This window comes from Canis lupus, chromosome 6, assembly GCF_011100685.1.
Source record: "Canis lupus familiaris isolate Mischka breed German Shepherd chromosome 6, alternate assembly UU_Cfam_GSD_1.0, whole genome shotgun sequence".
NCBI classification, from domain to species: Eukaryota; Metazoa; Chordata; class Mammalia; order Carnivora; family Canidae; genus Canis; species Canis lupus.
In genome coordinates, this window is record NC_049227.1 from 42,624,978 (window position 1) to 42,765,147 (window position 140,170).

The 140,170-nt window shown below is 46.8% G+C and overlaps 6 protein-coding genes, 4 long non-coding RNA genes and 1 other non-coding gene across 21 annotated transcripts in view; 5 read left to right on the forward strand and 6 right to left on the reverse strand.

The window, feature by feature from the left end:
• EPS8L3 (EPS8 like 3) overlaps positions 1 to 8,750 on the forward strand; it is a 14,792-nt gene extending 6,042 nt beyond the window's left edge. The window contains 17 exon segments of the mRNA XM_038541059.1: positions 799 to 957; positions 1,203 to 1,352; positions 1,474 to 1,529; positions 1,925 to 2,067; positions 2,149 to 2,264; positions 2,492 to 2,612; positions 2,703 to 2,764; positions 3,015 to 3,089; positions 3,426 to 3,574; positions 5,776 to 5,806; positions 5,808 to 5,858; positions 6,111 to 6,145; positions 6,761 to 6,860; positions 7,051 to 7,179; positions 7,476 to 7,549; positions 8,018 to 8,150; positions 8,425 to 8,750. Of these exon segments, the coding sequence (XP_038396987.1) occupies positions 799 to 957; positions 1,203 to 1,352; positions 1,474 to 1,529; positions 1,925 to 2,067; positions 2,149 to 2,264; positions 2,492 to 2,612; positions 2,703 to 2,764; positions 3,015 to 3,089; positions 3,426 to 3,574; positions 5,776 to 5,806; positions 5,808 to 5,858; positions 6,111 to 6,145; positions 6,761 to 6,860; positions 7,051 to 7,179; positions 7,476 to 7,549; positions 8,018 to 8,150; positions 8,425 to 8,436 (1,596 nt within the window). The 3' untranslated portion in view covers positions 8,437 to 8,750.
• Positions 8,751 to 20,493: 11,743 nt separating this feature from the next.
• LOC479911 (glutathione S-transferase Mu 3) lies at positions 20,494 to 23,439 on the forward strand. The gene is given in 9 exon segments (XM_038541060.1): positions 20,494 to 20,653; positions 20,895 to 20,970; positions 21,253 to 21,317; positions 22,022 to 22,072; positions 22,074 to 22,104; positions 22,198 to 22,298; positions 22,642 to 22,737; positions 22,825 to 22,935; positions 23,242 to 23,439. Coding segments are annotated over 9 exon segments (681 nt in total). The 5' UTR covers positions 20,494 to 20,602; the 3' UTR covers positions 23,341 to 23,439.
• Positions 23,440 to 27,488: 4,049 nt separating this feature from the next.
• LOC119872238 lies at positions 27,489 to 28,819 on the forward strand. Its single transcript, XR_005361028.1, has 2 exons — positions 27,489 to 28,259; positions 28,360 to 28,819. It is a non-coding gene; the product is annotated as an uncharacterized LOC119872238 (long non-coding RNA).
• A 5,075-nt stretch (positions 28,820 to 33,894) lies between these two features.
• On the reverse strand, positions 33,895 to 40,086 carry LOC479912 (glutathione S-transferase Mu 1). 4 transcript variants are annotated; one of them, XR_005361027.1, is made up of 9 exons: positions 39,930 to 40,085; positions 39,574 to 39,649; positions 39,062 to 39,126; positions 38,694 to 38,775; positions 38,493 to 38,593; positions 37,551 to 37,646; positions 37,354 to 37,464; positions 35,166 to 35,319; positions 33,895 to 34,154 (listed from the first exon to the last, which is right to left on the reverse strand). XR_005361027.1 is itself a non-coding variant. In XM_038541062.1 (8 exons), exons 1-8 carry the CDS (start codon positions 39,963 to 39,965, stop codon positions 34,110 to 34,112), a joined length of 612 nt encoding a protein of 203 aa, XP_038396990.1. In that variant the 5' UTR covers positions 39,966 to 40,086; the 3' UTR covers positions 33,895 to 34,109. The 4 variants fall into 4 exon arrangements, 2 of the variants coding, with proteins under 2 accessions (XP_038396990.1, XP_038396989.1); XR_005361026.1 differs by lacking the exon at positions 33,895 to 34,154 and adding an exon at positions 34,810 to 34,960; XM_038541062.1 differs by lacking the exon at positions 35,166 to 35,319 and having other exon boundaries at positions 39,930 to 40,086.
• Positions 40,087 to 43,811: 3,725 nt separating this feature from the next.
• LOC111096348 lies at positions 43,812 to 56,784 on the reverse strand. Of its 3 annotated transcripts, XR_005361030.1 has the most exons (6): positions 56,710 to 56,784; positions 53,434 to 53,649; positions 52,155 to 52,238; positions 51,508 to 51,685; positions 47,352 to 47,420; positions 43,812 to 43,871 (listed from the first exon to the last, which is right to left on the reverse strand). It is a non-coding gene; the product is annotated as an uncharacterized LOC111096348 (long non-coding RNA). The 3 variants fall into 3 exon arrangements; XR_005361031.1 differs by lacking the exon at positions 56,710 to 56,784 and having other exon boundaries at positions 52,155 to 52,234; positions 53,434 to 54,029; XR_005361029.1 differs by lacking the exon at positions 56,710 to 56,784 and having other exon boundaries at positions 53,434 to 54,029.
• Positions 56,785 to 56,916: 132 nt separating this feature from the next.
• LOC111096505 lies at positions 56,917 to 58,768 on the forward strand. The gene is made up of 2 exons (XR_005360397.1): positions 56,917 to 57,067; positions 58,050 to 58,768. It is a non-coding gene; the product is annotated as an uncharacterized LOC111096505 (long non-coding RNA).
• Positions 58,769 to 67,886: 9,118 nt separating this feature from the next.
• On the reverse strand, positions 67,887 to 69,869 carry LOC111096349. Its single transcript, XR_005361033.1, has 2 exons — positions 69,809 to 69,869; positions 67,887 to 68,487 (listed from the first exon to the last, which is right to left on the reverse strand). It is a non-coding gene; the product is annotated as an uncharacterized LOC111096349 (long non-coding RNA).
• A 1,818-nt stretch (positions 69,870 to 71,687) lies between these two features.
• AMPD2 (adenosine monophosphate deaminase 2) lies at positions 71,688 to 83,599 on the reverse strand. Of its 5 annotated transcripts, none has more exons than XM_038541063.1 (18): positions 83,180 to 83,599; positions 78,065 to 78,195; positions 77,701 to 77,831; positions 77,057 to 77,125; positions 76,848 to 76,959; positions 76,424 to 76,610; positions 76,046 to 76,187; positions 75,827 to 75,916; positions 75,469 to 75,598; positions 75,133 to 75,327; positions 74,909 to 75,040; positions 74,615 to 74,778; positions 74,235 to 74,361; positions 73,971 to 74,134; positions 73,607 to 73,727; positions 73,164 to 73,337; positions 72,829 to 72,939; positions 71,688 to 72,700 (listed from the first exon to the last, which is right to left on the reverse strand). In XM_038541063.1, the coding sequence occupies exons 1-18, from the start codon at positions 83,187 to 83,189 to the stop codon at positions 72,491 to 72,493; spliced, it is 2,400 nt and encodes a 799-aa protein (XP_038396991.1). In that variant the 5' UTR covers positions 83,190 to 83,599; the 3' UTR covers positions 71,688 to 72,490. The 5 variants fall into 5 exon arrangements, 4 of the variants coding, with proteins under 4 accessions (XP_038396991.1, XP_038396993.1, XP_038396992.1 ...); XM_038541065.1 differs by lacking the exon at positions 83,180 to 83,599 and adding an exon at positions 82,226 to 82,418; XM_038541064.1 differs by lacking the exon at positions 83,180 to 83,599 and adding an exon at positions 79,456 to 79,580.
• A 7,916-nt stretch (positions 83,600 to 91,515) lies between these two features.
• On the forward strand, positions 91,516 to 102,677 carry GNAT2 (G protein subunit alpha transducin 2). Its single transcript, XM_038541069.1, has 8 exons — positions 91,516 to 91,694; positions 93,506 to 93,548; positions 93,840 to 93,981; positions 94,880 to 95,037; positions 96,957 to 97,085; positions 97,292 to 97,421; positions 99,249 to 99,402; positions 99,948 to 102,677. The coding sequence occupies exons 1-8, from the start codon at positions 91,577 to 91,579 to the stop codon at positions 100,136 to 100,138; spliced, it is 1,065 nt and encodes a 354-aa protein (XP_038396997.1). The 5' UTR covers positions 91,516 to 91,576; the 3' UTR covers positions 100,139 to 102,677.
• A 1,096-nt stretch (positions 102,678 to 103,773) lies between these two features.
• MIR197 (microRNA mir-197) lies at positions 103,774 to 103,834 on the reverse strand. The gene has a single exon (NR_049339.1). It is a non-coding gene; the product is annotated as a microRNA mir-197 (primary transcript).
• Positions 103,835 to 107,451: 3,617 nt separating this feature from the next.
• Positions 107,452 to 140,170, reverse strand: part of GNAI3 (G protein subunit alpha i3) — a 39,285-nt gene continuing 6,566 nt past the window's right edge. For both annotated transcript variants that reach the window (XM_038541067.1, XM_038541068.1), the window contains exons 2-9: positions 125,445 to 125,487; positions 125,190 to 125,331; positions 121,119 to 121,276; positions 118,265 to 118,393; positions 115,051 to 115,180; positions 114,496 to 114,649; positions 109,573 to 109,786; positions 107,452 to 109,483 (exon numbers count right to left, since the gene is read on the reverse strand). In XM_038541067.1, the coding sequence (XP_038396995.1) occupies positions 109,596 to 109,786; positions 114,496 to 114,649; positions 115,051 to 115,180; positions 118,265 to 118,393; positions 121,119 to 121,276; positions 125,190 to 125,331; positions 125,445 to 125,487 (947 nt within the window). In that variant the 3' untranslated portion in view covers positions 107,452 to 109,483; positions 109,573 to 109,595. The remainder of the gene's footprint in view (positions 109,484 to 109,572; positions 109,787 to 114,495; positions 114,650 to 115,050; positions 115,181 to 118,264; positions 118,394 to 121,118; positions 121,277 to 125,189; positions 125,332 to 125,444; positions 125,488 to 140,170) is intronic.

Genomic DNA, 140,170 nt, shown 5'->3' on the forward strand with positions numbered 1-140,170 from the left:
GAGGCACTGAGGGCTGGGCTGAGAGCAGGGCAGGGGATCAAGGAGCAGGAGACAATGGGAGCCCCCCAACAAGGGCCTGGAGGGGGGGCAAGGGGGACTGTGGTGTGTGGGGGTGGAGTTTGGATGGGAAGAGGGAAGGGTCTTCTCAAGGAAGGAGAATAACAGCAAAAACCTGCCAGGGCGATGGGACTAGCAGCGGGCAAGGCTCTGAGCAAGACCGAGATGACCGTGGACCTCATCGGGCAAGAATCAGGGGCAGGGGGTTCTGGATCTTCCTGGGAGACTGGGAAGGGACAGACTAGCAGAAGTGGGAAAAGCATTCAGGGTATAGGGAACAGCATGAGCAAAGGCAAGGAGGCAGGAGTGCTGAGTCAGAGAAGAGAAGGACCAGGCTGGGGTGGTAGATTCCCAAAGGGGGCAAAGGCAGCCAGGGACAGAATTGGAGGGTCCTATATCCCGCCCAGAGGAGTTCAGACCATTTGTTGGGTTATTAGAACCCACATCTACCACCATCCAGCCCTGTCTAGTGACCTGGACTGTTAAGGGCCATGACATCCTTCCTCCAGGGTTCTAAACCCTCTAGTGCAGCTCATCAGACTCTGCCTCCAGGGCTCTATCCCAGCCCAACTGCTTCCAGCCCTCCCACTGGCCCAGAAAGGCTGCTGTGTGGGGATGGCCTGGGACCTCCTGAGCAACAAGGCTAAGAACGTGCCTTCCCCCTCTGCTGCTTTTCCCCCCACCCCTACCCCATCCCGCCACCACCTGTGGGCCCCTGATCCAAACCTCCTTTCCCCTCAGCACCTAATGACATGTAAGCTAGGATCTCAGAAGATCCAAGAACCCAAGGATGCGCTGAAGAAGCTGCAGGAGATGGATGCTCAGGGCCGGGTGTGGAGTCAGGACCTGTTCCTGCAGGTCAGAGACGGCTGGTTCCAACTGCTGGACATCGAGACGAAGGTCAGCCCCCCCTGAACTTGGCAATGGATAACAGCTAACGTGGGGTGTAGAAAAGCAAGCACCTGGCATGGGCTTCACCCTCCCTGCCCCAAAGAACAGCCTGTCCCAGTATACAATACACATTCAGGCCTAGGAAGAGAGGGGAGACAGAGGCACTGGGTCAGAGAAGGTGACACCCCTGCCCGAGGCCATGAGGAGCCACCATGACTCTCAGGGACCTCACCGCCAAACTCTGTGTGGCGCAGGAGGAGCTGGACTCTTACCGCCTGGACAGCATCCAGGCCATGGACGTGGTGCTCAGCATCGGCTCCTACAACGCTATCCTGTCCATCACGGTGCAGGAGTCCAGCCTGCCAGCCACCAGCACTCTGCTCTTCCACTGCCAGGAAGTGAGGGTGAGTGACTAGGGGTAGGGCTGGGAGCGAGAGAGGGTCCAACGCCCATCACTTCCCCCTAACATCCCTCACCCCCCAACATAAACACACACACAGCCTGCCTGACTCCTGCTTCCTCCAGGCAGAGCAGCTAAGGAACAGCCTGAAGAAGGCCCTGGAGGAGGAGCAACAGCAAAGGTAGGCAGTCTCTGCCCCAGCCCACCTGCAGGACCTCTGACCTGGGGCCTGGGTGAGCAAGGCCCTGGCCCCACTTCTGGGGGAGCCCAGAAGCATGTGACCCAACCAACCTGGGCCTGGAACTGGGGAGGGACCAGCCTGGGGCTAGGGTGCAGATGAGCGTGGGGGAGGAGCGGGGGCCAGGCCCAGGGAACACTGGAGACTGTCCCTGGAAACTAATATCGGACTGAGAGGGCCTACAGGGCAGGCACATGCGGTGGGGTGGAGTCCAGATGGAGACCAGGGAGCAGGGCAGGTGGATCTTCTAGAGAGGGATGGTAATAATACCCTTTGATCTGGGGCAGAGCCTCTGTCCCAAGAACCCTGTCAAAGCTGTGTCCCCATCATGTGCTCAGCAGACCCCACTCTAGAGCCCGTCACCCCAGCCAAGACAGATGGAGGGGGCCTTCTCCAGAGAGGTCATTCTCTAAGGAGCAAGTACCCCCACCAGAGCAGGGGCTCCCTCCAGAGCAGTCCTACTGGATGACCCCAGAGCACAGTAAGTTTGGGGCACGAGGGCAGGTGGAAAGGAAGGTTTGAATCAAAGATCAGAAAGGCTCATGGTCCCCCTACATTGTAGGTACACCGCCATCCCCAAGGCCCCTGCTACGCAACTCCAGTACCCAAGAATCAAGCACCCTCACTTTGCCTCCTCCAAGGCGGACCCCATCTCCCGAGAGCCCAGAGAGGGATGAGGTAACTGTAGATCATCCTAAGCTGGCTGAAGCTTTCCAGCCCAAGGGAAGACCGGGTCCCAGGATGGCCAAGGCAGGCCCGGGACTGAGGAGGGACAGGGAGGCTTGGTCAGACCCTGGGCTGGGCCTGAGGCTCTGGCTGGAGGTAGGGAAGGGTCGGGGGCAGGGTTGGGAGTTCCAGGGTGGACCCAACTGCCCACTCAAGGGCACGGGTTGTTTGGGGTCCAGGAGATACTAAGCCACGTCCTTAGGGATATCGAGCTGTTTGTGGGCAAGCTGAAGGAGGCCCAGGCAAAGAGCAGTCATAAGAAGAAGAAACTAGGGAAGAAAAAAGGCAAGGATCAGTGGGGTGAGTGCTGAGGGCTGGGGGGGAGGGGGAGGATGTGGGGGTGTGGTCTTGGGATGATGAACAACCCCCCACTGTCCCCCTCCCCTATAGGAATGACACAGGCACAGTACATTGATTGCTTCCAGAAGATCAAGTACAGCTTCAACCTCCTAGTATGTGACTCCTCACCAGTTCACAGTCTTCCCCTCACCCCTCCCCAGCCACCGCTTCCTCTCTGGTCTCCTAGAACCCCAAGTCCTTTTCTTCTCCAGCTTCTCCCCCTGGAACCTCCCCTCCTCCACTTAGCACTTTTGGAGATCTCCAGGCTCCCAGCCAAGGCCCTGAACAATTATAGGGTCCTGGGGTCCTGGTGAAGGTGGGGAAGAATGATGGGTAGTAGCACATAATGCCCTGTGTCCCCAGGGCAAGCTGGCCATCTGGCTGCAGGAGAAGAACGCTCCCGAATTTGTGCACATCCTCTTCCAACTTCTAGACTCTGTGAGTTTGGGGTCGAGAGGGTGATGAAGAGGGACAGGCTGGAGTGAAGATGGAGCAGAGGCCAGGGTGGAAGGCAGGGGACAGGGAAGGTTGTGGGGTCTGCCCCTTGCTCATCACAATACAGCCTCCTCATTGACCCCAAGACACCATCCTTGCTGTCTACAGCACCTCTCAACAGACTAGAGGGGCTGGGGTTGGTCCGAGGACCCCAGGGATCTGAGGGAGACAGGAATGTGGCATTACAAGAGTTGGAAGCTCGGAATTCCGGGCCCCTTCCCACTCCTGTTTGGCCCTGGGAGACCTAGGCTGCCTGACGCCTTGCATTCCCTCCCCTAGATCCTGGCCCAGTGCCCTGAGCCTGGTCTAGCAGCCCGAGTGATTTCACCCCTCCTCACCCCCAAAGCCATCGACCTGCTGCAGTCCTGTCTCAGCCCGGCTGAGAGCAACTTCTGGAAGAGACTGGGTGCGGCCTGGACCACCAGCCGGTGAGTGAGGACAAGGCCTGAACTGCCCTGGGTCAGGACATTAGAGATGGTAGGCTCTGTTGTTGTCACAGACCAGAAATATCTCAAAACAAATTTCGGGGGGACCTCTCCGTGGAGTTCCCAACTTTTTATTAGACTAAGTACAAACAATTAAAAACCATTTTTTTAATTAAAAACCCCACCAGTCACCATCACTCACCACTGAAGGAAAAAAAGGACAGCTCTTTCCAAGAAAGTAGAGTTGGCTGCCTGCTATGAGAAATGTTCACGTTTTGGTCAAGGACAAAGTGAAAACATTGTCTCACTCCAGCCAGAATTTAAGAATTACTGACATAAGAGATGCCGATGTAACATCAGTAAGACTTGGCAACCGGTCAAAGGGTTGAGGGAGAAAGAGATATTCCACGCAGTGTGATGGTGAGATAGGCCACAGCTGAGCTGGCTGATGGGAGCTGTGGGGAGCAAGTGAGGTGGGGTGGGGGGTGTGGACCAGTGGGGGTCGGCTGAGCTGAGGTGTCAGTGAGACGGTCCCCAGGTACAGGGGGACCCAGAACTCGGTCTGAGAGCAGTGGGCACAGAAGTGGAGCACTCCAGAGGGAGCCCCAAGGACCCGCTTAACCAGCGAGGCCCCCTTGAGCCCACGGGATAGGAAGGGACACTTTCACGTGTAGGTAGCAAAGGGAGCAGAGGGTCAAGGAGGCAAAGAGGAATTCCAGAGAGTTCAAAGGAGCAACCAAAAAGCAAAGGCATGAAAACCAAGAGAGAAGAGGGTTTTAGGAAGAGAGAGAGGAGTCAACCAGGAAATAAGCCAGTTGGGCTAGCGAGTCCCTTGCCTACCAGGGTGCTCTTCTCAGTACAGACTCATTAAAATAATTTTTGTCCAATCCACCTGAAGATGTGGATTATGGTTCAATGTAATCTATTTATTTTGTTGTGGTAAAACATGCATAAGATAAAATTTGCCATTTTAAAGAGTAGAATTCCACAGCGTTAGGTACGTTCTCAGCGTTGTGCAACCGTCTCTACTGTTCATCTTCAGAACCTTTTTCATCATGCCAAACAGAAACTCTGTACCCATGAAACAATGAACTAAACAGAACTCTGTACCCATTCCTCCCTCTCCCCAGCCCCTGATAATTTCTCTTCTCTTTTCTGTCCTAGTTTATTATTATTATTATTAAAGATTTTTTTTTATTTATTCATGAGAGACAGAGAGAGGCAGAGACACAGGCAGAGGGAGAAGCAGGCTCCCCACGGGGCCTGATGTGGGACTCGATCCCAGGACCCTGGGAGTACGCCCTGAGCCAAAGGCAGATGCCCAACCACTGAGCCCCCCAGGTGCCCCCTTGAGCATATTTTTAAGGTAAAGAAAGGGAACCAATTAAAAAGGTTCAGAAACGGAATGATTTCTTCGTTCCTGTTGAATAGATATTTATTAGCTGCTTCCAATATCCCACCCACTGCACTCAGGCTGCTGCTCTCAAGGGGCTCCCTAGAGTTAGAAATACAGACTCATGGGAAGCATGTGGGATACAGTGGGGGAGGAAAGTAATTGGGGTGATCCAAGAGGAAGGAAATGCCCCAGTGAAGAAAGAAAGGAACTTGCTCAAGGTGAGCAGGGGTTCCCTGGGACAGGCAAGCGGAGAAGATTCCCAGCAGAACAAGCCTGGATGCCACAAACAGCACTGCCCCTCCTGCAATAGGGGTGCAGCGGGCGATAGGGCGGGAGGCTGGGGAGCCAGGAGCAGCCCCCACTCCGGAGTCAACCACAACAGCTGCTGTGACCTCAAGCCGAGTTCCACCCATTAGTTAACTCAAAAGAAAGAGAGCTGCTGCCAAGAAGTGAAAATCAGGTCAGAAAAGCCCAGCCTGAGCCCCGGGAGGGTCTTCCAGCACTGACACTCTGTGCTTCCATCCCTTCGATCCAAACTCCCAGGTTGTGCAATAAAGTGTCCAACGTGTTCTTAGGGAGTGGATGCATCTTCACCTCACGCGCAGAGGTGAGGCTGGGCTCTAGAGACCCACGCGGACACATGCATTCTGCTTAACTGGGTGCCCCAGTAAGGGTATCTGGGGCCTTTCATCTTTGCTCACGGGCCATGTCCTCCCTTGTAAGACGTCGAGGCCAGGGCCTGCCATCTCCTCCCTCTCCACATCCGACAGCCTGGCACCAAGTGGACTCAGCTTTGTTCTCTCCCCAGGGCCAACTGGACAGGCAGTGAGCCCCCACCGTTACCAACCCACATTCTATGATGGTTGGCAGCTTCCAGAACCCTCCAACCAGGTAAGGGATGCTTAGCAAAGAGCCCTGCTCAAAGCCCTGGGCTCTGGCTATTTTCTGCCCTCCCCGTCCACCATGGTCACATGACAGCTCTAAGTGGTAGGTGGGTTCAGGTAGGTCCCAGATCTGCGAGCTGGGCAGGCAGGGAGGGCGTGTGAGGCAGGCATGTGTGAGTGGGGCTGTGGTCTGATACGCCAGCTCCCATACCAGGCTGGCTGACTCCCTGCTCTTGCTCTCTCTGCTCTTTCCCCCCAGGCACCCTCGGGATACCAGAGCTCTACCTCTCTACGGTATGCCCTGGACTTAGTCAGGACTCTATGATGGCGGGGGGGGGGGGGGGTGTGTGTGAGACTGACCCTATGGATCTGTGGATTCTACAACTCAGAGACCCTCTGAGCTCACTTTTGGCCAGTCACATGCCTGTACAGCACCTCCTCACCCCTACCTTGAATCGAAAAGTGGTTTTTTACCTTCCCAGTCTCCCATCCTGCTTCCTGTGATATGACCTACCATGCCTCTGATTTCCCAGAGCTCAGGTATAAAGCACTCAGAGGAGAGCTCAGACAGAGAAGAGTCCATTGCTAGCAGAGTCTTCAGAAATCAGTGACATTTCAGCCCCCTCCTGCCTACAGAAACCCCCACCCCAAGCCCTGCCTTACACTGACCTGCCATTAAATCCCAGTGGCAGCCGAAGGGTCACCACCAGATTCCAGGCAGGAGATCTCTGGGTCTCTGGGGCTGGGACAGGGACTCAGTCTCTGAGACTCCATTCTCCAGCCCTCCTGACTCTGTGTATGGTCGGGGTGGGGGGGAAGCCCTGGATTAGGGAGCACCTCCTACCTTGCCCAAGAGGAGACACACAACCATGGCCCTCAACCTGGGGACCCCAACCACATGCCCTCCAGCTCCAGACCCATGAAGCCAGCCCTGAAAATGCAAGTCCTATACGAGTTTGAAGCCAGGAACCCACAGGAACTGACTGTAGCCCAGGGAGAGGTGCTGGAGGTGAGACTCGGGCTTGAGCCTAGAAAAAGAGGTGGTGGTGGGTGGGAGCTGTAGGCAGCCTGGCATTGGTGGTCTGGGTGTGGGGCTGCCTAGAGAGAAGGAGGGTGGGGAAGGGCAGGAAGGAAGAAAGCCGTGTTGGGGATTGGGCGTGGATAGAGGCTCCGGTGACTGAAGTAGGGACTCTTGGCAGGTCCTGGACCAGAGCAAGCGGTGGTGGCTGGTGAAGAATGAGAAAGGACAGAGTGGCTACATTCCCAGCAACATCCTAGAGCCCCTACAGTCGAGGGCCCCGGGGGACCAGAGCCAGTCGCCTTCTTGGGTACTATCCAGCCTAGACCGTCCAGAAGCTACAGGCCGGGGGTGGGAGCAGGAGGGATTCAATGACAAGTGGAGGAGATAGTCTTGGTTCTATTTAATCGGCATCATCACAGGCTCCCTGTGTGCCAAGTTTATCCTGGGGCCTGAGCAGAGAACAAGGCCTTGTCTCCACCAGACAAGCAAACCGCAGAGTGAGATAAGTGATTTGATGGGAGTCCAGAGAAAGGGCCCAGATGTTGGGGACCGTGGGTAGAAATGAGATGAGACGGCCTCTTACCCGGGCTCCCCTGGTTCCAGGCTCCAGTGCTTCGACCTAGCTCGACGCCTGAGGAGGTGGCGGCCTGGCTACAGGCACAGAACTTCTCCACCACGTGAGTGTCCCGCCCTGCTGTGCTGGGAGCACTTGGGAGGGAGTCAGGTTACAGCCAAGGCAGCCCGGAGCCCCAGAACACCCAGAACATGCACCGCACAGAAGAGACCCGCAGGTGCCACCCTCTGCTGAGTTAGAGAGAGCGTGCTAGAGCACTGAACGGGGAGCCTCTGCCTCGGGGGGACAGTAGGATTCCAGGAAGCCCGAAAGAACTTCAGGTGCCAACCATCCCTTCCTGCCGCAAAATTCTCTTCCAGGGCATTCCTCTATTCAAACCCAAGAGTTCTGAAGTCGGTTTAAGCCAACATGCGTATCTTACTCCGTCACCTCCAGATACACTTTTCCCCAAATTCTGTAACCCCAGCGCCCAAGCCCAACAGCCCCTCATACTCCAAAATGTACCACGCCTCCAACACACAGGCCCCCGCCCTCCACTCCACCTGCCGACACCTCCTGTTTTTGTTCCCAGCACCGTGAAGAGCCTCAGGTTCCTCACAGGGAGCCAGCTGCTTCGCATGAGACCCGGGGAGCTCCAGATGCTGTGTCCACAGGAGGCCCCACGGGTCCTGGCGCAGTTAGAAAATGTCAGAAGGACGTTGGGGGTGAGGACACCCTGTGGCCCTGACCCTCACAGGGAGTGTGGGATGCTCCCTGGGTAGGAGGGAGAGTGCCAGGTGGACAAGCCCGCAGGCCCAGCCCTGGGCTAGGAGCGAGTGTGGCGGGTGCTGGGCACAGGACAGTCCCCTCAGAGGCCCGACTTCCCACGCGCAGCCAGGGTGCTCAAGCCTGCCATGAGGCTCCAAGCTGAGTGTTGACGTGAGCCCTGGGGATCCCTGGCCTGCCACCTTCCTCACCTCGATCCTTTTCTTTCCTCAGATGAGCCTTTAGGCACCAACCCAGACACCTCTGAGACCAAGACCCTCTCGCAAGCAGGATGGCAGATCTGATACTTTTTGGCATCCTGAGAAATCCACACTCACGTCCCCAGTTTGCAGTGAACCCCACGCCCCAGCTCACACAGCAAAGAGGATGAGCAAGCCCGGAGGCTGAGACAAACGGTGCCCCTTCTCGCTGTGTTGAGAGCCCTCCCCAGTGACCACCTATTTATTGTGTGTCTTTCCTAAGACTGGAGCACTTTGTGCTTGATTTGTCAGGACTCTCATTCAGCCCCCCTCCTCCCCAGTAAAAGCATCTGCGAGCTTGGCATGTGCCTCCCAGTGGCTTCTTCTGGGCCTGATGGGAGCCAAGGGCAGGGAGGCTGGAAGCAGTGGGATGCTGGCCGTGAAACAGTGGTAGCCCCACACCCACCACTGGGCCAGACTGTTTGAAGGTGAGTGGGAATTCCCGCCGCAAACCTGGAGCTGAGAGAATTTGAGAATAATGGCCCAAGCTCTCCTTAGTCTCTTTATAAACAAATTCTAAAATAAGGTGATGCCCACCACCTTCTACCTTCTGTGCACACTTCTCCCAGTATGTCCCAAGGCACCCAGGGCAGCTGAGGGTACAGCTCCTCAGAGGAGGAAAGAGTACTCAGGCTGACAGTAGTTGGTGTGGATCACACTGGCTGATGAGCCAGAGAAGCACTAGCAAGTGTGTCAGCTGCTCTAGGCTCTACTTGGCAACTTCCTATTTTATTTTAGTTTTCTAAAGATTTTATTTATTTATTGGACAGAGTCAAAGAGCACAAGCAGGGAGAGAAGCAGGCTGAGGGAGGGGGAGAGGCAGGCTCCCCACAGCCAGGGAGCTGGATGCCGGATCAGGAACCTGATGTGGGGCTGGATCCAAGGACCTGGGATCAGGACCTGAGCCAAAGGCAGACGTTTAACCATTTAACCGGTTAACTGACTGAGCACCACCCCCCCACCCCGCATCCCCGGGCCCCTGCAACTTTCACTTTCAATGCAACTGTTGTCCCCTCCTGTTGGGGGAGCCAACCATGAGCTCCCTCCTCAGCTTGTCTTTTAGTGGCAGAGCATAAGGAACATTGGACTAAAAGTTGACAGTCCACCAACTGGCTGTTGGAACCATAGCAAGTCACTTCACAGTCTGAATCCCTATTTTCTCAAAGGTGAAATGAGAAGTTTGGACTGTTTGTGGCTTCTAATATTTAGTATCCACAGCCTTTTCAAGTTTCATAAGCTGCCCTAGACTCTCCTCCCTACAGAACAGAGGTTATACTTTTATTGATTTTGTCTCCGAGAAGTGTTGTGCCTATGGATCAATGGCCCTGGAGGGTTCTTAAGATGTTCCCTTGAGTATCTCTTCTGTCTGGGCCCCAGATTACCCTATTTTTGGACTGTCTGTGCCATTCCCTTGAGTGCCTGGCCTCCAAAAATCACCTCTCTTAGCTGGTAACGCTGAATAGGGAAGTAAAAGCTTTTCTTCACAAAAGAGATAAATGGTGAGACTCTTAGAATCTGACTGTCAAGGGTCAGAGCCAACCCAGCAAAGTTAATTTCTTAGATGCGGAGAGACGATAGTAACCCACTGCCCTTTGGGGATTCAGAGAGCTGAAGGGGTCCTAGACACAGGAAAAGACTTCAGGGCCAGAAGGAAAAAAGGTGTTTTAGCCCAGGGCTCATCAGATTTCCCAGCAAAGACTGAGATAAGGTGAGGAGCTGCTGGGACACCCAAGCTTAGTGAACTGGCACAAGCTGTGCTGCCCGACAGACCTCGGTTTGGACCCCCGGCCACCCGTGGGAACTGAAGCTTAGAAAGGCAACTTAACCTCGCCAGGCATTGCTTATCTTCTAAAAAGTGGGCATAAAACCTATTTCACAAAATTGTTGTGAAGCTTAAAATGGAATTAATCAGCCAACCTATGGGAAACAGTTTTTTTTCTTTAAGATTTTATTTATTTGTTTGAGATAGAGAGAGAATGAGCAGGGGGAGGCGTAGAGGGAGAGGGAGAAGCAGGCTCCCCGCTCAGCAGGAGCCGAGCATGGGGCTCTTCCTGGGACCCTGGGATCATGACCTGAGCCAAAGGCAGACACTCAACTGACTGAGCCACCCAAGCACTGCAAAATACCTAGATTCTTGTCTGACATATCATAGGTGTTCAAAACATGTTTGCCTTTTTCCTCCGGTTAATTTGTGACTGGCCTTTTGTTACCTTGGAAGAGAAATGCAGGCATTTTAAGTCATCTGTCCCTATGCATTTGTACTTTTTTCCTTCTTCCTTTTAGTAAGGTGGCCTTTTAAGAAGTCTCAACCTTGGGGCACCTGGGTGGCTCAGTGCGTGAGTGTCTGCCTTTGACTCAGGTGGTGATCCCAGGGTCCTAGGATCAAGTCCCACATCAAGCTTCCTGCTGGGAGCCTGCTTCTTCCTTTGCCTATGTCTCTGCCTCTTTTTCTCTGTGTCTCTTATGAATAAATAATATCTTAAAAGAAAGAAGAGAAATCCCAACCTTGCTTCAGCAAACTAAGGGGGAAATGTGATTTCCCACACCAGGGCTAGAGGGTTGGGAGCTCAGTGTCCTGACGAGCCACGCTGTGGAGGCCGGGCCAGAACCTTCTGCGTAAGCTGCCTTTCTACCATCCTCAATAGCAATTCCTTGGTGGTCAGAGTCTCAGTCCCTCTGCCCATGACAACATGAACAAACTTCTTAGAATTGCAAAAAAAAAAAGGGGGGGGGGGCCTGGGTGGCCTCAGTTGGTTGAGATCATGACCTCAGGGTCCTGGGATGGAGCCCTGCATCAGGCTCCCTGCTCAGAGGGAAATCTGCTTCTCTCTCTCCCTCTGTCCCTCCCTCTGCTCATTCTCATCTTAGGCTTATTTACTTATTTTTAAAGATTTGATTTTATTTATTCTCAAGAGACAGAGAGAGAGAGGCAGAGACACAGGCAGAGGGAGAAGCAGGCTCCCCCTGCAGGGAGCCCGATCCTGGACCCCAGGATCACGCCCTGAGCTGAAGGCAGATGCTCAACTGCTCAGCCACTCAGCTGCCCCAATATCTTAGGCTTTTTACTATGTGCAAGGCTGCAGGATTCAGAGGTATGAGACAGAACTTAGGGAGACTTTTACTCTTATCTGTAGTTTGAAATATTTTTTTAGGTTATTTGCTAACGGACAACGTGTACTCAGGGCAGAGAGAGAACCCATGCTTTGAAGTTTGGTGAAGTCATTCTGACCTTGGTAAGAGTAGAGTTTCCCTGGGAGCCCAGGAGTAGGGCCACTGACACTGAAAGTTGAAAATTTCCTTTATCATTTCCCCCTTTTGATCACTAGTTTTTCCTCAGAAAACATTGAAAATCAACCTTATTTTATGTCTCTTGGTGCAAGGGTGACTGGCTCGTCTGCCCTGGGTGCATCAAGTCCCTCATTGTTAGGTACGAAAATATATTTTTTTTCTCTCATGAAATAAATGAATAAAATCTTTTTTAAAAAAGGCAAAATTAAGTCCCTGATATCAGGAGGTTTTTTCTTAGGATAAAGAGAGGGGGCTATGGGCATGCTCCAAGAGCTGATGATATGGATGAGGTCTCTGGAAAGGAATGCAGAGCCTTGTTCATTCAGAGGCTGGAACCATATCAACTAACCTTGAGTCCAGGCTTCTACAGGAACAGCTAGTGAATTAGTGGGGTCTGAAAAGACACAATAGGGGGTTGGGAGAAATGGTTGTTTAAAAAACAAGTTTCAAACTTTTTGTTAGTTTTAACTTCATTAACCCCATGGGGCACAGTTGCAATTCTCCTGGGTTATGATCATTTCTCCATCTTGAAGAACTGAAATGATGAGCACTCTGGCCACTTCTTTTTCTTCAGGTGAAGTAGGTTTAGGGTAAAGAGCAGTCTTGGCAGATCTTATCTGTAACACGCCTATGTGCCGGGCTAAGCAGAAGTTTTTAACTTAAAAGCCATCGCAGCAAGGGAAATAGAAGCAACACGGGGTCGGGCATACTAAATTTTTTTCCAGTTGTAATTTCCCATTGTCAGTCTTTTGCTACATTTCTGTGGGATATGGGCAAAGATCCGTCTCCTGTAACTGCTTCAAGCTGAATCAGGGTGCAGTAGAGGCTTTGCAATGGAAGGAGTTGCCATGGTATAGGATGCCGCTCTCAGTCCCTTGTGGTAACAGAAACCAACTACCAGAAATGGTTCCTTATCTAAGAACTTGGATATTTTCCCACATAATTTGGTACTATATGACATCATTAATTTTATCCCCAGTATATTTTAAGGGAAAGTAATAGTACAGTTAAACCTACCCGTCCCTCTAAAATTGATAACAATGGGTATCCAAGAGAATAGATCAGTAAACCAGTCCCAGCCACCTTGGAGAGGGCTTCTTATAGCCAAGTGGCTTGGGCCTGCTTCTATCTATATGGATTCTTATTTCCCAGGAGGAGTTCATATAGGGGCAGCAAGTGGTATTAGCCATCATATAGACTCTGCCTTAGTTAGCAAGCAATCAAGTAATCAGGAAGAGGCATTTTTATGAAAACAAAAGTAAAACACAGGTTAATGGTTGGAGCAAATGATAAACCCAGCCTCTGAGTCTCAAATGCTGCCAGTGAGATTTTCAGATGTCAAGCTTGAAGCATCCTCAGATGGAGTGGGAATAGGCAGTGGAAATCAAATGGGTTTTTCCAGTTTATAATTCAAATGTCTCCCATGATCTTTTTGTTTTTTTTTTTTCTAAGATTTTATTTATTGGGCAGTCCGGGTGGCTCAGCCGTTTAGTGCCGCCTTCCGCCCAGGACCTGGTCCCAGAGACCAGGGATCAAGTCCCACGTTGGGCTCCCTGCATGGAGCCTGCTTCTCCCTCTGCCTGTGTCTCTGCCTCTCTCTCTTTTTAACTTAGTTAACTCTCTCTCTCTTTAACTAAGTTAAAAAAAAAAAGATTTTATTTATTTAATTGACAGAGCAAGAGCACAAACGGGGAGTGGCAGAGGGAGAAGCAGGCTCCCCGCTGAGCAGGAGTCTCCATCCCAGGACCCCAGGACCAAGCCAAAGGCAAACACTTAACAGACTGAGTCACGCAGGCGCCCCCTCATGATCTTTTTGAATGACCCATAGAGCAACAGGCACAAAGATTGTCTATGAATGAGTTTTGTGGCAGTTACTCTGAAGCTGACTTCAAGTTGTCCAGCATCAATTTTTAGGGCTTTAGGAAAAAAAGGCAGTTTTAGTTAGGAGAATGGAAGCAGACTAGAAACCTTAGCTTGGAGAGCCATAGCCAGATATTTGAGGAAACCAGAATTCAGGACTAGTCTAGTTTATAATAAATAGTATTAATATCTAATATCTACAAAGATGTGTTACTGAAACGCATTTTCTCTATATAGTCACCCTCAGTTTTAAACATAGCCAAATCAAAACTAATTTGTTTGTAATAAATTTTTTAATAAACTTGGCCTAATTATTTACTCAACAAGAGCAGTGACTGACCATGCAGATTCTTTTAAACTTGTGTTACTAGAACTTTTTTTTTTTTTTTTTTTTTTTTTAACCAGGCTCCATGCCTAACGTAGGGCTTGTACTCATGATTTCCTTCGAAGGATCAAAAGTTGCATGCTTGGGACGCTTGGGTGGCTTCTCCTTCCCTCTGCTGCTCCCCCTGCTTGTGTTCTTTCTCTCTCTCTCTCTCTCTCAAATAAATAAATACAATCTTTTAAAATTTTTAAAAAGAAAAGGAGGGTTACGTGCTTTACTGACTAAGCCAACCAGATACTCCTAGAACTTTTCATAAGGCATCTCTAGATTGAACTTTAAGTAGCCTCTTGAGGCCAAAAGCCAAGCCAAATATTGCCATCAGACTTGCCTTGTGATACCTGTAGATTTGAGTGGATTCCTCTTCTCAAGGTCCCCAAAATATCCTGAGGTTCTTGCACCTGCTGGGAAGCAATATTCTTTACTTACCTGGTAAGACTGCTGAGAACCCTATAAACAAGGGAATCAGACCAACATTTCCAAGGGGCTGTATTGGCTGGCTTCAAAAAGTCAACCTTAATTCCTTAAAATTATCTGGTCGTATGAGTCTATGCATGTCTCTCTCAAATATGATATTTCTGTCAAAGCGTTGAAAATACAACCAGTGTTTCCAAGGTGTCCTCTTATACGGAGAACAGATTTTTATTGAACTTATGTAAATAATTATAGATGCCATGAAAGAAAGAACACTCACTGAGAGTTTCTGAATTTCAGAGGTTTCAGGTAGGGAGAAAAGTTAAATGTCTCAATTTGTTCTCAAAGGAATATTTTATTATATTTCTGTAGATCACGGATATAATTAAGAGAAGGCTTCCTTAATCTGAAAGAGCAAACATTAGAGAATCAACAATGTTTTAAATAAGAGTCATAAAAAACTATAATCATCTTTTTTGATCCATTTAGCCTCATGTTATTAATTCTTATTTTGTTTGAATGCAATTTTTTCTATTAGTTCTGGAAATTTTTATTCAGCTTACATTTATGATCTTAAAAATATTAAACAACTGTATTTGCCAAAAATTCCTTTTGTGAATCTCCTTGAAGACAAAACACATTTTGTAAGAGCATGAGAACAATAACTAGAAATGACAAAAGACTCAAAAATGAACATGAGGGATCCCTGGGTGGCGCAGCGGTTTGGCCCCTGCCTTTGGCCCAGGGCGCGATCCTGGAGACCCGGGATCAATTCCCACGTCGGGCTCCCGGTGCATGGAGCCTGCTTCTCTCTCTGCCTGTGTCTCTGCCTCTCTCTCTCTCTCTCACTGTGTGCCTATCATAAATAAACAAAAATTTAAAAAAAAATGAACATGATTAAAAATCTGATATGAGTTCATTATAATATAGCTGGCAAGGAAATCCAGTTATTTCTGATATATAACATTTCAAAAATCATAATATCAAGTGATGATCTAACCCAGGACATAGTAAAACTTTAGGAATTTCATATATCTTCTAGAACAGTTATAGCATTTATCCATAAACTATAACCTAAGATTTATCATTATTTGTTTGACAGTGCTTTCTAAGTAACTTAACATACCAAAAAGACTTCATTTAGGATTTGAATTTCTGGGAAGTGTATTTAAAAAAAAAAAAAAAACTAACCTCAGAATGTTTTAAAGCATGTGTCTACATAGGATCATAGGTTATTACAAAATTTAATATTTAATTACTGCTTAACTAAGGTGGCCATAAGAGATTTTATGGAAGGATATATAGTTCTTTTTTTTTTTTTTTTTTTTTTTTTAGGATATATAGTTCTTAGCAAAACTTAGCTCCTTTAATATTGAGAAGATTTAGTTTTGGGATTTTTTTTGTTTGGTTAGTTTTTTTTTTTTTTTTTTTAGAAGATTTAGTTTTTTTTTTTTTTAAATAAGCAAAGACCTGATAAAAACAACTATGGAAACCTTGTTTTTCTGGGCAAATAGGGAAGAAAAACCACCACCTTGTTTATAATTTCTTATCAAGAGCAGACCAATAATCCAAGAAACTTTTGTCTTTTTATTAACAGAGAGAAAAGCCAAATTTTAATTTTATATCAGGGTTTTTTTTAAGACTTTATTTTCTGACAAGGAGAGAGAGAGAGAGAGAGCGCACGCGCGCATATACAAGCAGGCTCTACACTGAGCAGAGAGCCTTACTCAGGGCTTGATCCCAGGACCCCAGGATCATGACCTGACCTGAAGGCAGACACTTAACCGACTGAACCACCCAGGCTCCCCTTATCAGTATACTTTTAAAATTACTTTATTCCAATCTTAGTCCTGACCACACATAAAATTTTTTTTCAAGGATTCACCTTCACAAATCTTCTACAACTTTCTTTTTTATTTAGATTTCATCCTACATTTTACCTCTCTAAATAACCAGTCTCATTTCAGGATAAAATTATTTTCTTTTCCATCAACAAAAATGTTTTTTCATTCCTTATATATTCTAATATACCTCATATTTTCCTACATACAGAGTTGCTTTTTAAAATCATTTTCTAGTAGTCTCAGGCATATTTATCAGAATCCTAATTCTGGAAAACTTATTCTTCTGTGAAAACTAATTAGTAACAAATTGTGAGTCATGATCTCAGAATTCTTTAGATTGGCAAATTTATGAATATATTTTATAATTTCTCTAAACATTTTTTCTTTTCATAGTACAATCTTTCAATAAGGCACAAAGCATGTTTACCAACTAACTCGAATATCTTTAATTTCTCTAAATAAGAAGCCAAAAGCAGACAAACATATTCAGTGGTATTAGTATTTCATCTTATTTGGATAAGATTAGATATTCAACGAATTTAAACTTATCATTTAACTTAGCAAAACTTCAAAGTTTTGGGTAACCAATGATTTTTTGGAAGCTATTTTTTTTTAATGTTTTGTTTGGAAGCTATTTAAAAGTTTATCTGTAAACCTTTTTATTTATTTGACCTACTTATTCTTAACAATTAACCATAAAAACTTCGTGACAAATACAAAATTAACAACATTTTAAGTCCTCTCCAGCTAAGAGATTGAAACAGAGATAACACAAACTTTAAAAAGTCAGGTAGAGGGCTCCTGGGTGACTGAGCAGTTGAGCATCTGTCTTTGGCTCAGGGTGTGATCCCAGAGTTCTGGGATCAAGTCCCACATTAGGCTCCCTGGGAGTAGCCTGCTTCTCCCTCTCCCTATGTCTCTGCTTTGTCTCTGTGTCTCTCATGAATAAATAAATAAAATCCTTTAAAATAAATAAATAAATAAATAAATAAATAAATAAATAAATAAATAATAATAAATAAATTCAAGTAGAACAAAAGTGAGTTATATGTGTAATATTTGACATTGGTAACTCTAAAGGCATGTTTATTTTAGTTAAACCAACAGCCTTGGTTTAGCTTTAATACTGAATATATTACATCTGTATCCCCTGAAAAGTCAGTTTGTTTCCCAATGGTCAATTTCCTTTGGACTTCTGTGGGGAAATCTGAAGTGAGTGGTTTAGTTCAAGGGAGTCCTTGGGCTCCTTCATGTTGATTTGGGAGGTGCTTCAGTTTATTTTAGAATAGGAATCTTAGAATAAAACCCTTAAGGAGGTAGCCCAATAGCTTGGGGTGCCTTTTCCTCCTTGATAGTGAGGGTAGGAGGAGAAGGTGGTAGAGGCACCAGGGATGGCATAGGAGCTGGCCAGGTGGGGTCCAGGGAACAGGAGGAGGCAGAGACAAAGGAAGCAGGGGTGCTGCTGGCAAGGCTGGAGGCAAATTTAAAGTTTTGGAATAACATTAAAAAAACAAATCTCCATCTCCTGCCTCGTTGCATTTCAGCCCTCTAGAAGAGATGGAGGAGCAGGCAGTGGATTGGGCACTGACGCTTGTGCTTGGAGAGCAGGGGTGGATTTAGAATGTCTAGTGGTGGCCTGTCTTCGTCCTCCTCATCCTCATTCAGAGAGGGGTCGTCTCACATTTTTGTTCATCCGTATGTCTTTGGATCATCAGTTAGGTCCCTTCCTGTGATGTGTCTTTATTGTGGAATAACATAAAAATTTGAATTTGGAGAATTTTATCCCAGATCATGTGAACTTGAAAAGCATTTGGGTGAGTTTTTATCCTTTGAGTTTTAGCATGCCCAATCTTTACAAGTGCTAGCCTTTAAACCAATTAAATCGAGCTCTTCCACAAATTAATTTTAGCAAACCATTGGAAGGTAGAGCAAATATCTTATGTTTACAATGCACATGGAAACCTGTACACAAACAATGATTCAAATGCTTTTAGTCTATGTTTCATTATTATTTGTGGAGAGGACATTAGAGACCCAATTTCCAAATATTCCCCTTTTATTAAAACCAACCTAATTATAAGGTGGCATTAAAACTTACAGATCTATTAATTAGTTATTTTCCACTTCCAATTAGAACAAGGTCGGTTGTGTACAAAGATACCAAAAGTTGTAACAACAGACAAACCAAATGAAGCCAGAGCACCTCTGTAATTGTTGGTTCCTCCCCAAAAGCCAGGGACTTCATTGACTGAACCAAATGACTTCCTAATTTCTGGTTATTAGTCTTATAGCTGGCTTTCTCTGTGCACACAAGAAACTAATTCAGACATGTCGAAAGAACCCTATTTGGGCCATGTGAGACTCAGATTATCCTTAAATTTTCCCTTTTAAGTACATACTTGCAAGTATAGGCTCATGTGTACTATACATATAGCCTGCCAGAGTTTCTGTGGGTGGCTGCTGGTTCTCTGGGAGTTGTTCTATCCTTTGAAGCACGGTTCTCCTATTTCTTTTAGTTTCAGCTTTATTGTTAGAATAAGGCTTGAATAAAATCTAAGGATATTAAGTGTGGTGGATCAAGAGGGTACTATTCATGGGGGGCACTTTCCCAACAGCTGTGATACACTCTTAGGTGTCTCAGTTTTTCCCAGCAAGCTCTAAGACCACCAAGAGGGATCTGGAGCAGTGGATGAGCAATCCTTCTGTCTGCTACCCCAGAGGAGCCATTACCTTACCAGATGGATGGGACCCTAACAGGGCTTGAGGAATATCCTCAGACACTTCTTCTAGTTATTCAGTCACCTGAAAGCAGGACTGGCTTTGGCTGGAAGGGACAAGTGTCCCTTCTCTTCAGAACTGAACGGTTTAGTCTCTCCTACTTCTAGCCAGAAAATTTATTCAAACTTTAATGATATTAGTATAAAGCCAAAGTGAAACAACCAACGCATGAACTCCCCCCCCACCCCGGGCTATTCCCAGCTACAGAACATTACCAGGTAGACTTTATTTTTTTTTTATGATTTTATTTATTCAGAGAGAGAGAGAGGCAGACACAGGCAGAGGAAGAAGCAGGCTCCACGCAGGGAGCCCGACGTGGGACCCGATCTATGGTCTCCAGGATCACGCCCCCCCCCCCCCCCCCCCCCGGGCTGCAGGCGGCGCTAAACCGCTGCGCCACCGGGGCTGCCCTCCAGGTAGTCTTTAGCCACTAGAATAAAAGTCAGGAGCTTCAACTGATTGACGAGTCCGGATACCAGGAGACCTCGGCAGATACACCTGTGAGCACTGAAAAGTCAGAGGGGCAAGAGGGGCACAGGGGTCCGAGCATCGAGTTCCAGGAGGCCCCCACTGTTCTCAGATAAGTTTCTCTGATACTGTGCCTGCTACGCCAGGAACTGCCAACGCCTAACAACAAACCTTTTAGAACTGCTTAAAAAAAGAGAAAGGAAAGGAAAGGAAAGGAAAGGAAAGGAAAGGAAAGGAAAGGAAAGGAAAGGAAAGGAAAGGAAAGGAAAGGAAAGGAAAAAGGAAAGGAAAAAGGAAAGGAAAAAGGAAAGGAAAAAGGAAAGGAAAAGGAAAGGGAAAGGAAAGGAAAGAGAAAAGGGGGCGGGGGGAGAGAGTTTTATTGGAGCCCAAGTCGGGACAGCGGCCCGGGATACACTATCTGCAGAGAGAAGAGAGTGCCCCTGAGAAGGAATGCTTACTACAGGGTTAGATGTGGTTTCTTGTTACATCAAGAGTCACAAAATCACCACGATGAAGGACATTTCAGAAAATCACAAACTTTATCTCAGGCTTTTACTGTGTGCAAGGTTGCAGGCTTCAGAGGTGTGAGAACAGAACGTAGGGAGATCCTTACTCTTATCTGTAGTTTGAAATGTTTCTTTTAGGTCACTTGCTAACAGACGGACAACGTGTGCTCGGGCGGAGAGGGAACCCGTGCTTCAAAGGCTGCTGAAGCCATCGTGACCCCGGTAAGAGCAGAGCTTCCCTGGGAGCGCGGAGCGGGGCCACCGACGCTGCAAGCTGAACCGTTCCTTTATCACCTCTCGGTGCTTGTCTACAGCGCCGAGCCCTCCGGCTGGAGAAGTGCTTATGGCCAGGCCGTCACCGTCCGGGGTTCACCAGGGCCCTCAGCCGGGCCGCCGGCCGCCCGCGCAGTCCCAGTCCGCGGAGCGCAGAGCCCGCTCCGGGGCGGCCCGCGGGCTCGCGGACCGAGCGGAGGCCGGCAGCGGAGGCGGGGTCAGAGCCGGCGGGGGCGGGGTCAGAGCCGCGGCGTTGGCCCCGCCCACTGGCGTCGGGTATAAAGCTCCGCCCGTTCGCTGGCGACTCCCAGTCGTCGAAGGAGTGGAGGCGCCGTCGCCATGTCGTTGTCCAAGTCGAACATGGTTCTGGGGTACTGGGATATTCGCGGGGTGAGTGCCGGCTCGACGGCCGAGCCGCTGGGTCGCGGAGGCAGGGGCCCCGCGACCGGACCTCAGGGTGGCGGCCCCCGAGCGGAGCTGAGGCAGCCGGCCGCCGAGGCGATGTCGGGGCGGCGGCGGGGCGGCCTAACGAGCAACGCGGCGGCGTGCGAGGCGGGATGCCAGGCGGGCAGGGGACGTTGGGGGCGGGGCGGGGGCGCCGCGCAGGCGCTGACGGGGTCTTCTGCCCCAGCTGGCGCACGCCATCCGCATGCTCCTGGAGTTCACGGATACCTGCTATGAGGAGAGACGGTACACGTGCGGGGAAGGTAATGCGGCCCGCGCGAGCCCCCGCCCCCCGTCGCTGTGCCCAGAGGGGCCCCACGCCTGAGGCGGGTGCGAGGCGGCCCCAGTCACCCGGGAGCGCCGAGCCCCCCGCCGGACGCACAGATGCAGCCTCTTCCAAGCCGCGGTCCCACCGTGTGAGCGGCCCACCGAGTGGGCCCGGAGAGCAGAGGCCACCCTTGGGGGCCCAGGGTGCGAGGTGCTAGATCTCTCCACTCCCCTCAGGCGGGCTGCTAAGGAGGTTGGGGCCCCGCATTCTCTTTCAGCTCCGGACTATGATAAAAGCCAATGGCTGGATGTGAAATTCAAGCTCGACCTGGACTTTCCTAACGTAGGTGGCCTCAGGAGAAGAGGGGTCAGACGGCAAAGCCGTCCAGTATAGCCGTGCCGCTTTCCTCTCTGGGCTAGGGACACCGAGAATGGGGGCTCGGAAGCTGGCTAAGAGAAGTAGAAAGCAAGGGTGCCCGAACTCGAATGGAGAGAAAAAGTTTTCACTAACAGTAACCACTAAAAAAGTTAACAATCCCTTCTATTGTGAATCTAGGTAATAAGTGACGATGCTGATTAGCCATGGCTGTGACTTTGTCACTAGTAGAAATTGAGTATTTTCATATCACATATGTGGCAGATACTGTGCAAAAATATTATTTACACGCATCATACTTTGAAATTATGATAGTTGTATGCCTTGCCTTGTTATTTAATGCAATAGGCACATATTACTTGATTATGATTTTGTTGCTTTGATGTTTTATAAATTTCGAAAGCATGTAATTTGCTTTATGCATTTAAAAATCTTATTCTGACAAAGGGTCTGTGGTATGCCCGTACACATGCACAGAGAGATTAAGAACTCTGGTCTAGAATCAGGTGGGGACCCAATTGCTACATTCCACATATTTTCTTCTTCCTCCTAGCACAGCATCTTCTCTCTACTTTTCACTTCCTGCAAGTCTCATGTTCCCCGAGAGAGAGAGAGAGGCAGGGAGGCAAGAGAGAGTTGGTTGTTCATCTGACATGTCATTTTCCTTCCAGCTGCCCTACCTCATGGATGGTAAGAACAAGATCACCCAGAGTAATGCTATTCCTGCGCTACATCGCTCGCAAGCACAATATGTGTGAGTGGCGTAGGGCCAGGGAGGGAGGCCAGGCTGGCAGTTTTCCTGGAAGTGGATCATTCCAAATGTGATTTCTCATCTTTTGGCATACAGGTGGTGAGACTGAAGAAGAAAGAATTCGAGTGGACATCATGGAGAACCAAATAATGGATTTCCGCATACAGCTGGTACAACTGTGCTACAGTCCTGACCTTGTGAGTTTCCTTAGCAAGCAGGCATTGAGGAGAAGGAGTGTTGAGAACCCAGGGGTTCATCCGCTGCTTCCTGCCACTTCTGCTTTCCCACCAACCCAGTCTGCAGATCTGCAGAATAGGAAAGAACTGTTTTATGGCAGGGAGGGGGGGGCTGGGGGGGTCCATTTGTTATAGGACTCTGGTGTTGGCCCCTCCCCCTTTCTGTCCTGCCACCCCTACTGCAGGCAGTAAGAGGGAGGCACACGGAGAAGGGACCACTGAGTGTCCCCCACTGGCCCATGCCCTGACTAGCTCTGAAGACGCTGACAGCTGTGCTCTTACTCTCTTTATCCTTCTCTCCCAGGAAAAACTGAAGCCTCGGTACTTGGAACAGCTACCTGGACAACTGAAACAGTTCTCCTTGTTCCTGGGGAAATTCTCCTGGTTTGCAGGAGAAAAGGTAGGAAGAAAGGAAAGAGGAAAGATGCCTTTCTATCTCCCAGGATTAAGGATCTCTGCAGACCTGACCATCTTACTGTTCTTCTAGCTCACCTTTGTGGATTTCCTCACTTATGATGTCTTGGATCAGAACCGTATGTTTGAGCCCAAGTGCCTGGATGAATTTCCAAATCTGAAGGCTTTCATGTGCCGTTTTGAGGTGATGCTCCCTACACTTTTCCTGTACAGAAACACTCGCAGGCTCTCCTGATTCCCAAGGGACCCCACTGTGGTAGATTCTCAACACCAGCGTTTGTGTAAAGGGATCAGTGGTGGTACACTTCTAAACCTACGAGTCTTGAGAAAAGGCCTCGGCTTCTACACCCTAAAGCACTGTCTACATGAAATGGTAGTGGAGGGAGGAAGGGGGGATGGTATAGAGGCAGGCAGTATGTGAGTGTCACTGGTTCGGCATGGGTCTTTTGGACTGGGTTAGAGTATCAGGTTTGGTGTGCTTTCCCTTCAGGCTTTGGAGAAGATAGCTAACTACATGCAGTCTGACCGCTTCCTGAAGATGCCCATCAACAACAAGATGGCCCTGTGGGGCAATAAGAGAATATGCTGAGCAGGAGGTGGACTTGATCTGCTTGTTTTATTCCATCCTGTGCCTAGGGAGCCTGTACTCTCTCTTCTCTGCTCTTTTCAATAAATAGCGTTTAGGCTACTGGTGTCTAGCTGGATTTCTCTTGGGACTAAAGGCCAGGGGAGAGTAAGGATATATGGAAAATGTCCAAGATGTGAATACAGTCACTGTAACACTGACAATCCCCCTATATCTCAGCTGTGTTCAAAGCTAGAGGTTCTTGTCCAAGCACTAAAAACAAAGGTGATATTGTACAGTTGTAGAGGACAGATACATTAAATGGGACTGAAGCCCTATGAAGAGGTGGTGTAGATACCAAGCAAAACTATATGGAACTGTCGATTTTACAGAACTGAGTTCAGAAATGGATATTTTTACACGGGAATGTAGTATGATAAAGATGGACTTTCAAACTGGTGGACTAACCAATAAATGGGATTGTATCAGTTACCAATTAAAAATAATAGTGGGGAAAAAAATAATAATGGGGCATTGGGCTCCTGCATGGAGCCTGCTTCTCCCTCTTCCTGTGTCTCTGCCCGTCTCTCTGTGTGTCTCTCAGGAATAAATAAAATCTTTAAAAAAAAAAAAAGAGGGGGGGGATCCCTGGGTGGCTCAGCAGTTGAGCATCTCCTTTTGGCCCAGGGCCTGATCCTGGAGTCCTGGAATCAAGTCCCATGTCGGGCTCCTGCATGGAGCCTACTTCTCCCTCTGCCTGGGTCTCTGCCTCTCTCCCTCTGTCTGTGTCTCTCATGAATAAATAAAATCTTTTAAAAAAACAATAATGGGGCACCTGGGTGGCTCAGTTGGTTAGGCATCCAACTCTTGTTTTGACTCAGGTCATGATCTCCAGGTCATGGGATTGAGCCATATGTTGGGGCTTGTGCACTCTCGCTCGCTCACTAAAAATCTATAATAATAGAACCTTACCTCACACTATTCACTAAAACTAGCTCATCTACAACTTAAGGCCCAATATTAAAGCTGTAGAAGTATTAATGAAAACAGAATATTTGTGATTTTATGATAGGTTTCTCTAAATGAGATCTAAAAACAAAAAGCCATAGGTATACCTGGGTAGCTCAGTGGTTGAGCATCTGCCTTTGGCTCAGGTCGTGATCCAGGGTCCTGGGGTCGAGTCCTGCATCAGGCTCCCTATAGGGAGCCTGCTTCTCCCTCTGCCTATGTCTCTGCCTTTATATGTCTCTCATGAATAAATATTTTTTTAAAAGCCATGAAGGGAAAGATTTATAAGTTGAACAGTTAATCAGATTTAAGAATTTTCTAGTACAAAGGCACAAATACACAAAATTGAATGGCAAGATGGCAAACGAGACAAAAGGACAAAACTGACAAGAAGTCCCAACATAAAGACTATAGAAAGAACTCCTATAAATAATTAAGACTTATGGACAAACAAAAAGGAAAAAAAGAAAATGGACATGAACACATGATTTAGAGAAATAGTTATGGCCAAAAAAAATGTTAAACAGATGTTTATAATCCAAAAACTGCAGATTACAACAGCAAAAGACCATTTTCTATCTAGCAGGTGAACAAAAAGAAGTTTGTGAAGTGTTGGCATTTCCTGCCAGTGAGCTTATAAATCGGTATACTTATATTGGAGGACAGTTTGCTAATATCTTCTAAAAATCAAATCATGTCCTTTAACCCAACAATTTCTGTCCTGGTGAAAACTACCCCATGTACCTAAGCTATATAACTAAGATTGTGGTATTGTTTGTGAGACCAGGTGAAAATCCTGTCCGTGCCCATCAGTACTGTGGAATACCATAAAGCAACAAAAGAATGAGATTTAACTGTGTGAACTAATGTGGAAAGATCCAAGACACATTGGTGAATTTTCTGCAAATTAGATTGCAGATGAGCATGTACAGTAAAATACCTTTTATGTTTTAAAGAAGGAAACCACGAGGTAGGCATTTTCATCAGATACATTTATGTATTGAATGGCTAGAAAAACAACTGGAGGAGGTCTCCTGGGTGACACAGTTGATTAAGCATCCAATTTGTGGTTTCAGCTCAAGTTGTGACCTCGGGGTTGTGAGATCAAGCTCCGCATCCGGCTGTGCACCCAGCATAGAGTCTGCTTGAGATTTTCTCTCCCTCTCCCTCTGCCCCTCCTGCTTGTGCTCACTCTCTAGAAAGAAAAAAAGAGAAAGAAAAGAAAGAAAAAAAAGGAAAAGAAGAAAAAGAAAGAAACATCGATCAGTCGATCTGGGAGGACACACTGAACCATGCTTATTCAGGCAAATGGGAGAGAAGGCCCAGGCTTCAGGATGAATGGGGATTTTAGAGATAGGGCTAAGGATTTCTCTCTATTTTTCTAGAACCATTGTGCACTGGGGACCATCTGTACTGAAATGTCCATTTTAAAAGGCTGAATTTCAGGGCGTCTGGGTGGCTCAGTGGTTGAATGTCTGCCTTTGGCTCAGGTTGTGATCCTGGGGTCCCAGATTGAGTCCCATATCAGGCTTCCCATAGGGAAGTCCACCTCCCTCTGTCTCTCACGAATAAATAAAATCTTTTTTAAAAAATGAGGGGAGTGTATTCAAGTATTTCTGTGTAAGAGAAACTAGCTTTAAGAAAAAGCAAACCAAAAAAAAAAAAAAAAAAAAGAAAAAGCAAACCAAAAAAAAAAGAAAAGAAAAAGAAAAAGCAAACCAAGAGGAAGTGAACTCCTATGACTGAATTGGCACCAGCTCCATTTGCAGAGCTCCATTTGAGTAGTTTCCAGCCTTAAACAGGGACTTGAGGGCCAGATTGCTTTCCCCGGTAGACCAGAAGGCAAAGATCTCTCTAGGGAGGGAAAGACAGAGGATCTAAATGGCCAGGTGATATCAGGAGGACGACCTCAGAAGATATTAGACACAAAGTTTTAAGCAGGTGGTTCACCTGCCACGTGTTGCCACCCCTCGTGACAGTAGTTAGATATCTAGGGCCATATTTTGGGTATGGGGAGGCAACGGCCAGAAGAGGTACAAAGTTAGAGATTGTTTATTGCATGAATTTCAATAGTGTGAGTGAGTAAAGTGTGCCCTAGGGGAAGGAAAGGCTTTGTGGATTTAGGGAAGGCCAGAGGAGCTGAGAATGCCTCTCTAACTAGACAGAGGATGTGGCCAGAAGTCAGAAAGGGAATGTATGAGTTATTGCTGTGTAACAATCTTACCACCAATTTAGCAGCTTAAAACCACACACACTATCCCATAGTTTCTGTGGGTTAGGAGTCTGGGCACATCTCTTACAGGGTCTTCTGCTTCAGGGGCTCATCTGAAACCCACAGTCCATGTGTCAGCCAGGGCTATGATCTCATCCTAAGGCTCAACTGGAGAAAGATCTGCTTCTGAGACACAAGACTGCCAATAGAATTTAGTTCCTTGTGACCTGTTGGACAGAGAGAAGGCTTTAGGTTCTTGCTGGCTGTCAGCTGGGGCCACCCTCGGTTCCTTGAAAAGGGGGCTTCTTGCTTCATCAATACCAACAAAGGGGAAAGTCTCCTGGGGAGTCAGATACTACAGCCCTATGTAATGTAATCATGGAAAAACATCCCACCACCTTTGGGGTCCTCTATTAGAAGCAAATCACCAGTCCCACCCACACTCAAGGGGAGAGGATGGGATTATGGGGGACTGTCTGTTCACCACAGGGAAGAAGGCAAGAAAACAGGAAATTGGCCCTGCAGTCCTCTGAGAGAAAATTCCTGGGACAGAGAGATGACAGAAGACAGCAACGAGGAAGTCAGAAGGGAGGGATTTTTTTTTTCTAAAGATTGTATTTATTCATGAGAGACATGGAGAGAGACAGAGACCCAGGCAGAGGGAGAAGCAGGGTCCATGCAGGAAGTGCCATGCGGGACACGATCCCAGAACCCCAGGATCATGACCTGAGCCAAAGGCAGGCGCTCAGCTGCTGAGCCACTCAGGTGCCCCAGTCCGTGCTTTTTAAATCTCTCCCTTCTGGGGCCCCGGGTGGCTCAGCGGTTGAGTGCCTGCCTTCAGCTCAGGTCATGATCCTTGGAGTCCTGGGATCGAGTTCCGCATCGGGTTCCCTGCATGGACCCTGCTTCTCCCTCTGCCTGGGTCTCTGCCTCTCTCCGTGTCTCTCATGAATGAATAAATAAAATCTTAAAAAAAGAAAATAGAAGGAAATAGCTTATGTGATTAAAGAAAAATGAGTCATAGAATCATTTCATTGTTGGGCCGAGTGGACTAGGGGACATTGATGGGTATGGACATGGATCTGCCTTCAAAGCTAGCTTGAGGGCCTGTGAGAATGTCTGGACTTTGCACAGAAATTGCACATTCCTTATCCTTCATCTGCAGGACTGGGTGGATCAATGAGCCCCACGAACAACATGGATTTAGGGAGTTCAGATGGACAGTAAGGAAGAGAAAAGGAATTGACCATTAGCCAGTGATTTCTCTAATGCGGAAATGTGCTCACATCCCTCCCCTCCTTTAATTATCCTTCATAATCTCACCTCTGTTTCCTTTCCAGTGACATCTCTGGGCTTGTGCCTGCCCCTGCCCTGGAGCCCTGGGTGCCAGCCTTGCTGAATTCCCTAGGAAGTAGCACACCCTCTGGAGTCTGGAGGCTGCTTGGGTAGAGATCCTGGCTCTGCCCCTAGTGCACTCTGGCCTCCTGTGCCTCAGTGCCTTCTCCCATCAATGAACCCTCCCTCACTGGGTTGTTATGAGAATTAACCCAATATTTCTAGAGCACTCAGAACAGACCAATGTTATATAAATGTGTAAATATGAATTATCCAAAAGTACCGTGTTCTCTTTTATCTTCATGCCTTTATACTTGCTGTTCCCTCTCTGCCTAGACTGCTTTTGCTCCAGCCCTGCCTGCCTAATCATGCCCATGCGTCTTCTAAGGTAAGCTCACAAGTCACTGCCTCTGGGAGGCCACAACTGATAACCCCCATGAAAATGGTTAGTGATGGTCACCAAAGATTTGTGATCATTTTCCTTTTAGGAAAGTTTCACCACCCTCTTGAAATTAAGTGCAGCTCCATGACTTGCTTTGGTCAATGAAACATGAGGAGAAATTACACCCATTTTCCAGGCAGAAGCGTTAAGAGCCAGGATGTGAGTTTCCATACCCACTTCCTACCATTGTGATGACTGTGAGCAGGTGTCAACCTGAGTCTCCACCAGTCAGACAGACTGCAAACGCAGGGCTCCTGTTGACCACATCTGACATGAAGCATGAGTAAGAAATAAACATGTATAAACCACTGAGATTTAGCTTAGAACTGACATTTGTCCATCTCCCCCCAGGCAAATTTAAATGCATTTATTTTAAATCTTTATTCCCTTAGGATTAAATGTTTTCTTCCAAAAAAAAAAAAAATGTTTTCTTCCATCAACTTACTGCACTGAACTATTTGCTTGTTTAAATGTCTGTCTCTGCCATTAAACTATAAGTTGTCTGAGAGCAGGGACTGTGTCTATTTTTTTTTTTTTTTAAGATTTTATTTATTCATGAGAGACACAGAGAAAGAGGCAGAGACTCAGAAGTGGCAGTTCCCTACTCGGACCCCAGGATCATGCCCTGAGCCAAAGGCAGATGCTCAACCCCTGAGCCACCCAGGTGCCCCATCAGGAACTGTGTCTTTAAAAAAAAAAAAAAAAGATTTTATTTATTTATTCATGATATATTTATTTATATCAGAGAGAGAGGCAGAGACACAGACAGAGGGGGGAACAGGCTCCATGCAGGGAGCCTGACATGGGACTCAATCCCGGGTCACCCTGGACTGAAGGCTGCCCAGGGATGGAGTCTTAAGCAAATTTTTATATCTAGTGCTTGTATAGAGCCCAGCACAAAGCAGGTACTCACTATTGCATTGATTCCACTTTGTTCTGATGAGAATTGGAAGGAGAAAAAGGGTTTGCTTCAAATAAGCGCTTAATGCTCTCGGAAAACTTTCTCAAATTCTCCTCTGTTTGGGAGATGGTTCAGGTAGAAGTGCTTAAAGTCAGGACAGAAGTTCAGGTTCAGGTCCAGGGAGGTCCTGAGGACCAACAAAGAACTCCGAGCATGCGGAGTGGGTTTTAGGATTTCGGAGTCTCGCTTGTTCCTTGCTTAGGCCAGTTTGGAATGGAACATTTCTAAAAGCCAACAGGGAGAGGCTGTCAGCATTCTTTTGGCATTTTCAATGGAAAGAATTACAGGTGGCTCACATGGGATTTAATCCAGAAGAAAAGATTAACTGAATATGTGTTTATTTGAATTTCAAGTGAATAGGTGCTGCCATGTTGCCCCACATGGAGACAGAGGGCCAACTGAAGGTTATTAGCAGGGAGTGTTTTCAGTGGTGCGGAGGATAGGATTAAAGGAAACAGGGTAACGTTCCGGTTGGTAGAGGCCTGAAGGACAATTAGAACAGGCCTGTATTTCATCTTCTATGGTATAATGTTTCCAAATTGCACTAACAGATTAAAAAAAAAAAAAAACAAAAAACTGTGACTGAAGGGGCACCCAGGTGGCTCAGTGGTTGAGCTTCTGCCTTCGGCTTAGGGCGTGATCCCAAGGTCCTGGGATCGAGTCCAGCATCAGGCTCCCCGCAGGGAACCTGGGTCTCTGCCTTTCTCTGTGTGTTGCGAATGAATGAATGAATGAATGAATGAATGAATAAATAAATAAATAAATAAATAAATAAATCCTTTAAAAAAAAGAAGAAAAAAAAAAAAAACTATGGCTGAAGCCATATCTGCTTCCTTCCAAAATTATGTTTCAAATGGGAAGAGAATGGGGAAGAACGTGGGAAACACAGGGTATGCGGACTCTGGGTGTTTTGGATGGAACTGTGCTTTTTTGGGAAATTGTTGGGGCTACCTCACAAAGTGAAGTCTGTTGGGAAAAGCCAGATCTGGTTAACTAGGAATGTAGCAATTAGCACTACAGGAAGAGTTGTTCTGGAACCCACAAGGATTGGCCCTTCTTATCCTCTGCTTCCCAGGTCTTGAGTCATGATGTAGCAGCCGGCTGGTCTCTGTGTATCTATCTGCCTTCAATAAAGATTTTGTTCATCATGTCACCTGAGTTAGGAAAATGTAGGCTAACAAAGTGGGATGACAGTGAACCTGGAAGTGTGGTTATCAGAGGGATGGAGACAGAAAAAGCCAATCGGGAATACCTCTACGCTGCTGATACCCAAGTATAAAAGCCTTATTATGCAACATCTCTTTGGAATCTCAACAAAGAAGGGCAATTAAATAAATGCAAGATATAAATAAGTGCAAAATGGCTTATCTGCAGATCTGAGTGCAGGTTACTTTCTACTACATTATTGAGTTCATCTCATTTCCCTTTTTCCTGCCTCCCATTCCTTTACTATTTTACATAGGGCGAATTGGAGGTCATTGGCATTACACTTCCGACCGTCATTTTCAAAATATCAGTGAACATTTCTCAGAGATCTCCAGCTTGGAACTGGATGCAGTACTTGATGATCCTGAGTTGTTCCTGTTTGGGGTAAAATGTGTTTTTGTTTGTATCAGGGATGGTTGCATTACGTTAGGCAGGAGCATTTTATGGTGGTGGCTATTGCTTGGAAATGCACATATGGAAAAGAAAGTGTTTATCTGGGACACCTGGGTGGCTCAGTGGTTGAGCATCTGCCTTCAGCTCAGGGTGTGATTCCAGGTTCCTGGGATCGAGTCCCTGCAAGGGGCTCCCCGCGGAGAGCCTGCTTCTCCCTCTGCCTGTGTCTCTGCCTCTCCCTCTGTGTCTCTCATGAATAAATGAATAAAATCTAAAAAAAAAAAAAAAAAAAAAAAAGAGAAGAAGAAGAAAGAAGAAAGACGGTGTTTATCTTAGGCACCTAGAGGTGGGGAATTTCTTATGTTTTAAGCCCTACCTCCCCAAAGTCGTGACTGCTAGTTCACTCTTGAGATCCATCTCCCCAGCTTCTGCTGTCACGACCCTCCGTGACTGCCGGGCACATTACTTCTCAGGCAAAAGATGTCATTTCCAATCTGATTAAATTCTGGCCAAGGAGGTATAAATGGAAGTGTTCTACTTTACTTCCATAAAGTTTCCTCAAGACGAAAAGAGAAACCCCCATTCCTCGTTCTTTCCCTTGCTGTTTGGAATGCAGATGTGATGGGGCTCTAGCAGTCACTTGGGGCCATGGTGACATAAAGAATGGATACCGCATACTGAGAATGATGGAGCATAAAGTTAAACTAGGTCACTAAGGCTACCATGAAGCCAACGTTAACGAGTGTTTACCTCCAGGTCTTTTTTTCAATGAGAAATAAACATCTGCCCATTTAAGCCACTGTTACTATTTAGTTACATCCAGCAGAACTTAATCCTAATTAATCCAATTGTTTTTCCAGCCCCCTGAGGCTGAGGCACAGGCCTGTGACCCGGGCTCTGGTCATTGTGCACAGGAGTGCAAGACTTCAATTCTAAAAATCAGGCTCTGGGATTCCTGGGTGGCTCAGCGAGCGGTTGAGCTGTTGAGCGTCTGTCTCTGGCTCAGGGCATTATCCTGGAGTCCTGGGATCGAGGCCCACATTGGACTCAGCCTGCTTCTGTCTCTGTCTCTCTCTGTTTCTCATGAATAAACAAATAAAATCTTTTTTAAAATAAATAAAAAATAAAGAAGCAGGCTCTGAAAATTCCTTTTCTGGCAAGGACAGGAGTGGAAGGGATCGGGGTTTCGAGGCAGCAATGGTGAGAGGCATTGGCATCTGGTGCCACGTGGCAGGGGTAGGAGCTGTGGAGTCTGCGGCCCACAATGGCTGTGGGGCTTTCTCTAGAATGTTCTCACATGTGGTTAGCCACACCTCCTGGCCGCCCAGCTTCCAAGGCCAACTCACTGCTCCTCTCAGGGATTCCGTGAGCAACCTGATACCTCTAATAAATCATTTTCCTGTTTCTGCGGCAAGGAGCCTCAGGTTTATCAAAAATAAAGATCTTTTTTTTTTTTTTTTTTAAATAAAGATCTTGTGTTTCTTAGGACCTCAGCTAGATCCTAGTCACAGGAAGATCATCTTTTCTGGTTGCCTCAGTTTGAAGTACATACATTCTACTACTTCTACCCCCAGACTTTAAAATATACTATTTTACCTTTTATGATTTTGGCTACACGTTTAGAAAATTGTTTTTGTTTGCAATTATCTCTATCACATCGTCCCTCTATTCTTTGCTAATCACCCCTCTGTCCTTTCCTCCTCCCTCCCTCCCCATTCCCTCCCTCTATCCCTCCCTTCCTTCTTTCCTTCCTTTTCTTTCTAAACTCTGCCCCCAAAATGGGGCTTGGACTCATGACCCTGATATCAAGAGTCACATTTTCTTCCCACTAAGCTAGCCAGGTGCCCTGGTAATCACCTTTCTTATTTCAAATTTCACATTTAAACTTCCATATAGCTAATTTAAGCTTCTGGATCAGGAGTCAACTGTTTCTATAGAGAAGTTTGGAAACTATAGCCACCTGTTTTTGAATTTTCTTGGACTACATCCCCACTCACTCATTTCTGTATTGCCCATGGCTGCTTTTACACAGGGTTGGGGCAGTCATCCAGAAAATGTGGCCTCTGGTTGGCCCCTGACCTGGACCCCAGCAATCAGAATCTCCTCATTCCCTGTCCCTGGAAGGTACATTCCGTTGCTTTCCCTGCTCCCAAAAGCTGTCGCAAGGACAGAGTCTTCAGATAGTGATGTGATGTTGAGACCATCTGGACAGTACACATGACTGAACCCAGTTAAGGCCTCTATATAAACTTATGATTTGCCAGGCGGGTGTGCAGATCTACTCATCTTGCGGCCACCCAAGACAAGCCTCGTATGATCCGTTCCCATGCTTGGGTAACCTCCCACCTACCAAACTGGAGAGACCTGCCTCTTCTGTCCCTCCCTGCCCTCCTAGTACAGGGAAAGGGCTCAGATTACACCCAGGAAGCTTCCAAGGAGCTCGCAAACAGACTACAAAAGAACTGAGGTTAACTGTGACTGAGATGTGGCCCACAAAGCCAAAACTATGCACTATTTAGCACCTTACAGAAAACATGTGCCAACTCCTGTTCTAGATCTATTTTACTATGATCTAATATTTTTGTTCTGCTTATCTTTTAACTTAACGCCCCTCCTAGTTTCTATTACATCTTTCCTTTTTATTCTTAGCCCTTCTTATTCTATTGAGATATGTACGTTGACCACTGGCAGAGCTGAAATAAAGCAAAAGCACATATTTAGGGTCTCAGAATTGTAACTGAGGGAGCACAGATTTGGGTAGCAACCCAAACTGTGTTCCCCTAGAGAACAAAAGTCAAAGGTTTTAAAAGACACTTGTATCAGGGTGCCTGGGTGACTCAGTCGGTTGAGTATCTAGCTCCTGATTTTGGCTCAGGTCAAGATCTCATAGTGGTGAGATTGACCCCCTGTGGTTATGGGACCACACATGCTCAGCAGGGAGTCTGCTGCCCCTCTGCCCCTGCCCCAACTCGCACACGCACTCGTGCACACAAGCACACACACTCTACAATAAATAAATCATTAAAAAAGAAAAGATTTGTATGTATTGTTTACAAAGAATTGTGATTGGTGTTGGTGGCAGAAAACTAACCTTGGCCGAATATAATTGGTTTGCTAAGGCTAATACTGAGCAAGATTTCTTAATTCAAGAAAGTTGCAGGTATTTCGGCAGAGTTCTTGGAATAGTTGCAATTTGTCCGGTTCAAAGTTCACGGTTTCATTAATGAGGATGAGCATTAGGTCCATCTCCTTAATAGCCTCCCGGCTGCTTTTGAAAACCCCTGAAAAGAAGTCATTACATTTCATTTCACTTTCCACAGTTATCTGAGCATGAAGGAAAGGTAGCCAAAGCAGGGAAAGCACCCAGGAAGGGGTGACAGTATGTCCTCTGCAGTGGACTCCTCAAGCCCCCAGGGCCCCCAGATCACGACACAGAGTGCTTTCTGCAAGCTTATAGGCGGCACCCCATGAATGCTGCATTAAGGAGGGACTCAGGCACAAAAGGGCCTCCCTCTTTCTATAAGACCCCAGGCTGAGGCTCAGCAGTGTATGAAGTGGGTAGAAATGAGCAAGAATCCTTAAAATCCTATGTGTCCCGGGCAGCCCCGGTGGCGCAGCGGTTTAGTGCCGCCTGCAGCCCAGGGCGTGATCCTGGAGACCCTGGATCGAGTCCCATGTCAGGCTCTCTGCACGGAGCCTGCTTCTCCCTCTGCCTGTGTCTCTGCCTCTCTCTCTCTCTCTCTCTCTCTGTGTCTCTATGAATAAATAAATTAAATCTTTAAAAAAAAAAAAAACCTATGTGTCCCCTTTCTTGGCACCACACACACATCCCAATCCACTGAGCTGATACAACAGACGCCAGAAAAGGGAACTCTCATGTTCCCAAACATGGTCAGTCCTGAATCCAAAGGCCAGAAAGGAAGAACACAAGCCAGGTCATAGTGCTCAAGGCTTTACTGGGGATTAGCAGGGCTGGGCAGGGACCACCCCAGGGGAGCAACATGGGCACACCAGGTCACACCAGGCTTCAGGGCAGTGCTCCAGAGCTCAGGGGCAGGCTCTGCAGGCCAGAAGTCCAGGCCAGTTCCTGCAAGTGGCACAAGCACCGAGGGAAGAATGATCTGGTTGGCTTTAGCGTAGGAGGGGTAACACTGGGGGAGGAGGAAAATTGCTGAAGTGGATAGCTGACGTCAAGGGCCATTGATGAAAATAGGGTTGGGAAGGAGAAAAAGGAGTCAATAGGTATTTCATGGGGACAAAAAAAATGTAACAAAGGGGAAAAAGCAGGACACCTGTTCTGGTACATGGAGCAAGCACAGCTCCAGCTCCTTGCTGGCATCTCCTCCTATGCCCCCCCTACTTGTTGCCCCACATGGCAATCTTTAGAAACAGAGGGCCTGGGACGAAGCGGCTGGACTTCATGTAGGCAGATATGTTCTTCAAGCCCTGAGGGTGGAGAAAGACATGTCAGATTTCAGGTCTGCTGACCTACTGAGCAACCTGAGGTGAGGAATATTCCTTGTGACATCCGGTATTGAGATTACAGACAATCAACCTGGGGTCTGCAGATCTCCTAATTCACCTCTCCAGCAACCTCTAACTACTGTGACATCTCAAAGAGTTACCACATCTGGAGACTGTCCCTGCACTGGGTGCTTTCAATCCACCAGAGATGACAGTACAGGTAAAGGACCCCCATCAACCACCCTACAAGACAGGTCCTACTATCTCCCTACAGCAGAAGGCAAACAGGCACAGGGGCTGCAGCGGCCTCCTCAGGCTCCCAAGGCTAGCAGGTGGGAAGGGCTGGAGGGCAGCTGGCTCTCTTTCCAGAGCTGAGCTCTTTCTGCCTCCCCCCTCCTCCTCTCCCTCCTCCACCCTCTCAGGAGGCCCTATCCCTCCCTGTCATACAAACATCCCCAAGTGCAGAGGGAGGATCCTGGCATCTCAGGGTTTGACACACACGGAATCCCAGCAGAACAGGGGCGCTCAGAATGTGCCACACAGCTTGCAGGAGAGCCCAGACCTCACCCAGTGACTCAGCAAAATCTGGAGCAAAGAGGAGAGGCTGGGGGAGCATGAAAACCAGCCCAGGCCAGACTCTATTTACGCCTCAGAAAGAAGAAGATCCAACTGCTTGGCCTGGTAGCTGAGGCCAATGTCATAGGCACCACTACCTCCTCCCTAGTGCTGCTGCAGCCAGTGGGCACAGGACACTCAGGGCTGTCTGAGGCCCTCCTTCCCAGCACACGGAGGGCCCAGTGGGTTCTAAAGGACTCAAGATCCTGGGACTGCCTGTACCCAGCAGGCCACACACTGCAGCCCATGGATGTCCTCTGTCCCTCCTGCCAGCCAGTCCCTGGAGCTCTGGCACAGTCCCCAAGGCCAGTCACCCAAGCCCAAGCCAGGGCTGATAAGGACCAGCTGAGAAAGCAGATCTCTGGATGAGGAATGGGGAAGAGACTCAGACTGCAGGCTGAAAGTCCTGCTGGACAAATGCCTCAAAGCCGCCCATGGCTCACAAAGCACACCCGAAGCCCTCCAGCCAGTGACATCGGGTGAGGTCCAGGCTGTGCTCCTCCAGCACCCAGCTGGCAGCACAGCACACACACCACACGGCGGGGTGCTCCTCTAGCTCTCCAAGTGCTCTGAGCCCCAGGATGGTGGCCCCAGGCCCGGCTCACCCTTGCATCCCCACTGTGCCTGGCACGGTGCCTCACACCCCAGGGGAAGATTGGATCGGCCAACAGGACTTAAAATAAACGGACTGCCCGCCTCTGACACGGAAGCTTCACTAATGGAAAGAAGAAGGGAAGGGAGTCAGGGAGGGAAGGAAGGTGCCCACCACAGAAGACGCAAGGTGGTCTCCTTCCACGGGGGCACCCACCTAGGCCTGCACATCCAGGACCAACTACATTCCTGGGGATCTCAGGGTGGCCCCCGACAGGGATCAGGTGGCTGCAAAGCTGCCTGGAGATGCAGAGTAAATGCCGTCTGTGTCCTTCCTACATAGTATCATCCCCACCATGGCTCTGCTCTACTAATGCCAGCTCCGTACACACCCCCGAACATCGGCTTCATTCAGGCCATCCTGAGCCGCAGAGCCCAGCATAAATAGATCCAAGGTGTACCAACTGGCCCAGGAAAGGGAAAGCCACTCACTGCTGCCCACCCCAACCAGCCGCTACCTGGGAGCCCAGGACAGCCTCACTGCCCCTGACACACTCTGCAAATGACTTAGCCTTTCTGCCTCATTGCTCTAATCTGTAGTATGCAGGCAATAATTCCTCTGCCGTGTAGAAATGTTGTAAAGACTGCATTTCATACACTATATGTAAGATGTGAGCATGGGTCCTGGCATAACCAAATCCTCTATAAATCCTACTTCTTTTTCTTTATTTTAGCTGTAAAGCTAAGAAAGCCTTAGAGAAAAGAGAGAAGACAAGAGACCCATAACTAGTAAAGAGGGTCGAGAATCACCTCAAAGCGAGCCATGAACTCCTTCAGGTTCGGGAACGCGTCCAGGGAAGTGGGCTCAAATATGCGGTGCAGGTCAAGGATGTCGTAAACCAGGAAATCCACGTAGGTGAGCTAAAGAAAGGCAAAGAAGGAATGAGCACCTAACTCTGAACCTGGGCAAAATGACGGCCTCCCATCGCCCATAGCCTTCCCCTTACCTTCTCCCCTGCAAACCAAGGCCTCTTCCCCAGAAACTGTGAGTAGAGCTTCATCTTGTCAGGGATTGCCTTCACGTACTCAGGCTTCAGTTTCTCCTGAGACACAGAACAGCCGTCACCACCTCAGACACAGGCCCCCCGGGCAGACAGGCCGGTCTCCCCTGGGCCGTGCATGACCCCAGCTGCCGGGGGTGAGCAGCTGTGTCCCCCCCACCAGAGCCGAGTCACTGTCCAGGCTATGATTTAGCGAAGCTGTGCTCAGCAGAGTCCTCCTGGGTCCCACCGCCCACCTGTGAGAGACTGTGGAAGGCAGAGAGCACCACCTCACTGTCCCTGAATCTGCCACGGCTCCTCTCCAAACGCCCTCCCAGAGGTCACACCCAGGTGTCTGTGAGAACCCAGCAGCGCTCTGCACTCAGATGGCGGGCAGAGGCAAAGAAGCACACAACTGAAATGGCCTAGGGAGACACGGTCTATCGCCTTCTACTTGGCAGGTGATAGGTAGGAGTGGACACTCGAGTAGTTTCTGGAAAGATGTAGAATTTGAGAGACTGAGAGGAAGGAGAGGGAGTACAAAGCCCTGGGTCTGCCCCTGTGCTGCCTGCTGGGCAAATGTGCTCAGGTCTGGGGGTGTCAGGAAGACATTGCTGAGCTAACAAGGTAAACACACTATCTAGGAACTGAATTTCCACCCTGGATACTGAGTCACAGTACTCATCTGATGCATTAAATTATATGGGTCAAAAAATAAGTAAATAAATAAAAATAAAAATAAATAAAAAATATATTATAAGGGTCATTCTGGTGAAAGTACAGAGAATGATTTGCAGAATCAGCAGCGCCTTGGGATTCAAATGGCAAAGGAGAGCAAGGTAGATGGCACAAAAAGTCCACTCTCCCTAAAACACCCTGTCCATCTCAGCCCACAGGTAGGAGACTCACAAAATCAGGGCTGTAGCAGATCCTGGCAAAGTATATGCGGGTGTCCATAACCTCATTCTCCAAAATGTCCACACGAATCTTCTCCTCTTCCGTCTCCCCACCTGAGGCCCACATAACAAGAGACTCACCCTCTGCATCCCACCCAGGCATCCCCAGGGGCATGTCACCTGTTCCCCTGCATCCCCACCCAGCCCCACTCACAGAGGTTGTGTTTGCGAGCAATGTAGCGAAGGATGGCGTTGCTCTGGGTGATCTTGTGAGCCCCATCAATTAAGTAGGGCAGCTGCAGGGCAACAGGGGCAGGTGGGTAGGCCAGGGGCTCCCCTGCAACCCCTCCCCCCTTGAACAAGGGCACTTCCAGAGTCTGGCTCGTGTAGCCACTCAATCAGTACACTGTAAAATGACTGAATGAACTAGAACGTAGAGCATGGGGGACAGGCAGTGACAAGAACTAGAAGGCTGAGAGGCTGAGCAAAAGGCAGCAAATCCTGAAACCTCTGAGCTGGGAAAGCAGGTGGAGTAGACACCCCCCCACTTGCCCCCACATCACCCCCACCCCCTGCACCTACATTGGGGAAGTCCAGACCCAGCTTGAATTTTTCATTCAGCCACTGGCTTCTGTCATAGTCGGGAGCTGTGGTGGAGAAGATGGAGTGAAACAAACCTCCCCAGATCCCACCCTCACTGGGCCTGGGGCGGAGGTAGGGCCGGGAACACCCCCCACCCCCCAAAGATCAGTGGCAAACCCCTGTACCAGTTGCATCTAGAATCTGGACCACCGGAGTCTCACGTCCCAGGTCAGGGGACAGTGTAGGCTTACAGGGCTCTGGGACTTGCGTGAGTAAGCTTACAAAACGTTTAGAGCAGCCCTAAGGGGAACCCATCCCAGTTCCTGACGCCAACGTCCAGCAACTCCCTCTCCCGTCCCGCCTGGGGACCCTAAAAGGCGTTAGGGTAGGGCAGGCCCTGCTCCAGGTGGTGGTGGGTGACGGAGTCAAGCCGCATGTGGCTAAGGCAATGGCTGCTGGGGGACAAATCAGCAGCAGGTGGGCCAAAGCCAGAGGGCACGGGGCTGCGTTACCGTCCCCCATCGTGTACTTCTTCTCCTCGTAGTGCGAGTCCGTGTACTCCAGGAGCAGGCGGACGGCGTGCGCCAGCTGCAGGACGGGGTTCTGGCTTGGTGCTCGCCCGCGCGGGGAGCCTCGGCGGCCCCGGGACCCCGGCCGCGCGCGCGCCCACCTGCCCCCGCCGCACCCCAGCCCTGCTCACACACACGCATGCGCGCGCGGAGTCAAGAACACGCCCCATGAGGACAGACTACGAGGAAGGACTGAGCTGCAGAAGCCCTGAAGCGGACTCTGGTACACACGGTCCCCAGGACGCAAGATTTCTCCCCAGGAGCCTCCATCCACCCAACCCGGCAGCCCCAGCGCTCACCCCGCGAATGTCCCAGTAACCGAAGATCATGACCATGGTGCCGGATTTTTGCGCTGAGTGGAGGGACTGGGCACAGCCGAGCTCGCAATTTATTGAGCTGATCTGCGGCGGGCCAGCCCCCGCCCCCGGCTCTGTCCCCGGCCCCTCCTCTCGGCTCCGCCCCCTCGGCTCCGGCCCGGCCCATCCTCTCGGCTCCGCCCCGCCCCGCCCCCTCGGCTCCGGCCCCCTCGGCTCCGGCCCCCTCGGCTCCGGCCCCCTCGGCTCCGGCCCCCTCGGCTCCGCCCCCTCGGCTCCGGCCCGGCCCATCCTCTCGGCTCCGCCCCCGCCCCGCCCCCTCAGTCCCGCCCTCTCGGCTCCGCTCCGCCCCGCCCCCTCGGCTCCGGCCCGGCCCCTCCCCTCGGCTCCGCCCCCGCCCCGCCCCGCCCCCTCGGCTCCGGCCCCCTCGGCTCCGGCCCCGGCCTGTCCGAGCCCCGCCCCAGCCTGCCGCGGAGGCGCGACGACCCGGCCGAGGTGCGGCCCCGGGCCACTCGGGCTCTAGGTCCCCCAGCCGCCGGGGCCGGGCCGCCTCTGAAGGCGGGGGGCTGCGGGCGTCTGTGCTCCGGCTCCCCGCGGCTCCCCGCGCAAACCAGGGCTCTGTTTCTAGGTCTAGGACCTGACGGAACCCTCGGGACGCGCGGGGCCCCGGGATGCGCCCCCGCCCCCGCCCTGCACTTGGCTCCGCCCCGCGCTGCCCGGATCCCACCTGCGCTGCGCTCTCCGCCCAGGTGCAGAGCCGGGAGGGCGTCCTCCGTCGGGGTGCAGAGCGGCCCGGGGCGGGGGCCCAGGACTCAGACCCGCCCCAACGGCCCCCCCCCGGGACGGGTCTCCGGAACACGCGGTCCCTGCGTGGGAACTGCCGCCAGGACGACGTGGTCTCCGTGTTTGCTCCTTGGCCTGCGGAGGCCCCGGCCCTTCGGGCACGTGCCTGAGGGCCCTTGGCTCAGCTGGCAACGGAGCCATTACCATTAGGACCCAGGCTGCGAATCGGAACCCAGAACCCAGCCGTCCCAGCAAAGGGCGGGGCTGTGGGGTGCAGCCCCAGAGATGTCGTCCATGTCCAGCACAGCGACAGGGAGTGTGGTGCTCACACACAGCACGGGGCTGAAGCGGCACGGGAGCCCCTGACGGCCACAGAGGGCAGCGGGGGTGGGGGGGGGGGGGGGGGGAGGATGGGGGGAGAGCAGGAGGGTGGAGGGCGCCCCACAGGATGGCAGTCGGGCCGGCTGCGCTCCTCGGCTATGTGGGCCCACGCATTCCAGCCTGACCCTAGCTGGCGTCCACGTGTGCTCCCCTGTATGTCAGGGTGGCTCAGATGGCCTTTGAGGCTCTTCTGTGACCTCTGACGTGTGGCACGACGTCTACAACCACGGTGTCCTCCCTGCCACCTTTCTTCTTTGGAGGCAGAAGACTATTTCAGAACTAGGTGAGTAGGCCAGAGCTTGGCCTGTGCTCGTTTCCCTTTGGATAAAGGATATTGCAAGGTCTGGTGGGTATGTGAAAACAGAAGCAGGGACCTCTTTTTTTTTTTTAAGATTTTATGTATTTATTTGAGAGAGAGTGAGAGCAAGAGCAAGCACACGCAGGAGGTGCAGAGGGAGGGAGGTGCAGAATCCACACTGACGAAGAGCTGGCCCCGGGGCTCCATCCCAGGACCCTGAGATCATGACCTGAGCCCAAACCAAGACTGGACGCTTAACCAACTGCATCACCCAGAAGAAGGGAGCCTTAAAAAACAAATGGGGGGCACCTGGGTGGCTCAGTTGGTTAAGCATCTGCCTTTGGCTCAGGTCATGATCCCAGGGTCCCGGGATCGAGCCCTGCATCGGGGTCCTTGGTCACCGGTAGCTTGCTTCTCCCTCTGCCGCTGCCTGTGCTCCCCCTGCTTGTGTGCTCTCTCTGTCAAATACATAAATAAAATCTTTAAAAAATAAATAAATAAAAATTTAAAACAACAAATGACTTCTTTTTTAAGATTTTATTTATTTACTCATGAGAGAGAGAGAGAGAGAGAGAGGCAGAGACACAGGCAGAGGGAGAAGCAGGCTCCACGCAGGGAGCCCGACTTGGGACTCCATCTCGAGGTTCAGGATCAGGCCCTGGCCTGAAGGCGGCGCTAAACCGCTGAGCCACCCGGGCGGCCCAACGAATGACTTTAAAACTCATTTAAAACACAGAAAAATGCACTACAGAAAAATAAGCCCGAAATGACTTAACACTGTGTTAGGACAGCAAAGTGCGAACCCGGTGTTTGATAAGGATTTCAAAGCACCATGATCAAGTGTGGAGTGGGGAAAGAGGAGGACACAGAGGCTTCCCCTAGGGGCACCTGGGTGGCTCAGTCAGTTAAGCATCTGCCTTCAGCTCAGGTCCTTATCACAGGTCCTGGGATCCAGCTGCGAGTTGGGGTCTCTGCTCTGTGGGGAGTCGGCTTGTCCCTCTCCCTCTGTCCCACCCCGGCTCATGCTCCTGCATGCTCTCTCCCTCTCAAATAAATAAATAAAATCTTTAAAAATAAATTAATTTTAAACATTTAACAGACAAAAACACCCACAGGCTTCCCCTGATTGATCAGCTATCGAAGAAGTCAGAGGTCTGTCCATCTGTGCTAGGCTGGGGAGCTGGGAGGGTGTGTCGCCTGAGGCCAGCAGAGCTCAGTCCCTGTTGCACGTGCTGCCCACCCATCCACCCCCAGCCAGTCCTCAGTGCTCCAGGGCTGGGTCCAGGCTCAGGAAGTAGCCCTTGGGGTCAAGGTGAATTCCAGGTAAGTCTGGCCACGGGGAGGTGATGGGGGCCAAGTGCAAACACACATGAGTGGCCCTCGACGTGGCTACACGTTCATCATACATTAAGGAGTTGTCCCTTTGACTTTTACACATCCTCAGCCTGGAACGGCAACATCACAAGATTCCACTGAGAAAGTTCTATTTTTGAAGCTAAGGATAAGCAGAGTAAGAACATGTAAGAGTGGGACAGATGTTGGTCCACTGGCACTCATCCCTGAGGTCACTCCTGTAGTGACCAAGAGTCACTGAGATGCTGTCACCAGGTGGGCACCGTGAATAAGATGATCCTGGCTGCGAATGCTGGGAGTCCCAGGGCACTGCCAGGGAGAGAGGTTTTCAACTGGGGGACACATTTCCCCTGTAAACACCAAGAGGCAGTGAGAGGCAGAGAGGAATCCAGGGAGGGATTCCTGGGGGGGGGGGGGGGGGGGGCAGTGTGTGGCAGGAAAGGACACCGAGGCAGGCAACAACTGGAGATGGGCCCAGAGCTCCCATGGCGCCTCAGAAGAAACAGGGCAGTTCTGCAGGGGTGCAGGAGGAGGGCTGGCCTGGGTGCAGGGGCCCAGAGGGTCAGGGCGGGGATGCAGTGGGTGCAAGGAGAGGGGAGCAGAGGGCCGGGGAAGCGGGAGGCTGGGCTGAGGGGCGCCAGTGTGGCCAGCGGGTGCCAGGGCTTCCAGATTCATCCGGGTTCTCTCCTGTTTTTAGACCATTGACCAGTTCATATTGAAAAGCAAATTGTGTCAGATTTTGGCTAAGGGACTTTAATCTGACCTCTGGCTTGTATTCCATAACTCCTCCCAGCTCTATATTCTAAACCCTCAAGGTAAAAAATTTTAAATCTATGTAAAATATCCTCAGGATATAAAATGACATGTTAGAAATAAATACCAACAGTATAGTATTAAAGTTCCCATGTCCTGGTGATTTTTAAAATTCTTTTGAATATTATTTGAGGGGCACCTGGGAGACTCAGTGGTTGAGCATCTGCGTTCAGCTCAGGTCGTGACCCAGGTGTCCTGTGATCGAGTCCCACATCGGGGTCCCTGTGAGGAGCCTGCTTCTCCTGCTGCCTTTGTCTCTGCCTCTCTCTGTGGGATTCTCATGAATAAATAAATGACACCTTTAAAAAAAAAAAAAAAAAAAACAGACTTTCAGAAAATGACTCTTTAGATCCCCTTAAAAACATATTGTGGTAAAATACACAGAACATAAAATTCTCCATCTCTACCTAGACCACACTTTTGGGGGCCCCCATAGAATGGCTTTAAGAGAGCAGGGCTTAAAAAAAAAAAAAAAAAAAAAAGAGAGCAGGGCTTTGGTATTTTGACAACCTGCCTGCTATGCTGGGAGACCTGGGGAAAATCTCTATGGGACTTGAGCCTTGAGCCCCTCTGACGTCAAAGCGAGCAAGCAGAAGGGATCAACAGCCCCTGGCTACTGTTTATTGCTCTTACAATAGGAACTCAAATGCCTGTGTGACCCTTCCCTTGGGCAAAAAAAGAATATCAAGTGTTTTAAGTCCTCCTGGCCTTTTTTGCGTTCCCATCAGAGAAGCAGGAGGAAGCTGTGGCTCTGAGGTCAGGAATAAGAGAGAACCAGGCCTCGCTGGCACCTGCGGCCCACAGGACCTGTGCTGAGGAAAGCACTAGGTCCTTCACCTCAGTGAGCTGCCCACAGGGTTCCAGGGAGGCCCAGAAACAGGTAACGGGCATTCCTCAAAGCCCGGGATGGATGGATCCCGGGATCATCCATGTTCCAGAAGATCTGCAACTTCAGGAGAGAGCAGGGCAGCAGGGCAGTGCACGCAGTAAAGGGGGCGGAGCCCTTGTGGCAGGGAGCCCCGTGATGTCCTCACATGGTCATTATGAGGCTCCAAGTACAGCTTGGTCCAGGAATGGAGTGGGGTAGGGGCCAGTCCTTATTGTGGTGGATCCTGAAACACTTCCTTGGAAGGATGTTGCAGTCCCTTGAAACCTGTCATGGGGTTTTCCCTTGTGGGCGGTATGGTTTGTATTCAGTACATTTAACCGGGATCCTGCAGGAAACATTCTTCTAAGGGGTCATTCCTGGAACAGGGCTGCTTTCTCCAAGCCACTGGTTCACATTTTTAATTTTTATAGGCACAGAGGTACATAACAAATTGTAATTCATTCTCGCCTTGAGCTCTAGACAAATCACAGCCAAATTTTATCATGTGGAAAGAACACGGGATCTCATGATATTCATTCTGTGTAAATCTGGCCTCTGACTCAGTGCTATTTCTTGTCTTTTTATTTCAGTTTTCCTCTGATTAACTCACTTTTTACAATTTTGAATATATTTTTATAAGACTTTTGTGGGGAGGGTGAGGAAACCAGAGTAGAAGACAGACAGTCATGGGCTCATGGACATCTGAGAAGTACAGTTATCGTAAAAGAAAGCAACAACCTTAACAATCACTGTCAGACCCGGCATTGCTTTAATATATGGATTTCCAAGAATCTTATTTTTTTAATTTAAATTCAACTAGCCAATATAAAGTGCACAGTTTCAGATGTAGTGTTCAATAACTCATCAGTTGCATGTAACACCCAGTGCTCATTCCAGCAGTGCCCTCCTTAATGCCCATCATCCAGTTACCGCATCCCACACCCTCTTCCCCTCCAGCAACTCTCAGTTTGTGTCCTAGAGTCAAGAGTCTCTCATGGTTTGTCTCCCTCTCTGATGATTTCCCATTCCATTTTCCCTCCCATCCCATGTGATCCTCTGCACTACTTCTTATATTCCACATATGAGCAAACCATATGATAACTGTCTTTCTCTGATTGACTTATTTCACTCAGCATAGGGCCAAGAATTTTAAATAACCGTGATGGACTCTGTCACTGTCCTCCAGCCAAAGACCACCAGGAACACAGAGAAGTAGAAATTGGGTTTGTTGGTCCTTGCAGCCAGGGAGAGTACACAGAGAACCAGAGTGTCTCAGGAACAGGGTGTGAGAAACACACTATCAGAGGGTTACAGTTCTGCTTGGGTGATTTGGGGGAGGGCCCCAGGAAGGGGGGCTCACTCTAGAATGGACGCTGTCAGAAAGCTGGGGAGAATTCTGTGGTTGGGTGTTTTTGTCACAGTGACCTTTTGTCTGTGATTAGGTAAAAGCATGAAGTGGTTTTGTTTTGTTTTGTTGTGGTCTCAGAGTAACTGGGAGATTGTTATTATGTGGGATTGCTTGTCCAATAGGGGAACAGAATGAAGAGGTACAAATTCCAGTTATAAAATAAGTATGTCGCAAGAATGAAAAGTACAGCATGGGGGAACACAGTAACATAATGATGTATGGTGACAGTTGGCAACTACGCTTATCATGGTGGACATTTCCTGATTGTGTTAAATGTCAAATCATTATGTTGTACCCCTGAAACTAATGTACTCTTGTATGTTGACTATACTTTAATTTTTAAAAATAAACAAACAAATAAGAGAACAGAGTCCAGCTGTATCAAAGGAACTTGCAGCAACACTGAAGCCTACACTCCATGCACTCTCTTCTGAGCCACCAGGGGCTACTTTCTCAGTCCCCCACACCCCACCTTTGGGCCAATGACAAAGTCAGACCCCAAGACAATAATTCATGAAATCCAGATTTCTTCTCCCAATGCTGAGATTTTCCTAAGGTCAGAAGAGTGTGCACGGAGCATAGTTTATACTTAAACCAGAGTTCATTTTTTCTTTTCCCTCAATTATGGGATGAGTCATTGAACTATCGAAGTGACAGTGGCTGTGCCAGTAACATTTAAGGGTACGATACACTGGCCAAGTGTAAAATAGGCAATTAACAGAAATAAAATGACTATTAGTCATGGTAATAGGTCTCCAAGTCAAAAGGTAAAGTGACAATTTCTTTTTCATGGAAATAATTTTTTAAAAGATTTTAGTTATTTATTTATTTATTTCAGAGGGGGACATAGTGAGAGAGCACAAGCAGGGGAGAGGGAGAAGCAGGGATCCCTGGGATGATGACCTGAGCTAAAGGCAGATGCTTAAACCACTGAGCTACCCAGGCACCCCTGAAACGAAGTAATTAAGTTATCCTCTTTTTAATAGGATTGATGAGATTTCATTTTTCAATTGACATAAATTGAAACAGAATGTTAATCTCAATCTGAAGTCTTGAGCAGAAGCTGTTCACTTCTGAAATAGCATCTTCTAGAAGACTCCTAAGAATCTCAGTTTCAGGGATCCCTGGGTGGCGCAGTGATTTGGTGCCTGCCTTTGGCCCAGGGTGTGATCCTGGAGACCCAGGATTGAATCCCACATCGGGCTCCCGGTGCATGGAGCCTGCTTCTCCCTCTGCCTATGTCTCTGCCTCTCTCTCTCTCTCTCTCTCTCTCTCTCTCTGTGACTATCATAAATAAATAAAATTTTTTTAAAAAATCTTTAAAAAAAAAGAATCTCAGTTTCAGATTTCCAATAGCATGAACATCCAGTCCTCAGGAGGAAATGTTGTATATCTTTTGAGCTGGTATATATTACCCTAAGGATCAATACTTTACAATTCTGATGTTGGGTCAGTTAACAGGATATGTAAGCTCCTTTTCATCCAAGCTCAAGGGTAATTTACCTCAGGTGTCTTTTCCAGAGCATGAAATCTCCTCTTGTTAAGTGAGTGGTTTGGAAAGGCAGCTCAGACCTGTTAATGATAAAGCTAGAGTTATTGTATGAGTTCCTTGTAGAATATAATCATATTTCAATCATATCCTGTAATAGAATAGAATCTAACATTGGGGGTGGGATTTTCAAACACATGGACCAGCCTCTTATTAATTGATAAGAATATAACATTTGAGTCCCGGAGGGAATTCATCTTATATATGTTAAAACTAATGGTAATATTTTAGGCCATGGAAGTTTAAGGAAGCTTTGTTAATTTCAGCTTTTAGGATTCTACTAGTTTTTTGGTTTTTTTAGATTTTATTTATTCATGAGAGACACAGAGACAGAGAGGCAGAGACATAGGCAGAGGGAGAAGCAGGCTCCATGTGGGGAGCCCAGTGCAGGACTCCAGGAGCACGCCCTGAGCTGAAGGCAGATGCTCAACCACTGAGCCACCCAGGCATTTTTCCTAAAGGACTACAAAAATAAGTTAATGATAAAAGGATGACAATAATAGCAAAAGTTTGGGGGTAAAAGACAAACTTTATAGAGTTCCTTAATAACAGCACCAGTATAATGAGTGTTGTTATTAGAGAGACAAGCGGAAATTTCCTAGGATAGGAGATGAAATCAAGCAGATTTATTTTTTTCTTTTCCTACAATTAGAACCGTAGCTTCCTGGTAAGGAAAATCTTTAATATTCTCCGAGAAGAAAACAGAAAATAACCAAAACACATTTATAATCCATTGCAAGAGGCAACTGTATAAAGTCCATTAGCAAGTATGAAAGGCTCTCAAGACTTCAGTTCTTGTCCATATCCTACCTTTATGTTACACCAGGATCACATCATCAGCAGTGTGACATGTTTTAAAAACATCCTTGGCAATGCTTCTAAAGTATCCTACTGGGCAGCCCAGGTGGCTCAGCGGTTTAGCGCCGCCTTCAGCCCAGGGCATGATCCTGGAGACCCGGGATCCAGTCCCACGTCAGGCTCCCTGCATGGAGCCTGCTTCTTCCTCTGCCTGTGTCTCTGCCTCTCTCTCTCTCTGTCGTTTCTCCCTCTGCCTGTGTCTCTGCCTCTCTCTCTCTCTCTGTGTGTCTCTTGTGAATAAATAAATAAAATCTTAAAAAAATAAATAAATAAAGTATCCTACTGATGTTGGCTCAAGATTGCTGCCGGTGTATCTCTGCTATTATGAGTAATAAGACGAAGCATCTCTGCTAAACTTCATTTAACATTATTTGAGGTTACGCATCAGCCACTGTGAGAACGCAAAATTCCTCTTTATGCAACTTCTGCTTCTGAATTTTTCCACTTTCCGGTTTTCCAAATCAGGGATTTGTCTATGACAGTTTAAAAATAGCCTCTTTGTGTTCTTCCAAGAGTTTCTTTTCACTGTGATTACTGGAACACTGTCTTGGGCAATGCTACTTGCAGAGCAAGAAGGTCAGCCACAGCACTACCGTGAGATCCCCGGTCTTAGTGTTGTGAATGATGTTCTACTTTTATTATAACTATTTCCTTAGGTAACAGCAAATCAGCTAATCACCCCCCCCCTTTTTTTAACTTATCCAATCTTTATGGTTTTGTCAAAGTTAGAAAGCTCTTCCTAAAGCATTCCAAATTTGCAGGCTACCCCAAAAACATATCTGCTAATAGCACTGGTGCTTGCTCTTTTCCTTTTTAGCAGCTGGGAGGCCCAGGTAAGGATAATTATCTTAATCTTTGGAACTGATTTGGTTTCTGGAGAAGTCTATATTTCAAGTGTGAATTTAGGTCTGTGCTAGCATTTTTAAATATGAGCAAATACAGTGAGGTCAGGGCTATTCAAGGGAATTTCTAACAAAATGATTTAAGAGTGTGGGGAAAGCAGTAAAGGTTCTGAGAATCATTTGGTGAAGAAAAGGAACCTCTACTTATCTGTGTGTAGAAGCACATAAGCATTTTACATGAAGGACCCCAATATTAACTTTACTCATTAAGTGCATTATTTTTGTAAGAGATTATAGTAAAGGATCTACTAATATTTCATTTGTATGTATTCAGATACACAGGTACATAAACATACAATAAATATTACTTTAAAGATTTTGGCTATTGCTTTAAGTATCATTAACTTATCAGCATATTAAATAAAATAATAGGGATCCCTGGGTGGCGCAGCGGTTTGGCGCAGGCCTTTGGCCCAGGGCGCGATCCTGGAGACCCCGGATCGAATCCCACGTCGGGCTCCCGGTGCATGGAGCCTGCTTCTCCCTCTGCCTATGTCTCTGCCTCTCTCTCTCTGTGACTATCATAAATAAATAAATAAATAAAATAATATGTATCATATTAAATTCATCATTTGAATTAACTGTAATAATTTTTCTACATAAACAGAAAATCACATCCTATTTTATATAGATATATATACCTGTATCTCCGCCGTTACTATATCCAATACAATTAATCATCCACGCTAATTATTATCTTTAGAGTAACCAATCTTTTCTTTTTTTCTGCAGACACAAGAGAAACTCAAAGGGAAATAAGTTTAAAAACCATCCAGCAATTTTTTATGCATGTTTATCTCACATTATGTAAACCTTTTAAGAAGGCCAAAACAAATATACATGCATTATCATCCAAAGGCATTTTCATGTTTTGTTACTCTGCTGGCATTTTTAAAATAAGGACAAATTAAAATTAACTTTAGTAAACAGTGTTTTGTATCCACACCTTAAAAATCAACTTAGTTCAGTCTACCTGGAATCAGGAGATCCTGATGAATGATCCTTGGTCTTTGACCAAGTCCCAGAGACACATGTCACATAGATGGTCACACTACAGGTCTCAACGGCACCCATCCCGGCCAAACACCTGCTTCCTTCGCTCTTGCTCCTATAATGTTAACACCTGTATATATCTTTCTAACTGGCAGAGTTCACCAGTGACAATTTGAAATTATACGGGCCACTTTGGGGGGACTTTGAGGTGGGCAAATTGTTCGTTTGAGCGGCAACTTAAAATGAAACAAAAGACTCCAAGTGTCCAAAAGCTGGCTTTCTTTCATTGGGTTTAGGAGGCACAGTTCAGACTCTGAAATTGCCTGAAATTTCTTTAGCATAAGTAATTACAAAACGTGAGAAACTGTCTCTCTAATCATCCACTTCACATGTGAGTCAGACCCTTTCTGCTTTTATTGTAGATGGTTTAATGCCAAAGCAAACAGAAAGTGACTGGCTTATCACTCCATTGCATGAAGTTCAGCATTCGATGAAGCATTTCCAAGAGAATTTGAGGCCCAAAAACAAAAGAAATGTCACCAGGAATTGTTCGTCCTGTTTGTCTGAAGATATCGTTTTGTATAACTACAGAAGCATCTTCTTCGTTTGCCTACTTCGGGGATTATTAAGTGCTCGCTTTTTAATCTTAGGGCTTTTTTTAAATTTTATTTATTTATTCATAGAGAGAGAGAGAGAGAGGGGCAGAGACACAGGCAGAGGGAGAGAGAGAAGCAGGCATCATACAGAGAGCCTGACACGGGACTCGATCCAGGGTCTCCAGGATCACGCCCCGGGCTGCAGGCGGCGCTAAACCGCTGCGCCACTGGGGCTGCCCAATCTTAGGGCTTTTGTATGTGCGTGTCCCAGGCTGGGTGAGGGCTTCAGAGCTAGGTGGGAATATTGCTCTCCAGTGCCTGCTTAGGTTCCCAACCTGAAACCTTGAGAAAAGTAATGGTGGACTGTCTGTCACACCTGCCCAATCTGACTCTTCTGGATCATACCTCCCTTGAAGGGGGGGAGTGGTAGAAGCTCTACAAGGGGGATATTCTCACTAACAGAGAGGATTGTCTCAGACTGGAAGAGAAGGATGGGGGATAGATGAAGTGAGGAGGGAGGGAGTTTGACCTGGAGTCTGAGGTTCAGGGAGCCCCCAAATCCATACTGATAAAGGCTGGATTCACATTTCCCATTCAGGGTCCTTTGGGAGTAATTGCCTGGGACCTTCAGCACCATTTTCACCTGTGGCTGTGGCTACTAACAGTAAACCCTGCCAGGAACACACGAGCTTTGTTAGCTTTGGTGCCTGGTACTGGGAAATTTGTTTCCTCATCTACAAAATGGAGATAACTGTACCTACCTCCCAGCATCACTGTGAGGATGAGGTGTGATGGAGCAATTGGAGGGGCCTGGCACACAGAGTTTGCTGTGAAGATGATAATGGTGATGGTGATGACGGTGATGATAATACCTTCCATCAGTCTCTCACTGGGAGGAAAGTCTTGTCAACTGCGTTCTACGGCTTTCAGTTCCAGGTGCTGAGGTAGAAACACAAGGCTGTCGACAATTGTCACCACAGAAGACAGCTGGGGAGCAGGGGGCACAGGTGAGACCAATACTCTGGGCAACAGCAGAAACAGTATAAATGATCTGGCCCTTGGGTCAAAGAGGGCTCCTGCTATGCAAACATTGGCATAAAAATGAAGTGTTATCAGAATGGGAATGGTATCTCAAGTAGTTTCGCACAGCAAAAGAAACAATCAACAAAATAAAAAGGCAACCTATGGAATGGAGAAAGTATTTGCAAATCATATAACTGATAAGAAGACAATATCCAAAATACATAGGAAACTCATACAATTCAAAGGGGTGGGACTTAATAATCTGATTTTTAAATGGGCAGAGGACCTGAATAGACCTTTTCTAGGGGCACCTGGGTGGCCCAGTTGGGTAGACATCTGCCTTTGGTTCAGGTCATGATTCTGGGGTCCTGGGGTTGAGACCTACCTTGGGCTGAGCTGGGAGCCTGCTTCTCCCTCTGCCTCTGCCCCTGCTTGTGCGCGCGCTCTCTCTCTCTCTCTCTTTCTCTGTCTCAAATAAGTAAATAGGTAAAATCTTTTTTTTAAACAAGACATTTTTCCAAAGAAGATATACAGATGGACAGCAGGTAAATGAAAAGATCACTCATCATCAGGAAAATGCAACTCAAAACCACAATGAACTATCACTTCATACCTGTCAGAATGGCTCATATCAAGAAGACAAGAAATAACAAGTGTTGGTGAGGATGTGGGGAGAAGGGAATCCTAGTGCACTACTGGAGGGGATGTAAATTGGTGCAGATACTGTGGACAATAGTATGGAGGTTCCTCAAAAAGTTAAATGTAGAGCTACTATATGATCCAGCAATCCCACTTCTGGTTATATATCTGAAGGAAATGAAATTTCTATCTCAAAGAGATGTCTACACTCCCATGTTTACTGCAGCATTATTCACAATAGCCAAGATATGGAAGCAACCTGTGTCTGTGGATGGATGAAGACATAAAGAAAATGTGGTGTATTTATATAATGGACTATTACTTAGTCATAAAAAAGAAGGAAATCTTGCCATTTGCAACAACATGGATGGACCCCGACCATTACACAAAATGAAATGTCAGACAAATACCATCTGATCTCATTCATGTGGAATCTGAAAACGCCACACTTGCAAGAATAGAGAACATACTGGAGGCTGCCAGGGGCTAGAAGGTGGGGGAAATGAGGAGATATTGGTTAAAGGATACAAACTTACAGCTCTATGATGAATAAATTCTAGGGGTGAGTGCACAGCATAGAGACTACAGTTAGCAAGAGAGCATTGTGCACTTGAAAATGGTTGGAGCTCCTGGGTGAGCTCAGTCAGCTGAGCATCTGACTCTTGATCTCAGCTCAGGTCTTGATCTCAGGGTCGTGAGTTTAAGCCCCACGTTGGGTTCCATGCTGGGCATGGAACCTACTTGAATAAATAAACAGTTTTTAAAAACTGCTAAAAGAGTGGATCTTAAATGTCACCAGGGGGCACCTAGGTGCCTCAGTCGGTTGTGTCTGACTCTTGATTTTGTCTCAGGTCATGATCTCAGGGTCATGGGATCAAGCCCTGAATCGGGCTCCATGCTTGGCATAGACCCTGCTTCTCCTTGTCCCTCTGCTCCTCATCCCCCACCCCACCTCCTGCCAAAATGTTCTCAGCATACACACAATAAAAATGGTAATACATGAGATGATGGAGGTGTTCATTTACCTTATTGTGGCAGCCATTTCACAATAAATACCTGTATCGAACCATCATGTTGTACACCTTTAAAGTCCACAATGTTTTACATCAATTACGTGGTGAAGCTGAGGGAAGAATCCCAAGTAGGCCTCCTGAGTGCATTAGTTCTTTCCACGGTATCAGCACTGTGATTCTAGACGCATCCTTTTATTTCTTCTTCATATAGCCCTAAGTTAAGGAAACCTAGCAACATCAGAGAGCAGCCCATCAACCAAGGCCATGCATCAGTAGTACCACTGGCTGTTACTGCAGATTCCTGGACTCGCCCAGACCTGCATCTTAGGTGCACGCAGTACAGGGCACTCGCACTTATTTCTTTCCAGCCCCAGAAGCACTGCCAATGGTGCAACCAGGGTGGAGAGCCTCAGACTGCAGCAAGTGTCCTGGGCTGGGCCAGGCACTGCCCAAGTCCTCCAGGTCTGGAATCTGGAAAGGAGCCTTTGGGGGTGAGGTGGGAGGGGAAATAGTGAGAAACAGGTGGAGGGGGAGGAGGGAAGATGGGGGAAGGGGGAAGCAGAGAGCAGAAGAGGACCTTAACTGAGGCAGAGACCAACACACTGGTGGCTTGTTCTTTTTCATTTCCTTCCAAATTTCTTGGACTTGGGGGCGGGGGCGGGGGGAGGGTGGGGTGGGAAGAACATGTTCAGACACCATCACCTCCTTCCTCACATCCTCACTAAACATGCAGAACATGCCTGGACAGCCTAGAAGGAGGACTTGAGCCTGCGTGTAAAGGCTTCCACCCACGAAACTGAGTTCCCTTTAACACCCTGGTCTTCATGAAGAACTAGAGTCTGAAGTACTTATAAACCAGACCCTTGAGGCACCTGAGTGGCTCAGTGGTTGAGCGTCTGCCTTTGGCTCAGGTCATGATCCCGGGGTCCTGAGATCGAGTCCCGCATCAGGTTCCCCGCAGGAAGCCTGCTTCTCCCTCTGCCTGTGTCTCTGCCTCTGTGTGTCTCTTACGAATAAATAAATAAAACCTTTTAAAAAATAACAGACCAGACCCTTTATTGCTATACTTTTTGTGAAATTGGGAACTTGATAGCAGATGGAGCCAAGGGCCCCAAAGGTATTTTGTCGGAGTTACACAAATGTCTACAGACAGCCAAGGTAGGAAGAACACACAAGAAGGAAAAGAAACTGGTCAAGCATTCAGTGAGAAGAGGTAGGAGGAAGACGGGCAATCTGGAGGCGGCTTCTCACTGTGGCCCGGGTTCGAATGCTGGCTTTGCCCTTTACCCTCCGGGGACTCTGGGGCGAGTTACTGAATCTCTGTGCACCAGAATCGCCTCCTCGGATTACAGTAGCCCATACATGCCCCTTAGGGTTTCAAATTTTTCTCAGGAATCTCACTAATGGGCTGGGCACTCTTGTGAAATTCAGTAGTGACCAAAATAGACAAAGTTCAGACTTTACAGAGCTTTCATTTAGTGGGAGTTGATCTACTAAGACGAGAGAAGCACTTGGAAGCGGTGCCTTGCACACAGTACATGGCCAACAAATGTGCAGCACCTCCCGTCCACGTGGGACTCCGCTGCCCTCCTGCTGGGGGGTCTCCAGCAGCTGTCAGCAGATTTGGGTGCATGGGTTCTCATCCAAGGTCCCATGAGGCTCCATTGTTCTCTGAGATTTGATCCCGCATTTGGCTCTGGGCCTTATATCTAATACCTCTGAGAACAACATCGCCTCGGCCCAGACAGAGGGCTCCACTTCTCAAACCAGCAGAGGTTGGAAATGGTCTTTCTCCTGCTTTTTGCCTTTAGTCCAGGACACTAGCACCACATGGCGGCCCCCTGTCCCCTGCCCCGTGCAATAGCCCCTTCCCCGCCTCTGCTTCCAGACGCCTCGAGGAGTGATAACTTTCTGGCAGCCAATTCAAGTGTGACAACGTTGTTTAGGAAAGAGCACTGTTTTCCTCTTTCAAGAAGTGGCACGTCTGCATTTACTAATAATCCCGGTCAATAGCCATTGAGCACCCATTGCACATCTACTACATATACTTTCTCATCGAATTCTTGAAACATCTCTTTGAATTACATATTTCTTCTCCCCTTTAATAGATGAGGAAGCTAAGGCCCAGATAAAGTAAGTAACCTGCCCAAAGACACACAGTAAATCAGAGAGGAGCATTTGGACGGCCTCTCCCGGGACACCACACTGCCTACAAGAGGCCGCAGAGTGAAACCACCGGACCGGAGGACCCAGCAACAATCCAGGACTATTTCCAAACCCTGTGCAAGCTGACACTAGACAAACTTGGCAAGTAAGCCAAAAGGTCCTCACATGCCAAGCACAGTGGATGTTTCTTAGATGGCTTTGTGTCCTTTGTATTCATTATCAGCAAGAAACTCAACTGCACTGGCCAGAATATTTCATTCTAATGTAGATCTTTTTATTTTTTTTTAAGATTTTATTTATTCTTGAGAGAGAGAGAGGCAGAGACACAGGCAGAGGGAGAAGCAGGCACTATGCAGGAGCCCGAGGTGGGACTCGATCCCAGGTCTCCAGGATCACGCCCTGGGCCAAAGGCAGGCGCCAAACCGCTGACCCACCCCGGGATCCCAATGTAGATCTTATAATCACTTCAAAGTGGTGTCAACACAGCAACAGATATGGCCAGAGAGAGACCATAAGCCAGAAAGCATGTGCTGGAAAGCTTCAGAACAGTTCACTGGGGATCAAAACCTCATTGAGCTACAAGAAGCCTCTTGTATTAAAACCTCTGGGCTTGGGCCCCTGAGTAGCTCAGTGGTGGAGTGTCTGCCTTTGGCTCACATCGTGATGCTGGGGTCCTGGGATCGAGTCCTGCATCAAACTCCCTGCAAGGAGCCTGCTTCTCCCTCTGCCTGTGTCTCTGTCTCTCTCTCTGTGTCTCTCATGAATAAATAAAATATTAAAAAAAAGAAAACCACACACACAACAAAAACCTCTGGGCTTTTGGATAACATGAGAAGATTAGTGGAGTTCTAAATACAAAGAAAGTATGCAGAGAAAGGGTGGGGCCAGGTGAGGGTGGCAATGAGCTGGATCCGGCCGGAGCCAGGCAGGTTACAGGCTGGGCCCCAGGACACTGGGGATGGCCTTGTGTGTGCTCACGAGGTCTGGCCTAGAGCAGGGAAGAAGCCGGGATCCCCGGGCACCGCGGTGGTGCTGGTGGTGTGGTCCAGGAGGTGCCGACCCTGTGGAGCATCGGGGCTTGGGGACTGCCCCGGAGTGGGGGCCAAGAGGGCTGGGTCTCACCGGGCAACGTGGGATTCCAGGCCGACCCCAGCCTGGCTGAGCAGAGCCCGTTAAACCGGAAGCCGAGGTCACGAGCTCTTGCCAAAGTGCGTGGGGGGTAAGGAAGGGCTGTGGCTTCGCAGCACAGAGGGATCAGGCCACACCTCGGATCCAGCCTGGGAGACCAGCCCCCCCCCCCCCCCCCCCCCCCCCCCCCAGGCTGCTGGCTCCGGAAGCTTCTCACGCTGGGCCTGCGTCTCGCGCTGGGCCGCTCGGAAGGCGAGGCAAGGCGAGGCCCTTGGTGCACTAGCGGGGGTGGCTGAGCCCAGTCGTCCGGTCGCCTGCTCGCCTCGGGAGCTCACCCCGTTCACCGCAGAAGGTGCAGTAACCCATTTACTCGGGAGGGGGTGCAGCCTGGAGAAGGATGGGAGAGGGGCGTGGAGGCATCGTCTGGCTTCGGGTAAGCGACGCGGAAGGCTGGGGGACCCCGCACATCCCCTGTGCAGCAGGCCCCACGGCCACCAAGAGGTTGCAAGTTGAAGTCTCCGCGTCCTCTGTAAGGCCAAGTCGTCCCGGGCCCGGGCCGCACGGGTCGGGCGGCGCCCCTCTGCTGGCCGAACGCGCAGCTCCCGCGCAGAGAAAGGCCCGATTCGGCCCCGCGGCCCCGAACCTCCGACCGCTTGCTTGTCCGCGCCCCCGCCGCCCCCGCGCCCCCCCGCACACCCGCCGCCCCCGCACACCCGTGCCCCCGCCGCTCCCGCCGCCCCCGCACCCCCCGCACGGCCCCGCACACCCGCGCCCCCGCACGCCCCCCGCACACCCACCGCCCCCGCACACACCCGCGCCCCCGCCGCCCCCGCACACCCTCCGCCCCCGCACACCCGCCGCCCCCGCCCGCCCCCCGCACACCCGCACGCCCCCCGCACACCCGCCGCCCCCGCCGCCCCCGCACACCCGCAACCCCGCCGCCCCCGCACACCCGCGCCCCCGCACACCCGCACGCCCCCCGCACACTCGCCGCCCCCCGCACACCCGCACGCCCCCCCCGCACACCCCGCCGCCCCCCCGCCGCCCCCCGCCACACCCGCAACCCCGCCGCCCCCGCCACGCCCCGCCGCCCCCGCCACACCCGCCGCCCCCCGCACCACCCAGCACCGCCCCCCCGCACACCCGCCGCCCCCGCACACCCGCGCCCCCGCACGTCCCCGCCGCCCCCCGCTACACCCCGCCGCTCCCGCATAACTGGCGCGACCCGAGCCCGCGGCACCGCCGGTTCCCTCCCTGCCGACCCCACGAGCTGCGGGCAGGAGAACTGCTGGTTTCTCCTCACTCACTTGTTTTTTTTTCTGTTGCGGCGAAAGTGACATGAGTAAGAAGTTCATAACGTGAAACTTTTTGAAGTGAGCGATTCAGTGACAGCGAGTGAGCGCATTTACAGCGCTGTGCGACCGCCACCTCTAAGTAGTTCCAAAACATTTTCATTGCCCCAACAGGAACCCCCTAAAGGGGTTCACATCCATTAAAGGGTGAGTTGTTCCTCATTATCCCCCTTCCTGGCAACCCTGGCCACCCCCAACCTGCACTTCGTCTGTTTGAAGTCCCACATCTGGCTACTTCCTGCAGGTGGAGGCTGTGTGACCCGCCAGCCCGGCTTCTGCGCTTACACAGCGCGTTTGCGGTTCCTCCGCGGCGTGACCTGTGTCCGGGCTCCTCGTGGCGGAGTAATGTTCCCTGGTGTGGATGTACCGCGTTTTGTTTCTCCATCTGTTGACCGGCGTTTGGGCTATTTTCGCTTTCGGTTATTGTAAACAGTGCTGCTATGAACACTCACACTCATCTATTTATTTGAATAACAATTCTCACTTCTTTTCTTTTATCATAGGACTGGAATTGCTGGGTCAGATGGCAATCCTGTGTCTCACTTCCTGAGAAACCATCAAACCATTTCCCCACTGGTTGCACCATTTCACATGACCCCAGCACTGTATACGGGTTTCAGTTTCTCCGTGTCCTGGCTAGCGCCTGCGATTTTTTCTGTATCTTTTTAAAAAAATATTATTTTAAAAATTATGAAGTTGTACCATGGCTAATTTTTCAAAGCGAATTAACTTAATATTTAAAGAAAATATTAAGAAAATAATAGCATGGCATATACGGATAGGGCAGGTAAGACTGGCAAACCCAAAGCCTGCAGTTTGGAGGCAGGAAAACAGATGTAGGCCAGTGTGTCACTTTTCTCTGGCCCACACTACCTCCCCTCCAGCAACCCAAGCCAAACCCAAACCTGACTCTACAGGAGGCCGGCAAACATCCTCTATCTCCTTCATCAAGGTGAGCTCAGGATGAGGCAAATCTCTTCCAGGTCAGAGGGCCTTCCTTGGGTCTCCCATCTTCTTGCTGCAGAGCCCAAACCACCTCTGGAGGCCCTACTGTGGTCCTGTGCACCAGAACGCCCAGATTTGGATCACCAGAGCCCCCAGGCCAGGTCTGTGGGCTACCTGACTTCTCCCCATGATTTTGGTTTTTAACTTCATATTAAAGTATAAAGTACAGGAGTTTTAAGCCTGCAATTTGTGTCGTTTCACAAAATCGACACTCTGGGTAGCCAGCCCCCAGATGAAACAGAACATTATCAATACCCCTGAGCATCCCCAGAGGTTCATACTAACCCAAGAGTAAGCACTAGTTCGGCTTTTTTCTTTTAAGATTTTATTTATTTATTCGTGAGAGACACAGAGAGAGAGGCAGAGACCCAGGCAGAGGGAGAAGCTAGGCCTTCTGTAAGGGGAACCCAATGTGGGACTCAATCCCAGGACCCCAGGATCACGACCTGAGCCAAAGGCAGACACTCAACCACTGAGCCACCCAGGTGCCCCCACTAGTCTAACTTTTAATGCCACAGCTGAGCTTTGCTTGCTTTGAAGCGTATATAAACGGGCTTACAGAGTGGATACTTTTGCGTCTGGCTTCTGCTGGTGGGAGAAGTGTTGCTGTCTGTGCAACACTTCTTCACTGGAGTGTGTGACCGCCCTTTGTTCATGTCCACTGCAGTCTGGCATCCCCATTGTGTGGCTGTGCCACATGTCTTTATGTGGTCTGCAGGGGGCATTGAGTGGTCTACAGCTTTGAGCTCTGTGCCCAGTGCTCCTGTGACATTCCACCTATGACCAGGGTACACAGGCCACCGTCCACCCATGTTCTGCTTTGACAGATGCAACCAGTTGTCTGTAGCTGTGCCAACTTACACTCTCACCAGATTGCACGAGAGCTCCAACTGCATGTCCTCACCAGCACTGGGCGTTATCAAGCTTTTTCCTTTGGATTATTTTGATGGGTTGTGTGGTCATAGTTGTTTGAGGTCTTAGTTAATATTTCCCTGATAGCAAATACAAATGAGCTCCTCTTCATGTGTGTACGGGTCGTTTGGATTTCCTTTGTGAAATGCCTGATCAAGCCTTCTGTTTTCTGTCAGTTGTCTCTTTCTTACTGATCTGTAGTTCTTTATTCTGCTCATAAGCCCTTTATTATCCACTCTCATTCTGTGGCTTTTGAGAAATAGAATTTCTTAATCTTAATACAATCTTTTGTTAAAAGATTTTATTTATTTATTCATGAGAGACCCAGAGAGAGAGGCAGAGACACAGGCAGAGGAAGAAGCAGGCTCCTTGTGAGGAGCCCGATGTGGGACTCGATCCCAGGACCCCAGGATCACGCCCTGAGCCAGAGGCAGATGCTCAACCACTGAGCCACCGAGGTGCCCCTTAATACAATCTAATTTATCATTTTTCCCCCATCATGCTTCGTGCTTTAAAAAAAAAAAAAAAAAAGATTTGTTTATTTACTCATGAGAGAAAGAGGCAGAGGCACAGGCAGAGGGAGAAGCAGGCTCCATGAAGGATCCCGGGTCTCCAGGATCGTGCTCTGGGCCAAAGGCAGGCGCTAAACCACTGAGCCACCCAGGGATCCCCGGAATACAGAGCTTTCTTAAACAGGATACAAAAAGCACTAAGTGGGCAGCCCCGGTGGCACAGCGGTTTAGTGCCGCCTGCAGCCCAGGGTGTGGTCCTGGCGACCTGGGATCGAGTCCCACAACGGGCTCCCTGCATGGAGCCTGCTTCTCCCTCTGCCCCCTCTCTCTCTCTCTCTGTCTATCGTGAATAAATAGATAAAATTAAAAAAAAAAAGCTCTGGGAAAAAAAAAAAAAAAAGCTCTGTATTCCAAGTTCATCAAGGTGTTCTTTTACATTGTCATCTAAAAGCAGATCTTTAAGACATTTGAAATTAACTTTTGTAATTGGTGTGAGGTTGGGCCTGGCATTATTTCCATGTGCATATCCAGTTGCCCCAGCACTAGTTATTGAAAAGGCTGTCCTTTCCTGACCCCATTTTGGGGTGAGTGATGATAGCAATTTCTCTTCGAGTGAAGGCAGGCGTGGATGTAAGGCATTTTGCTTTCTCTAAGTCTGGGAAGAGGGTTGCAGTTAGGACTGTATCTGTCACAGCCACACAAATAGCAAATAGGCCCTAGGAGAAAAAGAGTCCTGCCCAGGAGCCAGGAGGCTGTCAGGAAATGAAGGAAAAGCCCCAGGGACTGACAGAGGTATATAAATGGGACATTCACAGGGAGTTCAGGGGATGGGGTTTTGGCTTGGCAAGTGCAAGACGGAAAATGCGGGCAAAGAATTGATTAACTTTGACCGGGTCCCAGAACCAGGGCTGCCCTAGAGTGCAGGAGCTGTGGACCAGGGCCCAGGGCTGCAATCACCATCAGGATGTCCCACCCATGGAAATCTACTGAGAGGAGCTGGTAAGGCCCAGGACATAGGCCAGCCTTCCCTTGTAGTGTGAGGGGTCAGCCCCCATCCTGCGCAACCATGATGGGCCCCAGACCACCTCATCCACAGAACCCAAAGGAAGAAGGTTGGGGCACAACCCGTGGAGCATTGCCTCTGGAGACAGACCTCCTGGATTGACATCCTGGATCCACCACTTGCTAGCTGTGTAAACATGGGAAGATGACTAAACCTCTCTGTGCCTTTGTTTCATTTTCTGTGAATGGCAGTAACAATAGTGCCTACTTCCCAGGGCTGATCTGAGGATTAAATTGGGCCTACTTGCATCTGCAAGTGCTCAATAAATGTCAGCCACTGTTATTACCTTGGACGGCTAAATTCAGCCTCCCCGCTGGTGCTTTTCCCTGAAAAAGGATCTTGAACAGCACGACCTAAGGGCCAGAATGTACGTCTCCAGCCTTGTCCAGGAGAAAGCGTGTCCACATCAGCTGGCCCCTGGGCACCTCTCCTGCCGGAGTCCTGGCTCAGGCTAAGGACTAACTGGGAGGACTCCTATGTGAGCCAGCCTGTGTACTGAGCCGGCCGGCCAGCCGGGGCCCCACTGGAGCCCAGCGCATGAGTTAGCAGGTGTGGGCGCCTGGAGAGGGTGCCCAGCCCCAGAGCCAGAAGCTGCAGCCTGCAGCCGAGGCCGGTGGAGGGTCTCAGTACCGCCACCCTGTGGGAAGGTGGACACTGCAAAGAGCTACCAGGCGGGAGCAAGTTCAGCAAGAAGCGGAGATCTGCCTGCGTTCTGCTCACCAAGGAACCGGCCCTGGCCCCGCCAGGACACCTGGACGGAGGGACACTCCCTTGGCTATCCAAAGATATCAGCAGTTCTGTGAGCTGTCAGGGTCATGTCTGCCCAGAGGGCCCACCTGTTCCTAACTCAAAGGTGACATTTCGGTGAGCATCAGTCCCGGGTTTGTGCATGACCCGGTTGCCCAGGCAGCCACAGCAGCTATCTGGCGCACAGGGACAGGACAGAGGGGGAGGGAGAGAGCCGTGCACCTGGATTATTCACAGTGGGGGCTTCAACCACACCTCCGGCAGGCTTCCCCAGGGACACGTTGGCATGATCTATGTACTCCCACAGCAGCGCTGAGGCCCCCACACAACTCTGTGGGCCCTGAGCCCACAGCTCCAGAACAGGATTGGAGGCGGAGCAGAGGTGGCTGGAGCCTCACCTAACATGTAAGCTTGTGCAGGGGGCTGCTCAAGTCCCAGACCCAGCTGGGGGACGTCTACCAGGAGCAGGTGCAAGAGCCGGAGGCCTCAGTGGTAATACAGCTGCATGCACACCCGCAGGCTGCAGGGGCCCAGGGACTTCAGGGCCAGGCTGCCACCTATGTCAGACAGGGTATGCACGGATAAGAGCCCGTGGTGCTTGGGGAGCCAAAGTAGCCTGTCCTCTGCTCACCAACCTGTGCTCCCCAGCATGAGGCTGTGTTGACCCAAGGAAGGGGCATCTTTTACACAAAGCCACTCAAGAAGCCAACACGGCTCTGCCCAGGGCACATGGGTGCAGACAAGGAGGCCCAAGGCCAACGAGCTATTCAAAACCCTGGTTCCAATTCACTGTTCACTGACTTTTGGGAAAAAAAGCTTATGCTTGGTGTTTTGATTCCCCTGTTGCAAGCTGGAAAGTAGCTTGCCTGGTCTGGTGTACATTTCCTGTGAGCTGGGTTAGTTCCTGTAGACTAGAGTCGGTTCCTGTGGACTGATCATCTCTAGGTGCTCAGACGGATTGAGCATCTAACCTGCAGGACCACCCCCCACCAGCAGCCTCTTGAATCCCGTGTCCATCTCCATCTTGACCTCTGCTAATATATTTATCCTCCTAAGGCCCTCAGTGAGTACCGTAAAGGATTCTCTCCTCCCTTCTCCTCCCCTCTTTCCACCACTTTCCCAGCACCAGCCTCCCTCCCAAGCAAATGTCTTTCCTGGGATGCCTGGGTGGTTCAGTGGTTAGCATCTGCCTTTGGCTGAGGGCATGATCCTGGGGTCCTGAGATCGAGTCCCACGTTAGGCTCCCTGCCTGGAGCCTGCTTCTCCTTCTGCCTAAGTTTCTGCCTCTCTGTGTGTCTCTCATGAATACATAAATAAAATCTTTTTAAAAAACAAAAATAAAATGTCTTTCCTGAGTCTGAGATGTGATGGTAATGGATACTATCCATTCTCCACCATGGATATGTAACATTTTTTTACTTCTGTTTGGATCCTACCTTATTTCAAAATAATTTTAGGCTGCTGGTAGGAGTAAGCACACCCCTGTCCAAGTCATAAGACTGTTGTAAAAATTAAATGTGGAACATTATCAAACACAATACAAGTGTGATGTTGTTGCTATTTTCTCCAAAAGGACTTAGCCCACCCTAGTCTGCCCCCCTCCACTAGTAGAGTTGCCAATGGTAACCCCAAAACTTTCCAAGTTCTCTGAGCTGAACTCAGGCCTGATGCATGATTGCCTCCTCCTCCACCACCTTCCACTATGGCTTCAAAAGTTCCATAGATGCATTGAGGGTTTTCTGTGTGTTGGTCAATGTGCTAAGAGCTTTAAATGTAGCATTGAATGTCAACTTAGTAGACTTTTGTTGTCCCCATTTTTTTAAAAAAGATTTTATTATTTATTTGAGGGAGGGAGGCAGAGAGAGAGTGTGCACAGGCATAAGTCGGGGGAGGGGCAGAAGGAGAGAGAGGAGCAGACTCCCCACTAAGCAGGGAGCTCCATACGGGGCTCGAACCCAGGGCCCCTAGATCATAACCCAAGCCAAAGTCAGATGCTTAAGCAACTGAGCCACCCAGGTGCCCCATTCCTATTTTATAAATAAGAGGACTGAAGCTCATAATTCATATAATTTACCCATGATCTCGCAGGTAATAAGTGAAAGGGCTATCCCACGAAATGGTGATTTTATCCCCAGGAACACAACTCAGATGCCTCCCTGGCAATGTGTGGATTGGGCCAGGTGTAAGGCAAAAGGGAATGGGGGGTGCTCTAGGTGGCAACTGGAGCACACACCCACCTGGGGACATTCCCACTCTCGGTCTTTTGTCCAGCCATCTGACCATGACACTGTGGCCAGTTCTGCCCCCCTGTACCAAGGCTTATGCAAGTCCTGACTGCACCCTGCAAAAGCTGCTCTCTCCCTCCCCGCTGCCACCACCCAGGTCCTCATCACTCACACCTGGGATGCTGCAAAAGCCTCCTCCGTGGCCTTCCTGCCTCCAGCTTCTCCAGAGCCAGACAGCAGCCTTTCCCTGGGTACCCACTCCTACAGACACCAGCCCCACAAACACCCAGCACTCACTGGCCCACCCCACGGACCGTCATAGAATGGAAGGAACAAAGACTTTGCAGCCAGACGTTCAGGGTTCCAATATCAGCTCTGCTATTTGCTAGCTGGGTCACCTTGGATAAGTTCCTTAACCTCCCTGGCCCTCAATTTTCTCTAAGAGGAGCGTGAGGACAGTGGCATGCAGGTGCACTGACTGTGCTGCAGGAGAATGCATGGTGGACACAAAGCTGCCAACGGGTTGGTGCTCTCTCCCCTGGGAGCGTGGCTGCCCCCCCTGGGAAGTCAGAGGACTGCGGATTGGCCGCCTAACAGAGGAGCACTCAGCTCCCCACCCAGGGCAGCGTCCCACCTGTGAGACGGAGACCAAAACTCCAGCTACACGCAGTCTTGCGTTGACACAGAGAAGGCGTGCGTGTGGCAGGAGCAGGTGCTCTGGATCTGCGCGGCTTCCTCAGGGAGGCAGGAGGGCCCCCCAGCCCCCAGGCCCTGGGGAGGAGGGCTTTGCTCGCGGGCCGGTGCGCAGGGGGGCCCCCTCCAGACCCACAGGCCGCCCCACACAATACCCACCCCAGACTGCCCAGGGCTGCCCAATCTGGGCAGCTTTATTCTCATCTTTTTTTTTTTTTTTTTTAAGATTTTACTATTTATTTATCTACTTACTTATTTATTTATGAGCGAGAATGCAGGAGGGACAGGAACGGGCGGACACCATGGTGCGCTTGGAGCCCAGCACTGGGCTGGATCCCATGGCCCCAAGACCATGACCTGAGCCAAAATCAAGAGTAGGAGGCTCAACCAAGCCACCCAGGTGCCCCAACCTTATTCTCATCTTGAAAACAAAACGATTTGCCCAAAATTAGGTTAAATGTGATTTAATACTTAAGCCTTTTTTTTTTTTAAGATTTTATTTATTTATTCATGAGAGACACAGAGAGGCAGAGGCACAGGCAGAGGGAGAAGCAGGCTCCATGTGGGGAGCCCGATGTGGGACTCCATCCCCTGAACCCAGGGATCATGACCTGAGCCAAAGGCAGATGCTAACCACTGAACCACCCAGGTGTCCCAATACTTAATGCTTTATTGGAGTTTCTGAGAAATGAATTTACAAATGAAGCAATACTTTGATGGAACGAATGTTCTGTTCTGATGTAGGGTTTGGAAATTAGGATGACTGTCATCCTAACCAAACCATACCACCCCATCCCATGTGGGGGCACAGCCAGGACCCTCCCCTCCCCTCCCAGAGGAGCCACAGGGAAGGTGAAAGTTCTGTGACTGGTCAGGAATAGTCTCCTGGTGAAGAATTCATTGAGGGCCTGCTCTGCAGGGCAGACTGGACAAGGTGGGGTATTGCACTGTGGGATATTTATTATTTTGGTGGGAGCCTTTTTAAAAACATTTTATTCATTCATGAGAGACACAGAGACATAGGCAGAGGGAGAAGAAGCAGGCTCCCCATGAGGAGCCCAATGCGGGACTCGATCCTAGGACCCCAGGATCATGATGTAAGCCAAAGGCAGATGCTCAACCACTAAGCCACCAAGTGCTCCTAGTGGGAGCCTTTTAAAGCAGATCAGGTTTTTTTTCTTTTTTATATGCCCATCATGGGGCTCAAACTCATAACCCCGAGATCAAGAGTCACATGCTCTACCAACTGAGCCAGCAGCCATCCCTAAAGCATATATAATACATTTTTACTTAATAATTTATAAAATCTTGGATCCGATCATTTCATTCATGGGCATCTAGACTGACGGACTATCTATAAAGCATGTAAAGGTAATACTAGCTACTACTTATTGAGCACTTAGTATTTTATATCCAGAGATGGGATTGACTGAATGATTCCAAAATCAACCCTTGAAGACAGTGCTATTATCATCCCCATGAAATGGGTGAGGACCTAGACGCACAGAGAGGGGTATTAACTTGCCCAAGGTCACACAGCCAGAATAGCAGTGGAGCCAAAATGCAATCCCTGGGCGGTCTAACTCCAGAGTGAACACCATTAGCCATGACGTTAGGCCACAGTCATTCTCAAGAGAAGAGCTGTGATGATGAATTACGGTGAAGCATACCATGGGACGGTGAATAGTAATTAATATGTATACAGGCATACCTCGTTTTATTGTGTTTTGCTTAATTGCTCTTCACAGATCATGCGTTTTTTAAATAAACTAAGGGTCTGTGGTGACCGTGCCTCGAACAAGTCTATCAGTGCCATTTTTCCAAAAGCTTTTGCTCACTGGTGTCTGTGTCACATTTTGATATCTCTCGCAATTTTTCAGTTTTTTTTTTAAGAGAGAGCACGTATGACAGCAAGCGAGTACATCTGCAAAAGCCGGTGGGGAGGGACAGAGGGAGAGGGAGAGAGAGAATCTTAAGCAAGCTCTATGCACACCACAGAGCCCAACTCGGTCGATCTCAGGGCCCTGAGATCATGACCTGAGCTGAAACCAAGAGTCAACGCTTAACTGACTGCACCACCCAGGCATCCCTCAATTTTTTCATTATTTGTCATGGTGACCTGTGACCAGTGATTTTATGTCACTATTGTAATTGAGGGGCATCACAAACTGCATCCATATAAGGTGGCAAACTTAATAAATGTGCACACTCCGACTACTCCACCCACCAGCCTTTCCCATGGCTCTCCCTGGGCCTCCCTCCTCCGAGACACAACAATGTTGAAATGAGGCCAATTAATAACTCTACAAGGGCCTCTAAGTGTTCAAGTGAAAGAGTCTCACACTTTAAAGAAAAAGAAAGAGAGAGAGAGAGAGGGAGGGAGGGAGGGAGGAGGGGAGGAGAGGGGAGGGGAGGGGAGAGGAGAGGAGAACAGCCTTACTGCTGATATGGAGAAAGTTTTGGTGATCTGGATAGATGATCAAACCAGCCACCACGTTCGCTTCGGCCAAAGCCTCTTGTAGGGGCTAATGCAGCTGGCGACTTCACCTGGAAGTCGGTACGCCTGCACAGTGCAAAGGTCCTAGGGCCCTTGAGAATTGGGTTAAATCTACTCTGCCCGCGCTTTGTCAGTGGAGCAATGAAGCCTGGAGGACAGCACATCTGTTTACAACATGGTTTACTAAGTATTTTAAGCCCACATTTGAGACCTGCTGCTCAGGGAAAAAAAAAAAAATCCTTTCATAATATGACTGCTGACAATACACCTGGTCGCCCAAGAGCTCTGATGTCAAGATGTGCAAGGAGATGAATGCTGTTTCGTGCCTGCCAACACATCGACCCTGCAGCCCACAGATCAAGGAGTCATTTCAATTTTCATGTCCTACGACTTAATGAGAATTGCATGTCGTCAGGCTGTAGCTGCCTTGGCCAGTGACTCCTCTGATGGATCTAGGTAAAGCAAACTGAGAAGCTTCTGGAAAGGATTCACTCTTCTAGACGCCATCAAGAATATTTGTGACTTGTGGGAAGAGGTCAAAGATCATGAACAGGAGTTTGGAAGAAGTGGATTCCAGCCCTGATGGCTGACTTTGAGGGATTCCAGACCTCAGCGGAGGAAGTAACTGCAGATAAGGTGGACACAGCAAGAGAGCTAGAACTAGAAGAGGAGCCTGGCGATGAGGCTGAACTGCTGCAGATTCAGGAGACAGATGAGCTGCTTCTTAGGGAGTAAAGACAGTGGCTTCTTGCAGTGGCATCGACTCCTGAAGATGAGGTGACGGTTATTGAACTAACATCAGAGGATTTCGAACAGCATATAAACTTAGTTAATAAAGCAGCAGGAGGGGAGGGGGCACCTGGGTGGCTCAGTTGGTTAAGCGGTGGTGGACTCTTTATCTCAGCTCCAGTCATGATCCCGGGGTGGAGGCCTCAGGGCCAAGAGATCAAGCCCAGCATCGGGCTCTGGGCTCCGTGCTTGGCGTGGAGTCTGCTTGGGATTCTCTCCCTCCCTGCCCCTCCCCCTGCTCGTGCTCCCTCTCAATAAATACATTAAATTTTAAAAATAAGGGGATCCCTGGGTGGCACAGCGGTTTAGCACCTGCCTTTGGCCCAGGGCGCGATCCTGGAGACCCGGGATCGAATCCCATGTCGGGCTCCTGGCGCATGGAGCCTGCTTCTCCCTCTGCCTATGTCTCTGCCTCTCTCTCTCTCTCTCTCTCTCTGTGTGTGACTATCATAAATAAATAAAAATTAAAAAAATTAAATTAAATTAAATTAAAAAGTAGCAGGGCTTGAGAGGACTGACTCCCAATTTTGTTTTTAGATATTTTATTTATTTGACAGAGAGAGAGAAAGCACAAGTAGGCAGAGTAGCAGGCGGAGGGAGAGGGAGAAGCAGGCTCCCGGCTCAGCGGGGCTCCATCCCAGGACCCTGGGATCAGACGCTTACCAACTGAGCCACCCTGGCGCCCCTTGACTCCCATTTCTGAAAGAAGTTCAACTGTAGGTAAAATGCTATCAAACAGCATCGCTAGCTACAGAGAAATTGTGAACTGCCACCGCCACCGGCCTTCAGTAAATACGAGCAGGATCAGTCGGCAGGCCTCAACACCCAGGCAGGACCCTCCACCAGGAAAGAGATTAGGACCTGCTGACAAGTTCAGGTGATGGCAAGCATTTTTGCAATAAGGCACTTTTCAATCAAGGTATGCATTGTTTTCTTATACATATGCCATTGTATTTTTTACATATTCTCTACATATGCTGCATTTTAGACAAAATGCTATTGCACACTTTACTACAGTATAGTGTAAACATAAGTTTTGTACACATTGGGAAATGAAAAATTAACTCCTCACTTTATTGTGATATTTGCTTTCTTGCAGTGGTCTGGAACCCAGCCTGCAACCTCCCTGAGGTATGCCTGTATTTATAAAGGGTATCTTAATGACATGTGGAAGGACTTATGTCAAAGTATCTTAGGAACGCAAAATTACACATATATGATCTCAACTCTAAAATGTCTTCTTAGAAAAGAGCTGAAAGGAATTTATACATGCATATTTAAGATATATAAAAGGGCACCTGGGTGGCTCAGCCAGGCACTGGACTCTTGATTTCAGCTCAGGTCATGATCTCAGGGTCATGGGATCCAGCCCCACATCAGGCTCCATTGCCGAGCGTGGATCCTGCTTAAAATTCTCTCTCTGGGTGACAAAGCATGAGAGACTCCTAACTCTGGGAATCGAACAAGGAATAGCGGAAGGGGAGGTGGGCGGGGGGATGGGGTGACTGGGTGGCAGGCACAGAGGGGAGCCCTTGACATGATGAGCCCTGGGTGTTATATGTTGGCAAATCGAACTCTAATAAAAAAATAAAAACGAAAAAAAAAAGCTTCTCTTCTTCTCCTTCTGCCCCTCCCCCAACCCCATTCTTGCATGTGCGCTTTTTCTAAAGAAAAAATACATAAGTAAAAATAAAATACTTAAATATATCTCAGACATGCAGATGATCAGCAAATAGTTATTGAACGTGGTAGACTCTTGAGTGGGCTTTTTTTTTTCCTTCTTCCCATTTTTCTCTAGTCTCCAAATTTCTCCAAAGAAAAACTATTTTCTTTTCAGAGAAAACTATTATGGCCTTGTGGTTTTGAAATTATTTGCTCTCAGTAAATGCTTAAAAGAAAAATTTCAGAGAAACTAAAAATCCAGAAGCGTTTTTTAAAAAGATTGAGAGGTTGTGAAGAAACTCTTCAAATTGGGAACACTAGGCCTTAGCACACCCCGAGAACATACAGAGAACGTGGAATGGATGGTTGGGCACACGAGGCCCAGGCGGGGCTGGGGGCCCTGGACCAGAAGCTCATGGCCTCCGACCCACGGCCTGCCACTCAGACCTCCCGGGCCTGTTTCACCAACCAAGAACCAGCCAGGGTGGCACAATCTCCGGGTTAGCGTTCTGCTCTCGGGTTTGGTTTTAGTATCTATCCACGAGTGGAACGAATTAGTACGTGATGCCTTCTGGAGGCCGACGGACCCCTGGTCTTGGCCAGGAGTGAGCCTGGTGGCCAGCGGCCCTCGGGAGAACTGCCCAGAGGTGCCTGGTGAGACGCAGAGGCGCTGTGCCCGGGAGAGGCCCGGGAGAGGCCCGGGAGAGGCCAGTGCACAGGAGGGGACGAAGCCTGCCTCCTGCTGCCTCACCAGGCCAATTCCTCACGCTCCTGCTGTTCCAGGGCTAACAGCTGGTGAAGCGCCAGCCCACCTACCTCCCCACTCAGCAGCTGCAGCAGCATCCACAGGCTTCTGTCACCAACCCCAGACCGCAGACAGCACAGGGCACATTCCACTCTTCTTCTTTACTCGGGCAACACACCCCAGCAACTTCTAGGCCCAAGGAGGTAGTCGGAGACCGTGCATCAAACACGAAGCGAAGCTAAGCTGCTTAAGCCTGGATTCCAAAGGCACAGGGTTGCTCCAACCCTCGTAAGAGAGCGTGCAGGTGGAACTTGCGGGTGTCCACACCACACCTTCTGCCTCCGTCAGAACCTCTGAGAGGAGGACCCGGAAATGGCATCTTAAGCAAGTTCCCCGGAAAAGCCTGATGTCCCAAGTTTGAGAACCACTGGCCTCAGGTCTGCTTGTGAGGGCAGACTCCCACGGTTACCCGAGGCTGGCAGTGAGGAAGCAGGAGGCGGAAGGAGATGCTAGCCGACACGTGGGTCTGACGGCCGTGTGCCCCAGACCGGGGGCCAAGTGTCCACTTCAGAGGGCCTGGGGAGCAGACGCATCCCCCGCGGGCTTCTCCGCCCTCCCAGCTTCCTGAGTGAGTCTCCTGCGTGCACACTCCTCAGCCAAGCCCCGTCACCCCCAGAGCGGCTCTGCCTCTGTCCACATCGCTCCTGGATCCACCCTCAGCCACCCCCACTGCCAATGGCTCCCTCTCTCCCGACAGAGATCCCACCTGCCTCATTACTTAAATAATCTTTATTTCTCATGCACTAGGAAAGATGGGATCGTATGAAACACTGCATTTCACAGCAAAGGCCTCTGACCAGAACACAACACAGGGGACCAGGTGGACTCAGGTCTGGTCAAAACTCGGGACCAGAGTGGGGATACCGCCCTCAGGGCTGCTGGCAGCTTCAGATGCCCCAGCTGCAGCGGCCCCGGACACAACACAGGGCAGCCGCCCCTCCCACAGAGGCACAGGGAGCTGACACCAGAGGAGCATGTGGACCAAAGAAGGGACAGGGGGGGCTGCTAGGCAGTGACTTGGTCAAGGCGGGGGTCTGGCACCTCCACGGCCCGAGTCGAGGGAGCCAGGGCTCTGCGCCCAGCTGTGCTCACCGCAGAGCCGCCGAAGGAGCTGTAGAGACCCCCCCGGCCCGTCTGCTCCTCAGCCACATACACAAGACAACATCTGCCCAGGCGGGACCCCAAAGGCTAGAGGGGCCAGCCCCCCTCAACCATCCCTAGCCCCTGCAGACACACTGACGCCCACAGGACAGCCAGACTTCGGAGGTTCCTGGGACAGGGCCACCGGTGTGGCAGCCAGCAGACCGGAGGCCATCGAGTAGCCGAACCAAGACCAGGGCAGGGCAGATTCGGGGCACCATTTTCACTGAGGTGGCATGGGAACAGAAACAGGTCGGAGACGTGCAGGACAGAACAGAGTAGAAAGGACACATGCAGACACAACAGGGTGGGAGGGGCCGGAGGCTAAAACGTGGTCAAGGTGCCGAGAGGCAGGGGACACGGTGGGCCGGCCTCACTGAGGCCCCGGGCTGGTGGTGACCCCGGCCTCCTCTGGGATGGTCTCCAGCATCTCACTCTGGACAGCCTGTGTGATGAGCGCCAGCTCCTGGCACAGAGTCTCGTAGCGGTAGCCCACACGGATGTCCGGCACGTTGGTACGGCGGATGTCATTGCCCTCGGGGCCCTCCTTGGTATAGTTGGGTCCCAGCCAGTGGCTCTTCACCTGCAGTGAGCACGGGTATCAGGCAGGGCTGCCGCTAGCTTTGAGGGGCCAGGGCCAGCATCCCTGGGACCCCCCCCGGATGCAGAGGGGAAGGCGGGCACCAGGCTGCAGGCAGGTGGGTGCAGTACCTTGTGGGAGAAGCCGCTCATGAGCACACTGTTGCGTGCCAGCTCACACATGTCGCAGGAGCTGAGCTTCCACACCTGGGTGGCAATGCTATACTCCTCCATCAGTGGTTCCTGCACAGGCCAGGTTCCCTCAGACAGTGCACGCGGACCTGCCACCCAGTCCCCACCTCGCATCCTGGTACCCATGCCTCCCCGCCACCCCCTCCACCATGGGATTTGCCACAAGACTGCTGCCCTCCACCAGCAGGGGGCAGCACCAGCCCTGTGACCCAGGTGCCAGTGTGGCCTTAGAGTCCCAGAACCATCGCGGACCTGGCCACCCTCTGAATTCTGACCTTGGTGAAGTGGAACTGCAGGGGATCATCCGTGGACAGCGAGACCATGAGACCACGGGACAGGTACTCAGGTAGTGGGTTCCGGTGGTAGCTGAGGAAAAGGCTGTTGTTGCTGAGCGGAGACATGGCGATGCCAATCTGGGCCAGGTAATACAGGTACTGCAGGACCGGGGCCTGTGTGGACGACAGTAGGGGAGGGCCTGTCAGGCAGCCTCAAGGCTGGGGAGGACACCTGGTTCTGGAGGGCACAGGATGCCGGGGGTGGGCAGGGAGTCTGGGCTCATGTACAGCCAAAATCAAGCTGAGGCCTCAGGGTGGAGGCTGGCGTGTGGCGGGACCCAAACTGGAGGTTTGGGGAGGAGAAGATAAGTTGCTGAAGAGGCTCAAAGGGTTGAGAGGAAGGTGAGCGATCGGGAGGGGAAGCTGTGAGTGCAGACCCTGACCTTGCGCAGAAGCAGCCCATGAGAAATGTTCTCCGCCAGCATGAAGGCTGACACCAGGTGGTGGATGGGCCCGGCTTCCCCACAGTGCGGCCTCAGTACAAACGTGTGGAAGCCCCTCTGCCTGGGGGCATAAAGACGGCCTTAGCTCCCATGCCCGGGCTTCTCAGCCCCCCGCCCCCAGTGATTGTGCAGACCTGGGACAAAGGGCCAGGAGTGGACTCTTGGCTGTGAGGGGGTGAGCCGTGGAGCCCTGAGGGCACAGAAAGAACTTGCTGGGTCAGGGAGTGGGGGACAAGAGGTGGGTCAGGGCTCTGGGGCCCCCAGGGCAAGGTGGGTAGAGACATCACACTGATGGAACAGGCACCTGCGCAGGTGGTTCAGCATGGCCATGTTGGCAAAGGTGTAGTATAGGTAGTAGGCGTAGGGTGGGTTGTCCTCCTCCACCCAAGCCTCGGGGAGAGGGCTCTCCAGGTTGAAGACGTGATTCTCGGGCTTAGACTCATCATCCACGCTGTCAAAGCCATCCACCTGGCACAGGTCCCTGGGGTCAGGCCCAGAGCTGTGGCTGCGCCTGAGGCAGGCCACCCCTTCCCCCTGCCCCCCCTGGCCTGGTGCTAGCCCCCCTCACGTGTTCCAAGAAGAGGTGCAGCTCTGGGTGGCTGGCAGGGTGCACGGTGGCCTCAAACAGTGGCAGGAAGATGTTCTCCAGCATCTCCTGGAAGTTGGCCAGCTGGCCCTTGGTGCGGTACACGTCGCTGCAGCAAGATGTGTGCACATAGTATGTACAGGTCAGTTGGCGTGGGAGCTTGGCCCGAAATCACGGAGGGCACTGGACACTGGGTGGGCCAGGCTGGGCAGGTTCCACACGTGGAACCAGGGGGTTCTCGTCTACTCGGAGGGCTCGGCTGGGACCGGGGAGGATCCGCCACCCCAGGTGGGCAGAAGGTGGGGCTCTCCCCTCGAATTCCCCCCCGCCCCACGGGCACCCCTGCTCCAAGGGACACTCACAAGAGGCGGGGCACTTGCACGAGCCAGCGCACATTGGGAGAGTGTACTCGGTGCTTCACGGCCCAGCAGGCCAGCTTGTCCCACTCATCCCTAGAGCGCCCGTAGATGGAGAGCCGCAGCTCCGCATTCTGGTATTTGCTCTCCTCCAAATCTGACATCACCTCCTGAAAGACACACAGGGGGTGATGTCACACCCACCCAGCCACAGCACCAGACTCCCGTGCGGCCAGGGGGAGGGCTGCTCACGGCTCACGCTTCCCCTGCACGCGGGCCTGGGCAGTGACTCCTCCTCACCTTGATAATGTGGGCAAAGTACTTTCCAGAAACCCTGTTGTCAGTCTTGATGAAGATCTCTCGGAGGACAGACTCCCCAATGGGGTTGTATTTGGCATTGAACTTGTCAAAACGATGGAAGGTGTTCCTGTCCTGGGGAAGACGGACAAGCCCAGGTCACCCCTGCCCCCGGTGTACCCAATGACCCAGTCCCTCGGCCCCTCCCCTGTGCCACCAGGACAGACCGCGTGCATGTCCAGCGTGTCCACACTCAGGTCATAAGCAGTGAGATTCATGCTCTCGAACACCTCCCGCAACGTCTGCTCGCGGCCCTGCTCCACATGCACGATCTCCTCCAGGTGTCGCTTCATTGCCCGTTTGATGAAGCGCAGCAGGTGCTTCTGGTTCATGCAGGACGAGGCATGGATGTGTGTGTCCACCTGGGGCAGGACAGGGTGGGCGGTTGCTGGGTTCCCTGGAGACTGGGAGGGCCCAGGGCTCGGGCAGTGGGACGAGAGAGGAACCTTCCACAAGGGAGGCCAGGCAGGGGCGCAGGGCCGGATGCAAGAGAGAGGACCCACCTTCCGGATGTTGTAGAAATCTCGGTGTGGCACCTTCTTCTGGGCGGCCAGCTCCTTCATCTCGTTGAGCAGCACGTGCATCTGGAATTTGGAGCTCAGGTACTGTAGCCGGCGGTAGCAGAAGGACTTTCTGGGCAGGGAGAGAACAAAGGGGGGGGGGGGGGCTCTGGGCCACACAGACACGCCTTGGGAGGGCCTGGGTAGCAAAGCAGAGGGGGGCAGGAGAGGGGTACACTGAGGCAACAGATGGAGGGAAAGTCTAGGACTTGGTGACCATGAAGGTGGTAGGAGGTGTCTGTGGCAGGGCTGGGGCTGGATGGGCCAGGAAGCCAAGTGTCTGGGACAGGCGGGGACTCACATAGGGCCATTGATTATCAGGGCCATCAACACATTGACATCTGCCACGAATTCCTGCAGGTCAGGGTACGGCAGCTCCACCTCTGAGCAACTGGCAGGTAAGCAGAGCTCGGTGAGGAGAGCAAGTCACGTCCCACAGACCCTGCTCAGCCAGTGCAGTCCCCACACAGCTCCCCTCTACACACCCTCCCAAGCCAGGGTACTCCCCACACCCGCTTACTGCTCATCGGCTTCCCTGCGGGTGTAGACATGCACCACGCCCTGCACCATGTGCAGACCCAAGCCCAGGTCCCCAGGCATGGTGCTTGGCTCACAGTACTCGTATGGGTGCTGCTCCAGCGCAGGGGGGTGCACCGGGGCATCTGCAGGATGGGGAGGGTGGAGTCAGGGCCAGGGATCTTCCAGGCCACCTGTTGCCTGGCCCAGAGGCCCCACGGAGGGTGGGAGTTCCTGCCCGTTTCCACCCACCATGTGCCGAGAGAGGTGGGAATAAGCCTGGGTGGGAAGCCGCAGGCACGGTGGAGGCTCCTGGGCACCAAAGCTCGGGGAGTCTGGGACAGCAGGGTACTTGGAGTAGGGCAAGGATGGGGGGTCCCACCAGCGGACACAGGGGTGTCAGGGCCCTGCTCGTAGGTCCGCGTCTCCAGGGGCTTCTCAGCCAGCTGCTGCAGGTACCGGCGGGTCGTGGGGCAGAAGCTCTGCAGCGACAGGGCCATGTACTTCTCCCGGATGAAGAGCGCCCGCACCACACTCTTGGCTGCGTCCAGCAGGTCAGTGAACGGCACCTGGAGACAAGGACACGGGGCTGCTTTCCTTGGTCTCAGCCCCAGACTAGGCTCACTTCTTCCCCCAAAGCCTGACCCTAGAAACCGTGTATCAACCAGTTCCCAGCCAGACCCTGTGCCCCTCCAGTTTTTGGAAAGAGAAATGCCTCCTCATTTAGCTGCACCCCATTCCCAGGCTAGGGGAGCCCACTGGTACACCGAGTCAAGGGGTGGTGGAGACCCAAGGCCCACACTGACCCCACACTTCTCCTCGCCAGAGATGGTGACCCGCTGAAATTCTCGCTCTAGCACCACGTCTCTTTCCCGTAGGCCCCGGTCGCCTTGCCCCTCACCCTTCTCCTTGTAGAGCCTATAGGGGGACAGTCCAAGGGAGGGGGCTGGAGCCAGCAGCAGGACAGGCCCCAACCCATCCCCCACCCCCCTCCGTGCCCCTCCGCCCTCCTCACTGGAGGTCTGAGTCACTGTCTGTCTTCAGGAAATCTTGCTTGGCCCGAAGCAGGATGTCTGGCTCCAGCCTAGAATTGAGAGGGGCAAGACGTCAGTCAGGTGACAAGGGATGGCCCCTATTCTCGGGGTCCTGCACCGTGCTGGCTGCTGAGCACATGTTGGTCCTCGTGGCTGCATGGGGTCACAGAACCCTGCACCCACCCTGCACTGTGGGTGCTCTCTTGCTCTACCTTAGAGATGAGAAAGCACATCCAGAAGGTGAGTGACATGTTTTAGGCCACACTGGTGGGTAGAAGACAGAACTGGAACTCAACAGCCTGACTCCAAAGCCTGCACTTCACACGACTGTTCTATGCTACCCAAAAGAGGGGGCAGGATGGGACAGGGACAGAGACACGGCTCTCAAAGTGCCCAGACAGAGACAGGCACTGGGCACTGTTCTGTGCCTCCTACCTGCCCCGCAGCCATCTGGCTGTGCCCCCTCCGTCCCACAGCTGCCCGGCCGTGCCCCCCCACCCCGCAGCCCTCTGGGTGCGCCCCCTCCGTCCCACAGCTGCCCGGCCGTGCCCCCCCACCCCGCAGCCGTCTGGCTGTGCCCCCTCCGTCCCACGGCTGCCTGTGGACTCGGGGGCTGGGGCCTTACTTGACATCCTGGCTGATCTGCCTCTCCAGGCGCTGCCTCCGCTCCTCCAGCTGCTCAATGGGGCTCTCCTCAGGGAACTCGTACGGGGCGCTGCGGAGCTCGCTCTCAGCCAGGGAGCGGCTGAACAGCTCCTGGGGGGGAGAAGGAAGGGTCAGTGTGCCAGGCACTCGGCCGCCAGGCCCTCCCTCGCAGAGTCTAGGGATGGGGTGAGGGCAGCAGGAGCCAGAGGTACCTGGGAGAGGCTAGGGATGAGGGCACAGCCAAGCGTGAAGTAAGGGGACGGCTGAGATGGAGGGGTGTGGGGAGCAGAGACAGGGCATGGGGACAGCAGTGGAGGGACACAGGGTGAGGTGTCAGGCGATACCTCGGCGATCTCCTTGCATTTGCCATCCATTGACGTGCGTAGGTCGAGTGGGAAGTGCTTGAGGCAGGGGGCAGGGCCTGGCAGGGACCGGGCAGACTGCAGCGGAGGGGCCCCCAGCCCACCCCGAGCCTCTGTGGAGACAGCGATGCCAGGGTCAAAGGGTGGAGGGCAGGGCCTGTGTGCACTGGGAGCCCTGGGCCCCTGCGTGCCCCAGGCCTGTCCCAGACAGAGGCTAGGGCCTAGAGAGTGGGCAGTCCCTCCTCGGAGGCTGAGGAGTGGGCCTGCACGTGGCTCCCAAAGGACCTCACCCTCACTGTCTGGCAAGGGGCCCCTCACCCCCTGCAGGCTCAGGAGTGGGGGTCCTGAGTCAGCCTCGAGGGCCAGTGGATTTGCTCACTCCAGAAGTAAGAATCTGAATCCTGGACTAGGGGCGCTGCCTCAGTGAGCAGGAGACCTCCTACAGGCAGACCCACGTGTACATGTTCGGGTGTGCGCACACACCGCACACACACCTTAGTGCTCACTAAGGACCTGGTGGCTGTGCCAGCAATGCCTAGGCCGCAGCTTCCAGGGCAGGCAGGCTGGCCGGCCAGGATTAGACCTGCTTCTGGCCCCAGCAAGCCTCCTCTCAGAAACCCAAGGCCTGTGCCCGACATCCCAGACCTGCAGAGACCTACACTGGCTGCCACTCGGCTCTGAGCTGAGTGCCAGCCCCCTGGGGCAGAGGAGGAGAGGAAGTGCAGGACCTGCCTGGCAGCAGGACGGCGACCTCCTCCCCAGGGGCGTGCCTCTCCCCCAGGACCCCAGGGCTGCCAACACCGGCCTGGCCCCAGCCTGCCCCTCCCACTGCTGGCTGCCCCTCCGAAGGGAGCTGCCACAAACAGTCTGCGCCACTCAGAGGCCCCAGGATCTGGGCCGGAGGCCCCAGGGAGGGCCTGGGGAAGGCAGGCAGTTTCGAAGCCAGGGTGTCCCCACAAGGAGGGCGGCACTCCTCAGCGGCACGACCAGGAGGCTGGCAGTAAAGGCCGTGCGGGTGAGGGTGCTAGTCTCGGCCGGTCCTGAGCTCCCAGCCACCGCAGACCCTCCCTGGGCTCCAGCCCCACCCTCCCGGCTAGGAAGCTCTCCACACCCAACTGGGCTCTCCCAGACTGCTCTGAAGGTACTCCCTTCCAGCACCCTCCTTTCCCCTCTCCGCCGGGTCTCGGGGCCAGGACTGGAGGCTCTGCCCAGGTGGCGTGCACCTTAAAGTCTGTGGGCTCACTTCACGACCCCCCCACCCCCGAGTTGGGTTACAAAGCTGGACAAAGGGAGGAGGAGGGGCCTGCCCTGGATCTAGGATCCAGGACCCAGCTCCCCCCACCCACTCTCCCTAGTGCCTGTCTGGATCCTACCTGCAGAGTTCGGGCGGCCCCAGCCAGCAGCCCAGGGCCCCCTGCCCTCCGGTTTGCTGAGTGAAGCTGTAGCCAGTCCCCCAGGACAGCTCAGGGGCCGGCACGGGCTGTACCAAGTGCAGCTGCATGCAGGGGAGACCCTAGGATGGCAGTGAGCAGGGGGCTAGGGAAGCCCAGGGGAGCCAGAAATCAAGGCAAGGAGTATCAGAGTTGGGAAATGAAAGGAATCTCAGAAGGGAACAGGGCCTTAACCTCTCCAGTACCAGAGTGGAGCCCCCAAGGGGGTGGAGCAGGGTAGGCCAATAAGGCCAGGGCAGTCTGGGGGGGGGGTCAGGCCTCCTCCAAAAGCACTACCCTGGGGACTGGTGAGCGGGTAGGGCCAGGGTGGCCAAAGGATGGCGGGGAAGGAGGGGGGTGAGCAGCCCTCCTGTGTGTGCACAACACTCCCAGGCCAGCTTCCCCTGCCCGGGGGCCTTGTTTTGCTCACCACTGTCCCCTGGGGCTCGGACTACGGGGTCCCCTGGGACAAAGCATCTTCCAGGGTGAGAAGTTGGCTGGCAGTGAGGAAAGTGAGTCGGTCCAGATAGAGACCAGTTGCTGAGCTCCTCTGCTGCCCATGGGGGCTGACTCACGGCTCCCCAGGCCTCCAACCTCCTTTCTAAGCCTATCGCCAGGAACAAACTGTCCAGGAGGAGAAGTGTGGGAGATAAGGGACTAGAATTTGGAGGACTTGAGTCTGAGTCGGACTCTATACCCACCTACTAACGGGTCCCTGCCTCCCGGAGGCTTCAAGTCCTGTCTAGAGTAGGGTGATAAGCAGGTCCTGCCCTGCCTAGCCACAAACTGCCGTAAGGCTAATGGAGATACGGTCTCCAAGTGGTCCGTGAAACACCATATTCTGGGATTGTGAACTCCTGAGACCCTCCAAACACCACCTATAGTGCCACCTACCAGGGAGGATGGGAGGTTCTGCACCCCGTGCCGGCCAGCACAAGCCAGCAGTGAAGGGCAGGAAAGAGAACTTGACACAGGCAGAGATGGGGGGAGGAAGGTGACACTATCTCATACTCAGAAGAGGGCAGAGCAGGAAGAGAAAAGAAAGATGGGCACCTACTCCACACCCAGGGTATAAGCCAGAGCCCAAGGTCCTCACCTGCCCAAGAACCTTGACCCTACACAACTCCTGGCTGCTTCTAGACCCCGGCGGGGCAGGGGGGGGGGGGGGGGCATGGCCCACAGACTTCCATGGCTGGTCTCAGTCAGGTCAGCAGGAGTTGAATTGAGGGTCCTATTTTCAACCTCCTCTCTTAGCAGAGTGACCCAAGATCACAGAAACGCTGGGGTGACCTGGACAGGTTCCAGCAGCTGGAGCCATTCCTCCAGGCCCCTGCAAAGGGCTGCCGGGTTTCACTAGAGGTGATAGTAGTAGTAGTAGATAGGCAGTAGTCTCCACACTCCCTGAGGCCAGGCCTAGAACACCCAGCTTCCTGCCTGCTGCTCCCTTCCCCAGAATCTATGCCACTGCAACACACGCACGCACACACACGCACACACACACACACACACAGGAGCCAGGGGAGACTGCTCCCTCCAACCAAGGTCTTGCCACCCCATCTACCCTCTCCCCAGGAGCCCCCCTCACCCACTGCCAGGACCACCTCAGGAGAGAGGCAGGGACGTGCCCAAGGCTTTGACCCATAAGTCTCAGATGCTCTCACTGGGTGACCACCCAAAGATGTACAGACCTAGCCCCAGGGGACACACTCTGGAGGGCTCAGACCTGGCACAGAAAACAGACCCTCAGGACAGTACTGACCTCTGGTCAGTATTTTCAACAGCAGAAGAAAATACAGGAGGAGGAGGATCTGGCTATAGGTATAGACAGCTGCTGAGGAGAGGGGGAGAAGACACTGGCTTGACCTGGTCACCAGAATGGAGGCGGTCCTTCCTTAGCCACGAGGCCTGGGGACAGCAGACAGCAGGTAGCTGGCCCTCAGCAAGCACACACTCCAGCACCCACCAGGCCCTCAGGCGGATGGACACAGCCCCACCATGCTGCCTGCTCCAAATGATGCAGACATGCCTCCCAGAGTGGGAGCCAAACCGAAGGGTGCAGGAGCACACACAGGCAGGCAGCCCACGGCCCGGCCTGAGCCCCTAAAGCAGGCCTGGCCCAAGGACACCCCGTACTGAGGAAGCCCACAAGCAAAACCATGAATAGCCAAACAGCAGATGATGGATACAGTTGAGCCCCCAGCCCCTGGATGCCTGGCAGCGGTGAGTGTGCCCTAACAGCAGACGCCCACCCCACCCCAGGAAGGGTTTTGGAGATCTGGGGTCTTAGGAAGAACGAAGCACAGGAGGACGCCTGAGCCTGCTGGGCAAAGACACAGCCGCCAGCAGTGTGACCAGCCCACGAGCCAGTCAGTCCCACACATCTCCCTCTCCATTCACACACGCTCCACATGCAAACAGTCTTAGCACATCCACACGCTGACACGTGTGCAAACACACCTCTTGCGGCACCCACACCTGCGCTCATTCCTCTCAGAGGCCAGCAGCCGCGTCGCTGAACCTGTCACCTCCCACTGTACCTCCGTGTCCAGAGCACCTCCCTAGCCAGCTGTCCCGGGCAGAGGACTAGGAGGGGCGCCGCCCCAGGCAGGGTGCCCCAGGCAGGGTGCAGGACAGGGGCGGCCCCTCCGTCAGGACCAGCGGCCCGGGGCCAGCCGCGGGGGGAGACCGGTGCCTGGGGCTGGGCAGCACTCACCTGGCACTGCAGAGGCGGCCTGCACGCTGGCCAGCTTCTTAAAGGGATATTTGGCCTTGGGGCTGCCGGGGCCGGGTGGGTTGGATGCCATGGCTCGCGCCGCGGGGACGGCGGGGGCACTCGGAGGCGCACGAGCGGGGCCCGGCCCTGCCACATCCAACCCCTTCCTCCGCCCCGCCCCCAGCGGGCCGACCGGTGCAGGAAGCAGAAGCCCCGCAGGCGGAAGAGGCCCTGGCCACGATTCCTGAGGTTGTCTAGGCAACCTCGGGAGGGGGCCTCCGTCGCCTCCCTGCGCCCTCCCTCGGCTCCGCAGAGCCCGGCGCGCCGCGACTGCCGGCAGGCGGGCGGGGGAGGCGGGGTGGAGAGGGGCAAACCGGGAGGGGCGGGCCGGCGCCCAGCACCGCCCCGAGCCCTCCGGGGCCCTTGCCCCTCGCCAGGCCCTGGCGCCCCGGGGTCCGAGTCCAGCTAGCTGGTCCGGCCGGCCTGGGAGAAGGAAGACCATAAACGGGAGGCCAGCGCGCGCCCCAAGCTCGGAGCGCACCGCTCGGAGCGGCGGGCCCGGGAAGCCAGGCCCTCGGGGGCGCCGGGCCCCTCGCTCCGCCAGCCTCCGGGCCCCAGGGCTGGTCCAGCTCCGCGGGAGGGGGAGAAGGGAGAGCCCCGGCCCCGTAGGGAGGAGCCTGTCTTGGGAAATTCCACTGGCCGGCAGAAGCTCGCCTCCAGGAGGGCAGGGAGGCCAGGGGCAGGGGCTCCTGGGGCGCTTGGAAACGGACCCCGGCGACGGCGACTCGCCCGTGTCTCGGCGCTCGGGCTCGGCTCTCCCAGGCCCGCCCGGGAGAGGGCGGCCGCCTTCCCCAGGCCCGCAGGCCGTGCGGAGACCCCCACCCCCGCGGCACCCAGGCCCGGCACTTCTCGGAGCCTGAGCCCCTCCCCCGACGCACGCGCGCGGACACTCACCTGAGGCCATGCTGCCCGGGGCCCGCGGGGTCGGGGGGCTGCCCCGGGGGGGCCGCGGTCGCCGGGGAGCGGGGCGGGCCCGGGACCCAGACCCCGGCCAGGTCGCTCCGAGGACCTCTGCCCTGGCGCCGAGATGGATGGACTAAGAGGGTCTCCCCAGATTGCCCGGAGGCGGGACGCAGACCCGGGCCCACCCGGCCTCGAAGACCCCCGACCCCCGCTCTGTTCTCAGAGGCGAGCAGCCCACGTGCTCCACAGAGAGCAGGACCCGGAACTCGTCTGGGCTTCGCCGCACGCTGCGGGTGTTCAGGGTCGGACGGCCGTCGCCGGGCCCTGGGGGAGGCACGCAACAGGTGCGACCCCACCGCGGGCTCTCGGCGCCCCGAGCCTCCCGCCGCCCCGGGCCTCGCCGCTCGGCAGCCCCGCCCCCACCGGGCAGGCCCCGCCCCGAAGGCCCCGCCCCCGCCGGGCAGGCCCCGCCCCCGCCGCGTTCCGCTTCCCCGCGCCACGTGGGCGTCCGCCCCTCCGCAGTTGGCCCCGCGGGTCTGGGCGAGTCCTGGGCGTCAGCTTCCTCCTCGGCGACCTGGGTGGGGCCATCGCGCTCCAGGGAGTCACTGTGAACGTGAAGTGTCAAGCACCTTTGCTCCGTGCCTGGCACAAAGTCGGTGGGCAATGAAAGAACTAGAATTGTCGCAAGATTCATTCACTTTTAGAAATCCTACCCTGGCATTCTCACTCTAGTTCCTGTTTTCTTCCGGCGGGAGCTGATAAGCAGGGTGTGCCCTGAACTCTGGCTCCCCTTCCCGCATTTACTTCTGTATTTATTGGTTAAAAGCTTAGACTCTATACCCAGAATGCCTGGGTTCAATTCCGTACTCCGCCTACTTTGTGATTGACTTGGGAAAGTTAACTGGACTCTGTGCTCTATCTCTTTTGGAAAATGACTGTAAGAGACCCTGCTTTGTATGGTGTTCGTTAAGACAAATGAGTTCATGTAAGTCTAGTGCTTACTGGGTATCTACCCCAAGGATACAAATATAGTGATCCGAAGGGGCACCTGCACCCCAATGTTTATAGCAGCAATGTTCTCAATAGCTAACTATGGAAAGAGCCCAGATCTCCATCAACAGATGAATGGATAAAGAACATGTGATACATATATATACACAATGGAATATTACTCAGCAAAAAAAAAAAGAAAAGAAAAGAAAAAAGAAATCTTGCCCATTCCCAATGAAGTGGCTGGAACTAGAGGATATCATGCTAAGCAAAATAAGTCAATCAGAGAAAGATAATTATCATATGATCGCACTCATGTGGAATTTAATAAATAAAGCAGGATCACGGGGAAGAGAGGAAAAAATAAAAGAAGATGAAATCAGAGAGGGAGACAAACGATAAGAGATAAGAGACTCTTAATCAACGGAAACAAACTGAGGGCTGCTGGAGGGGTGGGGGTGTGGGGTGATTGGGGTAACTGTGTGATGGGCTTTAAGGAGGCCTGACTATAATGAGCACTAGGTGTTATATAAGACTGATGATTATATACCTCTGAAACCAGTAACACATTATATGTTAATCAAATTTAAATAAAAATTTAAATGTAAGTGCTTAGAACAGTGCCCGGCCTGTAGTTACTACTCAGTTAATAATATCTGTGTCTTATTCTTGCTATGACCTTGGCCTTGGTTCCCTGCTGACAGCCTCCCGTGGTGATGATCCTCCTAGCACTTATAAAGAAGTGGAGCTGGGCTGTTTGGGGAGACTGTAGACACCCCACCCAGGCAGCACCCCCATTTCCAGGTGACAGTGAATCCTACCTAAAGGGAACTTGCAGGGGAGCCCTAAGACTTCCCTGAACATAATTAAGTGTATTAACAGCAATTAATCTTTTTTCTATTCCTCCACCTTGTGGGAGCCTTTTGTCCCCCACACCCAGTTGTACTAATGCTGTTTGTCCAGTTCCTCCCAGTTCTCACCACCCCCACAGCCAGATTCCTCCCCAAACTCTGCCTCCCCCACCTTTCCCCAAGCTGGATTCTGGACCCTGAACCCAATGATCCATGCGTATCTGGTGTCACCTCTATTGATCTCTGTTCCTCAGCTCTGGGCAAACTCAAAAAACCATGGCCTCCATACACATGGGGGTGGAGGAGTTCACCTCACAAAGAAGCAATAAAACCAGTCAGAGACCATGTTTACCCATCAAATTAGCAAAGATTAAAGGGAAAAAAATCCTAATGCAGGCAAGAGTGCGGTGAGATGGGACACATACACTACTGTTGGACACCAACAGCGACATAATCTTTCTGAAAGCCATTTGCTTCATAACTAATCAAGAGTCTTTAAAAAGTTCTTATTATTTGATCCTGTAATTCCACTTTCAGGAAACTGTTCTGCTAAAAAGAGCTGCCAGAAAAATATGCACAAATTTGTTCATTACTGCAATGTTTATCACATAGAAAGACTGGAAACATAAAGGTCCAACAATAGGAGGATGTTTAAATTTTGTCATATGCATGCAATGAAATACAACCATTAAAAATTGTTCTTGGAGAATTTCATGAGGTGGAAATGTTTACAATGTAAAGTTGGGTTTAAAAAAATGAATGTAAAAATCTGTACATACAGTATGGGCCTAAATATGTGACATATATGCATAGAAAACAAACACACCAAAAAGTTTACAAATGATTATCTGTGGGTGGTAGAATTGAGAATTATTATTATTTTATTTTTTAAAAAGATTTTATTTATTTATTTATTCATTCATGAGAGACACACAGAAAGAGAGACAGAGACATAGGCAGAGGGAGAAGCAGGCTCCATGCAGGAAGCCCGATGTGGGACTCGAACCTGGGTCTCCAGGATCACACCCTAGGCTGAAGGCAGAAGCTTAACCGCTGAGCCACCCAGGCGTCCCTTATTATTTTTTTTTAAAGATTTTAATTTATTTATTCATACAGACCGAGGGAGAGAGGCAGAGACACAGGCAGAGGGAGAAGCAGGCATCATATGGAAAGCCCCACGTGGGACTCGATCCAGAGCCTCCAGGATCACGCCCTGGGCTGCAGGCGGCGCTAAACCGCTGCGCCACGGGGGCTGCCTGAGAATTATTTTTTCTAAAGATTTTATTTATTTATTGGAGAGAGAGAGAGAGAGAGCACGCACACACACTCGAGAGACCACAAACAATGGAGAGGGAGAAGCAGGCTGCTCATTGTGCAGGAAGCCTGATGTGGGGCTCAATCCCAGGACCCTGGGATCATGACCTGAGTTGAAGGCAGTCACTTAACCCACTGAGCCACCCAGGTGGCCCAGAATTGGGAATTATATTTATTTCCTTCTTTATACTTATCTGCATTTTAAAAATTGCCTACAATCATATCCATTACTTTTATAATCAAGAGAATAGAAAAAAAAAAAAAACATCTGTAATAGGCTCCACCCCCCACCCCCAACAGACTCTCCTAGGTCTTAACCCCAAATTAAATGTCTTGGGATCTTTAGGAGTTTTGAAGCCATTGGGCTCTCAACAATGAATAACAGAAAATTAAAAATCAGGCAGTAGGTAACCATGTAGAATGTCATCTGCGTCCCGACAAAATGCAAATTTTGACATAGTTTTAAGGGGTGGTATTTAAGCACTGAGCCAAGTCTCATTAGGATTCCCCCATTCAGACCTACATACCTAACCAGCCCATAGGTGGCAATCCCTGCCCTCCACCTTACCCAGGCAAACCGGTTCACAAGTCCCTTCAAGCTCCTCCCTAGTCCCATCTGCAACACACCCTCCACCCAGTAACCCTCCCCTATTTCAGGCCACTTGGTACACCCTCCCTGCTAGGAAGTGTGTCCTGATTACAACAGCTACGCATCGATCTCCCCACCTACACAACACCAGCAAAAAAATCTCAGTGGGGTTCACTGTCGAGTAGAACAGTTTGGGAAATGAAAGAGTGAGTCATCCCCCTTGGCCTCCAGCGTCTTTCATGTTGGGTTCTAAATGTTTTCTTTGAGCCTCTGGGATCTTCCCTAGCTCTAAACTCAGCTTCCTCTCCTCCTACCATATTCACCAGATGGTTCCTTAAATGGCCCTCCCTGAACCCCAGGGCCCCAGTCAAGTGTGCTCCTTAATTCTCTGAAGAACGCTTGCTTCTATTAGCCTCTGGCCTGCAGCCCACGCTGAGGTCAGCCTCCCCCCCTGGGCCAGACTACTCTGCCCACACCGGACTGGGGAGGGAAGGCCGGCAGCCTCACCCAGATCCTCGGCCACAAGTTTCCCAAAGCATCCCCTATGCCTAGATCCTTCTGGAACCACACTGCCCAGCTCCCGTGCCTCAGCTCTTCCAAGCAGCCGCCCCGTCACCCCCGACCTATCTGCCAACTGTCTAGTCACACGCAGCTGTATCCACCTGTACTTATGTCTTCAAATGGTTTTAGCCACGCCGCCACCGAGGCCCTGGCTGGCTAGCCTCAATGCATTTGCTGTCCTCTCCCCGGGGCTCGGCTCGCATCCCGCATCCCGTTTCTCAGTCTTCCCTGAGCAGTTTGCGCCTCGGGCCTCCAAGCCTTCTCTCGGGCTTTCCTCTCCCCAAAATGCCTTACCCCCGTTTCTATTGTTGTTCTGCTTCTCTGTTGAAAGTCTGTTCATTTTAGTCGCTCCCTCCTTTCTTGTACAGAATTTTTCAGTCTGACAGTTAAATGTGTGTGTAATTGTCTTTTCTACCAGGGGTGGAGGTTAGGTTCTAAACAGCTCAGAATTCTCCAGCACAGTGTTCCTTTAATTAAACATTCTCTGTGAATTTGCCCCTCCTCTTCCTTTGCACTGGAAGGTCCTGAAGGCAGTTCCTCATTCATTTCACCCCCACTGCAGCCGGGATGAGGCATGAGGCGTTACCCACAGTCTCCAGCACTGAGGGGAGAACAGATCCTGAGATCTCCCCTCAGCTAGGCAGGCAGGACCAAATTTGTTGGGAAATGGTGAGTCTTCTGTCAAGCTGATTTGGCTATCAGGATTCCTGAGCTCTGGCTGATTCTGATACTAACCTGTTTCTTAGTGGGAGGATCATCTTTCTGAGCTGCTAAATGGGAACAGGACCTACATGTCTTCCCTATTCCACCAGGAACTCAAATGCAGTAACAAGGTACAACAGCTCAGGAAAAGCACAGGAGTTGAAGATGGAAGGCAAGAGGTCACTGGTGTCAAGATGGGTCAGCACACTTAGGGGCCAGGCGAGGGTCAGGAGCTCCCTTACTCAGCTTTAGTAGTGGGAGGGGGAGCCCAGCAAACTAGGAAACAAGTAGAAGCAGCCCTGAAGCTTGCAGAGGTGGTGGCTGAAAAAGGAACAGCTTGGGATCCCTGGGTGGCTTAGCGGTTTAGCGCCTGCCTTCGGCCCAGGGCATGATCCTGGAGTCCTGGGATCGAGTTCCGCATCGAGTCCCGCATCGGGCTCCCTGCATGGAGCCTGCTTCTCCCTCTGCCTGTGTCTCTGCCCCCCACCTCTCATTCTGTATCTCTCATGAATAAACAAATAAAATCTTAAAAAAAAAAAAAAAAAAAGGAACAGCTTGAACATTTTCCCCGTGTGTGGAACAAGTTAGTGGTTCCTTTAACAACGCAAGGGCTACTGTTAGCAAGGTCATGCATTTGACTTTTTTTGTCCAAGTATTCTTTACTGGCTGCTTATGTCCAGGTGAGAGAAAGAGCACCTGACTTGTCTGCTTATTATACTACATGACCTCGAACAAATTTCTGAACCCTCAAGTCTCAAGTTATCTGGTCTGTAAACTGGGGACAGAGTAGTTACCTTGAAGTTAGTGTGAGAATGAACTGAGAGGAGCCACATAACTTGTCTAGCAGTTCCTGGCAGTCCCCTGCTCTGAACAGAGGCAGCTTCGGCATAGCTCTGGCCTGCGTGTAGGCTACCAATATTGTGGGTAGGCTAGGGCAGGGCTGGGGAGGTATGATTACTCAAACTTTATAACGAAGATTCCAAGACAGTCACAATTTCAAAGACACTCTCCTGTTTTCTCTTAAGTCGAGAAGCACTTGCCAAGTTCTGATTGGGAAAAACATGATCACTATGGAAGGCACCTTGGTGGCTACCTATTTCTCCATCAGCCCTGAGAGGCTGGGCTCCAAGCCCAGAGGTTCTCAGCCAGATACTCAGATATGCAACTGAAAGGTGGTGGAAGGAAGAAGATGCTCAGCAGTGGCTCAGGCCACCTAGAAGGTAGGAGATCCAGGTGCTACTGCCCCCTTTCTCCATCCGAGTGTATATGGGCCACTGCAGCACATTTCTACTCGAAAAGGAAAGGAGCACATTAAACCCTTCGAACTCAAGTTAAATCCTCAAGTCTTTGGATACACATTAGAATCACCTGGGGAAATTTGGCTATCTTCATGTCCAGACTATATTCCAGACCAATTAGATCAGTAGGCTTTTTAAAGCTCCCTAGGTAAATTCCAAGTTACACCAAAAGTTGAGAACCACTATTCAAGATCTTTTCTTTTTTCAAACTTGCCACATGATGATAATCACCTATATTGGCTTAAAATAGCTTCTCAGTCTCTGAAATTAGCACCATTACCAGAACATAGTATTTCTAAAACACACCTCATTTTTTTTAAAGATTTTTATTTATTTATTCATGAGAGACAGAGAGAGAGAGAGAGAGAGAGAGAGAGAGAGGCAGAGGGAGAAGCAGGCTCCCTACAGGGAGCCCAACATGGGACTTGATCCTGGGTCTCCAGGATCACGCCCTGGGCTGCAGGCGGCACTAAACCGCTGAGCCACCCGGGCTGCCCTAAAACACACCTCTTTAAAAATATACAGGGTATCTTAGTATCTTTGAAATCTGAGTGATCTTCCAATCAGTGATATTGAAGATTTTATGACACACAGAAATCAGCATCTCAGGTGATCCTCACAATTAGGCAGGTTTGAGTAAAAAACAGTTCCCTCTACTTTCTAGAGAAGCACTTTGCAAATGTTAACATCCTTAGAGTCACCTGCAATCCTGTTACAACACAGGTTCTGAATCAGAAGGTCTAGGTTAAGGCTTAAGATCTTGCATTTCTAAGAAGTTCCTAGTTGATCTGTGCTGGGCCAAGACCATTTTGTGTCACATTTTGGGTAGCAAAGTTCTGAAATGTCTTCTTCTGAGGAGGCTCCACCAGCAACTCATTTAATTAAACTGAAATAACTGGTATAGAGAAATACGACCAATGGAGAGAGTCTTCGATAGGTCTGAGAGGCAACTGCTGGACTGCACTCTAGTATTTCTCCCCAGGAAGGGACAGCTGGGATGAGGACCAGAGCGAGGGCCATCCCGACGTTTGCAAAGCCAGAGTCCAAGTTCCCAAGGAAGCAGTTTGTTATATGAGGCAACATAGATCCCCACTCTAAATGCCAGCAGAAGTTCACTCACCAACTGAAATTGGGCCTTTAGGTGGCTTTAGTGGATTAAGGGGACGCAGCCCCATTCTCTGTACACATACCCCTTTTCCTTCATTTAGTCACCAAACCTTTACTGATGGTTCACTAACAAACTACAAGGTCTGAAGCATTCAAAGATGAATCAGATTTGGTCCCAGACCCGCAGGGGGAGGAATTCACCCTGGGGGAAACCCATTTGTAAAGTAAAGTACAGTATGAAGTTATAAGTGCTATTAACAGAAGAAGCACATACAAAGAGATGAGCCAAGAGAAAGGATGATAAGAGCTTCCTGGTGCAGCAGTCACTGGAGGAAACATTTATAATCTTTCCAGATAGGGCACCACCTTTAACAAAACCACCTTTGCCAGAACCAGCCTGGTATGATGGAGAGGGTGCTCTGATGCCTTGAAGCCCTTGAAACCAAGACCCTAAAATCTGGAATCTCAGGATGGGCAGAGCTTCCTGCATTTATGTCTTTAATCTCTAGTGCTAAGATGCAAGTGAATCCCAGGAAGGGATTTTTAGGGGATCAGCCCCTCAAAAGGATGGGTCAACTGTGATCTCATTCCAGAGAGCTTCAGTTTCCCGCATCCTATCCTCCTGTGTGAGAATCCAGCAGATCATTTTCCTAGTTACATAAATACAAGTCTCTGCCCTTTGTCATACTGAGCTCTTAATTGGCTTTGCTCCGTCACATTGCTAGATATAAAGCCTACAATCCCTAGACTAAGTAGACCTCCAGCTGGATAGGGAGTCTCGGCCAAGACAGGCAGGGTATAAGAACCTAGAGCCTGCTTCCTCACCGAGGCCCCTATAGACCAGCTTTTTAGGAGGACTACAAAAGGGATACTCATCCCATTTTATTTTTTCCTTATCTTCCATCTCACAGACAGGAAGCTCTAGAGAAGAAGCTTAAGGGCCAGAAGAAACAGCTGAGGAGGAGACAGCAAAAAGATGGGGAGTGGAGTCAGTGCTGAGGACAAAGAACTGGCCAAGAGGTCCAAGGAGTTAGAAAAGAAGCTGCAGGAGGATGCTGACAAGGAAGCCAAGACTGTCAAGCTGCTATTGCTGGGTGAGCAAGATGGGAAGATGAGCCAGAGAAGGAGAAGGTACTGCTCCTTCCTGCTTATCCTGGATGGTAGGTGGGTCTTAGCCCACCCATGGAGAGGGGAGGGATGGCAGGTCATTTTTCCTTTCCCCATCGGGTCTTGGTCTAGGGAATCAGGGCTCTAGGGCTGAGCACAGCCACCCCAAAGAGGTGCAGAATGCCAAAGCTACCCTGGAATTGTTCTGCTCTTCCTTGAACCAGAATTAGTGCAAGGGCTGGGGCAGACCTATCCATCTCTAAATCTAACCAAACCTAACAATTCACAGCTTGGCAAATACCGTGAACCCTAGGCTTGCAGACAGTTACCGAATCTCCAGTCAGAGCTCTGAGTCAAGGACTCAGAAGTCCTACCATATAATCAGTGCCATGTAGTCCCAGGGACAGGCCCACTGCTTCGTGCCAAGCAAACTGGTTCCTTCTCTTTGCTTCCAGTACACAATTCATATACATTTTTTTTTTTTTTTATTTATTTATTCATGATAGTCACAGAGAGAGAGAGAGAGGCAGAGACACAGGCAGAGGGAGAAGCGGGCTCCATGCACCGGGAGCCCGACGTGGGATTCGATCCCAAGTCTCCAGGATCGCGCCCTGGGCCAAAGGCAGGCGCCAAACCGCTGCGCCACCCAGGGATCCCTCATATACATTTTAGAACTAAGAGCCTGAGGGAGGAGGAATGGAGTCTTTACGGCGGTCCTTTCCTGGCTTTCTGTTGAGTAGTTGCCCTCATCAACATGATGAGCTCCTAAGCAGATCACAGGTCTGTGCTGAAAAAAGAAAAACACTTCTATTGGTCAGAGTAAGTGGTCACAGCTGTAAATAGAACCAAGACAATGAAGAGTTTGGGACACCTGGCTTAGAGGTAAAAACTCCAATGGTAGTACAAAGGTAGGCAAGTTGGAGCAGGTGGGGTCTGTGCAGCAGCAGATTAGCTGGCTCGGCTATTTTGAACCCATTGCACCTCCTCTTCCCCAGCTGATCTGTGAGCATACCACTATAAGCTGGAACCAGACTCCAAGGAGCCCAAGAACCTACAGAAGGGGAAAGAGATGGCAAGGCCACTGAGAGATCTTTTAAGCCTAAGCAGCTTTCTTCCACATACAGGATAAGCAGCTTAGAGGGAACAAGCAAGCACAGGTTAAGTGGGAGGGGGTTAACGTATCAGGGCAGTGCAGACAGGGGGAGAGGGTTGAAGGGCATATGGAGGGGGAGCGGAGTGTGAATGAGAGGATGGTAGGGCATTTTAGCCAATAAAGGAAAAAGCAAGATGATAAAAAAATAATATTTCAGTGAAATCTGCAATACTGCCCCAAGATCACTCTCCTGAGTAAAAATAGAAGAAAGGTATTAAAGGAATTCCCTTGAATCTATCAGTGGTTCTCAATGAAATTTTGCCATCACTCCCTGCACCTCCTTGGGACACTGGGAAATGTCTAGAGACGTTTTTAGTTGTCACAACTGGAAGGGAAGAGTGCTGCTAGCCTCCAGAGGCCGGGGAATGCTTGCTAAACACCCTACGATTCACAGGACAGTCCCCCACAAAAAAGAATTGCCCAGCCCAAAATGTCAACAGTCCCGAGGCTGAGAAACTCTGCTCTAAATCCATACTGAATGGCCTGAGCTCAAGGTGGTCAGAAATTGAGGGCAGCAATCAACCCTATGTGTTCTCCCCTAACAAGGCTCCCAAACAAGTTCTAGCTTGGACTTCTTACAGGCCGTCTACTGGAGGGTTGGGGAGAACTGGTGGAAATCTGAAGCATAAGCATTTCTCCCTGCAGGTGCTGGTGAGTCAGGAAAGAGCACTATCGTCAAACAGATGAAGTGAGTAGGAAAAAAGCCCCAGAGGACTGAGGTAGGGTGAAGTCAGAAGAGCCCATAGAAGCATGGAGGATGAAGGGCTCTTCGGCCTCAAGGAACCCAGATGTAAAGGATATAAAGAACCTGATCTCCAATGTCCCTCATCTATATGCCCTTTTCTCCTCACTCTTTACTTTGGGACAGCCATAGGCATAGAAATTGGGTTCTCATGACACTTTAAATCCTTCTAGATTCTCAATCCCTTAGGTCTGGTTATTCAGGTCCACTTAAGGGCTGGGTGTCTACTCCTTGCAGGATCATCCATCAGGATGGCTATTCACCAGAGGAGTGCCTGGAGTATAAGGCCATTATCTATGGGAATGTGCTGCAGTCCATTCTGGCTATCATCCGGGCCATGTCCACACTGGGTATTGACTATGCTGAACCAAGCTGTGCGGTAGGTGGTTAACAGTATGTGGTTAAGGGTGGGAGGAAAAGCTAATGAGAAGAAACAGCAGCCAACAAGCTATGAGGAAACATGGGCCAAAAAAAGTTTCATGTAACTAAATCCCACCTACTGAGCTTCCAGTTTTTACTTCAGTTCTGGAAAAGTGTGCAATCCCTACCTTACAACAAATTACAAAAATCTGCTTTCAGCTTCCTCTGCCTTTTTGTCTTATTTTACCATTTAAATTGCTCTCCTTGGGCTCCCTACCCTGGCCATGGAACTTTTACAAGCTAAATCCCTAGTTCCAGTATTGGCCTTTTCCTAAATTGGAACCACAGAGAGACCAAAGGTGGTTTCCTGTCTCCCATGTTGTCTATTTCATGGTCAATCTGGTTTTTATTTTTTATTTTTATTTATTTATTTTTATTTATGATAGTCACAGAGAGAGAGAGAGAGGCAGAGACACAGGCAGAGGGAGAAGCAGGCTCCATGCACCGGGAGCCCGACGTGGGACTCGATCCCGGGTCTCCAGGATCGCGCCCTGGGCCAAAGGCAGGCGCCAAACCGCTGCGCCACCCAGGGATCCCTCAATCTGGTTTTTAAATTCCAACCTTACTGTAGCGGAAGACCCACTAAAGTGGCAGTACCCTTTTAGACTAAGGCTGGAAGGTAGAAACACCAAAGAGGAAGCCCCTGGAACCTCTGTTTTCCCCTAAGCATCCCAGGACTGGATAAATTACCACCTTCTATATACCCGAAGCACATTCAAAATTATCAGTGTTTTCTTAGCATCTCCATCTTAGGCTTCAGTAGCAATGCAAAATGCGTTCCTTTCAGCAGTAGTCCCAGGAGTCTCCTGGAAAGCCATTACTCCTGTGCAGTTCTCAGCCAGGTCTTTGCCTTACAGGATTCTGGGCGACAGCTCAACAACCTGGCTGACTCTATTGAGGAAGGCACCATGCCTCCCGAGCTGGTGGAGGTCATCGGGAAGTTGTGGAAGGATGGTGGGGTGCAAGCCTGCTTCGACCGAGCTGCAGAGTACCAGCTCAATGATTCAGCATCTTAGTAAGACTCTGGGGAAGGGGTGGGATGAGGCGTAAGCAACCAGGATTTTCAAGAGAAATCACACCCAGCCTAAAATTTCAGGCACTGAAAGCTGGAGTCCCAAGGACTGAATTCAGCCTGGACTCCTGTTTAGGCTTGAGCAGTGTTCTACTATGCTTTGAATGTGATGCCCTTAGATGGACACTGCCATAGCTGTCACACTCTGTATTGCTTTACGCTGGCTCACTGCAGCCTACAGAGCTGAAGACCCCCAAAATTCAATCGAAGGTGCTCTGTTTAGTAGCCGTCAGACTGCTGTCCTCTTCATTAATTCATACACATAGCCTGTCCTTTAGAACCATGAATGCGAAGACCGACCTGCAGTCCTGCCACATGTTCTCCCAGGAGGCGCATGATTCGTGATGGTCTTTCCAGGGTGGAATTTTCTAGCTGGTAATCTAGGCTCTACTTAGGCCACTAACCAGAAACTAAAGCCTCCTTCACCCACAGCATCTCATGTCAGGGGGCCAGGGCACGGGACAGACATTTTCCGGGCAAATGAAAGGAAGTCGGTCAGGGGATTGAAAAGAAGCAACTTTGCAAGGCTGGTTCCAAAATGATAAGGTACACAGATGCACGTCAAGTCTACCTCTAACAACGTGGTCTCTATCCTAGATGGGCAGGAACTTTGCAGTCAAACAGACTTGGATTCAACCCCTCTTCTGTCACCTAATTCTGTAGTACAGTGATCATCTACCACCCACAGAGCACTACTCACCAAGGCCAAGGCACCACCAGGTGCACTAGGTACACCATCTCATTTGGTCTGCACAGTGAACCTTTGAGATACAGTAATTATTAGTCCCATTTATAGATGAAAAACTGAGGTTCAGAGAGATTAATTAATTTGCCCAAAGTCATATTGATAGATGGCAGCAGCTGGATTTGAATCCAGTTCTATTTGACCACTAAGCTGAAGGCTTTTTACAATATATCACATTGCCTCTTGACCTTGGACAAGTCATTTAACTGTTCTGAATTTTCCTTCATCTGTAAAAGGGGATATGAAATTAGGAAAGTGTATGAGGTTAAATGACCATTTAAAGGTGCAAATGCCTGACATACAGTAGGCACTTGTCAGTTTTCCTTCCCTTTTTCTGTCATCTCACTTCATATCTGCCTTCCTGTCTTTTTAAAATTTTTTATGGTAACTGTCAAACATATATGAAAGCAGAATATAGTGAATCACCTGGCTTCAACGGTTAACAACTCATGGCCATGCTTGTTTCATTGTACTTTCATCTCCCACTGGATTATTTTGAACGAAGTCCCAGATATCCTCTCATTACACCCTAAAAATTTCATTATGCATCTCAAAAAAAAAAAAAAAAAAAAGAGGCCCGAGGCCCGTTTAAAAAAAAAAACTGTAACATAATCATCACACCTGAATATTTAATAATTCCTTAATATCATCAAATATCCAAGCAAGTGCTAATTTAAGTTTCCCCAGTTATCTCAAATGTTTGCTCCCCAACTTGATTCAGGATATAAATTATGTTGATACATTGCACCAATTGACACCTCTTAATGTCTCTGATGTCTTTTAGTCTATTCTTAGGTCTTCACGGAACTTTTGGCACCCATTTAAACCACCAAATCTCACTGAGGGTCTAGAAAACCTTGTAGTCATGCAAAACTTAAGGAAAATTTACCTGAGTTGACTTATATGGGCTAGAACCCCATGCCTCTCAGCCCATCCCACACTCCCTTTTGTAAGGACACAAGGGGATCTGAAGGGAAGAACCCTAGGTTTAACAATATGGATTCTAGTCTTGATTCTATCACCAAGTTAGTTGTGTAGCTTTGGGTAAGACCCTCTACCTTTCTTGGCAGTGGCTGTGGAAAGTTTAATGTCATCAATTCCAAGCTCTCTTCTCTAGCTACCTGAACCAATTAGACCGGATTACAGCCCCTGACTACCTCCCTAATGAGCAAGATGTGCTTCGATCCAGAGTCAAAACAACAGGCATCATTGAGACCAAGTTTTCTGTCAAAGACTTGAATTTCAGGTGAGTACACAGTTCCCTAGGGCACTGCAGATACACACTTGGCTCCTGGGGACACCTCAGATACCAAAAAAGGGCAAGGGCATGCTTCCTGGCCTTCACTAAAGCCCAATCTGAATGACTATCCTATTTCTCCTCCTTTCCCATCTCACTGCCAAATGGCCCCAAAGTAGCCACCTCTCTAGAGCATGTGCTGTTTTTTCCCTCAGGATGTTTGACGTGGGAGGGCAAAGATCAGAGAGAAAGAAGTGGATACACTGCTTTGAGGGAGTCACTTGCATCATTTTCTGTGCAGCCCTCAGTGCCTATGATATGGTGCTAGTGGAAGACGACGAAGTAGTAAGTGGCCTTTGTACCAAGCAACTTTTGAGAGCTCCCCCGTGATCCTTCCTCTAAGCTTTATGTCACCAATTCTTCAACTTGGCTGCTTTCAAGACAGTCTAGCAGTCCTCTAGCACACAAATCAACGTCTCAGGCAGTAATTCTAGAAAAAACTCCTTTACAGGTTCCAGGTTAGCACTTTAGAGCTCCAAATTTACTGAGAGTGAGCTTGGTCTCAGATTTAGACATCCAAGAATAACTTGGACATCACAGAGCTTACAAGAGGAACTGAGTATTAAGGGGACAAGGAAACACAACTGGATTCGCAAAGCACAGGAGTTACACTTAGGACTTTCTCAGGCTGCCTACGGAAATAAAGGATAGGAGGTGAAAATGATAGAGCAGAAAAATAACGTATGATGTGTATCTTTGTGCAACAGGATAGAGGGGTTGGACTAACCTCACTTGGAAGCCTAAATATGTACTGTCAACAGGACTAAGGAGAAACTGGCAAACCAGATTTCTTACATGCCACTTAAATTGGCAGCTGGAAGACTACCTGAGACTGAGTCTCTTGAGCCTGCAGAGCTTAATCTGCATGCCAAGTGTCAGCCCAGCCAATTACCTTTGGAGTTTGAGACAGGGTATCAGGCATGGAAAAATGCTAATGGAGGCCCACAGCTCACCCACATCAAACAAAGCTACTACACTCCCATCTCTTGCTTCAGTTCTCCCTTCTCCCTGGTAGTTCAAGTTCACATTAGAGCTCTAAGAATATCTTCTAGCCAAATTTGATTTTTTCAAGATCTCTTCTGTCTTTAACCCCAAAGTCTACGAGGTTTTAAGGGGTTCTGCAGGCGTATTAGCAATGACAAAAGCCACAAAAAGTTGATTTCTTTCTTCATTAGATGAAAAGATTGAGCACAAGTCAACTAACAGAATACTTCAAACCCTCAAGGCCTGCTCCTTTTTTTTTTTTTAATTTTTTTTAAATTTATTTATTTATTTATGATAGTCACAGAGAGAGAAAGAGAGAGAGGCAGAGACACAGGCAGAGGGAGAAGCAGGCTCCATGCACCGGGAGCCCGATGTGGGATTCGATCCCGGGTCTCCAGGATCGCGCCCTGGGCCAAAGGCAGGCGCCAAACCGCTGCGCCACCCAGGGATCCCTCAAGGCCTGCTCCTTGAAAATAGGCTGGTCTGGGGCACTTGGCAACACCTAGACTCTCAGATACACAGCACCACTCCTCCCTCACTCAAAAGTTCCAATCACATGAGGAAATAAGGCAGAAGTACTTGTGGTGCGGCACTGAGAAATTCTCTGGCCCTTACCATTTGACACCAAGGCAATAGTCCCTATTATGTTCCTGCCCAAACTGAGATCCAGGACTCTTTAACAGAAGCCTATCAAAATCATCCTGGAGACACATATGGGGACATGATAACTCAGGCCTAGTTTCAACCCTGTATCAGCAGGACTTACAGATGTCGAAGTCCCTCACAGTACCCCAGCAGCCTAAGATCAGCATAACAGTTACTGTACACCTATATGCCAACCACTGTCATGGACACTACATACTTGATCTCATTGAACTTCCATAATAACCCTAAGAGATAGGGAAACTGAAATTCAGAAAAGCTCAGTTATCTGTCCCAATGACAGAAAGAGGATTAGAAGAGCAGCTGTATCTCTTTGGTTCTATCCCACCCACCAAAAGGAGATAAGCTGTTCCCCAACATCCCTCTTACATTCAGAGGCACTAATCTCTCCAAGGAGAAGAACAGGAAGTAGACACTACCCTGTTAGCTCAGTCTGAAATCTCTAATGGTGTTTCCTCCTACTAGAATCGTATGCATGAGTCATTGCACCTCTTCAACAGCATATGTAACCACAAGTTCTTTGCCGCCACTTCTATTGTCCTCTTTCTCAACAAGAAGGACCTCTTTGAGGAAAAAATCAAGAAAGTCCATCTCAGCATTTGTTTTCCAGAGTATGATGGTAAGTCTCAAGCCCCGGAGACAACGGTAATGCTTGCTTGGTAATGACTGGTGATTGCCTCATTTCCTATACCAAAGATACATAAAGGAACCTGTCTTTAAGAAGTACTAAGTGTATAACTCCTTTGCTTGGCTGGGTTGATGATCCCTTATCCCTTAATACTCAGTTCCTCTTATGAGCTTTGTGATGTCCAAGTGATACTTGGATGTCTAATCTGAGAAACCTGGGTATTTGGTCATAGGTTTAAATTCAGATGCCCCTGGAACAGAACAGATGTCAGATGCAGGAGAGCCACTGACTGTTCAAAGGATATCTACCAGAAATCAAGGGTGGGGACACAAAGATCCCTCTCCTCAATTTTGTCGTTCAACTCAAGTGATAAACACTGGAGTGCAAAAGAGGAGAGGATCCTCCCTCCAAAAACAGGCCCCGAACTGCAGCTGTCCAATACATTTTGAGGGTCAAAGTGGTCACCCAAAAAGTAAGTACGTAGCTAAGAAGGGTTAATTTATCCCACTTCTTCACTATTTTTTCTGGAAAACCAGGAAACAACTCTTTTGAAGATGCAGGGAATTACATCAAGAGTCAGTTCCTTGACCTCAACATGCGAAAAGATGTCAAAGAAATCTACAGTCACATGACCTGTGCTACAGACACACAGAATGTCAAATTTGTATTTGATGCAGTTACAGATATTATCATCAAAGAAAATCTCAAGGACTGCGGGCTCTTCTAATCCTCATCACTCCTCTTGTAAACATTCCATAAACAGGCTTGGAATCTGGCTAATTTCAAGCAGAAAAATCATAGGTCAGCATACCATGGCAGAAGAAAGATTCCATTCTCCCTTAGAGATGGACTTCTACATGATTGCAACTGTGTCCCATACATTCTTTTCAGAGTGGGATAGCTAGTGCAGTTTAAAGAACACAAGGCCAGAAGTCAAAGACCCAGTATAACTTACTAAAAGGTATAAATATTTCATTTCTCTGAGCCTTGAGTCACTCATCTATAAATGAAGATAACTTCTCTACTACTTCACAGGGTTACTCTAATGATCACAAACATAAACTGAAGGGAAGGAACATAAAAGCTGTGTGGTTAGAGTCACAGAAAGAAATCCTATATAAAAGCAGCCATTTATGAAATTCAAGACTAAGTTTTTAGATGAACTATCCTAAAGAAAGCAACAAACCTTCACGTTCTGCAAAAGAAAACAATTAAAAACAAGACCTCAGTAAATCTACCACTGTTTTTTACTAACAAACCTTAGCTCAGAGATCTGAATCACTGGATAGGAGATGTGAGTTTATGTTAATTTCTAAGGTACACATCCAAAACTGATCATCTTTATTAAGCAGACTATCGCTTTGCCCCCACAATTGCCATAAAGACTGAGTTTCCTAATTTATCTCTGTAAGTAACTGTATCAGGTATATAAGGCACTTTTTTTTTTAAGTAGGCTCCATGCCATGCATGGAGCCCAGTGTGGGGCTTGAACTCATGACCCTGAGATCCAGACCTGAGCTGAGATCAAGAGTCAGACACTTAACAGACTGAGCCACTCAGGTGCCCTTCAGATATATGACACTTTCTGAATAAACTTAAAGATTTCAACACACTTTCACTTGGAGTATTAATGATTTTATTGCTACCACTTCTCAATCACAGAATTTTTTTTTTTTGTTAAGTGTATTTATTTAAGCAATCTCTACACTTAACATGGGACTCAAACTCACAACCCCGAGATCGAGAGCTGCATGCTCTACCAACTGAGCCAGCCAGATACCCCTCAATCACAAAATTTAGAATAAGCAAAGCTAAAATTTGCATTTTAACTGCTACATGTTTCAGAACAAAAAAGGCAGCTGATCTTGCTTTAGGCACTAAAAATCTTTGCAGTTGAATCCATGGGAAGCCTGGCTGAAAACAACATCTCCCCCATACAGACAACAAGTAAAAATTATTTCTTTTAACTACTCTGAGGGGAAAAGAAGCTTCCATTTATCTTGACAGGAAGTGGTGAAGTCAAGTACAGATTTAGCACTTACAACTACTATGAGGAAACCTCGTGGCATCCAAGATTTAGTATTTAAAAGAAAGTGTCAATTAAAATGAAAATCTGTTCTTTGCCAGAAACGCACATTCACACTTAGGCTGCTACTAGCAATATTGATACTAGAGAGCCATATGAGCTTGAAATACACTTAAGAACAAATTTGCAGCTGTTAAAATTGGATTCATTTAATAGTCTTTGTGATTCCATGAAAAGAAATCAACTTGAGAGAATTACCAGAGAAATAAGGGAAAGTACTCTGACTACTGCTCATTAAAAATCTTCACCAAAGAAAAAACCTGGGCAAGATTTCATGCATCCAAGAGCTGTTCAGGGACTACATTCTAAATGGCATATTCCAATTACCACTAACCTGCTTGTTTAACTCACTATACAGGGGTTATAATTCTTTTTTTATCATGGATCCCTCTAACAGTCTGACAAAACCTATGGACCTCTTCTCAGAATATTTAAAAATGCATAAAATAAAATTCAGAGAATTACAAGGGAAACCAACATACAGGAATACAGCTTTATCTTTGGAGCCCGAAAGCCCCAGGTTAAGAATCCTCACTATAGCTAAGATCTTGTCTGTTCAGGCCCCAAAACTAACGTATCCACTTATTCCATCTTCTAATAGGATAACCCAACCTCCCCACAAATTGTACCAGATTGTTTGCTTTTTTCATTATCTTTTCCTTGATCTTTGACTCCAGGCAGGACTTGGTGATAGGCCAAAATATAAAAGCCCATCCCAGGCTTCTTGGTTATGGATGTTCATATAGAACCAGCCTTACAATCCTAGCACAAAAACAGTCAGCAAGTGGACCTGGTCTTCTGGCATTCTACTCACTCTTTTATTTTGTGCTTTTGTTTCATTTTAAATTTATACTATAGTGTCAATCTTATGCATCATCAGAAATTCTTTTTTGTAACAAGGTAGGTTAAGAAGCAGTTCAACCCTATTTTCATGAACCATAATCTTAATTCTTAGAATGATAAAACTCAAAGGAATTTTAAAATAGTTCAGACGCTGGACTATTCACTAGCAATTTATAGGTAAGAAACTGAGGCCCACGGAGGTGGAATGTCTTCATCAAGATCAAACTACTAGAGGGCAGCCCAGGTGGCTCAGCGGTTTAGTGCTGCCTTCAGCCCAGGGTGTGATCCTGGAGTCCTGGGATTGAGTCCCACATCGGGCTCCCTGCATGGAGCCTGCTTCTCCCTCTCCCTGTGTCTCTGCTTCTGCTGTGTGTGTGTGTGTGTCTCTCATGAATAAATAAATAAAATCTTAAAAAAAAAAATCAATATCAAACTGCTAGAAAGTAGGAGAATTAGAACTCCAAAACAGGTCTTCCAAATCGCACACCAGTGTTCTATATATGCACCATGCTACTTTAAGTCCACCATATACTATATAAAGTCCAAGTCAATTTTCTCATTTCCCTAAGCTCCTCCCATTCCCAAATTCTTGTTTTTAAATTATGCCATCTCTAAATCATAGATATTTAACAGTATTATCTCCAAAATGAATACAAATCAGTCTCAAATTTGAATGTGAATTTAGCATAAAACAAAAACATAAGCTTTAAGTTTGTTTGTTGAAGGTGTAATTAATTTTCTGTTCATATCTTCAGAAGGGCAGAGATCTGAATGCAGTTCCCTTACAGTACATTAGACACTGATGACAGTATGCCAGATGTGAATTATGTTACACTTGTGAATCTGGTGACAATTATTCTTTTTTTTACAAAAGTACAGTATGATTAACACAAAAGGACAAATATTGTATGATTCTACTTATATGAGGTATCATATCACAGTAGTCAAATTTATGAAGACAAAGTAGAGTGATGGTTATCAGGACCGGGAGGAGGCGGAATGGGGAGTTAGTGTTTAATGGGTAGAGTTTCAGTTTGGAAAGGTGAAAAAAAGTTCTGGAGATAGATGGTGGGTGACGGCTGTGCCACAATGTGAATATACTTCAGACCACTGAACTATGTACTAAAAAATTATTAAGATGGTAAAGTTTATGTTATGTATGGTTTACCACAATAAAAAAAATAGTGGAGAAATACAATATAATTGGAAATGTGCTTTTATGTTCTGTTGATAAAAGCAGCAAAAAAAATTTAGTCTTAAAAGCAATATAAAAGACATTTACTTGTAACAGTTCCTACTTGGATAAAAATTTCACTTACATGTACCCCAAATAGTCCAAATCAGGGTAGCCCAATCCCCAAGGTAAAAAATAACAGCATTCAAAACCCACTCTATAATTGGAGATGTGCCGTAGACCATAGTGTGCCGGCCATGCTGGGTGGAGAAGGTGGTGAAGGGTGAAGAGCTCTTACCTCCCACTGCCCTCTCTACCCGGCACAGCCCCCGGAGCACAGATTCCAGTAGGACTTCAGTGTTGGCCCAGAGACTGCAAGTGTGCCACAGCCACTGGTGTTCCTGCTAGGTAAAAGGATGAGGACATTTCTGTGAGGTCAAACAGACGAAGTGCAGACTGCAGAAGGGAAAGTTTCTGCCTTTTGGTCAAACGAGAAAGTAAGCACTGGTATGAACAGAAATAACTGGATTTAAACACAAAACAAAGCAAAGACCTTTCTTTTCACCCAGCTTGACAAAATTTAGAGCCACTTATAGTTAAACTTCATTTCAGGTGTTCAAAATGAGTATGGGAAAAGTGATGCTGAGAACACAGCCCCCTACGATGAATACATCTCCTGGTATTATCTTAAAAGATGACTTGTTTTGCTGTAAAGTATAATCTTGAGTATCATAAAGGATATCTACAAAGCACTTTTAAATGTTATTTCAATTGGATCAGAACCAAAGCACATCATAGCTGGAAGGAATAATTTAGTGCACCTCTAGGTAACAGATGAGGATTTTAGAAGAAAAAGATTTCATAGCTGTTTGGAAGCAAGGAAAAGACGAGAACAAGGTGTGACAACTAGCTCTCCATAAGATTCTAAAAGGTCTCAGGGACCTTTATACCCCATGAGCAAAGACGAAGAGTTAAAAAGAACAGGTAATTTCTCGTGTTTTGTTATGTCTGCTAGGAATCACTCTTACATTTAAACCAGCCTCTACGTAAAAAATATTTGGATAATCCAAAGGAATATGGGGGCAAGAGCCAGGTAGTAGAGAATAGGAGATAGATAAACCACATTGTACAGAATTTAATATTCCATCTGTCAAAGATCTTAAATCTGGATGCTAAAACATTGAGATGGTGTATCCCAACAGCGTATTTACTAGTACTGGATTATTTCTGCTACTACCTTGTTGATTCCCACTAAATTTCAGGAAAACATTAGCAGAGAGCACACAAAGATTTTTCTATTCAACTCCTCATTTGCCTTCCATACCCCTTCCCCAGCCTTTTCTCAAAAAGACTTCCCAGTCTGCTCTTTACCCACCAACTGTAAATGAATATTCATATTATTACATATATATAGTTAGACCTCTGTCACAGGATTTTATCTTTACTTTGATGTATCTTTCAATTTTCACTGAATAAATGCAGTAACACAAATGAACCAAATGTTTGGAAACTCTAAGTTTCTTGTTTTGTCTTAATTTATATAAAAACTAAATACTCTGTATCAGAAGCGTAGGAATGTTCTTTGACTAGACAGTTCTCATACTAATTTTTTTGGTGAAAGGCACTCTAAGGTCACATACAAAAGATGCTTCTTCTTTATTGGTAAATAAAATATGCCTCATTCACTAGTGACTTTATGGTTACATGTCTGTGTTGATCTTTTTTCTCTCAAAGATTTATTTATTTATTTATTTTCATTTATTTATTAAGGGGGGGGAGTATGAGTGGGAGGAGCAAAGGGGGTGAGAGAATCTCAGGCAGACTGAGAAGGGCTCAATCTCTGGACGCTGAGACCATGACCTGAGCTGAAACCAAGAGTCAGACACTTAAGACTGAGCCACCCAGGTGCCCCTATTTGTGTTGATTTTTAACACTAGGTCCTATTCAGTCATCTGCAAATGTTGGCCCAGGTTGGCTTCATCAGAACCACATAGGGAATTTATCTAAAATACATGTTCCCAGGATCTGTCTTCAATATCTCCATTTAGTACAGTTTAGCCAGGGGATCTATACATGTTAATCTTGCACCTCAGGTCTCTGCTGTTATTATAGCCTACTGTATTCTCTCTCATTCCTAAGAAAACTTCAGTCAAGCCAGGTAGGTAAGCCTGACACAGTATCAGAAAAAAAACTGTCCTGTCCTAACTTTTCTGGAGTATGTTCTCCTAGCAGAGGTAACTCATATAAGTTATGAGGAAATGGGGGGAGGATAGTTAAAAACTAACCAAAGGTAAAGGAACAAAGATCTTGACCATCCAGGAAGTCTGTTCCCCAGTGCCTCACCTACACCTTTTACTTCCTGATAGATGACAGTAAAGCTAACTTTCAATTTCAGGCCTCAATGCAGCCTGGTGTTCTCTTGTGCTTAGATGACAATACAGCTATGTGGAGAGCCATGACTGGTCCAGGTGAGAACTCTGGCTTGTACTATGAAGCATGAAGAACACAAAGATGACCTAGTAGTACTGGGAAACTGAAGTTACTTTGTTCTTAAAATCGGTATAAGATATGAAAGATTTCACAAGCAGTAAGAATGAAGAAAATTTGTGCTTTGCTAGGTATGTTTAAATGAGTAGAAGATTGGTTTTTTGAACATCTGGAAAGGGAAAAAGATCAACCAAAGGGATGTTTTTAATTGGACTGAAAGACTAACTTTACCTTATATGTAGCAGCCAATACAGCAACTAGCTCTGCAAAAGGACACTCCAGAACTATGCTAAACAAATGTGTATATATATATATGAAGTAACTAGTCAGGCTAGGCAAGCAATGTCCAAATAGAGTCACAGCTACAAATCAGAGAACAGTGGCCAGGATATAAGAATATAAGGTGGGCAAATAAATTAGAAGAACCAGCAGTTATTTTTAAATGCTCTAAAATGTGCATGTAATAAAACACAAATAGAAGAACACATAAGAGTAAGAAACAAGGCAAGAAGATAGTTTTTTTAAATTTGGTCGATCTATTCTTAGAATGCAGCACCTTGTAAAAAATAACAATCCATTACTGGAAATAATAATAAAATGATACACTGAACTAAAGATTTAGAATTCAAACTATCCAAAATGAAACGTCACCCCAAAATCCACTATATAAGAATAACTGTAAAAGTCCTTGGAATTTTCATACCAGGAGGTGAAATCTGTTACAAGTCTTGAACTTATATGCATAGTTGAGGAAGACTGGCTATTAAGAATACTTCCTCTTTACCTTTAGCCTAATGAATGGTATTTTTTTACGGCCCAAGATTTTAATCAGGTGGATGTGACTGTCAACAAAATAAAGCTATTGCTGCAGTCCTTCATGCTGGGGTCTATTTACTGTTCTTTATTCATTAAAATTTATTTTTCTTATATATGCTGGTTTCTTAGATGGTCCAGAGCCTGGCCACATGAATACTGAAATGTGGTCCATCACAAACCTCCAGCATTCTCCACAGAAAACACACAAGGCAAGTTTTAATTTCTTTGATTACAAATATCAATCCTTTTTCTCCAGGCTAGTACACGTTTCTTCACCCCCGCACGCTGACTCTCCTATTAGAAAACATCTTTTATTTCAAAATACAACAATGATTTGCAAAGCCGATAACCAGAATCACTTTTTAAAAATTATAGATCACTAGCCCACCAGCCAAGAGTTAATCGCTGAGATGGATCCTGATGATTTTGACTTAAGGCATATTTGAAAACCACTGACTTGAATTGTGTTCCTGTATCCTCAAAGACTGTGCATTTAAATAAGTTATATGGACTGTAGGGTAGAGGGTGATCTTCATGTAAATATAGAACAAAGGTAAATGGTATAAAGGCAGAATAGTGGAGAACTATTTTTCATTAACATTAAAAGCTAAAAAATGAACATATCAGACAGATGTATTCAAATGAAATTACAAAGTACATTTCAAAGTATAATTAACTTAGATTATTTGTTATTTTGGATTATCAAAACACCATCCTATTAGCCCTGACTATATAAAGACTATGGTTAAAACAATATTCCACTAGTTCTCATTTCCAGATGATCTTCTATCACAGGATACAGTAGGAAAAGATATATTCAAAGTGAACAGGAACTATCAACTTATGTGTGCATAAGTTAATCACCAATTGGAGCTGATCATTTTTAGATCCAATTTTCCCAACCCTAAAAAAAAAAGAACTGTTTAGATAATAACAGTTATACCATCTACATAGTTATACTTTCCCAAAAAAGAATAAAAATTCCAATAAAGGCACTGAACTGCTGTGGCTTGCTTTCTGAACCAGCTTTGATGATCAACTTTTTTTTTTTTTTTTTTAAACTAGTAAAAGGTCACTCAAAGAGGACACAGAATCCAATCCAAAAAGACTGGACCCCAAAAGGCACTGCTCAAACTGCTGATTTGGAATATTCAAAATACATTCTCTTCATCTGCCATCCCCCAAAGGCCCATTCAATATTTAAGGACATTTGCTGTACATTATACAAAAGGACCTGCAGGCTGATGTGAATAAAAGCTCTCCACAAAACCAAAATGTAAACCTGGAAAATGGATTATGACTACATGTCACTTACACAGATGGGACATAAGACCCTCAGTCAGGCCATGATTCAACAATACTATTACACCAAAGACTAGCCTAGCCCTTCAGGGAACCCTCCACCTACACCCATTCTGAGACAAAGGCCAAAGCACATTTAGCAGGGACAAAAAGAAACAAGAAAATATTTCCAGAAAGGACTAGTTACAAACAGGAACAAACCTGGACTCTTTACTCACCATTTTAATACTGCTGCCAACTATAACAGATTAAAATCTGTATACACAACATAGTGGAAAAAGTCCCAAAATGCAATCATTTCGGCAAAAGAAGGTACTAAGGATTACTACAATTAACATTGCTACAATAAAAACAATGGCAAACAGGGATTTGGCACCACATTTACAAAGTAAAAGCATGCACTGTTAATACACTTTAGATGTTTCCCAACAAAAAAGGCCATGGAAGATGGAAAACAAGGGGCATCTTTTACAGAACTCCCTATGACTGAGACAAACAAGCAAGAACCAAAGTGGTCAATTTAGTAGATCTGTAGCAGCAAAGTCACTGTTTCTGTTTGGAATTTAGCAATTTGCATTTCTAATCAACAGCTGCCCTGGGTGTGTCTGTATCCAAGAAACTAACTTTACATACTACATCAGCATTTACCTAGTAATTTGGTAATCAGCATAAACCAGGTTAACCTTAAACCATAAGCTTAAACAAAACTTAGCTAGAATCTTATAGAACTCTCCAATGTGATTACCATTTAGAAAACATAATGGTACTTTGAGCAGGAGAGTAACATAAATTTCATCCAAAAAAGCTAAAATCATAGCCCCAATAACCATAAAGAATTAATTATGGAAGTATTATGTTCTGACCATACCAAAGTTAGAAACAAAGAGTTCCTACTAAGAGGAATATTTTCAAGATGATCTGGCCACATCATGTGCATAGTTAAGGTTGTGTTTTAATAAAGATTCTTTTGCAAACAAAGAAATAAAATTTAGTCACATTATTCTCTTGGATGAAAAAAAAAACCTTTAAAAATGAACTACTGGTGGTTTGTTAAGAAGGAAAAAAAGAGTAAGCTACATATTAAAGTTCTGGAATGCAGCACCTCAACTTCACATCGGCCCTAAACTTTTGAGATTATGAAATCCAAGTGATGTCTTGATGATCAAATCATACTTTACAGTTGCTCCAATTCCAATGTCTGACTTTAGCATCTCATGTCAATTAAGAGTTCCCTAATACAGAAGATTGTGCTAAAGAGTGCTAATATTCTGCATGCTGCTGCCATTCCCTGGTCCCGTTCATGCTTGTAGCTGCCCACTGAGACAGCAAAAGAAGTCTGGTCTCAACACTCCACACTGTAATAACTAGAAAAGAAGAACATTCTTAATTAGAAAAGCTTACAATGTCAAGAGACATCACTATAGAACTAGAACTAAATTGTCTCAAGTTTTACCTTTTATTAACATCCAACCCTCTTCAGTAAAGTCCACATTCCTTTAAGTTGTTTTTAATGATGACATCTGTAACAGCATCAAAAACAAACTGCACATTCTTGGTGTCTGTGGCACAGGTGAAGTGGGTATAGATCTCCTTGGTATCTTTTCTTCTGTTCAGATCTTCAAACTGGCACTGAATATAAGCAGCTGCTTCTTCATATGTATTGGAACCTGAAGCAGACAACCAATATTCTCAGTTCAAATCCTAACAGCTGCCTGAATTCAACTAAGTCAGGCCATCACCTAAGGGAATATAACCCAAATGAATATAAGACAGATTTCTTTATTTCTGTAATCATTAGGTTATTCTACAATCATCAGACTTTTCTTGAGAGCGGACTAAGTAAAACAAAATTATCACAAAAAAAGATCTTGGGAAACAAAACCTTTTCTTTTCCTCCTTTCATTTAGATTTTTCAGCTAAAAAACCTAGAATGCATAAAGGAGACTAGGGAAGTAGGAGGACACATTGCTAGAACACAATTGTTTAAAAGGTCAGAGAGGGATCCCTGGGTGGCGCAGCGGTTTAGCGCCTGCCTTTGGCCCAGGGCGCGATCCTGGAGACCCCAGGATCGAATCCCACATCGGGCTCCCGGTGCATGGAGCCTGCTTCTCCCTCTGCCTGTGTCTCTGCCTCTCTCTCTCTGTGTGTGACTATCATAAGTAAATAAAAAAAATTTAAAAAAAAAAATAATAAAAAAAAATAAAAGGTCAGAGAGCCCGTGCTCCTCCGAGTGATCTTCAAACAATTCAAAACAGTTAATCATGCTTCTTTTCAAAATCATACCAGTTTTAAGGGGGCTTTAAAAAAGGGGGCCAGGGCTTAGCTTCAGAGCCTTTCAGCAATAACTTAATGAAAGGTAAACCAGTACATGTAAAAGCGAAAGGGGCTTGAATTTACACACTTTAAAATGTATTTTTGTGACATATAAGTTACATCTCAATAAAGCTATTATTTTTTTATAAAGGGGGGAGAGACTCAAAAGTAAACTTTATTTTCAACATTTGTAATTAACACTCATTACCACATGCTTCCTACACCATCTCATCTACCTGTGAACCTTTAGAATAGCCCTAGAAACTGACTAGAACAGGAAACCTCAACAAATACAAGTCTTCACTCCTGTAAACTAGAGGCTGTTTTCAACAAATAACATCTATGAAATTAAGTGATATTAAGCATGACAACAAATGCCAAAAGCGAAGTGTTTAAAAAAAGACTAAACAAAGAAAAACTTAAGAAAGAAAGGAGTGTTATTTAAACAGAATACTTAGAGAAACAAAGGAAGATAGGTTGGTAGGTGCTTGAAATAGGTTTCTTGAGATGAGCAGAACTTCTGTAAATTCAAGGAAAAACAGCACTGAGAAGCGAATTCTGTCTGGCAGGAACAGACAGTGATCCTTGGGCAATGAGGACTGTTAAGACTTCTTAAAAGAAAAATGAAGTCAATGGAAAACAGGCTTGGAAGGTCGCCCCCTCTACTCCAAAAAAGGATATGACACTGAGGGCTCTTTGCTTTGTGGAAGATTCTCAGTCAGAACACTGGCAATCCTCTTAAGTAAGATTTCTCTCCGCTTTAAAACTTGGCTACTTTCTATGAACTCCCCTAATTCTCCCCTCCCTCCAGATTCTGGCCACACTGCCAACTTCCCTGAGAAAACAAGGGCCAGGGGCTTAAACTATACCTCGACTCTTGAGCCGACCACCTCACTTAGAAGTCACCTATATCCCCACATATTTCTACCTTTGGTCTTACAGTGGTCTTCCTTCCAGTTCAAAATTTAACTCCTCTACCAAGATTCTTTTAAGCTGAGGTGAAATTAATATAACATACAATTTTAACATGTACAATACAGTGGCATTTAGTGTATTCACAATGTTCTGCAACCACCACCTTTCTCTAGTTTCAAAACTTTTTCACCAACCCAGAAAAACACTCCATTCCCATTAAGTAATCATTCTTCATTCCTCTAATTCTATGCTCCCCCATCTCCCGCTAACCACCAACCAATCTGCTTTGTCTATGGATTTGCCTATTTGAGGTATATCATATAAAAGGAATCACATAAATGTGACCTTTTGTGTTTGGCTTCTTTTCACTTGGCATAATATTTATGAGGTTCATACAATGTATCAGTACTTTATTCCTTTTTATTATTCTATTGTATGGAATTCCACCTACTTACAAATCTTGCTCCATTAATTACATCTACTTTTTACAACTTCTCTTGTTATAAAATCTTACCTCTAAGCATATGAACATTCTTTTTTTTTTTTTAAATTCATAGAGACAGAGACAGAGAGAGAGAGGCAGAGGGAGAAGCAGGCATCATACAGAGAGCCTGACGTGGGACTGGATCCGGAGTCTCCAGGATCACGCCCTGGGCTGCAGGCGGCACTAAACCGCTGCGCCACCGGGGATGCTCACATATGAACATTCTTAAATCTTTCCTTCTCCTGTAATCCAAGCTGCTCAAGAGTAGGCTACACCGGTCTTCATTTCTTTACTTCCTACTCAAAAACTCACTGCCCTGGCTCTGCTCTCACTGACACTGCTCTCAATAACACTCACCATCTCCTGGACCACTAACTTCAGAGGGCATTTTTCAATGTGTATCTTACTTTGTCTGCACTAAACATTACTGACCACACTTCGCTTCTTAGTTTCTCAGTTTTTGATAATTTGGCTCTCCTGGTTCTTCTCTTTGTATCCAATATAAACCTTTCTTTCTCTCCTGCCAATAGTCTGGTATTCTCATTCTTTCTGTGGTCTTTTCTGTCCTCATTCTGTATCATCACCCCATGTCATTTCATCCATTTCCATGTTGTAGTTATACATGATCTCCAATCAATATATCTAAACCCCAATCTCTCATAAAAGCTCCAAGGCCACGTATGTATCTACCTATTAGATACCCCCATCTGGATTTTCCACAGATGCTTCAAAATCAAGATTCCTAAATATCAATTCAGATCATAGCACCAGCAGCCAATCAAGGCAGAATTCTACGAGTACTCTTCCCACTTCCTTACCCTAGTGACACTCTTCTACTTCATTACAGAAAGCCTTTACAGGGTCTGCTCAGCCAACATATGTTCTCCTTCCCTGAAAACACCCAACTCTGATCTAAAGGTTATAGTGGTGCAGCCCGGCATTCATATTTGTGTCCCTAACTTTGATTGAATGACTGGGCTAAGGATTTTTGCCTAAATTAATACTGGCCAGAATCTCTCTTCTAGAAATTTGAACTTGGGGCCAGCCACTATCAGTGTACCCTGGTCTTCTTTTTTTTTTTCTTTTTAAGATTTTATTTCCACATAATCTCTACACTCAATGTGCAGGGCTCAAATTTACAACATGAGACCAAGAGTCGCATGCTCTACTGATTAAGCCAGCCAAGTGCCCCTAACCTGGTGTTTTGAATACAGGAGAGATACTGTGGCAGGGCCATCTTGTATCACATAAAGTGAGTAGCACAGAAGGCTGGTAAACAGAGAGAAGAATAAAGATACACAGAGAGAAGGAGAAAAAAAAGAGACAGGGAAAAGGTGCTTCCAGAGTCCTTGACAGCTTTCTATTTCTTAGTTCTAAATGCATTCCTCTTTTTTAAAGGAAGAACTCCCTTTAAAAAAAAAAATTCATTTATTTGAGAGAGAGAACACACAGGAATAAGGGAGAGGGGCAGAGGGAGAAGCAGACTCCCCACTGAACAGGGAGCCCAAAATTGGGCTCAATCCCAGAATCCTGGAATCATGATCTGAGCTGAAGGCAGACACTTAACCAACTGAACTGCCCAGGTGCCCTCTAAATGATTTTTTTTTAACATTTTATTTATTTATTCATGAAAGACACAGAGAGACAGAGACACAAGCAGAGGGAGAAGCAGGTTCCATGCACGGAGCCCCATGTGGGACTCGATCCCAGGACTCCAGGATTACACCCTGGGCCGAAGGCAGGTGCTAAACTGCTGAGCCACCCAGGCATCCCCCTCTAAATGTATTCTTTTTTTTCCTAAATGTATTCTTAAGGTATGTCTGCATTCTTGCCCTTGGCTTCTAGGATATATCCCTGTATCTTCACCTAAAGTTTTTATTTGCATCCTAAGAGACTCCTTACTAATTCAACTCCCTACTATCTTTATTGCTATTTACTGCTTATCTTTCTAAAGCACAGTTTCCACTATATCATGTACCCCAATCAAAATCCTTCAATAGCGCCCCACCATCTCCATATGAGATACAAGGCCCTCCATGAGCATCTCTGCCTATCACTCTAATGACTCTTTCCCATCACATTAAACTCTGGCAATATCAAATTCTTTCTAGGTTCCAAAAACAAAAATTTTTTTTAACAAATTTACTTACTTTTATTAATAAATGCAGGGCCTGAACTCATGACCCTGAGATCAAGAACTGAGCTGAAATCAAGAGTCGGATGGTCAACCAACTGAGCCACCCAGGCACCCCTCATGACATTTTTTTTTACCTCCCTATTTTCATATACACTATTCCTTCTTCCTAAAAAGCTTTTAATTCTCTGTCTGCCTAGTGGTCTCTAATTCATCCTCTCATTATCTCACTCCAAATGTCATTTCCTCTAGAAAAAAGGAAACACACCAAATTTTTATTTTTATCTTTCTCTATTTTCTTCAAAAACTGAGGACAGAAATGTAATATACATAGTAAACTCAATTATATCTGGAATAGCACTTTAGACTTAAAGGGTCTTAATCACATGCTTAATGCTAATATCACTACCAGTGAACACTCTCCATAAGGACATACATACATTGTTCAAAATAAAAGACAAATTTAACAATGTCACTGAAGTGTTGATCTAAGATGTGTACCTCCAACAAAATCATTCAGGATCCCTTACCTGTGTATTCTGGATAACAGATAGTTAATGGACTCCTCTTTATTTTTTCCTCAAAAAGGTCTTTCTTGTTGAGGAAGAGAATGATTGAAGTGTCTGTAAACCATTTGTTGTTACAAATGCTGTCAAACAGTTTCATACTTTCATGCATTCGGTTCTGAGGGGGGAAAATGATGTCAGTAGCAAAAGGTAAAAGTGCATGAACTGTTCATGAAAAAAACAGACCAATAAGTTTTAGAAGAACTGAATGGCACTCATGGAAATAAGCTAGACACTGATAACACAAAAGCTAAGTCAATCCTCATTTTCGTAATCCCTGGAAGTTGGGAAGTGGGAAGAAGACTGGCTAACAAGAGGCCTTAATCCTGCCCACATACTCAATGTGCTGTCCTACCTCTTAAAGAATAAGAAGGGCATGGATCAATATTTTAAGTCTAATCTCACTGACAGGAAAAAAAAATTAAGGAATCAAGATTTGGTTCAATGAGCAAATGAATGCACATCTTCCTACGAATTATTTTCTACTTCCTGGCTACATTAAACAGAAGATCCACATACCATCTCCTCATCCTCAGCCAGAACAAGGTCATAATCACTGAGGGCCACACAGAAGATAATTGCTGTCACTCCCTCAAAACAGTGAATCCACTTTTTTCGTTCTGATCTTTGGCCACCTACATCAAACATCCTGAGTAAAGGGAAAGAATGCACAAATTCAGCAAGGTCACAAATACACCTCTCCCTAAACTGAAGTGGTTAGAGAACTTCCCACTAATGTATATTCAAAACTCCATTTATAATAGAAAAGACAAACAAGGAGCAGATAAAATGCAGTCAAACTAATACTGTGGTTAAAAGTAAAAGAGAACAACATGAGAAAATAAAATCTAGGAACAATCAAAATCCTCGTTTTAGGTAACTAGTTGCACTTCCTTTAAGTTTGTTATCAGGAGTGCCAAAAGTCAGCAGAAAAAGCACTGAAATGGACTAAAGGAAGGAGGGGGGAAAAAGGACAGGAAAAATAAAGAGCTAAATAATACAACTTAAGATAATAGTAACAAAATATTAACATTTATTGTTTACCATGGTACCAAACATGATCCTATACATCTTAAGTACACTAACTCCTTTGACCCTCACAACACTGCTGCTAGTACTATTGTTTCCAGTGCACAGATGAAGAAATTGAGGCACAGGTATGGTAAATAACTGGGTCTAGGGCACACTACTAGCAAATGGGGACTGGGACTCTGAACCCAGGCACTCTAACTGCAGCACCCAGGCTCTTAGCCGTAACACCATTCGACTCCCCAAAATGGTTTACCTCTTCAGTCAAAGAGAACAATAAAAAATAGAAATATCCAACTTGCATTCTGCTTCCAGAAAGTTTGTTTTCCTTACTTTTTAACTTTCTTTTTTTTTAACTGAGGTATGGCTGAGGTATGTTTTCCTTACTTTAAGGAAAAAATATTTCAGAGATTAATTACGGGGGGAAAGTAAACTGTTTTTCAGGGTAGGACTCTTAAGAGCCCAATATAACCACTATTTCCCAACTCTATGTCCTAGTTGAATCTAATCAATAATAACAAAGCCTCAGCTGTTCACAGATTTTATGTTCCACTCCTGATTAGTTTCAGTCCACCACTCCCTTCTGGGGGGCTTACTTGACATCCTGGCCCACCTACTGCACTTCTGTCAACAGTGTCCTCATCTACCTCCTACAGTAAGAGGAACACCTGCAGTGCTCTACCTCTAGCTAGTACCAGCATCTGAGGAGGTATGTATACAAATGATTAGATGCTCTGAAGATAGATGTTTAATGACAAGGACAAAATTTTAAAAGGTAAACTTTGCCAAGCTGGTTTAGTATGCCAGATCTAAAGTGACTCAATGTCTATTTCCAAAGACTTTTCCCCTGAAGATCAAGAGAAATAAGACATAACTGAGTTTACAACCCAGTCTTTTCTTGTGGTTGATCTAGCATAGGTTTTTTTCAGCCTTTGGACATGACACTTGGAATGATGCAATCACAAGTTGGCTTTAATACAAGATCATATAATAGGTTTTAGGAAAGCAAACATCACATATGCCACAGAAATCTTTCAAGGAGAGACACATGCTGGTACAGCAATAATTTCAGTTTATCCCTCTGTTGTCTTCTACAAAGTCCATAAAAGTTGCAGAATACCATGACGTCCCAAGGGTGGGCTTTTAGCACATATAACATTTACAATATAATTCACTAACAGATCAACATGTTATAAACATTACCTCATAACTGAGAGGCAAGTAAGCAATTACACAATGCCTTGCATATAGCAGATGCTCAATAAGTGTTTGAATAAATGGATAGTGGTTTTGCCTAGAGAGAAGAGGAAAAGGAAGAAGTGATAGTACTTCATAACAAGATCTCTATGCCAATAATAAAGTGGGTGTGGCATCTTAACTAGAGCTGGCTACTGATTCTGACACAAGACCAACAGGATTTACCCAACTAAAGATCAACCCATGTCAACATCAACAAGAATGTTTCCCACACTAAATAAAGTTCACCACATTTAATTATAAATGGATTACTGATCTTGTAGTACACAAAAAGACATCTCATTCTTATAGGTTGCACAGGTGATAAATTCATATGGCCTTTGCTACTCTAGTTAAATATATCAGTCCTAAAAAAATAAGCAGCTCTTCTATTCTACTAATATTCAGCTGAACTATTTTCCTGCACCATGTTTCAGATCTGTTTTGGTTTATTAAGATTTCAAGACCTCAAATGGTATCTAGTAATACCTGAACTCTGTAGATTTCACAAATCCTGTGAAGTAACTGTTTTCAGAGAGAAGAACATGGAGAAGCTCTCAGCTAGAAATTACAATTTTGTGCAAAAGTGATGATTATCACAGACTACATACAAGTATAATGAGGTAGCTGGAACAAACATCATATATTGAAGAGAAGTTTATTCCTAATCTTAAAGGTCACAAAAGCAGAAAACGGGAACCAAAAAGACAGTTATTTACAAAAGACCATTAACACAGAGACAAGATGAAGCCTATTTTAGAAAGACTAATGCTAATGAGAAAGTCCTTTGTATTCATGTACTAGAATTCTCTCTCTCTAAAACCACTTTTTATGTTATCATACTTTACCAAAATACCTCTATGTCTATATCAATTTTCCATTCATACTACATTAAGAACTTAGTTGTACATGACATTATGCACAAATCAGTCCAAGAGCCATGACAATATTAGCTCCATTCCATTAAACTTAAAGGGAAATGTGCTTTGGTAAGGAAAGATCAACACTGGTGAGTAAAGCATTTCTATTTTAATATCAAAATGGCAGAACAAAGCCACATCACTAAGTATCTATACTTAGTATTATTGTTACCCCTTCTAAACAACAAACATTCAATACCTGTTTTGACGATTCCAACAAAAAAGCAGCTGAAAAGACTAAAATTAAAAATAAAATAAATAGATAACCATGTGATTACTTTTATTGATATTTACAACTTAATTTTGAATTTAAATTTCTCAAATAGACAAAGGTATTTGATGCTATTTGGAGAAAGAAGAAAGGTTTGGGCCCTCATTCAGTTAAAATTCAAATACTGGCTGATGAATATGATGGTTGGTTAGTTGGTTGTTTTGATGATAGGTTTTTAAAGCAAAGAATATGGCCTGGAGAAATTTTACCCTGATTAAAGATACAAACTAAAGGAAAGATATTTGTAATTCGCACATCTAGCAAAATAATGACTTACTTGAAGTATAGGTCTTTGAAGGTGAAATGAGTTTCCACAATGCCTGTGGTCTTCACTCTTGTCCGCAAGACATCTTGCTGAGTTGGAATGTAGTTGGTTTGGGATATCCTATCCAAATCATTTAGGTAACTAAATAAAACACACATTTATTTTAACTTGGTGAAGCTAACCATGTACACACCAAATCAACAACCTAAACTAGTTCCTTGCCAAAAGTAGATTCTAAACCTGTCACTAAAGTGGCAGAACAAGGGATCCCTGGGTGGCTTAGCGGTTTGGTGCCGCCTTCGGCTCAGGGCATGACCCTGGAGATCTGGGATCGAGTCCCATGTCGGGCTCCCTGCATGGAGCCTGCTTCTCCCCCTGCCTGTGTCTCTGCCTCTCTCTCTCTCTCCCTCTCTCTCTGTCTCTCATGAATAAATAAATAAATAAAATCGTTTAAAAACATACAAAATAAAAAATAAAGTGGCAGAACAAAATCAGAGCTTCGGTATCACAGAAATGATGAGGAAAAAAATGTGAATCTAGCATAGGACAATTAATGTAGGTTTTATAAATGCCACACAAAGGGGGTTTTAATTCTACCACAATTAAGCTGTGAAGGCCAATTAGAAGGAAACAAATATGGAAATGTCATTCTTATTAAAAAAGATTTCTGGGGTGCCTGACTGGTTCAGTCAGTAGAGCATGTGACTCTTGATCTCAGGGTTTTAAGTTCAAGCCCCAATGTTGGGTGAAAAGATTACTTAAAAATAAAAAATTTTGGAAAAAAAAAATCGAGAAAAACCAAAACAAAAGCCTTCAGACATTTAAAGTTAATAGGTCATTTGTATGTTCTGACATTTGATGGGACATTAGAGAATGGTGTTTGAATTACTAAAATTAAAATGAGAACTATGTTCAATAAGAATATTTTCTGGTTTTATTCAGGAAAAAAAAAGTTGTGGGTTTTTTAAAATCTAAGTCAAAAATATTGTAAATACTTCCAAGAAATTTATTCAGGGAATTAATTAAAAGACGGCTTCAAAGCTAAGTTAATTTTTTTTAAAGCTAAGTTAAATTTTTGGTAATTTCAGATTCCTAAAGAGTTTTTAGCTAGAAAACTAAAGAACAGGTAGCACTATTATAAGTGAATCATTAATGAGCCTCTATAAAACTAAGTACTACCATCAATGTTAAGGAATCAGGCAAGTCTCAATCAAATATTATGGAAAAAAAATTATTTACTTTTATATTTTTATTTAAAAGATTTTATTTATTCATTCATGAGAGACAGACAGAGAGAGAGAGAGAGAGAGAGGAAGAGACACAGGCAGAGAGAGGGAGAAGCAGGCTCCATGCAGGGAGCCCCACGTGGGACTCGATCCCGGAACTCCAGGATCATGCCCTGGGCCGAAGGCAGGCGCCAAACCGCTGAGCCACCCAGGGATCCCCAGGAAAAAAAATTTATAAATCACATGTTCTCTGGTGTAGTTGAAGGATTTAGAGCTTAATGAACGTATGATAAAAAATAATAACAATCTAGCTTTCATGACTACTGGGAGAATTATTGAAACTACCAACATATGCAACTAAAAAATATTAAAAGGTGGGCAAGATTAGAAATGACAAATACCCACCATTTCTTCGACATGGATGGAATTGGAGGGTATTATGCTGAGTGAAATAATTCAATCAGAGAAGGACAAACATTATATGGTCCCATTCATTTGGGGAATATAAAAAATAGTGAAAGGGAATAAAAGGGAAAGGAGAGAAAATGAGTGAAAATATCAGTGAGGATGACAGAACATGAGAGACTCCTAACTCTGGGAAACGAACAAGGGGTGGTGGAAAGGTAGGTGGGGGGGGGGGGGGTGACTGGGTGACGGGCACTGAGGGGGGCACTTGCCGGGATGAACACTGGGTGATATGCTGTATATTGGCAAATTGAACTCCAATTTAAAAAAAAAAAAAAGAAAAAGAAAAAGAAAAACGAAGACAAAAACAAAAAAAAGGTGGGCAAGAATCCTGAAATTTTTCTAAGGTTAAGTTTTCATTTCAAGATAACTAAGTTTTTCAAATATAATTTAACTTCTTCCTACAACAACTTAAATAAGAATGAAAGATAGGAAAATGTGAATATTGGAGAAAATACCTTAATACTTAAAAGTGCCTCCAATTAGAACAGAGATAGATACAGGTACAAAGAACTCACCAAGTTTCCAAAAGGCACATTAAAAACCTACATTCAGAATATAGATCTTATATATACACATGTTGTATAAGAGGCAAAATCAGCACATCAAAGCCTCACACAAGTATTAATTACACATTCTCTCAAACTATTTAACACTTAACAGAATTCCCTTGACAAACAGATGCTTTGACTTCTTACTAAGACTCAACATTCTCTGTACAAAGTCTACTATTGTGATCTGGCCAAAGATTTATTAGTGGTGACCAGTACCAGAGAAATCCATAGTGCAGGCCAGCCACAGAGTTGGATGCATAAAAAGGGATATCACATTTCTAATTTCCCTCACTAGCTGGCAATTAATGCAAAGTCCTTATGCAGAAGGAACTGCATTGGAAGAGATCCAGGATCCAGCTGCAAAAGATTTCTCTCCTCTTTCACTTACTTATTATAAACTACCATGGAGCTACTTTTCATGGTACTAATTCTCCCATTTACATTCCAAGAGGCAATGTTGTTCTCCAAGTCATACAAAATGACGAAGGGCTTGTAATTACCCTAACCTGAAATCATGCAACAGACTTCTAAAAGTGTCTGTTACTTAAGGTTTTGTCAAGGACAGACTCTGAACTTTCTTAGTGTCACCAAATTATTTTCTATTATGGAAAAATTACTCACTATGAAGCAGAATCATTGAGCTGATACTCCCTGGATCTGCTGAAACAAGCTTGCACGCCACCGTCTCGCCATAACCGTTTAATCACTCCTGCTAGTTCTAGAGTCATGACTCCTTCTTCGGCACTGCCAGCCAAAACAAATAATTGCCGGGCATCATCCTGAAGAAAGAAGTTAAGAGACAGAATGCTTCTCCGCTCCTTAAAGAACTTGACACGCACATTATATGTTTCATTATTTTAAGAGAAGTATTGAAGAGATCTTTCCAGGCAGGGCTGTCTGAGAGAATTTACAATGAAGTCACTCCCCCTACTCATTCCACTGTAGTTAGAAGTGCAGAGCTGAGCTGAGGAATGATTTCAGTCCCCCCACCACATACCACTATCTCCTAAAAAGATCTCTTCTGAGTGGCTTACATATCTCCACCCTGCTTACTCATAGCTTTTTGACAGAAAAAACCTGGTCTGTGATATAAACACATGTAACACATTACCATTTTGTTAACAAACCTACAATAAAAATAGAAACAAAAAAACTAGCATGTAAGAGGTAAAGTCTAAACACTTCAGAGCGAGTAAAACATTAATGGAGTTTAAGGAAAGTGTTCTCTTCTTCCTCAGCTCAGACAGAGGAACAGGAAGAGGAGACTGAATTATTTAAGAAGTCTAGAAGCCTAGGGGGGAAAATAAATCCCTGGGGGCAAAATTCAGTTTGTAGATTCCCCAAGGAATAATAATCCTTCAAATAAGAGAGGGGGGGGGGGAAAAGAGCAAGAGGAAAAGAAAGTTACAAAGAGATGTGATCAAAACTCATGAGTCAAAAAGCTTTATAAGTGGCTAACGTTTTTAAACCTAAAACATGAACTGTAAAGAGGACAGAAAAGGGCTATGAGAACTCTGATTATTTTGCTTTATTCTACCTACCCTTACTTGTCAAATAGTTTAAAAACAAACCCAGGTCTCAATCTTTAAAAACAAGATAGAAGAGAAAGGAACAGAACAGAACCTGGCGCCTGGCTGGCTCATTCAGAGCATGCGGCTTCTGATCTCAGGGTTGTGAGTTTCAGCCCAACACTGGAGATAGAGATTACTAAAATAAATAAATAAAATCTTTAAAAAACCCCATATACTGAAATCTCATGGGATGCTCTCCCCACCTCAAATCTCATATTTATCTGCCTTAGGAGAGTTCCAAATAACTATTAAGATGCAGATACTAAAAAAATACCCATACTTACTGGGTAAAGGAAAAGTAAAGAGGGAAAAGGAGCAATTGGTTGTATCGTAAGTGGTCATTAGGACAATAAACTAGCAAGCAAAAAGCATTTCAGACCAGAGGTGAAATCACAACCCAAAACTCCTAATACTTGTGTGTTTCCAAAACTCATGCACCCAAAAGTATGCAAAAAACAAGACTAACCATTGTGAACTCCAGTTAATGCTGTCAAACTCAAGATCTTCAGCCAAGTAATAGCCCTCCTCTAGAAGCTGCCTTTCTTAATAATAACACTTTATGCCCATCCTTCTCTGAAACTTCATCTAACATCTATATTCCCCTCTTCTCTTTTCAAAGATAAAAATTTTAAATAAAGGAACAAATGACAGAGGAAAGTTGAAAAATTACACAAATTGGCAAACATACTCAATATTGAACATGTCCTTCTATGTCTAATGCTTTAACATGTGAAGACTTTACAGTCCATTCTGAAATTTGAACTATGCTCATACAGCTATTCAAAACCTCAATAAGCATTACATTTTACTAGTGCAATTCTAATTATAAAAACTTTAAAAGAGAGAGAGCTATTGCTACATATTTCTGCTGTCCTGCCTTTGTAAGGACAATTTTGAGCAGAATCACTTTCCCCTTACCACTTACATCTCCTCCACTGACCTACTCTTGCTTCTCCACAATAAACCCTCTTTAGGCCTTTAAGGAGGCCCCTCTTTACAATGAACTTCAAACCTCCACCTTTAAGCAGATATGAAAAAGCAACCTACCCCTCACCTGGCTCTATTCTTGTCCATTCACTCTCTAAACAGCCGTAAGAAACTAGATAAAGAGAAACTTCAAAAAATTACATAGGGTTGCAGATTAGGATGGGTAGATGGTGGAAAACTAAGTGATTCAGGAGGCCTAACAGGAATGAAGGAGATGTTGACCGCATCTGGTGACATAGGAGTGTTAGGACCCAAAGAGGAATGACACTCATTTGATAAAGGGAAGGAACGAAAGGAGAACAGATGCTGTGGTCTGAATGTTTGTGTCCTTCCAAAATTCATATGTTAAATTCCAATGCCCAAAGTCATAGTATTAGGTGATGGGGCTTTGGGGAAGTACAACTACAGTCATGAGGGTGGAGGTCCCATGAATGGAATTAGTGCTCTGATAAAAGGGACTCCAGAGAGCTCCTTTCTCCTGCCATGTGAGGACATAGTGAGAAGTCTGCAACTGAAGAGGACCCTCACCAGACTTCCCATCTGACCTCAGACTTCCTGCCTCCCGAAGTGTGCGCAATAAATGACTGTTGTTGATAAGCTACTAAGTCTGTGGTGTTTTGTTACAACAGGACAAAGACAGAAAATGTCAACTGTATTGGTGACAAAGTAGTGTGAGGACCCAAACATTAATAACAACCAATTTGACAAGGGAGAGACAAGAAGGGAGAGGTTCATCAAGAGATATAAAAGAAGACAGTGAAAAATTAAAAAGGAAGGAATGAAGAGAAGACATAAAGAACTGAGATGGAGAAAAAGCCAACAAAGTGAGGGAAAGGACTAAATACAGTAGCATCGACCAGTTATAACGGATCTGGCAAACAAAACAGACACGCAGAGCTGGGTGACAGGAAGGGATAAGAAAAGGGAAGAAAATAATACTGGGGGGGGGGGGGGGGGTAGTGGCCAGAGGGAAGAAAAGAAAAGCAGGAGGCAGAGAAGGGACAGAAAGATGTAAGACAAAAATGCATTGTTCATTCTTACATTCACAATCCCATTTTCCCCTCAGATGCTTAGAAAAAGTCTCAGGATGTTATGCTATGACATCTTTTGTTACAAAAACATAAAAGTTGTGCCTCACATATTTCCTTGTCCCCTCTTCTGCTACTCTTCTTTCCAGTCATTTTACAAACTTAGCCCAGCTCCTCTTCCCTTAGGTCCACTTCTAGTATCCCTAATCGAATACCAACCAATTACAACTATCCTTTAGTGATTTTTTCCCATCAACAATTTCTCCACTTATTTACTGAATATTAATTTGCATTTATAATAGCTTGTTAATGGATAAATCAAGAGCAGCTAAGAGTTCCTAAGCTACTTCACGGACACACAGGCTTTGCCTTTCCAGGCAGCCTCCCCAAGTCACCCCCTTTTGTTGTCTATAGCACTCTGAACACAGCTGATGAGTCCTTTAGTTCTAGGAAATCATTCTTAGGATCAGCGTTCTCTCAGTGCAACTAGATATAAAAGATCTCCTGCCTTCATTTTGGCCCTCTTCCCATTGCAGCAAACATCCTAATTCACAAATGAGAACTTCATGGTGCACCACGTATTATGATTCATCAACACAACTTTTGAGTATCTGACATGTGCAAGAATTGTCCTAGGACATGCAATAATCCAATTGTATAGGTTACAGTCCAACATAGTACAGTGATATAGTATTTTTGAATACCTAAAAATTGTACCTAAAATTTTGACTTAGCATTCATGTCCTTCTCAAGTCTGATATTTGCCTTTTATCTTTACGCCACAGAAAGCAGATCTACCTCTTTTAGATTATTTTAATTTACTAGTATTTACTACTTTAATAAAACAGTGCTATAAAGAAGCAAATAAAAAAGATCTGTCACAGAAACCTACAGTATATCCACACAATTACATTTCTTCAATTCTTCTTTCTGGTGGTAATCTAGTATCTCCTAAAGCAGATTGCTAATACTTTTCAAATGGGCACACAGTACTTTGCTCCATCTTATCTTGTTGCTTAAATTCATTTCCCTAAAACACGAAGAAAATTTTCCTTAACTGAATCTACTAAAAGAAAGCAAGTGAAGAGGAAATGAGAAACACTTACTGCTCTGGCAGCTTCCCCAAAGTCAATCTTTAGCCGTCCCATGGCTCTTATGATCGCAATGATGGACTGTATAGTATTGCTGTAGACAACTACTTTATATTGTTTACATTCTTCCTCTGAATAGCCATCCTCATGAATGATTCTTTAAAAAGAAAACCACAAATCATTACCACAGACCTAAAAAGAAAAAGATACTATGGGCTTTTGTGCATTATGAGGAACTGTAGTTTTACAAAAGGCCATGTTCCAACTTACTTCATCTGTTTCACAATGGTGCTTTTACCAGATTCTCCAGCACCTGAAAGAAAAGAAAATCAGACTTTGAATTCACCTGTAATCAAACACAAAGTATGAAATCAATGTGAGTGCTAATTCTAGATTAATGGAAACCAAGGTCCCAGGGAAAACTTAAGTGAGGCTATCTAGCAAGAAAAATTACTAAGCTTTGTTATCAGAGTTTTTCACTTTAGCGTAATTCAGCGACCAAATATAATTCCCTAAAAGTAGCCCAGACGCTACTTGATATCATTTGTGTCAAGCAGGCATACTTAAGGAGATATGGCAACATAAACACCTCTAGGAACTCATCCTCTACATGGAATACCATGATACAGAAACTGAACATAGGCAAAAATGAAATTATTTGTTCCTGGCCTATTTGCTTTTATTAATTCCTCTGTCAGTATCTTGTGGATCTGAGGAAATATTCCAAGAGTGATCCATCCTCTCAACCATGTGACTAGAATTCAAAATAGAAGCAGAGGAGGCGTCGTCCCCACTTTTTAACTATATATGCTCTCAGGACCACATTTCCCTTGTCTGTCAACTGGAATCACTTTAGTGGTCACCCATGTCAGATCAGCCCTCTAAGAATTCCTTAACATTTCACTGGCATTTCCTTAGTCAATTCCTTCTCCCACATTACAAGATGCCTATTTCACACCATTTCCTTTCTCTCTCAAACCTTACAAACTCCTTCGCACTTCTGACTTTCACCAGATCATCTTGCTTCTTTTATTGGAAAAATTAAAGCACTCAAAAAATGATCTCATTTTCCCATAACCAAATCTACCAATCTAACTGTACTCCCACTAATATTCTCTACCTTCATCAATGGGTGAAGGGTTCCTGCCAGCATCTAAGACTAATCTTTTCAATTGTGTCCTAAACCCACTGATTTTACCTATTCAAGGTCTTGGCTACTGCCACTATCCATGTCACTCACATATGAAGTTTTCTCTTCCCACTGGGGCACTCCCATCAGTATACAAACCTGTTGCACTTTTTTCCATTTTAAATCAGCATATACTCCTACTCCAACCTTTCCTTGACTCCACACATATTCCTCTGCCACTCTAATTTCTCTCTTCCTCCAAGTAGAAAAACCCCTCTAGGTTGTTGATACTCATATTCTCCAGTTCTGTACCTCCAATTCTTCTCCTTAACCCACTCTTATCCACCACTCTAACTGAAACCACTTCTCATGTTTTCCAGCAACTTCCAATTTAACAAGCCCACTGATCAATTCTAGGTCTTTGAGCAGAAATGATCCAATGATGACTTCTCCCCTTGAAATATTTTCTTCACTAGGCAGGCTTCCAGACCCCACATCCTCCTGGTTTGACCCCTATGCTCACTCCTCAGTCTCCTCCCTCCTGTCTCTGAGTCTTAAGGTTTGTACAATTTGAGTACTCCTTCCCTGGGACCTTTTCTCCACCTACATTCATTCCCTAGGTCATCTCATCTAATCTCCTGGTCTTAAACACTATTCATAAACTGATAGTAATAGTTAATACCTAATGTGTACTGTGTGCCAGATGCTGTTCTAAGCACTTTGCTTTTATTAATTCATTTAATCCTCACAATAACCCAGTGAGGCAGACACTTATTACCTCCATTTTATAGATGAGGTAAATGAAACAGAGAGATGCCAAGTTAACTTGTCCACAATTAGTAACTGGCAAAGCTGAAATCTGCATTCACACAGTTTGGCTCCAAAGTTGTTATATACTGCCTGTATGCAAATGATTTCCAAATTTGTATCTCTAACTTTGGCTCCAGAGTCATGCATCTAAACCACCTACCTGATAACTCTCTTTAGATTTCTAACAGTCATCTCAAACTTAAAATGCCCAAAAGTGAGTTACTGTTTCCCCACTGTAAGGGTGGGGAAAACAAAACCTGCTCCACCCTGTTTTCTCATCTCAGTAAATACCAGCACTCACCTAGCTGCTTAGGCCAAAAATGGCAGGTCACAAACAAAATGTGGGTGCCAGTACCAATATATACATCAAATATTAGTAAAACTTAATTTTTAAAAAATAAGTATAAATATAGTTGTAACAGTTTCTTCCTGGATCATCATGAACACACTAAAAACCATAAGCCTAGATTACTATTAAAGCTTCCTGAATGGTCCACTGCTTGAGACCTTGCCTTTCCTACAGCCAGTTTTCCACTAATAGCTGGACTGAATTTTGTGAGATGTAAATCAAATTATTTCACAACTCTGCCCCCAGGTTTGGACTACATAGGTCCACTTATACATGATTATTAAAAAAAAAAAAAAAAAACACAGTACAGTACTATAATATTTTTTCATAATAGTTTCTTTTCTCTAGCTTACTTAACTGAAAAAATGCAGTATATAATATATATGGCAAAGTATGTGCTAAGTGACTATGTATTTTATCAGTAAGACTTCCAACCAACGGTAGGCTATTAATAGTAAATAGGTTATTAGTAGTTAAATTTTGGGAGGAGTCAAAAAGTTATATGTGGATTTTCAAGTATGTGGGGTGGGAGGGGGTGCTGGCACCCTTAACTCTATACTGTATGTCAACTGTACACTCAAAATAAAAATCCATGGGCAATAAAGGTCAAACATACTCCGGCCCCTGATGCTTACCACTTCCTACCACTTTACCCTCAATTCCTATCATTCTCCACTTCATTCTCTCCACTCTTGTCAGACCAGCTTTCTTGCCTTTTCTTCCAACATATCAAACTGGTTCTCAATGAGCTAGATCCTGACTCATGCTCTTTGCCATTTACTATTCCTTCTGCCTGGAGTAAGTTTTTACAAAATTTTCTTATTCCCTTAGAACAGCCTTCCCTGACTAATCTATTCCATCTTATTCTCTCTCCTCACTCTAGGTTATATTTTCACAAAGCACTTATCACTTCTTCACATTACAGATTTGTTCATTTCCTATCTCACTAAAATATAAACCCCATAAAGGATTATTCATCCCTGTATTCCCAGGGCCTACAACTGGGCGTGTCATAAATTAGCTAGGCAAATAAGTACTGTTGAACAGATACATTACTAATGCTTAGTTAAGCATGATCCCTTACTAAATATTTCTCAACTCTATCAACCAAAGCTGTTAGTTAAAATTCAAATAATTTAAAAATCCAGACAACTACATTTTTACACACTCAAAGAGGACATTTCTATTTGACTTTATTTCTGCACTTATCATCTAATGATAATCAGGAGTAGCACTAAATATTTACATAACACACAAGGAACTTTTAATGATATTGTTTCTCCAGGGGAGCCTGTGTAGCTCACCAGTTAGCTGAGTGGCCGACTCTTAATTTTAGCTCAAGTTCATGATCTCAGGGTCCTGGGACTGAGCCCTGCATCCCGTCAGGCTCTGTGCTCAGCAAGGAGTCTGCTTGAGGATTCTCTCCCTCTTCCTCTATCCCATCCTGCCACTGTCCCCCCAATCTCCTCACTTGCCTGCCTGTCTGCCTGCTTTCTCTCAAATAAATCTTCAAAACAAGAAGTGCTTTCTCCCATGCATATCTACAAAAAAAAAAAAACCTTTTTTTATTCTGAAGAAAAGAATACAGAAATATAATACTAGCTTAAGTACTAGTTTAAAACAGAATTCCCAGATGATTCCATGTTAGCACCAGTTACTAAATTAACCAGGAAAAGCAAAGATTAATGAAGTAATGTGCACCATTCTTCTACATATTGCAAACAGGATTTCTACCACTTACATTGGACTAAATGAAATAATCAACGAGTCCATTATCCTCAGAATCAATTTCTACTCATCTCATCAAGTTCCATCCTATGAAGGTGATTTCAAAGGAGTATGTTGCCCTGTGTCTCTCAAGTTTTTTCAAGGTTCCCTGATAAGATGTCCTTCTCTTTATTTTCAACTACATCTATTTACCCAAGGTTTTACTAAGCATCCAGTTCCTCTCCTTACAAGCACCTCTTACGGACTACAGAACTAAATACAAATATAAGATTTATCTTATTAAGTGTTCCAGGGCATTGTACAGAAATAAAGAATGAAAAAAAGAAAAAAGAAAAAAGAAATAAAGAATTGGAAAAAAAAAAAAAAAAGAACTGCTTTATACCAAAAGTCTTTGACCCATTCAGCTTCCAGATCAGAAGAAAAGTGCCACCATCTTACCTTTCTTCCAAGTACGAAATCTAAGAATCATCTGGAACCCACTCACTCTTCTCTCCTTACATTAAGCTGTAACAAAATCTTTCTTCTTATTCTTTTCTCAAAGTAATCCTTTCTATTCCTCAAATGGCTGATGTTGTGCCTACTGTATGTTACTGCTGTAATTTTCTCAACTTATAGCTCAAAGCCCCTCTTCTTTCTTATCATTTCTAAATGGCACTAATAATTCTCTACCATTTTCTATAATCTTTTCTTATTAGGTCTGAATTCTTCATTTTTACTTCAATCCTATGTTTCATCTCCCACCCCCAATATATGTGATGTTTGGAACTTCCTAGTTTTGTTTACATCTTCTAAACTATCTTCCTTCAAAATTTATCACAAATTTAAGGAGAGATTCATTTGTCCATCTTCAATCTACCAGGGTAATAATACTAAGGAAACAAATAATGTAATGGATATAAAGGAATTGCAAAGAAACAACCTATGGTTAGGAGAGGAAGAAACTGAAGGTGACTCTAGGCAGGAGGGAAGGAAATGGGTGGGGGATAGGATTTTGAGAGGAAAAAAGTCTGAAAGTTCCCAACAACAGGAGGGGATGGAATCATCCCTAAAACAATATACATCTAAAGGATGTCTTATATAAAGAGGAAGAAAGGACTAAAGGGAAGCCACAGAGATTTTTGAGAGAAAAAGGAGAGAAAGAGCCAAGGCAGGCAATCTGCAGAGGATAAACAGGTAGAATTAATTTTGAAAATCTCTTATTAACAATCAAATAAAATGAGTAAGAAGTATGTGTGGCAGTTAAGTTTGATCAACCAACAAGGTCAGATGAAAAGTAATTCACCAGCACATACTCTACTGTAAAATCAGTATATTTACCTAAAAACATCCTAAGTTTTATTTTTAAGGAGCTCCTGGAAAGCAGGCACCATCACATGTTCCCTCTATTTCTTCCCATAACATATACTATATTATGGGTATGTAAAACGAGAGATGATGATAACGTCTTTGCAAAATTTTTATAGGCCAGTGAATTGGTAATCAAATAATTATCATGAGTAAACACATTCAACTCACACGATTTTAAGAATTAACTCTAAAAGATGGCTGATACTCAAAAACATTGTATCATCCAATAGTCTTCTCTTTTCTTTCACTTTGATTAAAAGAAAACTTAAAGCCAGTCTAAGGAAGTACATTATACCTGCGCCTTCAGGTACAATGAATTTCCTTATCTGCAAAAACAAGGGTCAACAGGAGATGCTTAGAACAATAGCTGGCATATAGTAGATATTCAATAAATGTTAACCAGCTGGCTATTATTTGGGAATGCTGTTTTCACTGTTTGGAATACCAACAAGTCATGTTAGGTCCCCCAAAGTTGGGGTACCTGGATGGCTCAGTGGTTGAGCATCTGCCTGAAGCTCAGGTCATGGTCCCTGGGATCAAGTCCCCCATCCAGCTCCCCACAGGGAGCCTGCTTCTCCCTCTGCCTGTGTCTCTACCTCTCTGTGTCTCTCATGAATAAATTTTTTTTAAATCTTTTTTTTTTTCCTAAATCTCTTTTTTTTTAATTTTATTTATTATTTATGATAGTCACACACAGAGAGAGAGAGAGAGGCAGAGACACAGGCAGAGGGAGAAGCAGGCTCCATGCACCGGGAGCCCGACGTGGGATTCGATCCCGGGTCTCCAGGATCACGCCCTGGGCCAAAGGCAGGCGCCAAACTGCTGCGCCACCCAGGGATCCCAATTTTTTTAAAATCTTAAAAAAAAGAAAAAGTCCCAAAAAGTTTTATTAAACTCTTTGGATATTGATGTTGGTTCAAAATCCCAGCAGAAATGGTATAAATACTTATCAGCTAGTTCACAATAACAAAAATCTAGATGGAGTCTGGATTCACACACTAAAACAGCAACTTAGAACCTAAATGCCACAGCAAACTATGTCAAAGCATTAATCATTTTTTCCACCCCACCATGAGGAACAAAAACACTCTCTTCCTCAAATATATTTTCAGCCCCTAGATACTCCTAACTACCTCCTCTCCCACACTTCTCACCCATCTGTACGTTCCTTGAATGTTCTTCAAAGGTTTTTGTACCACTATCATGTATACTAGCAGTTATTCCAGTAGCAACTGAAACGTCTCCTTTTCCTTTTAAATACTAATTTCTGTGGAGAAATCTTGAAACTTGTAAAAGTGCACATTATAACTAGGACAAAGCCCTCTTTCTAGAGGTCTGCATAACTTAAGTCCCAGTTTAGCACTATTTTTAGATAATGCTCTAGCCAGGGTTAGACCAAAACACTCTTCTTGGTCTTTCTACAGCCCATCCTTCTCCCCCCACCCCTTCTCAGACACTTGGGCACATATGACTAAAACAGGCATAGACAGCCTTCCTCTCACAGCAGGTTAAAAGTTTGATCAGCATATATATTTGATTTTTCTAACTTCACTTAAAAAGATTTTCTTAGTTAATGATACCATATAGTAATAAATTCAATGGAAGAGTAGATTTTATTCCTAGCTTTACCATGACTAGCTGTGTGACTTGGGCAAGTCACCTAACTTCACAATGCCAACCCCCTAAATATAAAATATGAAAGACTTTGGCCTAGATGTGCTCTTTAACATCTCAGTTGCTAACATTCTATGACTACAATTATAAGGCTAAAAGCAGATTAAATCTCTACTCCTGACACACAGAGGCTTCAAATCAAACCATGAATCCGTATCTTCCTACTAACCCATTCATTCAAAATAGCTACCATAATATAATGACCAGCATGCTCTCCAATCATGCACTCCTGATCAACACAGAGAAGACAAAGAAGTAAAGAGTACCACACTGTAAGGAAGTAAGAGTTGTCAGGAAGCCAACCTTCTATATTCATGCTTGAGGGTATTCTATAATTACACAGTCTCAAACTAACAGAACATTCAAGTTAGATTGCTATTTTTAAGAAAAAATGTATCTCTAACAAAAGGTCACAGCAGCACAGTTTATGCTATTTCCAATAATAAGCTTATCTATTGCTCCTATTGATTTGTTTACTGACAGGCATAACTAACAGAGTAAAAATTCAGATTAAAGTTAAAATGACATTTCAAAAAAAAAAAATGACATTTCATTCAAAATGCTTTTCAAAGTACCAGACTTAATACAAAACCAGTTGCTCCCTAATTCAGTAAAAGAAAAGGTTAGCAGAATTATAGATGTGAAACACATATGGAGCAAATTAAAATTGTTATTCATTAAAAAAAAAAGTCTCTTGTATGTATCTGGAACCGCTAGACACAAATACAAATAAGGAATGTGTGGTCTAATGATGATGTTAGATCTATTTTATGTGTGAAATTATCAAGTTTCCATAGCCTAAAATATCAGAACAATTGCTTCACCCAGCCCACTGCCTCTTTAAGCATGCCAAGTCTCTACATATGAACATCCTTGAAAACCTTATTTAACTCAAACATCAACTTCTTGCTGAAGCCTTCTTCATTTCCTCTCAGCGGAGATATTACTGCCACTCTGATGGCTAATACAGATTCTTCCCTTTCAGCCTAAATCCTAGAGATTAATTTCCAAAACTAAGTCCCAAATTGTCCTTCCCAGGCTCTTTTTATCTCTAGCCAGGTGTGGCTACTCTAAAAAGAACTTATTTGACTGTCTTCCAGATCCTAATCTTGCTTTACATAAACTGCTAACTGGTTTTCTTGATTTTGATTAAAATGGTAATGAAACTCTTTCTAGTATGATCTGAAAACCCTTCCACATCTGTGTACTTCTCCCTCAAGGGCATCCTGACAAGACTCAACTTGGCCCTATAGTTTAGTGTCAAACACCATCACACTAATACTTAGTCAAATTACTGTAATTACTTGGGTTTATACCTGTTTAGGACTCCATTAGTCCTAAACTCAAAAAAGCACACTCCTCGAAAGCACAAAACAGTGCCTTCTTTTTGTGTTTCTACTACCCCCACCCCCCGCCATATCTAGGACAGAGTGCCAAGCACATAATAACTGTGGGATGAATGATTTGAGTTTCTATGAGATTCAGTAGTTGCCTAATCACATTTTGTAAATGCCAGCTGCAATGAATGGAATTTTCAATGTGGGCAGTTAATAGATTTCCATTCCTCTGCTATCTTTACTCAGCCCCACATCCATTCCTGGCTAGGCCTTCAGCTCTCAACCCACAACCATACCTGTAAATTTGGACTCATTCACAAGTCTCCTATTCACCTTATTCCCCTCTAAACCTCTCAAACCCTGTCACAGCTCCCATGCAATTGCACCCACCACCTACTTCAGTGAAATAAACTACAAATTTGTCCTGAACATCCTGTATCCTAAAAGAGTACATGAAACATAATGAGTACTCAAATACCTGTTCAGTGAATGAATAAATGAATGAATATATTAAAGGTAAAAGATGGCAGTTAGTTGTGATTGACAGATTATGGGTCTCTTCTGTGAAAGAGTTTTCTTCTTTGGGGGGAGGAGCGGAGCAGGGGAGAGGAAGAGAGAGATCTCAAGCAGGCTACAGGCCATGTGGAGCCTGACTTGGGGCTGAATCTTACAATCTTGGTATCATGACCTGAGCCAAAACCAAGAGTTGGATGCTTAACCGACTAAGCCAATCAGATGCCCCTGAAAAAGATTTTTCTAGGAAGCAATCACATACCAACAACCAAAAAGGCTTAAGACACATATAACAAGTTTTTGATAAAACTTTGCTGATATACAGGTGCCTAGGTGGCTCAGTCAGTTAAGAGTCTGACTTTAGGGCAGCCCTGGTGGCACAGCGGTTTAGCACCGCCTGCAGCCCAGGGCATGATCCTGGAGACCCTGGATCAAGTCCCACGTCAGGCTCTCTGCATGGTGCCGGCTTCTCCCTCTGCCTGTGTCTCTGCCTCTCTCTCTCTCTGTGTGTCTCTATGAATAAATAAATAAAAAATATTAAAAAAAAAAGACTGACTTTAGCTCATGCCATGATCTTGGGGGTCTGTGCTTAGAGGGGAGTCAGCGTCTCCCTCTGCCCCTCCCCCAGCTAGTGCTCTCACTCTCGCTGTCTCCCCTTCTCTAATAAATAAACAGAATCTTAAAAAATTATATTACACTGATACATTAAAATAATTAACTGATATATTAACTGTTTATATTAGACATAATTTCAGAATATATGTCTGCCCATAACCTCTAGAGAAATCCCTACTTCCTTTCCTCAGGGCAACTGCCTACTGAGCCACGCCCCTCTCTGTGATTGGATCAGGATACCTGACACAGGAATCACCCAGTCACAGGCTGACAGGGCCTACACCCTGTGTGACCTAGCTCCAAAAGATGGGTAAAAACATGCAGATTATCGAGGAATCTCCACTAGAAGATACAGAAAAAGTCTTAATAATTACAAGATCAAAATGTTTTAAATCCTAGATTAAGAGGGGGAGGGGGGAAGAGCAACTCACTTAGCCTCCTCCAAATGTTATCACTTGAGAATATGAAAAAGGTAACTTGAGTGTTGCTAAAGATCATGTGTACTCTTCTGGCAACTGGCCAATTAAGAGGGAGAAGCAGGGTTTCTTCTTCACCTTTGTGGAATATAAAAAGAATGCTTAAGGGAGCAGTCATTTGTGAGCAAGGAGGGAGATTATCCTCTGGGGGCCTCAATGTTCTAATTTTGGCCCCTGGTAAGTTTGCTTTTATGTCTTCAAAAGCAGGGCAACAAATAGCCATTTTGATGCTAACACTAAATTATATAGTATGTACATAGAACATGACTGAACACTATTTTTGCAAAGATGTGTTTCTTTCTAGCTCTGCCTCAAAATTTTCTTGTGAGACAGAAATGTAAAATACTCAGTTTTAACCCATACAAATAAATTTTTATATGCAACGGAGATGTCCTCCAAAGGTAACTGTAATGTTACATCCATTCACCAAAATCCATATATCCCCAAATTTTACACTTAAAGATGTTAGAAACAGGGCAGTCCCGGTGGCCCAGCGGTTTAGTGCCGCCTTCAGCCTGGGGTGTGATCCTGGAGACCCAGGATCGAGTCCTGCGTCGGGCTCTCTGCATGGAGCCTGCTTCTCCCTCTGCCTGTGCCTCTGCCTCTCTCTTTCTCTGTGTCTGTCATGAATAAATAAAATCTTAAAAAAAAAAAAGTTAAAATCATATCCCTAAGTCTCCCAAACACTGATGGCAGCACATAGCACTTTTCCACAGGTCTATTTAATTAAATGCAAATACCACATTTTGAAAATTCACAAATAGCAAAACATTATAAATTGAGTTGCCAGATCATAAGGATACCTACAATTTCAACTTCCCTTACCTTAGATATTCATCAATGCTGTAAGTCAAAACCCAGAAAGTTTGGGGTTCATACCTATATTTACTTTTACTAACCTTTTGTGACAGCATAAATTAGTATAGCAACTTAAAAAAGGCAGTTAAATACGAGGGAGGAGAATACAAAGTCCCCAGATGATTTCCCCCAAATTATATCTATATTTATCTCTGTCTGTAAACTAAAATAGGGCTGAAAAGACAGCTACTAAAAATTCAAATCAACACTCTCCAAATCCCGTGCACACCTTTCCAGCCTTATCTCCCACAGTCCTCCTATACCAACTCTTCATTTTAGGCCAATCTATTTGTTCATATTCCTGAGCCTTTATTCCCTGCCTGGATGCACTTTCTTTGTCTTTGTCTTAAGAGTTCTATTTATCCTTCAAGGTCCATCTCAAATGTTGTCTTCTCTGGGAAGACTTCCTGAGGTATTTCTTTCTCCTCCTCAAATTGGCTACTCCTGTAACCACATTCCACATACATTAGAATGCACCAATATTGTGCAGTGTTGACAAATATACCATAGCTATGTAAGATGTCAACACTAAGGGAAACCAGGTGAAGACTATACAGATACTCTATGTACTATCTCTGCAACTTTCTTATAAATGTGAAATTATTACAAAATAAAAAGCTTATCAAAAAACCTTGTAGGGGCACCTAGGTGGCTCAGGTCATGATCCTGGGGTCCTTGGTTCAAGCCCTTTATCAGGTTCCCAGCTCAGCAAGGAGCCTGCTTCTCCCTCTCCCTCTGATGCTCCCCCTACTTGTACTCTCTTGTGCTGTCAAATAAATAAAATCTTTAAAAACAAAACATACGGGATCCCTGGGTGGCTCAGCGGGTTAGCGCCTGCCTTCAGCCCAGGGTGTGATCCTGGAGTCCCGGGATCGAGTCCCACGTCGGGCTCCCTGCATGGAGCCTGCTTCTCCCTCTGCCTGTGACTCTGCCTCTCTCTCTCTCTGTGTCTCTCATAAATAAATAAATCTCAACACACACACACACACACACACACACACACACACACAAACTTGTAGGTAGTCTAGAAAAACTCAAAAAACTACAAATACTGAAGAGGATGTAAATTTTAGTTATAACCATAACAACAAAAATGCAAGGATAAGAAACATACTTCTCAGGGTGGCTGTGGCTCAGTTCCTTAAGCATCTGCCTCAGGCTCAGGTCATGATCCCAGATCCCTGGGATGGAGTCCCGCATGGAGCTCCCTGCTCAGTGGGGACTCTACTTCTCCCTCTCCCTCTGCCCCTCCCCCCACTTGTGTGCTCTCACTCACTCTCTCAAATAAATAAAATCATAAAAAAAAAAAAAGAAAAAAGAAATATACTTCTCCTCTGAGAAGTTGAGGAAGAGGGGTACCTGGGTGGCTCAGTTGGTTAAATGTCTGCCTTCAGCTCAAGTTATGATCCCAGAATCCTAGGATCAAGCCCCATACAGCGTGTCCTTGCTCAGCAGGGAGTCTGTTTTTCCCTCTGCTCTCCCTCAACTTTTGTTCTCTCTCTCAAATAAATAAATAAAATCTTAAAGAAAAAAAGGAACAGAGGAATGAAGGAAATTAGTTTTTAACAACCTGAAATGAACCAAAATATGTAAGTAATGCTGAAAAATGGTGAGAGAAATTTATGTTATTAAACTGAAGAATTCGGGATCCCTGGGTGGCGCAGCGGTTTGGCGCTTGCCCTTGACCCAGGATCGAATCCCACATCGGGCTCCCTGGTGCATGGAGCCTGCTTCTCCCTCTGCCTGTGTCTCTGCCTCTCTCTCTCTGTGTGACTATCATAAATAAATAAATAATAATTAAAAAAAAAGTTTAAACTGAAGAATTCAATTTCTATTTTCAAAAATAGAGAACACTGAAATAACTTCCATGGAAAGTTTAAAACTGCATTATCCTAACACATACATCAGAACTACATTATATGTGTAAATCATGGTAGTGATTTTATCATTACATCAAACAGAACCTGGTTTGTTTGTTTGTTTGTTTTTTAAGATTTTATTTATTCATGACAGAGAGAGAGGCAGAGACACAGGCAGAGGGAGAAGCAGGCTTCCTGCATGGAGCCCAACATGGGATCCCCATCCAGGGATCCCTAATAGTTGGATTTTAAAATTAAAATAGTATTCCATTAAACTCTAATAGCTTGGGCAGCCCGGGTGGCTCAGCGGTTTAGCTCCTGCCTTCAGCCCAGGGCATGATCCTGGAGTCCCGGGATCGAGTCCCACATCGGGCTCCCTGCATGGAGCCTGCTTCTCCCTCTCCCTGTGTCTCTGCCTCTCTCTCTCTCTCTCTCTCTCTCTGTGTGTGTGTGTCTCTGGAATGAATGAATAAAATCTTTAAAAAAATAAAATAAAATCCAACTATTACAGGAAATTATAAAATGACAAGAATCAAACTACCTTGCTAATTAATTTTAAAGAAGTCTTATTTATATGGTCCCCATATCACCAGAGTAATAACTATAAACAGCAGGCCACATAAACAAAAACAAGAGAGGAGCGCCTGGGTGGCTCAGTTGGTTAAGTATCTGCCTTTGGCTCAGGTCAAGATCTTGGGATCCTAGGATCAAGCCCCACATAGGGCTCCCTGTTCAGTGCAGAGGCTGCTTCTCTCTCCCCCTCTTCCCCCACCCCCTGCTGTGCTCTAATAAATGAATATAATCTTAAAAAACAACAACAAAAAACAAAGTCACAAGATACAAGCACAATTTAAACACAAGAGTATGTTTTAATCATGATGAGACACACCTGACTAGACAGCTGTAGATTTAAACAAGCAACTAGAAAAAAATTTAGATTATCTACTTCAACAAAAATTTTTCAAGGTATAAAACATTAACAATTACCAAAAAAACTCAGTCTTTTTATACAAATATTAAAAACATTTACCCATTGTGAATTAGACTTGGTGACAAAAAAAAAAAAAAGACTTGGTGACAAAAAGAAGCCCATAACAGCAAAACAGTAATGGAACAATGAACATACTAATGTCATCAATAGCCCTTAACAAATCTTAGACTTTTAAGTATCTTCCAAGTCCAACTTGAAAAATCAAAGGAAATCCACTAAAGACTATACCCTCTTGAAACTTGTTTCTAAGATTACCAGGCCGTTATTCAGGTACAAGTCAAACAAATTTGGTCATTCTAGTTCTTCTTATTCATTTGTTACAACTTACTAAATATCAAGACATGAAAAATAGGGAGAGCACTGTATCAAAACTGGGACAATTAAACAGTGCTCCAAAGACAATGTTATTCAGCTCAAGCAGCTTGAATTACAGATATGACACAGATGATTGCTAAGCAGGTAACAGAATAGCCTGGAGAGATAAAGGTTTAAAGATAAACTCTAACTTGCTAAACACTGAAAAAGAATTTTACTAAAATGAAGACAGTTGAAAATCAAACACTACAACAGTTACTTTTCTTTTTATTCTCTTGAACATTTACATTATGGGCACTTTACAAATTTATGTCTTTCAAGCCTTTTAACTATCTTCCTAAACAGTTTTATTACATTACACTAATTTCAGCCAAACTAAAGAATAAGAGAAATAACAACACAAAAGCAGCCCTCTTTATAAACCCTGCTAAAATATTTCATCTGGTTGATAATATTAACATCATAGACAAGAGACCCCTGAAATCAGACTTCATTGTACAGATACACAAAAAATGAAGCTCAGAGATTAGAACAAATCCCCCAAGTTTCAGCATCTTTGCTCTTTAATCCTATACTACATGGGATCTCCTATTTACGAATTAAGTTACCAGTTCAAAGAACTGTCTTTCATTAGTGCTAGTCTACTACATTCTTTGACTAGAAAACAAGTTTTTTGTTGTTGTTGCTTTTTTTTTTTTGAGTTTTTTTTTTTTTTTAAGATTGTTTATTTATTCATGAGAGACAGAGAGGCAGAGACATAAGCAGAGGGAGAAGCAGGCTCCATGCAAGGAGCCTGATGGGGGACTCGATCCTGGGATTCCAGGATTGTACCCTGGGCCGAAGGGAGGAGCTAAACCGCTGAGCCACCCAGGAATCCCAGAAAACAAGTTTTAAAACAAACTTCAGTTACCTGAACAAATTTAGTATCCACTGCTCTAAATAATTCTTATAAGACCCATATTTTGGGGGATCCCTGGGTGGCTCAGCGGTTTAGC

Coding starts and splice junctions, on each gene's coding strand:
- LOC479912 (XM_038541061.1), bottom strand. CDS start 39,965: ATGGTCATGATCTTCGGTTACTGGGACATTCGCGGG. Junction 39,650..39,929: donor GTTACTGGGACATTCGCGGG/GTGAGCGCTGGG, acceptor CCCGTCCTGCAG/CTGGCGCACGCCGTCCGCCT. Junction 38,776..39,061: donor TGGGTCTGGACTTCCCCAAT/GTAGGTGCAGGG, acceptor GTTGCCCTGCAG/CTGCCCTACTTAATTGATGG.
- AMPD2 (XM_038541065.1), bottom strand. CDS start 82,316: ATGGCATCCAACCCACCCGGCCCCGGCAGCCCCAAGGCCAAATATCCC. Junction 78,196..82,225: donor GGCCGCCTCTGCAGTGCCAG/GTGAGTGCTGCC, acceptor CTGTCTCCACAG/AGGCTCGGGGTGGGCTGGGG. Junction 77,832..78,064: donor AATGCAAGGAGATCGCCGAG/GTATCGCCTGAC, acceptor TCTCCCCCCCAG/GAGCTGTTCAGCCGCTCCCT.
- GNAT2 (XM_038541069.1), top strand. CDS start 91,577: ATGGGGAGTGGAGTCAGTGCTGAGGACAAAGAACTGGCCAAGAGGTCC. Junction 93,982..94,879: donor ATGCTGAACCAAGCTGTGCG/GTAGGTGGTTAA, acceptor TTTGCCTTACAG/GATTCTGGGCGACAGCTCAA. Junction 99,403..99,947: donor TTGTTTTCCAGAGTATGATG/GTAAGTCTCAAG, acceptor CTGGAAAACCAG/GAAACAACTCTTTTGAAGAT.